General features: G+C 43.6%; 1 protein-coding gene across 2 annotated transcripts; it reads right to left on the bottom strand.

Annotated features, from left to right (window-relative positions):
• Positions 1-55,760: 55,760 nt before the first annotated feature.
• On the bottom strand, positions 55,761-143,250 carry angpt2b (angiopoietin 2b). 2 transcript variants are annotated; one of them, XM_042338732.1, is made up of 9 exons: positions 143,202-143,250; positions 85,775-85,930; positions 82,322-82,443; positions 80,212-80,444; positions 76,486-76,607; positions 71,974-72,075; positions 70,206-70,372; positions 60,728-60,858; positions 55,761-59,418 (listed from the first exon to the last, which is right to left on the bottom strand). In XM_042338732.1, exons 2-9 carry the CDS (start codon positions 85,892-85,894, stop codon positions 59,258-59,260), a joined length of 1,158 nt encoding a protein of 385 aa, XP_042194666.1. In that variant the 5' UTR covers positions 85,895-85,930; positions 143,202-143,250; the 3' UTR covers positions 55,761-59,257. The 2 variants fall into 2 exon arrangements, with proteins under 2 accessions (XP_042194666.1, XP_007904930.1); XM_007906739.2 differs by lacking the exon at positions 143,202-143,250 and adding an exon at positions 106,804-107,559.
• Positions 143,251-144,179: the final 929 nt, after the last annotated feature.

Here is a 144,179-nt window from a genome sequence, read left to right as displayed (position 1 = left end):
GCGCCTTATCACGTCTTCAAGATGTCTCAAAGAGCTTCACAGAATATTGTAAAGTGAATTGACTGTATATTTTGTGGGCAAAATGTTGATGCATTAATAAAACAGAGAGAAATAGATAGGATAGAACATTCCATGAAAAATGGAGTATTTGAAAACGGCAAACTGTTAAATGTTATCAGCCAGACTCCACAGTCACTGAGGCGTTACTGAAATATATCAGGATGTTGAAAAATCACATTGCGCTGATCAGAGACCCATCATGCAGAGCAATAGCAATGGAACATCTTGGACTGTATTGAGGCTGTCTGCATGGTGATTCATCAGGAACAAAAACCTAGATTTATAATAATAATAATAATCCTTGCATTTGATATAGCGCTTTTCACGTCGGGAGGACGTCCCAAAGCGCTTCACAGAACACACTGTAAAGTGAATTGATTGTATATATTTGTGGGCGAACGCGGCAGCCAATTGCGCACAGCAATGTTCCACAAACAGTCGTAGATTGAAAATGACCAATTTATTATTGGTTTTGGAGGGATTATTATTAGGCTCTGTGTGGAGTAAGGAAACTTGCCCAAGGTTTGGCCCTCTGCCTGGAATTGAACTCAGGTCTCTCGCTTGCAAAGCGAGTGCTCTAACCACTGAGCTACAGGACTCCACAGAGCAATGTGACAAGCCCAGGGTGAATTTCTTTGATTTATAGCCATCAGTTTGTCTCTCCTTTTCAGTTTAAAGATTCTGACCCAAATAAGTAACCCACCTGACATGGATAATTGATGGAGAATGTATGAATTATTCCGATCACATTTTGGACGTCTTGTGTGTGTTTTTTGTGGACGCTCAGGGAGAGTTGGCATGTAACGGGGTTAGTTTGGGAATTTTCGGAGGATGGTGGTTAAATGGGTCAAGGTTTCTCATGATCTTTTTAAATGAAAATTCGAACAGTAGAGGTGCTGAGTTTGCTGCAGTAATTGAAAAACAAATGTAGTCAATGTCCTGAGATTCTTGAACTGAGCTCTTCTTACTGAGAGCAACTGACCTGTTTACACTCCACTCCACTTATACAGTGCCATACAATGCAGGATAGCATCTCGGAGCGCTGCACAATGGCAGGATTGGAGAAAGGATGAGCGGAGGTGACTATAGATGATGTCTGTCAAAGAGGAGATCTTAAGGTGGGATCTTGTTAGATGCGGGGAGGGATTGAGGCGGGTACGTCCAGAGATCACGGGTCTAAGTGGCTGAGGTTCGGCCACCCATGATGGCACAAAGGAGTCTGAGATCGCACAGGAGGACTGTGTTAGCTGAATGAAGTGGGTGGGAGGGGGAGTGAGCTACGAGCAGTAAATAAGGACTTCCAGATGTCCTGGGGTAAACTGGCTGCAAAATACAGTCACTACACTTTATGTTAATCCCTGTGAAGCGCATTGAGATGTCTCAATGGTGTGATGGGAGCTGTATTAAATGCTGGGATTATTATTATTATTACCACATAGTGACCAATAACTAGATATTTTGTAGAGAAGCGGATGTAATTTCTAAAACTTATAAAACAAATATTTTAACAAAACTATTTCAAATCATCAGTACAGTAGCCAATATTCAATTTATTTGGGTTAATTATTTTTCTTTCCTACGCTTCATAGTTAGGGGCCATGTTTGTACATCTGATCAGCGATTCAATGATACTTTGCAGCAACTTCTTACCATGACTGGGAGCATTTGGCTTTTAATACTTTTTTTTAATCACACAAACCATCTCTTTCTGAACCACTGAGCCAGAAACATACAGCGTGTTGCAGATTGGGTTTCCTTTGCACATTCCTCGATTAAAATTAAAAAGCTTAATGAACGCAAGGCCCTTCATGTGATAGGATACGCAAACAGCTCACGTTAGCTACAGCCTGAGCTGTACTGAACCTCAATGTATGCATTTTCCCCACAGCCTGGATTATGATGAAGCTCGGAGTATACATCAGTATATCTTATTGGTGATTATTGTACTTTAATTCAAGTCATCAATATATATTTGATGTTTTAAACAGTGGCAAAAGCCAATTTCCCACTAAATTGGCTTGAGCTCAAAGAAATGGGCACCATGGCAGTGGATTACTTCCTGAGTGAATGAGCACCAATACATTTCATTTCAAGTCATTTGCATTCAAAGCTAGATTTGCTGTTGCAAATTGTAAACAAAGTTGGAGCCTCCTGGCTCCCTTAAAAAGCAGGGAAAAAATGTACAGAACATTATAAATAAGCAATATTCAGAATTAATATTCCTTGCATTTGATAATGCGCCTCATCAGGTAATTGAGATGTTTCAAAGCGCTCCACAGAATATATTGTAAAGTGAATTGACTGTATATTTTGTGGGCAAAACGTGGCAGCCAATTGCGTTCAGTAGTGTCCCACAAAGAGTCATGGCCAACAGTTGAGTGACCAATTTTTTTGGGTTGGGGGGAAGATGTTCCTACTTACTGCTAGGTAAAAACAGGCTTGTGGAGGAAGGACACTTGCCTAAGAATTGAGCCTAGGTCCTCTCGCTTGAGAGCCAAGCATGCTATCCAATTCGCTATGGGATTCCACAAGAATTAAATAAAAATAAATCTTGCCTTTGATATCTTAGCAGGATGTCTCGAAAACGCTTTACTAGACAATGCAATGACTGCAATTTGTTGGTGAACGTTTATTAACACAGTAAATTCCTGATCACTTGTTGCTCGAAGGGAAAAAGAGCAGCAAGTTAGGTATATGTACAAATACAGAAATAAATGAGGCAGGGATATTGACATCATGATGAAGTAAGAGGTTGCCCCATAAACCTTTCGCCTTGCTCGCTCCCTTACCTCCTTCAAGGCACGCCTCAAGACCCTCCTCTTCGACCATGCCATCAGGCACCCTTAATCCTACCCTCCCTGCCCTCCACCCTTCCTGATCCCAACACCCCCCACAAGCCCCCCACCACTCGGATCCAATCCCTGACTGTTCAGAGCCTTGGGACATCCTCCCGATGTGAAAGGCATTTTACAAATGGATTGTATTGAAGTAACAATCAAGCCAGGATCAAGTTATCAGGAATTTACTGTAACTTTTCGGCAATTATTTAAGCGCTTTGAGCAGTCTCAACGGCGTAATAAGGTGCCGTATCAAATGCAAGGATTATTATTACCATTTAGACTGAACATCTTACAGGGAAGAGTAAGCAAATATCTGCAAATAAATTTGCAGCATTTATTCTGCTTGAGGGTCTGAAAGGACTGTAAACAAAGCTGGCTTTGCCATTTAGCCCCAGAACATCATCAATATCAATTCAATTGAATTCAATGAAGAGGTAGATTAATGGAAATGGGCAAACCTCGGAACAGATCGTGGGCTGGGGGTGAGGGTAAGAGATGGCTGTAATTTTCTTTGAAATCATTAAATTGCCAATGCAATCATCAATGCATATCCAAAAGAAGTGCAATTAGATAAGTGTATTCTAACGCCAGGTGGTGTATACTCTAACTTTTAGTACGTAGTGTGTTCATGATTAATTGATGTTTGCAATTATGAGATTCTAATACAAGAAGGTATTTAGAAAGTACTTGATATATATATATAGACACATATACACACACACACAGACAATGAACCTTTACACTGGTTAGGCCTCAGCTCGAGACTGTTTTCAGTTCTGAGCCCCACACTTTAGGAAGGATGTCAAGGCATTGGAGAGGGTGCAAAGGAGATTGACCAGAATGGCACCAGGAACGAGGGACTTCAGTTATGAGGAGAGGTAGAGAACCGAGGATTATTCTCCTTGGAGCAGAGAAAGTTAAGAGGAGACATAACAAAAGCTTTCAAAATTATAAGGGGATTCGATAGGTGACTAAGGAGAAATTATTCCCACTGGCGGGTGGGTCGGGAACCCGAGGACACCGATTTAAAATAGTTGTTAAAAGAAACAGAGGGGGGTGAGGAGAAATGTTTTCACACAGCGAGTTGTTCGGATCTGGAATGCATTGCCTGAAATGTGGTGGAAGCCAATTCAATAGCAAGTTTTAAGAGAGAAGTAGATAATTAATTGGGTAGGACAAGTTTGCAGAGCTATGGGGAGAGAGCGGGGGAGTGGGGTTGATTTGGAAGCGCTTTTCAAGGAGCCGGTACAGATACAATGGGCCGAATGGCCTCCTTCTGTGCTGTAAAATCCTATGATTCTATGACACACAACACAGAGAGACATAAAAAGGCTCATTTATCTTTCCTAACTATCGCTATCAATGAACATCCACTGCTACATTTATCCAGCTAATAAAATCAAATGATAGTCTTTGCATTTGATAGAGCATGCTTCACATTAGGAAGACATCTCAAAGCGCTTCACAAAGTTTATTGTAACCTTATATACTGACACTGCTTTGTAGATCTTAGCAGACGATTCAGAGGATTTCCATCCTCCAAATTCTATAATGTACGGCAAAAAAAGTTTAAAAAAATTGTCATTCACGTTTACTGTGCAAAAATTGGCTGTTGTATTCGCCTACAAATACACATCCTTTCGAAAAGGATCTCTCTTAAAAGTTGTTGTATCAAATGCAATGTTTATTATAATTATTATTATAATCGAAACTCTCCCCCAGTTGAAGGCAAACTTCATCTTGCAGAGCACTATAATAATACATAAATAATAATCCTTGCATTTAACACTTCTTAGGTAATCAAAACATCTGAAAACACTTCACAGGATATATGTGATGTGTGGTGACTGTTTGTAGGCAGAAGTACAGCAATCTAGATTTTCAAGCAAGATTCTCAGTACACCAATAACCATTTTCATACTTTATACATATTTAAAAATTACACTGAACACAGAAATTTGCTGTAATTAACTGCAAATTATGTCTTCATAGCCTTGCAGTAATGGCTTCAAAACAAGTTTAATATCCTTCTGTGAGCATTAAACTTCCATCTGTCTGTTTACCTAAGTAATGCAGGCTTTGATTTAATAAAAGTGTTCTCAGGTGAGAGCTTAAAGCTTAATTATATAAAACAAGTGTGTGTATGCATGCGTGCGTATGTGTGTGTATATATATATATATATATATAGATCAAAACGCTAGACTGCATTTACCACCAAATGAAAGCAAGACTCAGACATCAAAGGAGAAGAGTTAAAAGAAATCAGTACTGTTGTGGGCAATATAGTCACATCATGCTTTAGCTCATACAGCAACTCAGAAAGTCTCAGAGAAAGAGAGAGAGCAGATTGATACAGTGCTTTTATAACAGTATAACCATTAATTGAAGATCGTTTTGGTTAGTATCGAAACCAATTCCTAGTTTGTGTGATGACCCTTTATCCACAAGGTTTCCTGATCCACGGATGAGAAGGTCTGTAATCTACTCCAATATTAATGTGCAACCTCCGGAAAGCACAATATCTACTGCGGCGTGCTTAATTGTTCCATTGCGGGCAGAGACTAATAGTGTTAATTAGTCTCATTACCAGCTGTTTAGCAAGGTTTGTGAATTTACACCCAGAAGAAAATCAACACAAACTACCCAAACCCAATTCACAAAGGACCTTGATAGCCAATTGAGAATTGTATCCAGTCTGAACCAGTTTCAAATGCAAGTCTTCACCTGACTCTATAATTTTACTGTTATATAAGGAACTTACATTTTATCGAGCCTCTCTAATTAGCCCACAATAATTGGGTTTCTAAGTCCAAATCCATTTACTAGAATTCAACAAATTATTAAAACGAGTTGTCAAAGGGGATCAAAAAAATTCTTCATTTGCTTAAATTGCAAAAATGAACCAAATTTCTGAAGGACGTCAAATTTTCCTCCATTTTGCACAGGTACAATGTAAACATGCCAGCTAGATGCAATTATATTGTGTTTGAAGTTTCATAAGAATTGATGAAGCAAACGGTTGAAGGGATTGAGAAAATTATCAAACTTTTTTTGCCGCAAAATACACATAATAATAATCCTTGCATTTGATATGGCGCTTTTCACATCTTCTCGACGTCTCAAAGCGCTTCACAGAATATGCTGTGAAGTGAATCAACTATATATTTGTGGGCGAAACGAGGCAGCCAATTGTGCACAGCAGCGTCCCACAAACAGTCATGGATTGAAAATAACCAATTTATTATTGTTTTGTTTTGGAGGGATTATTATTAGGTGTGTGGAGTAAGGAAACTTGCCCAAGGTTTCGCCCTCTGCCTGGAATTGAACCCAGGTGTCTCGCTTGCAAAGCGAGTGCTCTAACTATTGAGCTACAGGACACCGAATTGATTCAGTTCCCATTCTAAAATTTAGTGCAACTCTCTTAAAGCCTTTTCACTTAGCCTGCAGACAACCACAGCAACTTGCACTTATATAGTGGCTTTACATAGAATAACATCGAGGAAAGGATCAGAGGCCGAGCAAGGGAGAAGAGGAGTGTAACTCAAAGAGTGGTTACTGAGAACTGAGGACACAATGCTGTGGGAAGCACTGTATTGTTGGATTCCAGCAGTTACCCCCCCAACCTATACTCTGGGTCCCCAAGGCTTGGCTCTCGCCAACAATACTTTTCAGAATTAGGTAAGTAGGAAGCGTCCCTCCAAAAGGAAAGTGCACACTCCATCCTAACAAATATCTCTGGAATTTCCATGTGTAGGTGGGATACATGGCATTCTCAATTTGGTTTGGACCCTGACTATGCGTTTCAGGGTCAGACACCCGGCTGACCCNAAAAATTATAATAATTTGTTAAGGAGTGCCATCCATCGGATGAGACATGAAAACAATATCCTGTTTGTGTCTACTCAGGCGGATGGTAAAGATCCCATAGGACTATCAGAAATGAGAACAGAGTTTCTCCTTGTTTCCTGGCCAACCCATCACCAAATAAAATTGGTCATTCACTTCATGGATTATTCTTTTTAATATTAATTATTAAAAATAGCTAGAAGCCCAATAGGTGCATGCAAGCTACAAATGCAGTGACAGGCATCAACCACCATAGTGCATGGCATGATTATAATAATAATCCTTGCATTTGAAATAGCGCCATATCAAGTCTTCGAGACGTCTCAAAGCGCTTCACAGAATATACTGCAAAGTGGACTGACTGTATATTTGTGAGCAAAACGCGACAGCTAATTGCACACAGCAGGGTCCCACAAACAGTTGTTGATTGAGTGACCAAATTANTTTTTTACATTTTTCTTTTGAAGGGGTTATTACTCCCAGAAAGCAATCCGTCATAACAACCAGGTTCCTACTTACTGCTGGGTAACAGAGACGTGTAGAGTAAGGAAACTTAAGATTTCACCCTATCCAGGAATCAAATCCAGGTCCTCTCGCTTGCGAGGTGAGCACTCTAACACTGAGCTGCAGAACTCCACTATGTTAATTGGAAATATGGTCCAAGAATTGGAAATTAACCTGAGGACATGCTTGCTTACAAAGGCTCGACCAACCAGCAAAGTGTTGGAGCTGGCAGTATCTTGACAGAGTAGAATATCCTCTGTGATTTACCATGTGCTCTTGTCACCAGCTCTAGAAGGTGTTTGAAAGGTTCTTGCCTGTTTTATTATTTAGCGCCCTTAAACTGAGGTGTCAGCCTGTTTCAGGAGATAGCACTCTCATTTCCAAGTCAGGTGGTAGTGCATTCAAGTCCCACATCAGAGCTATGAACTCACAGTGTAAGCTGACACTCTCGGTGCTGTCTCATACACAAGGATTATTATTATGGCAGAAGATCCAGCTGTTATCTCGGTTCTTTTAGAAGCAATAATAATGATTAGTGCTGGACTCCACTTAGTAGGGTTCTGCATTCCATTTGCATGTGCACAGTGCTCAAGGCCCTATGGTTAGAACTCAAATATCTCGTACTCTGAATGTTAATCCTGCTTTCCCAGCAGTGTGAAAGCTGGTCTAACACGTGATGTATTGAGCAGTCAGCCTGATTGGTTTCTACAAAGAGAATTAAGGCTGAAATGTTCCTTAAAATGTCATAAGTTCACCTTGCTCTGAGCAGAGACAATTTTGAATGAACTGAAATTCTTTCTAAACCAAATTCAACATAATAATTGATAAAGCGCCTTTCACGTGAGGAGGATGTCTCAAAGTGCTTCTCAGGACTTTACTATAAAGTGGTGTGACTGTATTTTTTAGGTGAATGCAGCCATCAATTTGTGCACAGGGAGATCTCACAAACAGCTATGAAGGGAATGACACCTGGAGAAACTCCCTTCTGTTTGAGTGGAGGGATCTTTAATATCCACCTAAAAACAGGCAGAGGGACTTCAGTTTAAAGTCTCATCTGAAGGATGGCACTATTGAACAATGCAGCGCTCCCTCAACAACAACAACAAAATGACATGTGTATAGCATCCTTCACGTCGGGAGGATGTCCCAAGGCGATGGACAATCAGTGTTTATAGACTGGAGCTGGGGGTCAGGATCGGGGAGGGTGGAGAGGAGAAGGAGGGTGATCAAAGACATGGTAAAGAGGAGGAGGGTCTTGAGACGGGTCTTGAAGAAGGCAAAGGTGGGGGTGAGGCTGAGGGACTGCAGGATGGAGTTCCAGAGGGCAGAGTGACTAAAAACCCAAGCACTGCAATGGAGTGTCAGCCGAGACTATCCATCAAATAGGCAGATGAATTTCAACGTGGAGAAATGTGAGGTAATGCATTTTGGTAGAAAGAATGAGGGGCAATATAGGCGGTAATACAATCTTAAGGGGGGTAAAAGAACAGAGAGACCTGGGGGTACAGGTAAATGAATCCTTGAAGGTGGCAGGACAGGGAGATAAAGCTGTAAAAAGGGCATATGAGACACTAGGCTTTATAAATAGGGGCATAGAGAACAAGAGTCAGGAGGTTATGATTAACCCATATAAACACTGGTTAGTCCTCAGTTAGAATACTGCGTCCAGTTCTGGGCACCGCACTATAGGAAGGATGTTAAGGCATTGGAAAGGGTGCAGAGGAGATTTACAAGAATGGTACCAGGAATGAAGGACTGTTATAATGATGAAAGGCTGGAGAGGCCGGGATTATTCTCATTGGAGCAGAGAAGGTTACGAGGGGAGCTAATGGAGGTCTTCAAAATCATGAGGGGATTTGATAGGTTAGAAAGGGAAAAAACTGTTCCCACTGGTGGGTGTCTCGACTGGAGGTCACAGATTCAAAATAGTATCTAAAAGAAGCCGAGGAGAGGTGAGAAGAAATGTTTTCACACAGTGAGTTATTCGAATCTGGAACGCATTGCCTGAAAGGGCAGTCGAGGCCGATTTGATAACTACTTTTAAAAACGCGGTGGACGGGTATTTGAGGAGGACGGTTTGCAGGTTATGGGGAAAGGGCTGGGGAGTGGGATTGACGTTACATTGCTCTTCTCAAAGAGCTGCACAGACTCGATGGGCCGAATGGCCTCTTTTTGTGCTGTAACAAAAATAGGAGTCTTAACAGTGTCTCAGATGTCACTTGCGTGGGTCTTTGGCTACTTGCAACATTTAGAGATGATCACATACTCAGGAATAAAAAGCAAAAACAACTGAAGTGTAAAACCATCGTCCCCGTTGCTTTATTAAATCTGCCTTCAGAAAGCAATCACAGATGCATAACTGAACAGACTACATCCATATTAAAGTACCACAAATAGGTTACCAACTTGAGCTTCATGTGTCATTTTGCCTCGATTGGTGATTTCGCTCAGAGTCTTTAACAACCCAGCTCTGCATTACAAATCCCACAAGATACAGCTCTATAAATAAACATACTCAGGGACCAAGAAACCAAACCCATCAATGCAGAGAAACCACTTTGCTCAAATCGCTGTGTCCTCAACACAGGTGAACTGACAAACATTGGCATGGCCTGACCTCACACACAAGAAGGCAAAGGAAAGCTTAGGAGAATTTATTCATTATTATTATTTTTTTTTCCCCCCACGCAAGCATGCGCACAGAGAGATGCTAGGACATGAAAATGCCCTGCCCAGAAAAGTGGTCGAGGCAAAGTACATTGTGGGTTTCAAGAGGGAAATAGACAGAGATTTGAGTCTTAAAGGCTTGCAAGAGTGTATGGATAGAGCAGGGCAGTGAAACTGTTTGCTCCAGGAGACTCGATGGGTTGAATGTCAACAGCAATAACATGCACTTGTATATCTCCCTCCACGCAGGGTAGCATCTAAGAGCACTTAACAATGGCGGAGCCTGACTCCGAGTCAGGTGGAGGGAGGAGTTGGCTGTAAGCACTGTCGTAGAGGAAGGTTTTCAGGCGGGACTTGAAAGAGGGAAGAGAGGGGTAAGGCGGAGGGATTGAGGGAGAGTGTTCCAGAGTTTTGGGGCATAGTGACTGAAAGCACGGCCTCTGATGGTGGGGCGGAGGGTGCAAGGCACAAGCAGGAGCCGACGCCAGTCGAGTGGAGGTGCTGGTGGTGGATTGGGGAGTGAGGAGGTTGGAGAGGGAGGTGCCAGAGAGTGAATGGATTTGAACACGAGAGTGAGGATTTGAAGTCGATCTGTTCGGTGATGGGGAGCCAGTGGAGCCTGGGCCAGAACTGGTGAGATGTGGGGACGGATCAGTCTGCGGGCAGCAAAGTTTTGAACTCTGTCGCCCATGGAGCGTGGTGCAGTCATGGAGCCGCACCAGGCCCCGTGACCCTATCATCCCCATCCTCGCCCGACTCCACTGGCTTCCCATCACACAGAGGATACAGTTCAAGATCCTGGTCCTCACCTTCAAAGCCCTCCATGGTCTTGCTCCCCCCTTCCTCTGCGACCTCCTAACCCCCTACCGAACTACTCACTCCCTCCTCTCAGTGGGCTCTGGTCTGCTTCATGTCCCACGCCTTGCTCGCCCCACTATTGGCGGGTGGGCCTTCAGCCACTCTGGCCCCATCATCTGGAATTCCATCCCACAGTACCTCCGTCTCTTCCCCTCCACCTTCAAGACCCTCCTCTTCAACCATGCCTTCGATTACCCTCCTTCGCCCCCCTGCCGTCCACCCTCCCCGATCCCCAGCTCGGGTCCGAAACTGACTGTCCAGCGCCTTGGGACATCCTCCCACTGTGAAAGGTGCTATACAAATGCAATTTTGTTGTTGTTGTTATTGTTGAATGTCCTCCTGTAAATGTCCATGATTCCGTGATCTCAAGCAAGTGGGAAAGAAACAATGACCGAGTGTGAAATCAGGATTAAAAGGTTATCATGAAGAAGAACAAAGCAAGCTGGTGACCACAGGCACAACTGTACAGTTATCATGAGATGTTACATGAGGAACGGATAGAGATCGGGGGGTGCGGGGAAAGGGAGACCATAATTAAACTGTGAAGTGGAATGATTGTGTACGTTGTGGGTGATCTTGTAGCAATCATTGTTTGAAGATATCCCGATGTTCTATATTCCCTTTGCACAAAGCATCTATTTCAGCCAAGAGAAAATGATGGAGACTGGATCCTAGTTACCAGAGCCGGTCACCCGAGGGTGTATGAGAGCGAGGGAGACTGATGGCAGTCTAGATATTTCTCTCCTTTCCTTCTGGGTTCTGTCCTGGGTCAAGTGCTACGCAGCATCTCCCGACACAATCCTGCTGAGATTTGGAACTCAACAGTGTTCATGGGGAGGGGGAGGGAACAAACATAATGAGCTTTCACCCCGTTGTGGGTTCATGCATTCAATGAGGATTGTATGCCAGTCACAGAATACTCAAATATTTATCCTCAGTGTCAGTGGTTTACAGACAAACATTGATGCCTTGAATTCCTTAGACAAGGAGACTATTAATTCATTTCTGCTGAAACTTCCTCAAAACCCTGTACAGGGAGGTAACAGGAGGGAATCACTGGTTATGAGATGCCAATTTGTGCACAGGGGAGGTCCTGCTTAACATTTAATGACTTCGAGAGACTATTTCTTCATTAAGTTAATTGGCAATATAACAAGCACAAGTTGGCTTCCTTTGTATATGTAACTTTCCATCAGATTATTTGACAGGAATCGTAAACACCAGTTATTTCAGTTTGTTGAACGAGGGAAAGATGATCCTTGAAATCATTCTAGAAATGTGAGGGGTGCCAGCATGTCCAGCCAAGCCTCATCTATAGCACAACAGCTGACATGGGAAGCATCAGGTGCAGCAAACTGGTAACCAATTTACTGGCAACATTATGAGATCAACCAGTCAACCAGACACCTTGTAATATCAGACCAATCTAGGTTAGTTCATATTCCAAGAAAGCCCAACATGTTGAAGACAGATTTACTAAATGGTAAAATAAATCAATGGGAATATAAAGTTTTCTTTACTTCACTAAGGCATACAAATTCCATCCACAGTACCTCACAGCACCTTTTGGATTGTTGGTCAATAATGGGATTTCTTATTTTAACAAAAACATCCCATTGTGTTAAATCCCTCTCCTATGGCAGGATTTACAGTATTGAACACTGAAGCTATTCTTTTCTCACGAATAATCAACATTCCCGACAGTTTCACTATCACAACTTCATTTTTCTTCTAAGTTTATTTCCAGGTGTTTATAGGGCAACAATTAATTGTGTCTCACTTCATTAGCTGTAACTACAATGAAGTCCCTATATGACAAACATATACCTAGCATATACACTGCGTGATCAGTGGTGTTGGACCAGATTACTCCAAATGATCAATGCCCTTTATGTTCAACAATCAGTAATAAAATAATCCTTGCAAATGTTTTATCAGGTCTTCAAGACATCTGAAACTGCTTCATAGGATATACTGTAAAATGGTGTAACTGTATTTTATGGTCAAATACCACAACCATGGAGCACAGTAATGTTCCACAAACAGCCAAATGAACCTATGTTAAAAATCAATATTAATTTACTTTAAAGATCAAAAACTGATTTTAAACAAGGGGCAGAACTAAATTTAAAACCAGTATGTTTTTCCTCCAAAAAAATGCTGAATACTTCACTTGCTTTGAACGCAATGAAAACTTTTCTATAATTACAGCGTTCACCTGCGAAAACAGGTGCAAAACTTTAGAATTCTATGTCGCTGTTAGATTTTATCATTCTGCTTCTGTCTGCACTGTTCGTTCTGTTATATCAAGCCATCCTTTTTTCTATGAGACTAAATTTGTAATGTGTACCTCTGAGAGTAAATTATGTTTAGCAACAGAAGGCGAAAAAGGAACCTTTAATGGTGCAATCAAACTTTATAACACCTCCACCTGGCTGGACAGATTGGATTTAAATGTGCTGCTTTGCATTTAAAATAAACATAGAGTTATTTCTCAGTAAATTCCCTTCATCTCCCTTAAGATGCAATATATCAATGGAATGGGCAGTGCATTCTTTTCCTCTCTAGAGAGAGTCACAGTTACTTGTGTAACGTTACACCAATATCAGATTGACAATAACACAAATTCCAGTATGTAAATCTTGCTCACCAATATAAATGACTGGATTTCCTGCTGTTACACGGACATCACTTACACCAGGTCCTGTCTGTTCAGCTCCAAGCTCTTCATCCCAGCTCCCATTCCTCACGTTCTCATAAGCTTTTATTTCCCCCTTGCGTGGAGTTTTGCAAAACATCATCTTCACTTGAATTTTTCCAAAGTTGAGAAACTCTCAACAACAAAAGGCTCCTTCCTTCTTAAAACTAACGGTCCATCGGTAGATTTGGCTTCACCACACCAAGACCTACCGCTGCGCTCTTGCCTCTGCCAAATCCTCCTTCTACTCCAAGGTTATCTTGGAGGCAAAGGACAACCCCACCACAAACCATCTCCTCCATCCACCTTCCCACGCCTCGCCCATCCTCTGCTCAAACTCCAACTGTGAGGAGATGCTGGACTTCTTCGAATCTAAAATCGAGGGAATACGTTCAGCCACCTCAACCCTGTCCACAGCCACCCCCACATCACCTCTCCCTTATGACCCACCCCCCACCCATCCCCCCCTATACTCCTTCGACGCTATCTCTCCCTCCTCCCTCACCACGGCTGTCCGCAAACTCAAACCCACCACCTGCTCCCTTGATCCCTTCCCCACCTCTCTCCTCATCTCCCAACTCCACCTTCTGGCCCTTCTTCTGTTCAACATCATCAACCTGTCCTTGTCCACTGTAGCAGTTCCCACCCCCTAAAAACAGTCGTCATCACCCCCATCTTGAAAAAACCTTCCCTGGACCCATCCCTCCTCTCCAGCTACCACCCCATCTCTAACCTCCCATTCCTCTCCAAGGTCCTGGAACAAGTCGTCGCGTCCCAGCTCCCCTCCTTTCTTTCTCGCCATTCACTCTTCAAACCCCTCCAATCTGGCTTCCGCACGGAAACAGCCCTGGTCAAAGTCACTGATGACATTCTGAACATCTGTGATCAGGGCTCCCTCTGCTTCATTGTCCTCCTCAACTTCTCTGCCGTCTTGGACACCATCAACCACTCCATCCTCATCCACCACCTCTCCACTTATATTAATCTTCATGGACCTGCCCTAGATGTATTGAATCCTATTTCTCTCACCATCTCCACTTTGTTGCCTCTAACGGTTTCTCCTCCAGCCCCCCCACTGTCATGTCTGGCATCCGATAGGGCTCTGACCTTGGCCCTCTCCTCTTTAATATCTATATGCTCCCCCTTGGTGACATCATCCGCAGACATGGGGTCAACTTCCATATGCATGCGGATGACACCCAACTCTATCTTTCTGTCTCCACTCTCAACTCCAGGACCACGGCTGTCCTGACAGACTGCCTGTGGGACATCAAGTCCTGGATGAGGGTAAATTTCTTACAGTTGAATGTGAACAAGACTGAGGCCCTCCTGATTGACTCACACCAGCGCCTCAGGCTCTGGCAGCATCAACCTCCATGGTCGCTCACAACAACTCACCGCCAATCAGGAACCTCAGTGTCTTATTCAATTGTCTTTTCTTCCTCACATCCAAGCCATGACCCACTCTGCCTTCCCTCATCTCCGGAACATCGCCCGTCTCCGCCACTACCTCACCCCTCAGGCCACTGAAACTCTTGTTCATGCCTTCATCACCTCCAGGCTCGACTATGCAAACGCCCTGGTTGTTGGCCTCCCAACTCCTCCCTCCACAGCTGCAGATAATCCAGAACTCTGCAGCCCGTGTCCTCTCCCGCACCAAACTCCGTGACCCCATCTCCCCCAATCTCGCCCGACTCCATTGGCTCCCTATCCTTCAGAGGACCCGTTCAAGATCCTGGTCCTCACCTACAAAGCCCTCCATGGCTTCGCCCCACCCTACCTCTGTGACCTCCTAATCCCCTATCAACCCGCCCACTCCCTCCGCTCAGCCGGTTCTGGCTGCTCCACATCCCCCAATCCACCCGTCCTACCATTGGCGGGAGAGCCTTCTGCCCCCAACCTCTGGAACTCCATCCCCCAGTCACTCCGCTTCGCCCCCTCCTTAGCCTCCTTCAAGTCCCGCCTCAAGACCCTCCTCTTCGACCATGCCTTCGGCCACCCTGCTTCCCCTCCCCTCCCTACTCTCCCCCCTGACCCCAGCTTGGGTCTGAAATCCTGTACACTGTCCAGCGCCTTGGGACGTCCTCCTGATGTGAAAGACGCGATACAAATGTAATCTTGTTGTTGTTGTAATCACCAATCCACAAGACCAACCCAAACCCTTTACATTGTGTTCCTTCGCTGGCAAAAGGCCTGTAGCTTTCTACTTACTGAAAAGCAAATCCCTTTTCCTTAACTTGAATTCTGCTGCTGCATTGGATTCAGTTTTCTTGCAGCAAAGGTGAATATTGCTCCACGTGTGAGGCGGCTGATCCTTAAAGGGGCAGAGTCTTTGTAGGGATATAAGTAGAAGAACCAGGACTGTTTTTATTTTCTGTTGCCCGGCCCTCACGGGATACAGCAGCGCTCACACCATTGTGTTCTATGTTTGCAAATGACAAGGAAAAACAATATTTTCCCAAACATTATTTTCAAAATTATAAAAATGGGGTTTCAGTAAAACAATCACCTATTGTCCTCCATCAAACCTTCCCAGTCAGAGCAGATCTAACCACTTAAGGTCTTCATGTGTTTGCTTCCATTCAGATGCCTTGAGTAACAGCTCATTGATTGACCAATTTGGGACTTCTCTGTTGGTATCAGACCAGTTTGCAAGTACCTCAATTTGCAAATTAAAGTTGAGGTACAGATCAGCTGTGATCTAATAGAATGGCAAAACAAGCTCGAGGGGCTGAATGGCCTACTCTTGTTCCTATGTTCCAAGTATTTCTGCTCTGAACAACAGGAGCAGAAAAATACTACTGCAATAACATAAAAGAGCCTCACTGTAGATAATGTTCTCATGCAACTGTAATAAAGCTTCAACTATCATTTACTTTTTCACTCCAAGAAGAAAAATGATGGTTTCCGCAGATATTAAAAACAATTATCTCATCTAAAAAACAGGTTGGAAGCAATTATTAAAAGTGACGTACATTACACGGGAAAAGTGGGGGATTCATGACGATTTTTAAATAACATAATGTAACTACACGAGCAAGCTGATTTTTAAAAAATAAGACAGCTGTGCTCTCGCTGGCATTGAGCCAGAGAAGCAAATGATCAGATCTGTAAAAACTGAAGGTGAACCCATGCATACGGAAGCCTTATGGGCCCTGGAATGAACAGTTTGTCAGGAGAGACTCTTATCAAATTCATTTCAAGTTGTCCACAACTGTTTGGAAAGTTGGGAGAAAATCAAATCAAAAGTTTGGTCCAGCTTGGCATTTGACAAATATCTACATCATTTATCAGATCATCGTTGCCCCATTGGAATTGCAGTAAATTCGTCTGATTAACTCGGAGATCTGGTGACAAGCTGTGCGAAGGAAAAGCTTCAGAAAGGGACGTGGGGATACTTAGTGCTGAGCTGCTGCAGTGCAGACCATCAATTATTCTGTAACAGAATTAGACAGATGCTTAAAAGGGGAAGATAATAAAGGGCACTAGGAGCGAGAGGGAGAGTGGGATTATGTTAGGTGATGCATCCTAACACCATCGCGGGTTTGATAGGTTGATGGCCTGCAGCTCTGTGGTTAGAGCACGCGCCTCACAAGCGAGAGGACGCAGGTTCATTTCCAGGCAGGGCGAAACATTGGGCAAGTTTCCTTATTCCACACGCCTCTGTTCACCCAGCAGTATGTAGGCACCCGGTTGTTAGTCAATTGGCAAGTCGTAGCAGTTAACAATGGTGTGGTTTGGCACCGAGCTGCAAAGGGAGGGGAGGTGATTGAAGGCACGATCAAAGAGGAAAATCTACAAGTGTGATTTGAAGATGGGCAAGACTGAGGGATTGAGGCAGGGATTCCAGAGATTCGGGGCATAGTAGCTGAGAAAGCGGTGCATTGCCAGCAGGTGAGATATTAAACCAAGGTCCCATCTACCTTTGGGTGTCAAAGAATTCAAAAAGTAGAGAGTTTTCTGCTTCTGGCCTGGGCAACAGTTGGTCATTCTCTTCATGGCTGTTTGTGGGACATTACTGTATATAAATTGTCTGGGCACCTGAGATAGGGTATTCTGAGAAGCACTGTGAGACGTCTTAACGACAGGATAAGACACAATATCAAATGCAAGGATTATTATTACTATTACTATCGCATTGCATTGAACAAGTTCCGTTAGGGCCTAGATTAAACCTATTTTCTTTCAGCACTTTAGAGCTTGCAGTTGGCAGAATCTTCAATACATCTTTAATTTAGAATTTTCTGTACGTTCTTCTAAGAGACTGGAGAAAGGTTGAGGTCAGGATCAAGGTAGAATTGAACAATTTGACAAGTTCCGTGACCCTCTGAAATGATACGCAAGTAGAATAAACCTTTCCCCAAACATTACAAGATCATCCCGATGTGGAAACGGTTGACCTGAATTTTTAGAGGTGCTTTATCAAGAACTTGATGCATACGTGAAGGAGAAGGGAATAGAGAGAGAGGGGGATGGGATGGGTGCAGTATAAACACCGGCACAGAGTAGTTGGGCCAAATGATCTGTTTCCGTGCCTCTATATAATTTCACTTAATACTAAAAACCGTCCAGTTTAGAGACCTTTCCTCAAATAAAAATAATAATTTTAATGGATTAGATGATTATTCTCCGGATGGGATTGATGCATTTTAATACTTTAGGAAGCGGCTTTGTTATCTGCAACATTACATCTATGGGAAAAAAATGGCTTAATTAATTCCTCACTTCAGATGGTTACAGTATTTTAAACAGATCACAGTCTGCAAATAACACTGGACTTTCAGGCAATGAAAAATCGAATATCTTCCCCCCTCCCCCCACATCTACACCAAATCAGAAAAACAAACACCTTCAAAGCATATAAGTTAATCGATTCAGGAGAAAGAAGCCACGACCTGCATTTGTTTTCTATCAAAACATCCCAGTGGATAATGAGATTGAGAAAACGGAACAAATTAAATATTTAGAGCTGTTTATTCCCCGAATTGCACCCTGAGGGTTTGCTGCGTTGAAGTGTTAACCAACAGAACAACGGTTAAATTGTGGTCTATCTATCAAGTGATGGCACAGTCTAGAGCCTGATCATTAGTCAGAAAACCAATTAAAATACTGTAATAATAATTATGACTATGACGTTTACATTTACACATCTCCTCTCACATTGGGAGAACGTCTCAAAGCGTTTGCCACTGCTGGCTGGGCAACAACAACAACAAATAACATTGTATAGCAGCTTTTACGGTGGGAGGCTGTCCAAAAGGACTGGGAGCCAAAGAGTGTTGGGAGAGGAAAACTGACCGACAGCCAAAGAGGTACGTCTTCAGGCGGGCTTTGAATGTGAGGAGGTAGGGAGTGAATCAGAGGACTCTAGGATTGAGTTCCAGAGAATGGGGCAGAATGGCTGAAAGCTCACCTACTGATGGTGGGGAGGATGAGGTAGACACAGGTTGTAGTTGACTGAGTAAAGGGAGAGATCGGGTCAGTAGACTTGTAGGAGGTTGCAGGGGAGGGTGGGGAAAGACCGCAGAGGCATTTGAAGGTGAGAACAAGGAACTTGAACTGAAGACCTTGTTGCATGATATTACCTCGACAAAACATCTTACTGTGATTCACAGGGTTTAGTGCAGTGACTGTGTATTTATAGGTCAAAGCAGCAGGTAATTTGCTCACAGCAAAGACCCAGTGGAAGGCCGGACTTTGGCAGGTTTAGTGAATTTAGCTGTTTCAACACAAACCACTGCTCCATAGAGGCCAATTCAAGACTTGTATGGATGGAGATATATTGTTTTCTTTTGCCTTTTGCATGTGGGCAGCAGGTGTATCGCAATGCCAAAAGCTCATGGGTTAAAGTCTAAGAAGGGTGGCCTATCAATCAACCTGCCTCCAACCACCTGTTACAAGAGCACGATATTGGCCAAACATTAGCCCTCACTGACAGCAGATACAGTTATTACTTGACCCCCACACCCATCCTGTTAGCCCCACATTGCAGGAAAATATGCCTGTGAGCAGGTAACAGGAAAATAAGACACAAAGTATAAAAGTCTTTTCCCAACTTCAATTACTACTCAGTAAAGACGACAACACACTTTTTGTTGAAAATGCAAGGGCTTGTGTTCATTGACATTCCAGCTCGGCCCTCTAAATATGCCTTTAGAAGAACATTTGAAGGAGCGATCCGTATTCTCTGCATTATGTAATCCATCAGTGGAACCGTCACACAAAAATAGGGCAGCGACATGCATTGGGTAATAATAATTAGAATCCTTGCATTTGATATGGTGCCTTATCACGTTTCTGGGATACCTCAAACTGCTTCACAAGATTTTACTGTAAAGTGAGCAGGTAAAAAGGAAAATAACTGAATTTGTGAATAATTTGTAAGCAAATGAAGCAGCCAATTTGCCCACAGCAAATCCCACAAAACCCATGAAGTGAATGACCTATTTTATTTGAAAGATTTTTGGCCGAGACACTGGGAGAGAGAGAAACTCCCTTCTCTTTTTGAACAGTGCCTTGGGATCTTTAATAAAATGCAATGTTGATTTTGGTTCAACGCATTTAAATCCACTGATTAAACAACTAATATTTTCAAAAGCGCACTTTCATTTGGTGACTTTTTTCTTTCAAAACCGTTCAGCCATTTGAGAGCAGTATTTCATTTTTTTTTGTTTCAAAATTTAGCGTCGCGGACTGGGATTCCAACCCGCCCGGAATCTGTGCCCCTGTTCACTGTACTCACCAAGGCTGCCCTGCAGTTTGCTTACTGGGATTTCTCAATAAGGAATCTGAGTTGCACAACCAGGGACTCCGCTAAACTTTAGCACATCGCACCAAGTCACCATGGCAGAATTCCTATGTGTTGATGGTAAATCCAATGTGATTCCTCATTTAACAATCTCATTCAGTAACACCACAAATCAGATGCATACTTTTTCTTCAGACCAGCAGTTTGGGGGCCACTGATAACTCCACGATGCAGCCCCATGCAGCTCTGCAATTCACCTGCAGGAGGCAGACTTGTAGCAAATCCTGTCACAATTCTTTGCTCCCACCTCATCGTCTTCTCTACTCTTCATAAAATGGCACACGTAAGGAAGCAAAGGAAATAAATGACGTTTGTTTTAGACGGACTCAAAGTGTTAGAGAATGGTAGATTTAAACCAGACCAACAATTAAGCTACACGACTATCAGATTACATTTTTAAAATGATGTGAATTGTAGTGACAGTGTGCATTCACCTACAAAACATACAGTCACTACACTTTGCAGTATATTCTCTTTGACCGTGCCTTCAGCTCCCCTCTCGACTCTCTTCCTCCTCCTCGCTCCCTCCCTTCCCTCACCCTGACCATTTCCCCCCTGCTCGGGTCATGACCCAACTGTGCAGCGCCTTGGGACGTCCTCCTGACGTGAAAGGCGCTCTATAAATGGAATCTTGTTGTTGTTGTTGTTGTATATCCTGCGAAACCTTTTGGGATGCTCTCCCAATGTGAAAGGCGCTTTACCAAATGTAAACATTATTATTTATTATTATGATTTGGTGGGTAAACATAAGTGAATGAATGACAAAACCTATGGTTTGTTCTAAGCTGTGCCACTATTTCAACGTTCTTATAGTAGGAGATTAAACATTCAGGGTGTATAACAAGGTATTGATGTTGATTTTCTTCCTGTTTGTATAGATAACATGGTCGTTAGCTCAGTACAATAGTGCACAGAGCTGCAGAGTTGTGTTTCAGCCAGAAGCTTGTCACAGCACCTGCTGCCATTTGTGACAGAGTCCACCATAAATCACACACAATTCCAAGCAGATTGCTTCTATTTCTGGGCTGCTTTGTAACAAGATCAACGAGATGCTGTCATAAACTAATACTGGACTCCAAGAGACTCCTATGAATGGGAGGGTTCACACTCTACCTTTTGCAAAACTATGCAATGTATCAGCCTGGCCCGGCTGGTTTCACTCGCCTTTCAACCGAGAGTTGTGGGTTCAAGCCCACACTAGAACTTTGAGCCACTCCGTCTCGGCTGATGATCCGTTGCAGTGTTGGGGAAGCGCTGCATTGTTGGAGGATGAGATGTCAAACCGAGGTCCTGTCATTTTGGGAGGGTGTCTCAACGTGAAAATTGCCTCTCAACGTGAAAATTGCCTGATCAAATGTGAGGATTATCATTTTTGTAGCCATCAATGACAGTTACAAACAGAGATGATTCTCGAGCATGGACCTGAGGTTAGAAAGTCTGGTCTGAATTGTGTGTTTCCGAGTTATAGCTCCGCGTCCTCACGACGTTAAACAAATGTAATTTGTTGTTCTTGTTGTGTGATCTAAACAGAGTCCATCAGCACTGACCAGAGACGTCCCCAAATCACTTCACATGGTGCCATTAATACTGAGTAGTGTTGAGCTACACATAAGATTCCAGGCAGCATCTATACAAGCGCTGACCAGTAAGTGTTTCGTCCACAAAACATACAGTCAACTCACTTCACAGTATATTCTGTGAAGCGCTTTGAGACGTCTCGAAGATGTGATAAGGCGCTGTATTAAATGCAAGGATTATTATTATTATTAAACAGATAAACAGAGTATCATAACTGTATCCCATGATCAAAAAACAGAAAATTACCTCTTTGTTACTAAATGTTTAAAAATAATCCTTGCATTTGATGTAGCAGCTTTCAGGTCGGTGTCTGTATCAAGGGCTTCACAGGATTTACTGTAAAGTTCAGCTGCTATATTATGTAAACAAATGTAGGTTTGTAATAATAATAATTCTTGCATCTGATATAGTGCCTTAACACGCTCAAAGCGCTTCACAGAATATATCGTAAAGAGAATTGACAGTATATTAGGCAATATTATTATTATTATACCTCTTAATTATGCAGTTAACAACCTGTCCTTTGCATTGTTGTAAATTAGATATTCACAGGACACTTGACACAGCAGTTTTGCAGAGACAACAGAGCATTCTGCTGTCCAGCCTTGTTTATGCAGGAAGATAATAAAACATTCATTGTTACAGTAAATGCTTCAGAGGGAAGCAGCATGTGTGCGATATGGATTGTGCATCCAAAGATGAAGTTTTCTGAATTAAGCGCTGACAACTTCCGACTTGCTCAGTTAAAACTAAACAGACCGATTTTGCCCATTTTGTAGGCAAACAGCTGTGGACTGTGTGAAGACTCGTGCTGTAACCAAGCCATCAAGAAAAGAGAGGAAGATAACAGGTGAGCGGAGAGGGCTTATGACATATAATATAATTTATATAGTGTCTTGCACATCGGAAGGATGTCTCAAAACGCTTGTCCCTGCTGGCGGGGCACCCAAAGCTGGGGTAGGGAGGGGAACGATGGTAGAAAGATATCTTGAAGATTGGGATGACAGTTGTTTTGAGGAAAGCAGGAGATTGTGATGACAAGAAAAAGTAATAATAAAATTAATCCTTGCAATTAATATACCGCCTTATCAGGACGTTGAGACTTCTCAAAGCACTTCACAGAATATACTGCAAAGAGAATTGGCTGTATATTTTGTGGGTGAAACACGATAGCCAGGCTGAGGAACAGATTAACTGAACTTCAAAATATCATGAAGGTACCAGACTACCATATAAATAATTCTTGCCTCAGGGCAATTTTCTTTCTTAAATAAATAACTTAACAACCAGAACGTTTGAAAGCTCTTTTTCCAAATAACTAAAACTTTTAATGTATAATTGCATTAATGCCTTCACTTTTAATTAAGCGTGTTTCACTTTAATACAAGAAAACATGGCCTTTATTGTATAGGGAATTTCAATGACGTCCAGCATGGAATGTGATGCAATATTTAGTCATCAACAGTCAGCACTGGTTCATCGTCACATCACAACCGATTTGTATGAAGAAGCTCATTTGGTCTCATGCCTTCAGAACACCCACTCTAATACTTTCCCATCACAGCATCAAGCTGATTCATAAACACGTCCCAATGTCCTGGCCTCAACCACCCTTCCAGGTAACCCTGTTTCGGTTGTTAATTACTTTCCGGGTAAAGAAAAACTTCCTGGTGTCTGTCCCGAAATTGCCCTGTGCAACTCTAAACCTGTGTCCTCTTGTTCTACAGTCTCGGTGCATCGTAAAATATTGCTCGAGGTTTACTTTTTCAATTCTGTTGAAAATTTTATAGCTGTTGGTCAACTTTTAAAAGCATTATTTGAAACAGTAAGGGCAGACAACAGAAATTACCCTGTAACAGCAACTCAAGGGATCACATCAAATTCTGTTAAAGATGTGTTTCTTAATTTACAAAACACTGCAGCAAAGCGGAACAAATCAATCTGCTTTTAACCTTGAAACTCAGTGATTAAAATTACGGTCAGTCTGTCTGTCTGTATTTTGCAGACACAGTTGGAAATGCATTGATTTTTGTGTAAAAAACAGTAAAAGTTCAGCAGGGTTTGATCTCTGTACTTTTTTTTATATAACTTCTTTAAAATGGTAGTTTCTCTCTTCCAGCAGGAAGCTCCCATTCTGCGACTCTTGGGATATCCTTCCAACATGAAAGGCGCTGTGTAAATATGATTTGTTGCTGCTGTTATGGTTACAAGGAGGAGTGGGGGGATAGAGGAGAGAGAACAGCTGCATTTTTATATCATCATATTAATAATCCTTGTATTTGACACAGTGACTTTTATGTTAGGAGGACATCTCAAAGCACTTTCAGAGTATTTACTGTAAAGTGTAGGGACTGTATATTTTTGCAGTTGAACATGGCAGTTAATTTACACAGGGACGTCTCACAAACAGCCAAGAAGTGAACAACCAATTTAATCAGGGGGGGGATTGTTGACCAGGACAACAGGAGAAACTCCCTTCTCCTTACCATGGAATCTTTGCCATGGGATCTTTAATGTCCATTTGAACAGACAGATGAGTTCTGACGAAGGGTTATCAACCTGAAACGTTAACTCACTTTCCTCTCGACATAGATGCTGCCTTACCTGCTGCGTGTTCCCAGCGACTTCTGTTTTTATTACAGATGGGACTTGGTTTCATCTGAAGGAAGGCACCACCATTAACCCATTAATGTCGCACCTCTCCTCCCACCCCCAGCAATGAACTGTAGCATCAGCCTAGACTGTGAACTGAAAATCCCGACGTGGGGTTTGAACTCACAACTTTCTGACTGGGAGGCGAGAGCGCTACAGAGGGAGCCAGGCTGAACCAACCTACATAACAGTCTGTAGGGAATTAAAGGTTTCATCCTGTTGGCTTTTCAAATGATAAATCAGGAAAATGTGTCGTTAATTTAACTACCACACCCACACTGGTGCTATTCTATCCTGTTCGGTGTTAAATAATCATAGCTGGTTGGCAACAGATATATGAAAAACCTCAATTTTGCGGCTTAACTTTAATGCACTGGGGAAAATTTATGTCTGAAGTGTAATAAAATATTCAACATCAAAATGCAAATATTGCCTGTTTCACTGTGTAATACAACTCTGAGCAACAGGCACACATTGACCAAATGATATTCAGATCCAGTTAAAATTCTGCTGGGCGTCTGACACATGCGGAAACCCATCGCCATGCTTATTCCCACCTACACATGGAAATTCCCAAGATATTGGAATGGAATGCGCTCTCGCCCTGCAGGGACACATCCTGCTTACCGAGTTCCAGAAAGTAGTAGGCACAGGTTGGCAACAGCCAAGGCTTTGGGACCCCAGAATCTGTGTTAGCGTATCTGCTGGAGTCTAACAAGCTAAAAGTGCATAGCTTGCCATTGAGAGCGCTGTCTGGCAAACTTTCCCCTTGCTTGTCCAGCTAGGACCATCCTACCCATTAGTGCTTTGGCTTGCAGGGTTAACAAGAGATGAGTCTGCCTTCCAAGTCCTGTTTCCACTGGTGGGTGGGTTGGTAACCAGAGGACACAAATTTAAGATAGTTGTCAAAAGAACTAGAGGGGAGATGAGGAGAATTTTTTTCACACAGCGAGTTGTTCGGATCTGGAATCCACTGCCTGAAAGTAAATGCGTTATTTTCAAGAGAGCAGTGGATAGATATTTGGGGAGGACAAATTTGCAAGGCTGTGGGGAGAGCGCGGGGAAGTGGGATTGTTTTGGATAGCTCTTTCAAGAGCCTGCACAGACACGATGGGCCGAATGGCCTCTTTCTGTGCTGTATAATTCTATGATTCTAATATGCCAGGCTTGCTGGTCTGTCATCAACAGTGCCCTGGAATATTGCAGATCCATCTGGCTCAAGAACTGGATTGCCAAGAACACCACAGCTTTAAGGAGACCTTGCTCACTCCCTTCCCTGTCCAGGAGGACAGTAACGAGTTGATAACACAACAAGAATTTACATTTATTTAGTGCCTTTCACATTGGGGAGATATCTCAAAGTGCTTCCCACAGCTGTTATCTTTACCCAGAGGGTAATTAATGACGAGAACAGGTTGACAGGAAGAGTGGTTGAGAATGCAACTCTGGACTCATGCATAAAACAATTTGATGCTCCCACCTCTCTGCCTTCCCTCACCCCTACACCACCCCTCCCCCATGCTCGGGCCCCGACATCTGATTGTACAGCACTTTGGGATGTCCTCCCGACTTGAAAGGCACTCTATAAATGTAATTTTGTTGTTGTGATGGGAGGACGATAGGGTGGGTGGTTTGGAAGGATGAGATCAGATTGGCCAAAGGGCCTTCTTCATCTGAACTAATCTTGTGATCTTGTGTCTGGGTGTCTGAGCTGGGGGAGGGGGAGTTGAGGAAGACGAGGGATGGATAGGTTGGTCTTAAGGCTGGTTTTGATGGTGGGGCGAGGGAGGGTTGAGAAAAAGGATGGACTTCCAGAGCCCGGAGTGGAGGGAGGTGGGGGGAGAGTGGCAGAAAGCTCATCCACCTATGGGGCAGAAGAACAAGTGCAAATGGGAGTGAATTGGGTATAGTCAACAAGTGGTCTATGAGCTGTTGTTACAAAGTCCACAGCTTGCAACATGAAACCACAGAGATATGTAGACACGATGGGCTGAATGGCCTCTTTCAACGCTAAAAAATCTTCATGTTTCTTTCAGGACCTTAACTGGGACTGTGCACTCCTCTCATTACAACGCGCAAAATGAGTTTCACTGACATTTTTTTATAAATGAGAAACAAGTTAAAAAGATGAATAAAATAGAATCTATTCTTTTTCTTCATTTGTCACTATTGATTCTGTGGGCCTGTGATCACGTATTTCCCTTCAGAGCTGAGGATGCTCGCTCCTTTATTTGTAAGCTGTCTTATTAGCGATATAACTCAGTAAACAGGCTCTTCAAAGCACTCAGGCTGTGCGCATGAATAATAATAATAATCCTTGCATTTAGTACGAAGCTGTCAATGTTAAGTGTCTCAATACACTTTGCAAAGTTTCTGTCAAGTGCTTTCTCGTTCCCTGATAATAAATAAAGCTTGCGTTTGGTCCAGCGCCTTTCCCATCGGGAGGACATCCCAAAGCACTTCATGGGATTCAGTGTGAAGTGAAGGTGTTTTTAAGTTTAAACTTCCATTCAGCAATGCAATTGGCTGTCGCGTTTCTCCCACAAAATAAAAAGTCAATTCATTTTACAGTGTATCCCGTGAAGCGCTTTGAGATGTCTCGACGACGTGATAAGGCGCTGTATCTAATGCAAGGTCACTCACTCCATGTATAAACCTATAGGAAAGTGAAATTAAACACAGAACACGTGTGAGAACAATGTCTCGTGGCTCTTTGCGATTTCACCCCTACCTGTGTGACCTCCTCCAACCCTGCTGACTCAGCCAATCCCTTCACTCAGTGACACCCAGCCTGCTTCATGTCCCACCATCGGCAGTCAAGCTTTCAGCCATTCTGTCCCTGCTCTATGGATTCCATCCCAGAGTCCCATCAACTCCTTCTCACCGACAACAACTGACTTCCTCCCTTCCTCCCTCACTTCTTTCAATGCACATTTCAAAACATACCTCTTTGATTGTGCTTTCAGTTATCTTTCCCCCCCTAACCCCGCTCAGCTCCCGTGACCAGCTTGGTGTCCATCGAGCATGAGAAGGTCTTTTGAAACATCCTCCTGGGGTGAAAAGTGCTGTATAAATGTGAGGTGTGTTCCACTGTATCTCAAGACATGACCAAATCTGATGCCTGTAAATGAATCTTAAAAGTAGCAGCTTGGTACAGTTTCTTTTAAGTTTCTGCCTGTCACTATCAAGCCAGGCTTATTCAGCTTAGTCCAATCCTGGCAAAAAACACTCGGCTTTGCGGGTTGGAAAACCAAGTGAGAAGAATGTTGATGCCAGATGGAGGAGGTGTCTAGCCAAAAAAAGTTTGGGAGCATTCTTCTTACGGAAAATGGCCAATATTGCTCCAAGACATCTGGACTGCTTTTGGCTCTCATCTGGTGGTTCACACGATTCCTGGACTGGCTAGAAAGGCCTTGAGAACAACTGGCTGCTATAGAAATGCAGATTATTCCTGTGCCCCTTGGGGTAATTCAACTTTAGACTTCCATTCCCTGTAACACCAAATCCTTTGGGCTGATATGAAGCCATACAGATTTCGACAGAGTTCTGTTCCACTAATTTACATTTCTTTTCTTCTTGTGTGTTCCTCTGCAGTTTAATCACATTATTGCCTAGGTAAGAAAGTTAAGCATTTAAAAATGAGCTGTGATTAAACCAGATGCTTCAAACCAATGTGGAGTCCTGTAGCTCAGTGGTTAGAGCACTCGCCTCGCATGCGAGAGGACCTGGGTTCGATTCCCAGGCAGGATAATAATAATCCTTGCATTTGATTTAATGCTTTTCACGTCTTCTCGACATCTCGTCTCAAAGCGCTTGAATCGTTGGGCAAGTTTCCCTACTTCACTTGCCTCTGTTTACCAAGCAGTAATTAGGAATCTGTTTTTTAGTTGATTAGCGGATTGCTTTTCTGGGGGTAATAATTCCTTAAAATAAATAAAAATAATTTGGTTGTGTGGGACACTGCTGTGTGCAATTGACTGTCATGTTTTTCCCACAAAATATACAGTCAATTCACTTCATATAAATAAATAATAATCCTTGCATTTGATACACCTTATCACGTCTTTGAGATGTCTCAAAGCGCTTCACAGACTATACTGTAAAATTAATACACTTTGAGAAATTTTGAAGACGTGATATGGCGCTATATCAAATGCAAGGATTATTATTATTAACCACTGATATCATTGCAAAACTTGCACAGGCCACAAGGTGACATTTGCAATATTCTTTAAAGTGTTCCTTGTGCAAATTGAATGAGGTTTCGGTTAAAAAATACTGCAAATAATTATAATAATAATTCTTGCAGTTGATACACCACCTTATCTTGTTGTTGAGACATCTCAAAGTGCTTCACAGGATTTACTGTAAAGTGGAATGACTGTATATTTTGTGGGTGAAATGCAGCAGCCAATTGCGCACGGCAGTGTCCCACAGTGAGTTATCAATTTGTTATTTTGGAGTTTTGTTGACCAGGACGTCATCTGGTATGTCATCTTGAGCTGTGTGATGATAGTAACAGCCCACATTCTCAGGGTTATCACTGCACTTCCCTGGTAGTAACTGCTCTCGGCAGCCAAATTCTAATCTGGAGAGAAAGATGAGAGTCTATTGACTATTAGTCTGAAAGACCATTTGGATTTACATAGTGGAACATTCTTAAAATGACTAAAGATTGTTAATGGTTACGCAAACCAGAAGCTCCTACTGCTCTCCCACTTAACTTTGTCGACTTCTGCTAAAACTGTGTTAATACTGCGGAACTGAAGAGATATTGCTTCTTATTAAGAAATCTCCGAATATTCGGGTTGGGTGGTCCTAGCTGGACAAGCAGTGGGAAGCTTGGCAGACAGTGCTCTCGGTTGCAAGCTGTGTGGTTTAACTAATTGGAGCAATATTCCAACTGACACTCTTGCCAACCTGTGTCCAATACTCTCAGGAATTTTGTGAGCAGGGTACATCCTTATGGGAAGGGATTCCATTCCAAACGTGGAAATTTGGATACTCCTAAGCACGATGATGGGCTTTCATAGATTCATAGAATGTTACAGCACAGAAGGAGGCCATTCGGCCCATCGAGTCTGTGCGGCTCTTTGACAGAGCATCACTTTCACTAACCCCAATCACCAGCTTTCTCCCCATAACCCTGCAAACCTGTCTTCTCCAGATACCTATCCAGTTCTCTCTTAAAAGCTGTTATCGAATCGGACTTCACTGCCCTTTCAGGCGGATCATTCCAAATTCAAACAACTTCCGCATATGTTAGACACAAGGCCGACCAAAAAATAAACCCACAGCAACAAATATTCCCTCTTCCTACTTAATATTTATGCATTTAAATAAAATAAATAATAATAAGTTAGTCAATCAATCCACAACTGTTTGTGGGACACTGCTGTGTACAATTGGCTACGGCGTTTCGCTCAAAAAATATACCGTCAATTCACTTTACAATATATTCTGTGAAGCGCTTTGAGACGTCTTGAAGACATGATGAGAAGCTATACCAAATGCAAGGATTATTATCATTATTAATATCCTGATACAGAATATATTACTGATAGGCTTCTTGATAGTCTGATACCAAAATAAGGCTGAAGGTACATTCTGAACTTATTTTGTAACTAATGCAATGCTGCATTTCAAACAACATTTAATTGATGATTCACTTAGTTACATTTATTATCCTAGTAAATGTCTACAGGGGCATTAAAGCAATTAACTTTCCATTAATTTAAAGTGTCTAGTTAACCTCTAAAGACCTCAATATAATGAAGTTGGCTCAGCCATGTAGATGCTGCAAACAGCACGACAAAAGTCCTGATCAACAGAAAAGAAATGGTACAAACCACAACATCTTTACATTTTTACAACATTATTTTAACATACAAACATACAAGCATGGTGGGATCTACCATATGCAGTTCACTAAGCCGGCAATCTCTTTGCCACATCTATACAATAATAATAATTTGTGTATTTGATATACAGCCTTTTATGTCAGGAGGACGTCTTACAAAATCACAAGATTCTTCGGGATGATGAAGGTAATTGGCCCTCCAATCTCATTCCTCCAGACCACCCACCCTACCGTCCTCTGTCACTGCATCCTGCTGTTCCTAAATGTGTCAGGTGTTCCGGCCTCAACCACCCTTTCCTGGCAACCTTGTTCCTATCCTTGATGACCTTCTATGTAAATAACAATAATAATTTGGTCATTCAATCCACGGCTGTTTGTGGGGACGCTGCTGTGCTCAATTGGCTGCCGCGTTTCACCCACAAAATATACAGTCAATTCACATTACAGTATATTCTATAATGCACTTTGAGAGGTCTCGAATACGTGGTAAGGCCCTATATCAAATGCAAGAATTATTATATTTTAGTATTAAAAAAACTTCTTGGTGTCTGTCCTCAACTTGTCCTTTATAACTCCACACCTATATCCTCTTCTTCTACTATCTTAATACATTCTAGATTATCGATCTGGGTTTACATTTTCAATCCATTTAAAATGTAACTTCTGTGAGATCCCCTGAGTTGCCTTCTCTCAAGACTGAGGAGCCCGAACTTGTCTGAACATTATTCATAGCTCGTCCTGCTGACACTGGGGATCATCCTCATTGATCTTCTCTGGGAATTTAAACTCAACTAATACAGCAATATATCCCGGCATCCTGTTTGTCTTGTTTATTCCTGCCTCATACTGTTTTGACAGAGTGAGTGATGAGTCAACTAACACCCCTAGATCTCTTTCAGCTTCCCCCCCACCCATCCCTTGGAAAGTTCAATCCCATCCATGCAGTACTTGTGTTTCCTATTTTAGGATTTTATTCATTACTACCTTATAATTGTCAGTCTTAAACTTCATTTGCCAGGTATCAGCCCATGTTTGTATCCTAACAAGCTCTTTGTACAACCTTTGCTACCTCCTGTGATTCACAGTTCCTCTCAATTTGTGTCATCGGCAAATGTAACCCTCTCACACAGTGTCTGTTAATCCGGGTCATCAATATATACAAGGAATAGTACAGACCCCTAAGGCACCCCCACTTAATGCTTCTCCCCATTTTGACCTTGTTCCCCTGACCTCAAAGCACTCCATAGGATTTGCTGGAAAGTGTAATGACTCTGTATTTGATAGAGCAAACACAGCAACTAATTTGGAATGATGGGAATAGGAAGATATAGTAGATATATTGCTACTCTATCGCTCCAGAAATGCAAGACTCCCACTGCCATAGCATTGATCATCTTTCCCCCTTCTCATTCTGATACATTGTCAAGAATAGAGAGACTTCAACTCGACAGCCCAGAAAGACTAGGTTGAGGAGAACCTCATTAAGGAATTCAAAATATTAAGTGTTATAGATTGCTCTATGCATCAGTGTTTGGCATGTTATATTGAGGGCACGCCTACAACTCTATGTTTCATAAGAATATAATAAATAGGAGCAGGAGTAGGCCATTCAGCCCATCGAGCCTGCCCCGCCATCTAATAAGATCATGACTGATCTGTTTCATTGATAAAACAGATGAAAACATAATAAAGAATAGTCAGCACGGATTTCAAAAAGGAGGGTCATGCTTGACCAACCTCACTGAATTCTTTGAAGGGGTAACAGAAAGAGTAGACAAGGGCAATGCAGTAGATGTAATATATTTAGATTTCCTAAAGGGATTCTATAAGATATCACATAATAAACTAATAAATAAGGTCAGAGCATGCAGAGTCAGGGGAAAAATAGCAGAATGGATAGCAAGCTGCTACAAAATAGAAAACAGAGAGTAGCGGTAAAGGGTAGCTACTCAGACTGGCAGGGGGTGGGCAGTGGTGTTCCACAAGGATCAGTATTTGGACCACTGTTGTTCACAACATACGTTAATGATTTGGATTCGGGAATCAGCCGTACAACTTCAAAATTTGCAAATTACACCAAATTGGGGGGAGTAGTTAATAAAGAGGAGGACGGCAACAAATTACAGCAAGACATTAATAAACTTGCTGAGTGGGCATTTAAATGACAAATGCATTTCAATGGAGAAAAGTGTAGAAAAATTTTGGAGAAGGAATAAGGAAGACACATACATCCTGGAAAATAAAAACCTAAATGAGTTAGAGGAGCAAAGGGACCTGGGGGTTCACATACACAATTCACTAAAAGTAGCCACACAGGTTAATAAGGCCATAAAAAAACAAAATCAGACATTGGGGTTCATTTCTAGAGGGATAGAAAAGCAGAGAAGTTATGGTAAATTTCTATAAAACCTTGGTTAGACCACACTTAGAATACTGTGTGCAGTTCTGGTCCCCACGTTATAGAAGGGATGTAGAGGCTCTGGAGAGGATGCAAAGGAGATTCACGAGGATGATCCCAGAACTGAGAGGTTATACCTATCAGGAAAGGCTGAACATACCTGGACTCTTCTCGTGAAAAGAGGGTAAGGAGTGACCTGATAGAGGTCTTTAAAATGATGAAAGGTTTTGATAGGGTAGACATAGGGAAGATGTTTCCACTTGTGGAGGAGACCATAACCACGGGCCATCAATATAAAATAGTCACAAATAGAGAAGTTAGAAGAAATTTCTTCACACAGAGAGTAGTGGGAATGTGGAACTTTGCTACCACAGGGAGTTGTTGAGGCAAAGAGCATAGATGTATTTAAGGGGAAGCTACAGAGGTACATGAGGGAGAAAGGAATAGAAGGTTATGCTTGAAGGCTTAGTTGAGAAAGGGCAGGAGGAGGCTCATGTGGAGCATAAACACCGGTATAGACCAGTTGGGCTGAATGGCCTGTTTCTGTGCTGTATATTCTAATGTATTCTAGATTGGTTGATGAGCCACACACAGTACCTTAGATTTGTGTTGACCTGTTCAGATGGATTTTTAAAGATCCTGCAATGCTTTGGGGAAAGAAAAGGGAGATTCTCCTGATGCTCTGGCCAAATAAATGTGCTAATTCAGAACTAATTTTTAACTAATTCAGAACTCCACCACCCAGATTCTCACCCACACAAAACTCCATACTCCCACCACACCAGTCCTTGCGAGGCTCCACTAGCTCTCAATTATTGAGCGGATCGATTTCAAGATCCTCTCACTCGTTTTCAAGCCCATTTATGCCCTCGCAATGCCCTACCTATCCGATTTGCTTACACCCCAACTCCCCCACCCGCTGCCTCCGCTCGGCCGTTTCTGGCCTCCTGTTCATCCCTCCTCCCCTCCACCATTGGTGGCCGTGCCTTCAGCCACCACACCCTGAAACTCTTGAACTCTCCCTCAATTCCTGCTTCTTGGCCCCTCCATCACTCCCCACTTTCAAATCCCATCTAAAGACCTTCCTTTTTGATCGTGCTTACTGTCACCTCCCCCATCCCTCTCCCCCTGTCTTGGGGTCAAACTCCTCCATTCCCCCACGTGGAGGGCGCTATATAAATGCAAGTTATTACTGCTGTTGTTGTAGGATGAATATTTTACTGAGAGCATCAACAATAACTTGCCTTCGTCCTTTGTGTTGAAAAATGATGAAGTTATGCTGTTTCAAACTGAAATACCAGACAAAATAATAAATCTAGACACATGGCGTCAAGGTGACATTATGGAATGTCGAATATCGTTTAACTTTGTTTCGGGTGTTTTGTAAATCTGCTAAAAAAGAGGGAACAAAGAAAGGCTCGGCTTCTGCATGATTTCAGCTCGCAACAAGCTGTCAGACAGAAAGCTGGTGTCAAAGGACCTCCAAACATCTTTCCGATCAGTTACACACAACATCACATCTGCCGGTCTCGGGGCTAGATTGATGTTTGATTCTCACAAGCCCTCAAGAACTTGAGAGAATTTTCTTCCATTCAAATGTAAAAAAAAGTTTCTTTGTTTCGATAATAGTCAACAACAAAAATTCCAGAGACATTATACAATTATTTTGATGGTTTAATTCGCTCCCCAATCCACAGGGTCTTTGGTAATAAATGATCTGTAGTTTATCAGTCGACCGAATTTTATACCTGTGTAAAATACAGCTCTCTGAGTCTCGACGCATCTGTTAGTTGCATTACTCACACCTTTGAACAATTGGTCTCCAAGACACATTTTAATTAAATAGCTAATCTTTCCCAGCATCTATTACCTCCCAAGCCCCAGACAGTATCTGAAACTAATGGCTGAGGATATCTGAACAGTCCCATGTGATAAGGCACAGCCAAAAACTGATGCTAACTTTGAACTTGGACAGCGAACACCAATTCTGGGAAATGCAGCTTGTTATACACAAGTCTGCAGGTTTGGCAGTGACTTTCCCAAGCCAAACAAACTCCGAAAAAGATAACATATCATCACTGAGCAACCCGTTAATTCTGCCTTTTTTCGGAACAAACACAATTTTCTGCTCGTCATCAAGAGATCGAAAGAAAGTAAAAAAAACAAATGATGTAACAAAAGAATCAGGGAAATTCCTGGGCAAAAAGAGATGCCAATTACAGCCATAATACGATGCAACTTTCTATCGCAGGCATTCTACTAGAAACCAGATAGAGCCATAGAAATTGTCCTGCAGCTTAAGCAAGAGGATCTGGATTTGATTCCCGGGCAGACCGTTACATTGGCCAAGTCTCCTTACTTCACACGCAGGCCTCTGTTTAACTAGCAGTAAGTAGGAACCCAGTTGTTAGTCGATTGGCGGATCACTTTCCGGGGGTAATAACTCCTTCAAAAAAATGAATTAAAATAATAGTAATAATAATTGATCACTCAATCCACAACTGTTTGTGGGACACTGCCCACAAAATATATGGTCAATTCGCTTCATAGCACATTCTGTGAAGCGCTTTGAGACATCTTGAAGTCATGATAAGGCGCTATATCAAATGCAAGTATTATTATTATTTGAGCTTCCTGAGCTAAAGAAAAGCCAACTTCTGCGTCATCAGGTCACCACTGACATTACTTCCTGTTTTGTGCAGGGACAGTAAACACACCAAATAACCCTCGATATGTTAAACATTCTTCTCAGCCCGACCTTTATTTTGTTGGTTAGTGATCTTAAGTATACGCCTCAGTATGTGCTGCTCACAGATGGTGGCATGGTCCATCATCTCACAGCGTACTGAAGCTTTACACAGCGCCTTTCACGTCAAGAGACATCTCAGAGAGCAGCTCGACACCCCTGGCTGGGCATCCGAGCTGCACGTCAGAGCCGAAGGGGAAATTTAACCGAAAGTACAGTCAAAGAGGTTACATTTTGAGGTGGGCTCGAACAAAGGGAGGGAGGGAGGGAGGGAAAGTGGGAAGGAGGGAGGGAGCGAGTGGGAGAGACTCCGGGATGGAGTTCCAGAGAGCAGGGACAGAATGACTGAAAGTAATCAGGAAGGACTTGGACAGATTCTACTAGAAACCAGATAGAGCCATAGAAGTGAAAGCTTTCAGTGTGACCAGTGTTCTGGAGAGAGTGAAGTTGCCTTGCAATTTCACTGCGATTTATTTTTATGATGAGTGATTATTGTTATCGGGATTTTGGTACAATTCCTGGTGAGCTGGATCTGGGCTGGATTTACAGGCTTTAAGGCTCTGTGTTGTCATTCTTGGTGATGTTTGTGCTTAATGGGGTTTCCTATTAGAAACTCACAGCATCTGAATTTACACACTCGCTCACGCTCTCTCTCTCACACACACACACACACGCACTCGCTCACACCCACTCGCACGCTCACACCCACTCGCACGCACGCTCACTCACATTCACTCGCTCGCTCGTTCACTCGCTCACACACACTCGCTCACACACACACACTCGCTCGCTCACACACCCGCCCGCTCGCTCACACACACTCGCTCACACACACACACTCGCTCGCTCACACACACACTCGCTCACACACACACTCGCTCACACACACTCGCTCGCTCACACACACACTCATACACACTCACTCGTCCACACATTCACTCACATAACAACAACAAATTACATAAACACACACACACTCTTATACACAAACACATTCCTACTCACACACACCCACACTCACACATATGAACACTCACACTTATACTTGCACGGCCTTACACGCACACAAACCCACACACATTCACACTCTTATCCATTTGCACTCAATAATACCAACCTTGCAGTCTTCACATTACCAGCAATTAACCTCGTTTCTTGAATGAGTTCCTAATCTACTGCTAAAAATTCTAGCACCTAACAGCCGGTTTTCTCTTTAGATGAGCTGCAACAGAACCATTATATTGTTCTCTAAGGCTAATCTGCGTATTCAAGGTGACCTGCCTCTCACAGGCACTTCACCTGATACAAGCAGATGTGAACAAGTGCTCCCACGCTGTTACTGAACCCTCCCCAACGTTCTCTGCCAGTTGCTGCTAATCACAAGAATTGATTATGAATGCTTATGTATGTGATTACAGTGACTGTGTTAATCTGGTTCTGATCGCTCTAGCTCGGTCACCTGTCTCTCCCATTCCTCACTGGTCCCATGCTGTGCAGTAACAATGGTTATTAAAACAGCCCTTGTTAGCATCCCAGTCATTTCTCACCATTTAGCTGTTATATCAAGGAGCAGATTTGCAATCAGTGATGTGTGCGTCCCTGACAGCACTTAGATCCAGTGGAGGAGTGAACTCCAGTATCGGCTTGATGAGCCAAATGGCCTCCTCATCTATGGCACTCAGTAATGTGTATATTTAACCATAATCCCATTCTGTCTGTTCAGGTGGACGTTAATGATCCCATGGCACTACTTGAAAAGAGAAAGGAGTTTCTTCTGGTGTCCTGACTGAACGTCCTCCAAATAAAATTGATCCTGACTGTTTATTGCTGTGCACAGATTGTTTGCCACGTTCACCTATAAAATAGCTAATCACTACACCTAACAGTGAAACACTCCTCCAGACGAGAAAGGTGCTGCATCAAATGCAAGGGTTATGAGGTACTGAGGTACACAAGGTGTCCTGAGAAAACCAATGGTGAGTTGAGAAATGTCTTGGTTTTTGCTGACTGATTAAAGCAGTTGGATGCTCGAGGTGCAGGCTGTAAGGTACCAGCTGCACAGAAGGAGAGAGCACTTTATCAGACTTGCCAAACATCTGCCATCTCCTCTCTTGTGCGCTGTGTTTGCTGAGCTAGATATCCCCAGGTGCTTACAGCCTTCTGGTACCTCTCTCAACTCACTGTGGTTCCTGTTTCAGCCCAGAGAGTGTGACGATGCAGGACTTTCTGTCTGTCATACACACCGTCTTCCAGCAGGTGTCGCTGGAGAACAATCTGCTAATTCGGGCTGGTCGTGCAAAAATTGGTTGCCATATTCTGATAATAATAATAATAATCCTTGCATTTGATATAGCGCTTTTCACGTCGGGAGGACGTCCCAAAGCGCTTCACAGAACACACTGTAAAGTGAATTGACTGTATATTTGTGGGCGAACGCGGCAGCCAATTGCGCACAGCAATGTCCCACAAACAGTCGTAGATTGAAAATGACCAATTTATTATTGTTTTGTTTTGGAGGGATTATTATTAGGCTCTGTGTGGAGTAAGGAAACTTACCCAAGGTTTCGCCCTCTGCCTGGAACTGAACTCAGGTCTCTCACTTGCAAAGCGAGTGCTCTAACCACTGAGCTGCAGGACTCCACAGAAACCACCTTTCACATCCGGAGGACATCTCGAGTGCTTCGCAGGACATATTTTAAAGTGTAGTGGCTGTGTATATTTTAGGCAATTGTACCAGCCAATTTGGACGCAACAGTGTCTCACACACACAGTAATCAATCCATTTTATCCGGGCATTAGTGCCCAGAACATCAGAAAAACTCCCTTCCAGCCCAAGTAGTGGTGTGGGATCTTTAACATCCACCTGGATCTCAGGACCTCAGTTTCATGTTTCATCCAAAAGATGGCAAATCCAACAAAGCAACAATCCTCCCAGCACTGCACTGAAATGTCACTTTCTAGCAGTAAGATCTATCATACCGGCCTGGCTGAGATCAACTCATCCAACAAAGACCTTGGCATCAACCTGATGACTTGCTCGTGCCTTTATCTACTCAGCCATGAGAGAGAGCCAAGACACTCTATGTGCAGTTTCATTCTTTACAAAAGTCCCAGTTGCTGTGCTCCATTGGCTCATCTACAAAATATACAGTCAATTCACTTTACAGTGTATTCTGTGAAGCACTGTGAGACTTCGCGAAGATGTGATAAGGCACTGTTATTGTTATACATCAAATACAAGGATTATTATTGTTGTATTATAACAACAACAACAAAATTACATGTGTAAAGCACCTTTCACGTCAGGAGGACATCCAAGGCGCTGGATAATCAGTGTTTCAGACCCGAGCTGGGGGTCGGGATTGGGGAGGATGGAGGGCAGCGGGGGAAGCAGGGAGATCGAAAGCATGGTCGAAGAGGAGAGTCTTGAGATGTGTCTTGAAGGAGCAAAGGGAGGGGGCGACGCGGAGAGACTGTGGGATGGAGTTCCAGAGGGTGGGGGCAGAGTGGAGTTTCTCCTGGTGTCCAGATCAACAATTCCTCAGTTAATATTAAATCATGGGCTTCATGGGTGTTGAAAAAACCCTCTGAAAAAACCCCACTGAAAAAACCCTCCCTTGATGCGTCACAGCTATCAAGTTACCAGCCAATCTCCAACCCCCCCTTCCTGTCTAAGGTTCTCGAAAGAGTTGTCACCTCCCAGCTGCGTTCTTTCCTCTCCACCCATTCACTTTTTGAACCCCTCCAGTCGGGTTTCCGTGCTGCCCACAGCACAGAAACCATGCTGGTCAAGGTCACTAATGACATCTTGACCATCTGCGACCAGGGCTCCCTCTGCATCCTCGTCCTCCTTGACCTATTGGCCACATTCGATACGGTCGACCACTCTATCCTCCTCCACCGCTTGTCCTCCCACCTCAACCTTCAAGGCCCTGTCCTTGAGTGGTTTAGGTCGTACCTCTCCCACCGTCTTCGTTTTGTTTCCACAAACGGCTTTTCCTCCACCCCCCGCACTGTCTCGTGTGGTGTCCCTCAGGGCTCTGTCCTCGGACCCCTCCTCTTCACCCTCTATATGCTCCCTTTGTGGTGACATCATCCGCAGACATGGGGTTAACTTCCACATGTATGCGGATGACACCCAACTCTACCTTTCCTCCTCTACCCTCAACTCCACGACCACCGATGTCCTGACAGCTGTCTGTCCGACATCGAGTCCTGGACGAGAGACAACTTTCTTCAGCTCAACGTGCGCAAAACTGAGGCCCTCCTGATTGGCTCACGACAGCGTCTCCGCACCTCAGACGCTGATAGCATCAGCATCCAAGGCCGCACTCTCCACCTCTCAAAGCCATCAGGAACCTCAGTGTTCTGTTCGACCCTGAGCTGTCCTTTCTTCCTCATATCCGCACCACAACTGGCACCGCCTTCCATCACCTCAGGAACATCGCCAGACTACGGCACTACCTCACCCCTCACGCGGCTGAAACCCTGGTCCACGCCTTTATCACCTCAAGGCTGGACTATGGGAACTCTCTCCTCGCCGGCCTTCCCGGCCCTCCCTCCACACTGCAGGTCATTCAGAACTCTGCAGCTCATGTACTGTCCCGCACCAGACACTGCGACCACATCACTCCCACCCTCGCCCTCGCTCGCCTCCACTGCTCCCCATCCCCCAGAGGATCGAATTCAAGATCCTCATCCTCACCGACAAGGCCATTCACGGCCTCGCTCCCTCCTACCTCTCCGACCTTCTATCCCCTACTTACCTTCCCGTACCTTCCGTTCCTCTGGCTCCGGTCTGCTCCACATCCCCCGCCCCAACCGCCCTACCATCGGTGGTCGGGTTTTCAGCTTCAGTTGTTGTTGTTTGTGGGACATTGCTGTGTGCAAATTGGCCACCGCATTTACCTACAGAATACTTGTACTTTGTAGTGAATCCTTTGAAGTGCTTTTAGACTTCTGCCTGACGTGATAAGGGGCTGAATCAAACATAAGGATCATTATTATTATAGCTAAGTGAAAGTGACTTGATCTGATGATAAGACGTCAGAGTTGTTTTTCCAACCTCTGGGATCTGAAGCCATCTCATTTGGCGATACCTGCCACGTAATTGGGGCTCTTTCACTGCAGGACAAATGTTTACAAAATCTTAAGGAGTCAGGACCGCCAATTTATCCAGAGAACAATCTGCATTCAATTATCAGGGTATTCTCTACAGGTCATAATCCACCACACAGCTGTTTATACTCAACTGGCTCATGAGCATTCAGACAAGCTTACAGCAGGAATTGATTTTAAATGATGTCGACTAAAATTTCCAACAGCAAAGGGACAGATTCCTTCAAACTGCTGCTACTCTGCTGTCACATCACCGATAATTACAGAGAAATATTCTCTACGCTCAGAATATTCCTTGCCAATTTCGACTCACTTTGTCGGAAAGCAACTTTAAGTGCATTAAAAATCTAAAAGGAAGCTTTGTTGCTATGAAGAAAATGATAGAGAAAGCTTACAGCGCTTCAGTGATTTTGTGAACAGAAAGTTAGGCATAGAAAGGAGGTACAGTAAATGGCTAGCAATAAGGCAATAATACACCCCTCCAGTAACTATTATTTTTGCCTTAACAACATTCACCTCATTTCTAATCAATTATATAGTGGTCTGAGACATTTGTTATTTACACAAAGGTTACTATTATGACAATACAACAATAAAGCACATTGCTATGCAGTGTATTGATTGTGTATTTGTAGGTGAATCAACAGCAAACAGCAATTGGTTAATTTTTATCTAGAGGATTGCTGGTTAGGACAACAGGCAAAACACCTTCTCTTTTCAAATAGAGCCGTGGGATATTTAACGTCCACCTGAACAAGCAGACAGGACCCTGGTTTAACATCTCATCTGAAGGACAGCACCTCTAGTATTGCAACATTCCCCAGCCTGATGCCTGTTCAGGTGGATAATAATAATAATCCTTCATTTGAATCATGTCTTCTAGACATCTCAAAGCTCTTCATAAAATATACTGTAAAGTGAATTGACTGCATGTTTTCGTGGGCGAAAAGGCGGCAGTCTTGGATTAAGTGGCCAAATTCTTCTTATTATTTTATTTATTTACTTATTTTTAAATTTATTTTTGTGAAGTGTTTATTATCCCCAGAAAAGCGATCCACCAATTCACTAACAACCAGGTTCCTACTTACTGCTCGGTAAACAGAGGCGTATGGAGTAAGGAAACTTGCACAACATTTCACCCTGCCGGGAATCAAACACAGGTCTCTCACTTGCGATGTAAAAGGTCTGATGAAAAAGAGAAGTGTCTTTCTCCTGCTGTCCTGACCACCCCCACCCCCAAGTAAATTAGAGAGTCATTCACTTCATAATCACAAATAATAATGCTTACATTTAATACAGCGCCTTTCATGTCAAGAGGACATCCCAAAGTGCTTCACAGATTATACCATAAAGTGTGGTGATTGTATTTTGTGGGCGAATTTGTGCACAACAACATCCAACAAACAGCCATGAAGTGAATAACCAATATTATTTGGGGGGGTTAAACAAAATGAAAATACTGCAGATGCTGGAAATCTGAAAGAAAAACAGAAGTCGCTGGGAACACTCAGCATCTATGGAGAAAGGAAAGTGAGTCAATGTTTCAGTGGCACGATCCTTCGTCAGAACGGGTACTCTTTCATTTACTCAGTTCTGAGTAAGTTCTGTCTGATGAAGGATCGTGGACCCAAAACGTTGACTCACTTTTTTTCTCCATAGATGCTGCCTGACCTGCTGAGTGTTCCCAGCGACTTCTGTTTTTATTTGGGGGATTGTTGACCAAGACACCAGATGAATCTCCCTTTGCTTTTCAAATAGTGCCATAGGATCTTGGTTTAACATCTCATCCAAAGGACAACACCTTCAATAATGCAGCGCTCCTCCAGTAAGGGGGGTATAGGCAGATTCCATTGTGGGTTTCAAGAGGAAATTAAAGTGGGAATAGGGTGGGCCAGTGAGATAGAATGAACAGCTTGCTCTGAGATCCAAGGGCAGACTTAATGGGCCAAACGGCCTCCTTCTGTAAATTTCTATGATGCCGTGATCATAAACAGACTTGTTCGCAAATCCTTGACAGCACTTTACAAACTTTGTCAGCGGTTGTAGAACTATCTTCTTGGCTTCCAGTCATTCCTTTCTAATTCAAACAGTATGTAACCAAATATAATTATGGCAAAAAGACCTCAAATTCCATTATTAACTTGAACCAAAGGAAATGGTGGAGTTTTAAAAAAGTCGTAATCATTGAACCAAAGCTAAACGAGTTGAATTCTCAGACCGAACTTACATCAGCAAAGCAATTATTTGCTAATAAGATGCAGAAGCTATATGATGCAGAATTTCACATGAACAGGGAAATGGCCAAAAAAATACAAACTAAGAGGAACTTTCAATTGACAGAGACTGAGTTTAATTTCCATGCAGTGATCAACATTTAACCCTCGTGTGATACTGACAAAGCTCAGCTTATAGAATAGCTTATGTGAAAACCTCCCTATAAATGACAGTGTTCAAGTACAAAATACAACAATGCGCATTAACAACAACAAGAATCAAATTTGTATAGAACCTTTCATATCGGGAGAACATCCCAAGGCGCTGGACAGTCAAAGATTTGTACCTGAGATGTAGGTTGGGATCAGGAGGGGTGGAGGGCAGTGAGGGAGGGGGTAGCAGGGTAACACAGTGGCGTTTCACACCTTATAGCATGTCGGAGTGCTGTACAGAGGTTAGTTAGACACTAAACGAGGGATGCCGTGAGGGACTATTGGTGCAGTCGAAGAGTGAGAAAGATAAAGAAGGAACAGGCAGAGGGATTGTGACAGGAAGTTCCAGAGGTCAGGGGTACGGTGATTGAGAGCTCGGCCATTGATGGAGGCACAGAGGGGTCAGAGGATGTGCAGTAGACTTGTGATCGCTGAGTAAATGGGGTGGACAAACATTGATTGTCCAGCGCCTTGGGATATCCTCCCATCCTGGAAGGCGCAATACAAATGTAATTTTTGTTGTTGTTGACAGAAACACATAGTCATCGTGCTCTGCAGTATATTCTGTGAAGTGCTTTGAAACATCCTTCTGACCTGATATCAAATGTAAGGATTATTATTATTGTTATTGTTGATGTATCTATCTCAGGAACTCTAGTCAATTCTGTATCCAAAATGTCTACAAACCATTGCTTATGAAACGAGGGACAATAAAGAGAGGGATGGGGGGAGGGGGCTAACATTTCTCAGTCCCGAACAGCTCAATTGAGCCTCATCTAATTAACAACTGCCGCTATGGCATATCTCATTGTGGAAGCAGAGAAACAGAACAACAGCTTGCACTTATACAGTGCCCCTCATGCAGGGTAACATCCCAGAGCACGTGACTCTGAGCCGGGGGAGGGGAAGGTGATGGTCAAATTGGAAGGTCTTCAGGCATGACCTGAAGATGGAGAAGGAAGGGGCAAGAGGGAAGGATAAAGGAAGAGTGTTCCAGAGATTTGGGGCATTAGTGGTTGAAAGTACGACTACCAATGATGGTACAGAAGGCACGGGGGACATGCAGGAGGCCGGAGCCAGTCGAGCAGAGGTAGCGGGTTGTGGGGTAATCAGGTCAGAGAGGTAGGGAGGTGCCAGGGCATGAAGCGATTTGAAAACTAGTGAGGATCTTGAAGTCGATCCATTCTGCGATAGGCTAGAGCTGGTGTGATGGGCGTACAGAGTTTAGTGCGGGTGAGTATGCTGGCAGTGGAGCATACCAGATCCTGCATGTTGGAGATGGGGAGACCGGCAAAGAGGGCTTTTGAAAAGTTGAGTCGGGAGGTGACGAACACATGGATGAGTGTTTTTGCTGCATCTGGGGTAAGGTATGGTTGGAGGCATGTAATGTGGCAAAGGTTGAGGAAGGCAGTTCTGGTTAGGGACCAGATGTGGGGGAGGAAGGACAGCTGTGGGTCAAACCTGACGCCTAGACATTTACAGTACAGAAGAAGGCCATTCGACCCATCGTGCCTGTGCTGGCTCTTTGAAGAGTAATAAAAAAAATGATAATCATTGCATTCAATACAATGCCTTTCACATCAGAAGAACATCTCAGAATGCTTCACAGGATTCACTGTAAGTGAACTTTGCAGGCACATGGTAGCTAATTTTCCACACAGCAATGTCATATAAACAGCTATCAAGTGAATGACCAATTTTGTTTGCATGATTGTTGGCCAGGACACTGGGAGAAACTGCCTTCTCTTTACGAAAAGTGCCATGGGATCTTTAACATTCACTTGATCAGGGAGAACGGTTTCGGTTTAATGTCTCATCCAAAGGAGTTCCATTTATTGGTATTCTGTAGTTTTATTTGACTGATGACATTTGTGAGTCAGGAGAAATTGAAGCAAACTATTTCACCTCAGAAAAGTAATTCAGAGAATAGATTCAGAGGTGGGAACGACCTTTCCCTCGCTATGCTGCCTTGTCAAATCGTTGTTTGTTTGGTTTCTTTTTTTAAATTAGTTTGATTTTAAAAATAATTGCTGATCAGTATACATGTCACAACTGCTCCATACACCAGTTTTGGGAAACAAACACAGGCGAAGAAGAAAAAAAATGATTGGCAATCTCATAAAGGAGTATCATAACCCAGTAGTTTTTATGATATACATTTCTGCAGGGTTGAGGGATTACAGTGTACAAACAGCATGTGCAAGCAACAAAGTGCCAGAATGTAATTAGTAAGGATGACTGAATGGGCTTAACGCTACTGTACATGTTTGAAAAGGGAAGGTTAGAATCTCCGCAGTGAGCGACACTCAAAGCAGTCTAATTGGTTTTACAATTTCTTGGACATATTCCTAAATGAAACACCCACTACGGACCACTTCAGAGAATGTGACATCTCCTCCTCCTGGCACAATGATGGCAGTGAGCAGCAAGGCTATTCATTTCTTTCACCTTCTAGTATTAACCAAACAAGTACAGTTCCAGTATCATAACTTCCCTTGAGTAAAGCTCAACTGCTCAAGGGAATTCTGCTGCTGAAAGTCTTAATGTTAACACTAACTTGTATTGTTGGGAAAGTTTCCTTACTCCACATGCCTTGTTTACCCTGTTTACCAGAACTCGGTTGTTAGTCGATTGGCGGATCGCTTTTCTGGGGGTAATAATCTCTTCAAAAAAATAAATTAAAAAATAAAAAATAATAATTTGGCCACTGCTGTTTGTGAGACGCTGCTGTGTGCAATTGGCTGCTGCGTTTCGCCCACAAAATACACAGTCATTTCACTTTGCAGTATATGCTGTGAAGCGCTTTGAGACATCTCAAAGATTGGTACTTTATGACATGATATAATCTGACATGCACTTTATTAAATGCAAGGATTATTATTAATATATTTTGATCGCACCATTCACACAGAGAACTCCAAACAGTGATCTAATGTGTCAGAAACTGATGTGTTGGAATTGGCAGCAGAGTGAGAGTCCAGGGAAAGTTCATTATTATTATTTAATTATAAATTGACATTATAGTATTATAGTGTGGGAGATGGTGAAGGATATGATGAAATTTCAAAGTAAGGATTAGATCTTGAAGTTAATCCCCTAGGGTTCGTTAAGGAAGAAGGTGAGGAAGAAATGGACATAAACATATTATATGGATGATTACTTTGATTTGCAAAGGAAACATCCCATATAATTTGCAGATTTTATTCAACTGTATCTTGAGCAGAGAGCCCAGCAGTGTGAGGAGGGAACTGAGTCAGGTGGAACAGAGTGAGAATTCTGTTAAGAAATTTGGTGAGAGTAGGAATTCGGTGCAGAAGGGGAAAAGAGATGCATAATTATAAAATATATAATCGTTATATTGAAATAATATAAAACATGTCTGGGAATATGGCAAGGCAGCTGAGACCAGTTGTATGCACAATGTGTGCCATGTGGGAACTCCAGGATGCTTTGTGTGCCCTGGACAAACACATATGTAGGAAGTGCCTCTGGCTGCTCGAGCTTGAACTCAGTGTTTCTGAGCTCGAGGAGAGACTGGAGTCACGAGAGACTGAGTTCATGTTGTCATCCCACAGCCACAGAAGGAGAATGAGTGAGTGACCACCCAAGTTGGTATATAAGGTACATAAGTCACCGGCTCAAGGTAGATAAGTTACCCAGTCTGGACAGGATGCATCCTAGGTTACTGAGGGAAGTAAGGGTGGAAATAATGGAGGCTCTGGCCCCAATCTTTCAATGCTCCTTGGACACCAGAGTGGTGCCAGAGGACTGTAGGGTTGCAAATAATATTCCCTTGTACAAAAAGGGGCAGAAAGATAAGCCTGGGAACTGCAGGCCAGTCAGCCTAACGTCAGTAGCGGGGAAACTTCCAGAGACTACAATCCAGGACAAAATAAATTTTCACTTAATAAATGATGAGTTAATAAAGGACAGTCAACACGGATTTGTTATAGGTAAATCATGTCTAACAAACCTGATAAGAGTTTTTTGATGGAGTAACGGAGAGGGTGGATGAAGGTAGTGCAGTTGATGTAGTTTATATGGATTTTCAAAAGGCGTTTGATAAAGTGCCACATAAGAGACTTGTAGCAAAATAGAAGCCCCGATATTAAAGGGACAGTGGCAGCGGATACAGAACTGTCTGAGAGACAGAAAGCAGAGAGTGTGGTGAACGGTTGTTTTTCTGACTGGAGGGAAGTGTGCAGTGGTGTCCCCCAGGGATCAGTATTGGGACCACTGCTGTTTGTGATCTATATAAATGACCTGGACTTGGGTATAGGGAGTACAATTTCCAACTTTGCAGATGATACTAAGCTGTAAAAGTAGTGAACAGTGAGGAGGATAGTAACAGACTGCAAATGGACATAGACAGACTGGTAACGTGGGCAGACACGTGGCAGATGAAGTTTAATGTGGAGAAATGTGAAGTGATGCATTTTGTGAGGAAGAATGAGGAGAGGCAATATACGCTGATGGGACAATCTTAAAGGGGGTGAAGGGACAGAGAGACCTGGGGGTCATATAAGGAAATCTTTGCAGGTGGCCGGACAGGGAGATACAGCTGTTAAAAAAGCATCCGGGACACTGGGCTTTATAAATAGGGGCACAGAGTACACAAGTCAGGAAGTTATGATGAACCTTTATATAAAACACTGTTTAGGCCTCAGCTCAAGACTGGGTTCAGTTCTGGGCCCCACACTTTAGGAAGGATGTCAAGGCATTGGAGAGGATGCAAAGGAGATTTCCCAGAATGGTACCAGGAATGAGGGGCTTCAGTTATCAGGAGAGGTAGAGAAGCGATGATTATTGTCCTTGGAGCAGCGAAGGTTAAGAGACTTAATAGAAGTTTTAAAAATTATGAGGGTATTCGATAGGGTGAACAAAGAGAAACTATTCCCACTGGCGGGTGGGTCGGTAACCCGAGGACACTGATTTAAAATAGTTGTTAAAAGAAACAGAGGGGGGTGAGGAGAAATGTTTTCACACAGCGAGTTGTTGGGATCTGGAATGCATTGCCTGAAAGGCTGGGGGAAGCCGATTCGATAACAACTTTTAAGAGAGAAGTAGATAATTATTTGGGGAGGACAAGTTTGCAGAGCTATGGGGAGAGAGCGGGGGAGTGGGATTGAATTGGAAGCTCTTTTCAAAGAGCCGTCACAGACACAATGGGCTGAATGGCCTCCTTCTGTGTTGTATAATTCTATCAGGTATGTTTTATGAGCAAGTTTGGCTGGAGCCAGTTTGAACTTATTGATATTTACTAAGGATGCAACCTTCTAAAGATTTATTCATTAACCTGTGCATCGACACATCCTGTCAAAAGAATAGCAACTCTATCTTTGAAACCAGAACTTGTTTGCCTCACAAAAGAATACAATCACTGCAATTTACAGTGGATCCTGTGAAGCGTTTTGAGATGTCCTCCTGAGGCGAAAAGTGCTGCATCAAATGTAAGTTTTTTTGTGTATTCACAGCTGCAAAATTAATCAACATCACAAATCATTTCATTTCGCTGATAAAATAAAGCAGCGCCCGTTGTTTCAAATGTTATTTTGTTGTTTTGTCATTGCACGAATGCTCCAAAGCAAATGTTTTTAAGGCAATTAATCATCCATGCTGTCATTGTCCTGGCTCTGATTGAACACAATCCCCCAGATAAAATTGGTTGTGCCCTTCAAGGCTGTGTGTGGGAAATTGCTGTGCACAAATTAGCTGCCGAGTTTGCTTACAAAATTCACAGTTACTATGCTTTATACTGTGAAGTGCTTTGAGATGTCCTTCCACCATGAAAGGCACTTTACCAAATGCACAGATTATTATTATGTTATCATTATATTGCTGTAATACTTCAAGAACACAGGACCTCTTAAATCACCAGGAACGTTCTGTATTCAGGTGCCCAAAAGCAAAATAAACACTCACTGAAAAGACAAGAGACTAAAAGTAATATAAAATTCAATAAGAATGGAAATTATTAAATATGAAAAAATTAACAAGATGCAACAAAGGCAACTACTCACATATAGAAACTTTGGACAACTTTGTGCCTCGTAATGTTTGGTGCGATGGGGCCCATTGACATTGGAGACGTTGCTTCGGAAGATTTTCCTGGGAACAAACTCCCTTGATATTGCTATTAAAAAAACTTTCACAGAGGTGTTTAGCTGCAGACCTCGAAAAGATTTAATCAGAATTCTCCCCAATACTGCACGATCTTCAAATTGAAGGGAAATGTTTTTCAAAGACTAAATCCAGTGGAATTTCAAACTTCTCAGGTGGACTGACAGGAAATAAATCCCAGCAAGGTCTAAAGAAATGCGACAACCAAAGGAAGATCGCATTATTTTCAACTGTTTTCTCTGTTGCAATTTACAAAACACAAACAGTGTTTGAGACTCGAAGAAGCTTTTGTTTTTTTTAAGGTTAATCTGGGGAACAAAGAAAGTCAAGGTTGATGACTCCCTGTTTGGGTTTCCAATTCAGCGTTTTAATAATAATAATCTTTGCATTTGATATAGCGCATTATCGCATCTTCTAGATGCTTCACAGAATGTACTGTAAACTGAATTCACTGTATATTTTACAGGCGAAACACAGCAGCCAATTTCACCATAGCAGTGTCCCATAAACCGTCATGGATTGAGTGACTAAATTATTATTTTTTTTCCAAAGGCGTAAGATCCTTTGAAAAGAAAGGACTTGTTCTCTTCTGAAGAACTTTGGTGTTGATAACCCTGAGGAGCAGTTCTGAATTGCGAGAAAGATTATTTCAGTATGACAAATCAGTGTCTGGGGTTTCAGAACTTTAGCAAAATGTGGTGGTCTCTGCATACTAAAATGTCACTGAATGTCAGAGTCAAAGACATACAAACGCAGCAAAACACCAATTAAGGGATCAGGCAACACTCCAAGGGATGAACTGTCTATTGAATCTGTCTATTGAGCAGATTCCATGACCAGGCATCTAAACTGAACTGCTGTGTTAGGAGATAGAGCAAAGGTGCTAGGTGTCTGATGGACACAGAGGACCTGCACAACACCAGCCTTGATAGATAGGAATCCCCAGGTTCATCAACAGACACGTATGTTATCCCTGGCAGAACAATTGGGGCCGATGGGCTCGATCCAAAGTAAGCAACGCCTGTGGAGCATCTCACCAGCCAAAGCCTTTCATTAAGACAACATTCACTTGCCCACAAAGGTTTCCCAATCAGCACAACCGCAAGCTCTTTATGGTAATGAAGATGGGGCTGAATAGCCTCCTCCTGTTTCTATGTTTTGAAGTTAAATCCAGGTAATACTGGTCACTCACTTCTTGGCTATCTGTAGGATTTTGCTGGGTGCAAATTGGCTGCCGCGTTCACCTACAAAGTCCACGGTTGCTGCACTTCATAGTGAATTCCTGTGAAGCACTTTGCGATGTCTTGTTGACATGGCAAGGTGCTGTGTCAAATGCAAGCATTAGTGTTATTATTGTGTGTGCTAAACCAGTCTACAGTCAAAATGTGGACCTAAACCTCCATTTATACAGGCTTGGATTGCCACGCTTGGTTATATTACAACTTTGAATGGAAATAGAATGAAATAGAATGATACAAGCATTTTTAATAGCACCTTATAATAATCCTTGCATTTGATACAGCGCCTTATCACGTTTTCGAGATGTCTCAAAGCGCTTCACAGAATACACTGTTAAGTGAATTGACTGTATATTGTGGGGGTGAAACGTGCAGTCAATGGCACACAACAGTGTCTCATAAAACAGCTTTGTCACTTTGAAGTGTCTCAAAGTGTTTCACAGAGTTTACTGTCAAGTGCAGCAACTGATTTTTTAAGCAAATGCTTTACGCACAGAAAAGTCATCATTATTACAACATCCAGTGTGAGACGAGGAGATGGAGTGGCACATCAACTCAGCAGCTGGAGAATCTAACTGATATCTGGGCTGCGGATGCTCAGGCCTTGCTTTGAAAAATGCTTCGAAGTTCAACGTAATGAATCGGTGGAACTGCTCCACAGGCGAGAGCTGCACGTGGACAAACTGTTGGTTTACAAGTGGCAGCTCAGATGGGAGGCGGCAGGAACACAATCGCAAGAGTGACTGATACTCACTGAGGAAACTAAATGAAAATGTTAATCACAAAGTCAACAAGCTATTCAATTCATATGCACAGAAAACATTTGCAACAGACGAGTGCGCACACAGTGAATATTTGAACTGTTACAAAAATGTGGCAAAGCACTTGACAAATTGATGACTGTTTTCAGATTTTGTTTGCTACAACACAGCTGCCCATTTATGACGATAAAGAATGTGCTGTCAGCAGGAAACATCCATTGCACATCAGACGTTGTCATGTTTGCCATCGGGGCTTTGCGTGATTTCTGACATAACTGATAATAATAATAATAATCTTTGCATTTGATATAGCGCTTTTCACGTTGGGAGGACGTCCCAAAGCGCTTCACAGAACACACTGTAAAGTGAATTGACTGTACATTTGTGGGCGAACGCGGCAGCCAATTGCGCACAGCAATGTCCCACAAACAGTCGTAGATTGAAAATGACCAATTTATTATTGTTTTTGGTTTTGGAGGGATTATTATTAGGCTCTGTGTATTATTAGTAAGGAAACTTGCCCAAGGTTTCGCCCTCTGCCTGGAATTGAACTCAGGTCTCTCACTTGCAAAGCGAGTGCTCTAACCACTGAGCTACAGGACTCCACGATGTCATTGGATTGTCATCTCTGACTGACTCGGGTAATAATCTTTGCATTCAAATACAGTGCCTTATTACACCATCGAGTGGCTCAAAGTACTTTGCAGGATTTTACTGTGAAGTGTAGTGACTGTGTGATGGCAGGGATACACAGCAACCAACATCCCACAAACAACCTTGAAGTGAGTGACCAGTTTTATTCGGTCATTCAGTTAAACTTGAGGTGCAATCCAAATGCACTAACACTTTTAACAAATGTCACATAAGAATAATAATTATAATCCTTGCATTTGATATCGTGCTCAATCACATCACTGAGACATCACAGAGAGTCTCACAGAATATACTGTCAAGTGAATTGACTGTGTTTTGTGGGCAAAACGCAGCCAATTGCAGACAGTAGCGTCCCCACAAACAGTCATGGATTGAGTGACCAATTTATTTATTTAGTTTGAAGGGATTATGGAGTCCTGTAGCTCAGTGGTTAGAGCACTCGCTTTGCAAGTGAGAGACCTGAGTTCAATTCCAGGCAGGTCAGGGCGAAACCTTGGGCAAGTTTCCTTACTCCACACAGAGCCTAATAATAACCCTCCAAAACCAAAAACAATAATAAATTGGTCATTTTCAATCTACAACTGTTTGTGGGACATTGCTGTGCGCAATTGGCTGCCGCGTTCGCCCACAAATATACAGTCAATTCACTTTACAGTGTGTTCTGTGAAGCACTTTGGGACGTCCTCCCGATGTGAAAAGCGCTGTATCAAATGCAAGGATTATTATTATTACCCCCAGAAAGAGATCCACCAATCAACTAAACCAGGTTCCTACTTACTGCTGGGTAAACAAAGGCGTGTGGAGTAAGGAAACTTGCCTAAGGTTTCGTCCCACCCAGGAATCAAATCCAGGTTCTCTGGCTTGCAAGGCAAGTGCTCTAACCAACACACTGCAGGACTCCACATTTCTGATGTTCTCTTATAAAAAGGTCAAATTCAACACTACAACCCAAGCCTCTGCTGTAATGACAAAGGCTCAATGATTAAATACTCTGTTCTTAATTTATTCCCCACTCAATAACAAATTAGAAACAGATGGCACCAGCAAATTATTGCTAATGAAACACTTGTCAGGACTGACAATGCTGCTTTTTCACCAAACAACGCTTTTCACTTGGAAAAAAAACTGAGGCATCGGGCGACCAAGTGCTGAACAAGGGTGATTAGTCACTCGTTGACGACTCTGGTCAAACACGCAGGGAATAATAGATTTAGTTGTCACAGTGGTACAGGGCAATTTGCACCAGGCAGATTCTGACCACCTTCTCTATAAGCAAGTTAATTTTTGCAGTGAAATTAGCTTGTGTAAACTTATTGTAAATGTGATATGTATTCTAATTAAGTCAGGTGTATGACAAGCTCTCACAGACTGTATAACCCCACTTCTTTAGATGAACGTAACACTTACTGCTTATCATTAACAACAACAACAAACTGTATTATATGTTGCCTTTCACAGCGGGAGGACGCCGCAAGGCGCTGGAATGTCAAGGATTTGCACCCGAGCTAAGAGATTAAATCATAATGTCAGATGCAGTGGCCGACGAGGATTGATTCCAAGGCAATATACTGATTGGTCTGCTCTCAGGACTATTGTTTTAAAGTGTAAGATAATGTCGAATTTTGTAAATATGATTTCATGGCTGTTTACAGAACTCTGCTGCACGCAACTTGTCTGTCACGTTTGCCTAAAAAAATAGTCACTACACGAGACCAACAACAAAATTACATTTGCACTACACTACACAGTAAATCCTGTGAAGCTCTTTGAGATGTATCTCCAATGTGAAAAACCCTATGCCAAAGGTATATAAGGATTCTCATCATTATTTTGAAACTTGCGTGCTAAGGTTCTTAAGATTTGTGGAAATACGTTTCTAAATTCAGACTGAAGTTAAGACTTTTCCCAAATTTTGCAGTTTTGAGGACAGCAAAGGCTGAAGCCTTGAGGCTAGCGTCTAAGGTTACAACGTGAGAATGAGATCAAATGGGCTGAATGGCCATCCTCATTAAAAACCTCTCTGGTGATCTTAAGAGGAAAATTCAAGCTCCCCACAGTTGCCTTCTGAACTGCCCTTTAATCCACAAGTAAATTATAGTCTTTGAAATGTTTCCAGGGTCTGTGTTTATTTTATAATCTAAATCATGAGATGCCTTCATTCAGTTTGGGTCTTATTTGTTTGTTGGTTGTGGGTCTCATTGTCTCTCAATGCAGAGGCTAAAAGCCAATGTTATTCTACATTGTGCTTGCATGCCAATCTCTGTTGTGGAGGAGTAATGTAATCACTGGGCATTTATTGAGAATGAATCTAGGAAATATTGACAACTATATTGTACAAATCTTCAAATTGACTTTCGATTTGGCTGATGAGTGGAATTTACTTCTGGTAATATCATTCTGGCTCAGTTAATATCACTCTGCCCTCCGAAACCTGACAGGCTAAGACGTCACTCCAATTTAGAGATACCGTCCTTTGGATGAGACATTAAATCACAAGAACAAAATTACATGTGTAAAGCGCCTTTCACGTCGAGAGGATGTCCCAAAGCGCTGGACAATCAGTATTTTGGACCCGAGCTGGGGGTTGGGATCAGGGAGGGTGGAGGGCGGTCGGAAAGGAGTGCGATTGAAGGCACGATCAAAGAGGAGGGTTTTGAAATGGGTCTTGAAGGAGGCAAGGGAGGGGCAAGGCGGAGGCACCTCGGGATGGAGTTCCAGAGGGTAGAGTCAGAGTGCCTGAAGGCCAGCCAATGGTGGGGCAGGCGAGGCAGGAGATTTGAAGCAGGCCAGAGCCCACCGAGCGGAAGGAGCGGGCAGGTTGGTGGGGGTGGCTCACAGAAGTATGGGGGAGCAAGACCATGGAGGGTGGAGAGCTTTGAAGGTGAGGACCAGGATCTTGAACTGTATCTTCTGTGTGATGGGAAGCCAGTGGAGTCGGGCGAGGATGGGGGTGATAGGGTCATGGAGCCTGGTGCAGGGGAGTTCTGGATGATTTGCAACCTATGAAGCGAGGAGTTGGGGAGGCCAACAAGCAGGGAGTTTACGTGGTCAAGCCTGGATATTATGAATGAGTGTATGACGGTTCCAGTGGCCTGCGGTGTGAGACAATGGTGGAGCCAGGCGATGTTGCAGAGGTGGGGGGAAGGCAGAGCGGGTATTGTCACGAATGTGGGGTAGAAAGGATAGCTGAGAGTCAAACAAGACACCAAGGTCCTTTCTGCCCGTTGAGGTGGATGTTAAAGACCCTATTTGGAAAGAGAGTTTCTCCCTGTGCCTACAAATACACAACCACTACACTCGACACTCTTTACCCTGTGAAGTATTTTGAGATGCTTCAACACTGTGAGAAAGTGCTAAGTCAAATGCAGGATCATTTATTTATCCCAAATATTCTGTGATTGTCATGAATAAGACGAAGCCAGAAAAAGCAAAACTCTGGAGCTGCAGAGTGTTCGCTCTCACTCCACCCCCCACCCTCCCCGCCCTTCACCCCTCCTGATCTGAACCCCCAGCTGGGATCAAAATTCTTGAATGTCCAGCACCTTGGAACGTCCTCCCAACGTGAAAGGCACTGTACAAGTGTAATTTGTTGTTGTTGTTATAGATAAGGTAGCTTTGAAAAAAGCAAGGTTGAATGTTTCGCCCACAAAATATACAATCAATTCATCTTACAGTGTATTCTGTGAAGCGCTTTGAGACGTCTCGATATAAGGCGCTATAATGAAATGCAAGGATTATTATTAATTATCTCCAAACCTACCACCAGAGGGAGGGCTTTCTGTCTATTTGGTCTGACACACTCCGTAAATGCCTTTACCATGCTTCCTCCATTTCTTCCCCATTGGTCTTTGACCGTGTCTTCGCTCACCTCACACCTACACACTCCTATCTCCCACTCCATCTTTGCACTATGTGATGCCAAGGCAGCCATTGTTTAACACCTGTTACTCCACACGGACACAAAACAAAAGTCAGATTTGTGGTGGGGTGAGGGGGAAAGTTCGGAAACATTTATTTTATATATTATCCCTTTAATACAAAAATGAAACATCCTGACATTGTTACACAGTTCTATATGATATATTGGATGAACATTAAAAGAAAATCAAATAATTAAATTATCCCAAATGACTACTGTAAATTTTATGCCCAAGGTAAAGGATATTAAAAGTGTTGAATACATAAAACAGATGTACAATTAATATATATTCTTAAAAAAGATTAACGGTAATCTTTTACAGTATTTAGAAGTGGGGGAACTGTTAAGGTAATATCATAACAGATTTGTTTCCCAGAAATAACGACCAATAGACTGGGTTTAAAGCTTTGAATGCTGGATGAGTGTATATTTAAGCAGGAAAATTAGTTGAATCTTTCACTCATGTTCCATTTACTTTGACATGACCTAGAGGATTCGCAAACATAAGAATGGTCGAGTTACAGTACAATTCAGAGAGAGGTTTTTAATTGATTGGCCTTAGTTGTTCCTGTAAAAAAACAATCGTGTTGAACTTTAAATAAATGAATGTTGTTGCTCAACCTGGTATGGTATGTCCTGCTGGGAACATACTCCCAATTGTTTAATTTAGGAATTAAACCACAGGATTTACCACCAGCGTTTGTTTAACAGACTAAAGTTCAACATGTGATTTGTGCATTATGCTGGCGATTAAGGTGTGTGTGTGGGGGGGTGGGGGAGAGGGGGGATAAAATGGAAGATTAATAGGATTACATGATTAATAATCGATTAGGATCACTGGTAATTTCTCAATGCTAACAGCAAATAGAATGGCAATTAAAATCAGATTCACAATTACGCTTAAGCAGGGTAGACTACCAATCACTGGCCCAGCTGTGTGTTCCTGCACTCTCACTACCTCACCGTGTTTGTACACAATGGATGTCACCAATGTGACACCTAAATCATCTGATCTAATGGGGATGGGATTGTGGCCGCCCCCTTTTGTACTCAGGAGGTAAGGACGTAAACCCAGGAAAGCCGTCTCCCCCCCACCCCGTCTCCCCCATCCCTTGCTTCTCTCGTATTTCTCAAATTCACTTGAGCAAAATGAAGATTCCAAACGTTTCATTAAAATTATAAGTTTGCTTTGAATGAAGTAGGTCCTTTAGTCTGATCTTATCTCATCCCTCCAGCATATACCCCCTCCTGTTCTCCTCGTAACCCCCATCCTGCTGGCAATGAAGAAAAAAAAAGACCAATGCTTTGGGTGGTGACCTCCACGTTTTACTGCTCGTCAGAACGAAGCACTCCCAAATCAAACACAACATATTTACACTTTTTTTAAAAAAAACTTCCTTTACTTCCTCTCCAATAAAGTGTCCAGACTCCAATTTCCCCAAAGCACCATCCACCCAACCAGACTGACACTTCCTGCTTCCCACCAGAAACTTTCATCTCCTTTAAAGATTGCAAAGTTAGTGGCAATTTGGAATCATTTCATACCCTTGTGAGTACGTGTTCACCCGGAATGTCTCGTCAAATTGTCTGCTATGTTTGCCTACAAAATAGTCCATTGCACTGAGCAGCCATTGAGCTGCCTGAGCAGATACTTATCCCATTGGGCGCCTTAGACCTGAATTTCAATCTGGGTCTCTAGAAGAGAAAAGACAGAGGGCGTTTTAATGCAATATACTACTCAATCTCTGGCTTTGCTAAGTAAGAGATTAGATAAACAGAAGAAATAAAACATCTCCTGAAACTAGCCACATCAGACTGCACACACCAGTCACTGTATGTTGGAAGGAGCAAATACCAAAAGCCAGTCACCTTTATTTAGCCAGTATCTTTGTAGCATTTAGCAGCGGCCTCTACAGTTGCCGTGAAATCTGTTGTCAGGAAGTAGCAAAGCCAGAGAGCAATTAGAGTTCATGTCCCCATCCTCTCGCTTCCACCTCCCACTGACCTGACCAATAATGGCCCACAGTTTCCGTACAGGTATAATGTAAAGCAAGCAAGAGTCACAGGTCACTTTTGCTGTTTCCCTGTATCTCTAGTTGCCCGAGAGAAGGTCAGTCATCCACCAACGCAGTGGCAGATGTGCAAAAACACAGGGAAAATAGATAAATTAAACACATTACTGCAGAGAAGAACCTCTGAATTCTCCCCCAAACTGAAACTCCTTGTAAAAAAATTAACTGTTTTTCCCAACCAGTCTGGCTCAGCTATTGCAATCATTTCAAAGTTCATATACTGTTAAACAGCTAATTAGGTTTATGCACATGATGGGACTTTAAAGCAAGAGCAGTTCTTGTATTTATTAGACTAACAATACAAGCTTGTTCTGACAAATTAATAGCAGCTAAAAGAAGCTGACTGCTTTAAGGCTCTTCCTAATTCAGATCAACAACATGTTTTGTAGCCACATTGAATATCAGCATCATGTGCATTGTCCACCCTTATCCTGAGTCAGCTCCCTGGTCAATCAGAGGGATCCTTGAACATCATCGTGCAGATTCCCAGATCCCAAATTATTGTATTACTGCCAAAATTCTTTGGATGGGGAAGGGGCAAAAATGCAACATGTGATATTCTCACTGGTGATATCACACATCACATTTTCCTCCTTCGATCCAGCTGAAGATCAGCAACTGGGGAAACTTTCAACTTCTAATATGGGCTCCAGATAAAATCATCCAATAATTTGTCCAACTGATGTATTGGAAGATGTGACAGGAGGGAGTGAGAGAAAGAGAAATGACATGGGTATGAGAAGGCCGTTAATTATTTATCGTGCTCACTATAAAACATTAAGTTACAAAATGTGAAACTCACATCAAAGCAAGATGAAGTTTGAACGAATGACAGCATCGGTTGTAACAAAACCCAGCAGTGATGGCCAATACACTGAGGAAAAGACATCAGTGTTTCCTTGGAACAGAGTTTTTCCCAAGTTCTGGTATGGGGACGTGGAGTGTACTGATTTCATTTTAATGCAATCAGTGGAGCTGGTCTCTGCTGAGGGGAGAGACATGGAAATGTAAACAGGATGATCATGACTCCGGAGGGGGTGGGGGGAGCGAGAAGAAGGATTTAACAGTTTCTAATCTATTTACCAAATCTGGATTACGTCAACAAGCAAGATATTGGCATCAGTCAGGTTAAACTGCAAAAAACCTAGAGGGAGGGGAGGGTTGGAGAGAGGGGCTTGTTACTTTCAGACACTAGTTGAAATGCATTTAATATTCTCCTTCCCACATTCCCTCCGAGAGAATCTCCTCATCAACACTTTTGAGGGCCAAAGGAGGTACAGAAAGATTGCTGTGGTCAACAGAGCCTCTTCAACTTTGCAAGACCCTAGTGACAGTCAACATGTGGAACAAACGGAACAGGGGGTCGTGTGGTGACCGTGGAGTGCTCCTTGCCTGGGGGAGGGGGTTCCTCAACTGATTTCCTGTGCTTCTGCTCAAAATCCCACAGGTCGAATCATCATGGTGGTGGACTTGAGGGAGTAGTGTGTGCCCTTCCAGTAGTGCCACTTGATCCCATTAAATCGAATTGCGTTCATCCGGCCTGAGTAATACATGCCATTCAGGTTAGAAGGTCCACAGGCCTGAAACCACCATCCTGCAGAAAGAATAGACAAAGAGAGTGAAACCTGGACAAGGTTCCTTCATCACAACAACAATAGATTACATTTACACGGCACCTTTCACATCGGGAGGATGTCCCAAGGCGCTGGACAGTCAAGGATTTGGACCCGACCTGGGGGTTGGATCGGGAGTGGTGGAGGGCAGGGAGTGTGGGAGCGTGACCCAAGGTGAAGTCGAAGAGGAGGGTCTTGAGACGTGCCTTGAAGGAGGCACGAGAGGGAGTGAGGCAAAGGGACTGTGGGATGGAGTTCCAGTGGGTGGGGGCAGAGTGGCTGAAAGCTGGCCCGCCGATGGTGGAGCAGGTGAGGCGAGGGACATGAAGCAGGCTGAAGCCCTCTGAGCATAGGGAGCTGGCAGGATGGTAGGGGGTTAGGAGGTCACAGAGGAAGGGGGGAGCAAGGCCATGGAGGGCTTTGAAGGTGAGGACCAGGATTTGAAACGTATCCTCTGTATGATGGGAAGCCAGTGGAGTCGGGCGAGGATGGGGGTGATAGAGTCATGAAGCCTGATGCGGGAAAGGACACGAGCTGCAGAATTCTGGATGATCTGCAGCATATGGATGGAGGAGTTGGAGAGGCCGACAAGCAGGGACTTTGCATAGTGAAGCCTGGATATTATGAATTAATGTATGGTGGCCTGTGGTGTGAGACAGTGGCAGAGACGGGTGATGTTGCGGAGGTGAGGGAAGCAGAGCGGGTCATTGCACTGATGTGGGATAGAAAGGATAGTTGCGGGTGAAACAAGATGTCAAGATTCCAGAATGGCTTGGTAAGGTGGAGTGTGCATCCATGGACGGTGATGCTATCAGTGCCTGAGGTGTGGAGACGCTGACGGGAGGCAATCAGGAAAGCCTCGGTCGTGTTCAACTGAAGAAAGTTAGGTCTCATCCAGAACTTGATGTCTGCCAGATATTCTGTCTGGATAGCAGTGATCCTGGAGTGTATGTCTGTGTATGTAGGTCTGTGCGCGTGTGTGTGTCTGTGTTTGCAATAGACGAGAGAAACATACTGTTTTCTAGGACTGATAAATTCTCCTTGATGAGGACAAACGTCAGTCTATGAGCTGAGGGGAGGGGAGAGGAGACAGGAGGGAACAGGGAGGGCCACATCAGCTCTCACCTCTGCTCCACTGGAGTGAGCTGTTGTGTCTGTGATCGGAGTCACTGATGCTCCTGCTCTTTGGTCTCACGAATGGAGGTCACGTTGTTGAAATGCGATGTCTTTGAACGCGATTTTCTGGGTTCGGAGGACAGATAGCCGGAAAATGAAACTCTTCGATCTTACCTCCAGACGCCATCTGCGAGCATTTGCAGCCACATTCATCATTGTCCTCGTCCCTCGTGCTGAATCGTGTCCCAGAAGGAGTGAGGCTGCTGGTTCTGCCGGCTGTGCCACTGTAACCCTTTACGTGGAGCCTGAGAGAGAAAGAGACACAGTGAGATTGGAGATGGTGAAAAATTCAAGTCTTCAGTTCATGTCTGTAAAAATAACGTCCCCCCCTGAAGTTTCCATTAACATCACGAAGATTTGCACTCTTCACTCGGGGCAGCTCGGAGGCAGAACCACAGCCTTGTGATGTCCTCTCGACGTGAAAGGCGCTATATAAGTGCAGTTTGTTGTTGTAGTTGTGACGTCTTTGAGCGCTGAACAATGGCGGAGTTTGACACCAAGTGACCACAAGCAAAGGACACAAAGAGACTCGCCAAGCCAAAATACACAGTCACTACACTTTACAGAAAATCCGGAGATGCTCTTTGAGACAATACATACAAACTTACATTTATATAGGGCCTTTCATGTTGGGAGGACATCCCAAGGAGACATCTTAATGGTGTGAAAAACAATGATTCATTTTTTTAAGTACAACTCAAATATTCACACAATAATTCACATGGCGGTAATTTTATATGATATCATTCAGGTTCCTTATCTGGGAACCTTTAAGTGTTCCGACATTATCTGACAAGAAGGGGAACTAAATGAATTCAAGCCACTTTCAAATTTATCTAAAAAACCCCTGCAACTTCAGTTGTCTCCCTCCCACCCCTCACTCACCCCTGAAAAATGCTTTAATACTAATAAATAATAATTTAATACTAATACTAATAAATACAACAACAAGATTCCATTTATAGAGCGCCTTTCACGTCAGGAGGACGTCCCAAAGCGCTGGACAGTTGGGTCAGGACCCGAGCAGGGGGGAAATGGTCAGGGTGAGGGGAGGGAAGGGAGGGAGCGAGGAGGGAGTAGAGAGTCGAGAGGGGAGCTGAAGGCACCGTCAAAGAGAAAGGTCTTGAGACCGGCCTTGAAGGAGGAAAGGGAGGAAGCGGTGAAGGCACTGGGGGATAGAGTTCCAGAGCCTCGGGGCTGAGAGGCTGAAGGCCACCGATAGTGGGGCGGTTGGGGCGGGGGATGTGGAGCAGACCGGAGCCAGAGGAACGGAGGGTACGGGCAGGTAGGTAGGGGGATAGTAGGTCAGAGAGGTAGGAGGGAGCGAGGCCGTGAATGGCCTTGTAGGTGAGGATGAGTATCTGGAATTCGAATAATTATTATTATTAAATAATAATTTAATACTAATAAACAATGATTTAAGACTAATACATAATAATGTAATACTAATAAATAATGATTTAATACTAATAAATAATAATTCAATGTTAATAAATAGTCAAATTTGACCTTCACATCAGGAGGCTGTTTCAAAGTGATGAACAGGATTTACCATTACTTTGTATATTGTTGGCAATTTACCAGTTAATTTGCCCACAGCAATGTCCCATAAAGAGCCATGGAGTGAGTGACCAATTTTATTTGTTGTACAGGACACTGGGAGAGATAAACTACCTTCTCTTTTCGAATAGTGCCCATGGGATCTTTATCGTCCACCTGAACAAGCAGACGGAACCTCACTTTACTGAATCATCTAAAAGATTGCACCTCCAACATGTCACACTGCCCTGTCCTCAGAGGACAACACCTTTGAAACATTTTTCAAATGGTCACTCAGTCCACAACTGTTTGTGGGACACTGCTGTGCACAATTGGCTGCAGCATTTCGCCCACAGAATATCCAGTCAATTCACTTTAGAGTATGTTCTGTGAAGCGCTTTGAGATGTCGCAAAGACGTGATAAGGTGCTGTGTCAATTGCAAGGTTTATTATTATTTTAATTAACTATGTGAAAGGTGGTGTGCACGTGTGAAGTGTTGCTGAACCCCTCTGTACAATGTGGTGGCCTTTTCCATAGGATGAGAGGACAATTACAGATAAAAACAAAGAACGATATGAAGACAGTCTCTAACATTTGTATCGACGGTCACTGATATGTCACTGTTAATATTATTTGGGTGGACACAGACCAGAGATCACTGAAGGCTGGAAACTATTTTACGTGATCTATAGTCCAGTGCTGTTTGAAGTCATGAGAACATTCATCAAAATATAATCTGGAAAATCCCATAACAGATTCCACTGGACTTTCTATTCACAATGTTACTGCTCTTGTAGTGTTCCAAACCAGTGCTCCCATCATCTCAACAAACCTCCTTTGTGCCATGTCCCAGGATTTATTGCCTTGAAACACAATCCAATGTTACAAACATAACATTAAGTTACAGGCGCAAGTTGAAACATATTTTCTCAGGACTGGGAACCTCCTGCTGAGGCTAATTCCCCTGCACCCCACTCTCTACTCTGTCCTCACAAAGGACTCACAAGTCTGTAACATCACCTCTCCAGCAAGAGCCAAAATTCAACTCAATGTTTTTGCATGGGGAGCAAAACATTTCAGCTATTTGATATGATATAAAAAATAAAAAAAAAATCCTTGCACTTGCTGTAGAACGGATATCATTGAGAACGCCTCAAAGTGCTTCACAGTTTTCTGTGAAGTGTGGTGACTGTATCTTGTAGGTGAATGCGGCAGCCAATTCATGCTATTTGGGGTTTCTCCACTACAATTGCTGTTCTGGAATTTCAGCCTATAGATGATCTGGGGTTCTCTGATTGGAGTGTCAGCCGGACGTAGTGGTCGCACTCTCACCTCTGAATCAGAAGGTTGTGGGCTCATGCCCCACGTTGAGACTTGGAATCACATCAGCTAAGCTGACATTTCAATGCTGCGCTGAGGGTGTTGGAGGTGCCGTCCTTTGGGTGAGACGTTAAACTGAGGCGCCGTCTGCCTGTTCAGGCGGACGTTAAAGATCCCACGGCACTACTTGAAAGCATAGGAACATAGGAACAGGAGTGGGCCATTCAGCCCTCTATGCCTGTCCCACCATTCTTTAAGATCATGGCTGATCTGGAGCTCAATTCCCATTGCCCACCCTTGCCCTATATCCCTTAATACCCTTACCAAACAGAAATCTATCTACCTCAGTCTTGAAAAATTGAATGGATGGAGCAGCCACAGCCTTTTTGCGGAGAGTTCCAGATTTCACAACCTTTCCACAAAAAAAGGGAGTTTGTCTCTGGCCAACAATCCCTCAAATAAAATTGGTCACTCACTACTGAGCTGCTCATGGACATTGCTGTGGCAAATTGGCTGCCCACAAAAATATACAGTCAATTCACTTTACAGTACATCCTGTGAAGTGCTTTGAGATGTCTCAATGATGTGATAAGGTGCTACATCAAATGAAAGGATGATGATTTTTATTATTATTATTCACTCGCCTGGAGNAAAAAGCCTCAAGGCCAAATAAAGTGCTCAACAGAGAGAGTTTCTGAAAAGCTTTGAGATGTTTGATATAGGTACAATATCAAATGCAAGGATTATTATTGTATTATCATGTGTGGGTGGATCGACCAAAACTGCATTGATGAAAATCTTAACTTTGGGATTGTTTCAATACAGAACTTGACAGAGCATGACGGAGCGCTTAAGAAAAGGGGAATGGTGAGAAGGGGAAACTGCACACGATAAAGCCGTAATCGTTTGTAAATTATTGACACAATGATTCCGCGGATCTGCCGAGGAATACAATACAATTTATATTTACACAGGAACGTCCACATCAGGAGGATGTCTCAAAGTGCTTGACGCTGCTGGCTGGGCACCCGAGGTACGGGTAGGAGATAGGAAAGATGACCGAAATGAAGAGTTTGCACAATAATAATAATAATAATATTTGATAATCCTTGCAAAGAATAAAATTGGGAACTTGCAAGAAAATTAGAAACAAATGCAGCCAGAATTGTGCAATATTAAACTCAGTTCACTTCGCACCTCGTTTGTTGCTCTCACATATGCAGCATGTTAACCATTTACCTAGGAATCACCTCACAGCTTCATTGGATTGTTACACAACGTAAACCTGCTTATCTGCTTACTCCTCACCAAAAGATTAACAATCATCCTTGCATTTGATACAGTGCCTTTTCACATGGCAAACACCATCTCAGGAAGTACTTCATAGGGTTTACTGGAAAGCAGCGTCACTGTGTATTTTATGGACGATTAGTCCATAGCAACATCTGCGAACAGCAGTGAATTGAAACCACCTTCGTCAATTATCTGTGGTCCAACTCTTTTGCTCAGTTTCCTCCTTGCCCATTGAGATCTCTAACACGACGATACAAACAATGGCTCTCTCTGTTCTGTACATTTCCACAGTTCTGCGCGCAGATATTCCGTGTGAAAGCAAGAGGCGTGGTGTGCTGTATTGTGCAGCCAATTTGCAGAGCGCGGTGCTTCTGGTGAGAATTATTGCCTTTACATGTCATAGCCAGGCCTCAAAGGATGCTACTCAATCGCTCACTCTAGTTTGATTTCAGAATTACGGCAGGTTCTCAGGGACAAATGTTTGTACGGTCAATTACACACCAAAGGGAATCCAGCAAAGACCATACTCCCAGCATGAAGTTGGCAGTCGACGTCCTGTTATGATCTCATACCACAATGAAAAATACTTCTCTCGGGGGTAGGTCCAAGTTCAAAGGTAGTGCAATGTGTCTGTAGACTGCAGAAAATAAACTACAAGCCAGAATATCTATTCAAAATAGCAGGAGCTAGAAAAAACACACTCGTTATGAGCACACTTAAACTAGTACAGTGTGTGGTTGTAAAGGAAAGTTCCAGCTTAGAGCAACAAAGGCACTAGGTATTTCTGTTCAGATACAGCACAAACGTAGAATGTAATTCCACACAAACCCCAAACTCTTCCCATTTCCCACTCAATCTGACCCAAAGCTCGGTGTGGGCAGTTTTATGCTGTAAAATTTCAAACACGAGGAACCGGACTGAACTGAGAATGTCAGAGCAGGTTTCAGGCACAACAGCCAATAGCCTGGAGACTCAGACCATTAGTGTGGCCTGGAGTGGATTCAAACCCACATTCCCAGAGGTGGAAGGGACTAAGGGTCTGGTAATGAATCCTGAGCTACCATCGACAGTCTTTAACAGAGAAAAGAAGAGATTGAGATTCAGCCACAAGACACCCTAAATGACTTTCGTCTCAGTCCATTTCCAAATCTACACATTAGAACCATATAGCGCCTTATCACATCGTCGAGATGCCTCAAAATGCTTCACAGGATATACTGCAAAGTGGATAGATAGCGGATTTTGTGGGCGAAATGCGGCAGCCAGTTGCACACGGCAATGCCCCATGAATAGTCATGGAGTGAGTGATCAATTTTATTTATTTGGATTTATTGGCCAGGACACCAGGAGAGAGAAACTCCCTTCTCTAAAGACATTAGCTCTCTAATCCCACTCCTCTACACTTTCTCCACATCCTTTTATATTGTTTTAAAAAGAGCTAGGATAGATTGTATTTGAGTCACTGTTTTTATTCAGGCATTTCACATCATAATCAGTGTGTGTGAAATAGATTCTTTGAGCTTTCATCCTTGTTTTTAGTGATGATCTTAAATTGATGCCCCAAAGTCACCCTATGGAAAAGATTTCTCCCTATTCATTTTATCAAAAATAATTCATTTTAACACTTTTATCTCATTGTCCACCTGGCTCGGTTGGCAGCACTTTCACCTGAGTCAGAAGGTTGTGGGTTCAAGTCCAAAATTGGGATTGTAGTGTAGTGTTGGGTGAACATTGCATTGTTAGAGGTGCCATCTTCAGATTAGATATTAGATATTAGATATTAAACTGTCTTAAACTGTCTTAGGTCCTGTCTGCCTGCTCAGGTGGATCTTAAAGATCCCATGGCACTATATAAGAGAATGGAGTTTCTTCTAGTGTCCTCGCCAACTACCTCTAAACAAAACAATTGACTTCCTGCTCATTGTGGGACATTGCTGTGTGTAAAAAACTTCAGTGCTGAATTCGGCTATGAAACACAGTGACAGTAATTCCTGTGAAGCCCTTTGAGATGGCCTCCTGATATCAAACACAACAACAACAACTTGCACTTATATAACGCCCCCTACGCAGGATAGCGTCTCAGAGCGCTTCTGTAAGGATTACTATTCTCTCAACTTTCTCTGTTCCGATAGAGACTTGGAAAAGCTTGATTTGAAAATCCGGTGGAATGTGTTGCAACTATTCCCAAAATGCAAGCAGTTACCTCCTGATTCTGAGCACCTCTTTGAATACTCTGAAGAGTCAATAAATCCCCATCTGTGAACCTGCAGCACATTAACAGCCATCATCTCTGGCAAGATCATCTGCCTTCTAAGCCTTCTAGATACTAGAATGATTCAACAGTAGCCAATAACACTCCTCCAGTTAACTCCATTTCCATTTCCATTCTATGACATGCAGGTTTTCAGCTTTAAAGGGAATTTCAGGGGGAAAAAATCTGTTGTTGTCACATGGAACAGCCTCTTAGTGAAAAAACAGGAACAGTTTTCCGTCAAGAACTTTAGCAACAACACATGGCTTCTTAATCCAACTGGTTACAATCTGTTGTTAGGAATACAAACATAAACCTATTCCAAAACATTTACAGTAAACAGAGATTCAATTCATTTCTCTACGGAATTTGCGTGTCAGCCTGGCTCAATTGTTAATATTCTTGCCTCTGAATCAGAAGGTTGTGGGTTCAAACCCCACGTCAGGGCTTTGAACTCACATAGTCTAGGTTGACACTCCTGAGCTGTGCTGGGGGTGTCTGCATTATTGCAGGTCTCGCCCCTCAGATGAGAAACTAAACCGAGATGCTAAAGAACTTGTGGCATTATTTGAAAAGAGAAGGGAGTTTCTACTGGTCAGTGTCCTAGCCAAGAGCTCCATCCCCCAAATAAAATCACTTATTCACTTCATGGCTGTTTGTGGGATGTTGCTGTGTGCAAATTGTCTGCCGCATTCACCTACACAATCACTGCATATAGTAAATCCTGTGAAGCACTTTGAGATGAAAGGCACTTCACTGAAGTGTCAGCCTAGACTATGTGAGTTTCCCCCTTTCTTTGCCTTTTCGGCAGAACCCAACTTAAGTCACTGCTTCATTGTTCTTTTGTACTTCCACCTCCAATGTGTTCGTTCCACCACACTGCCTCCTCACCACATTGACACCAAAACTCAATCCAATGTTCCTGACTTCAACATGGTATTTCCTAGGAGTTCAAAGCCTCAGTTTCCCTTCAAATAATAATCAACATTCTCTTACAACAGGAGCATGGCATTAAGTTAACTACTATGATTTCAAATGTTCTTCTTGGTGATGTCCCAAACAATGGCTGTAATCAATCATTTAGCATCTCAAAACAGAAGAGTATTCATCCAACCAAAAGTTGTTAGCATAAGAGAGCACCCTGAATGTAAACAAGCCCCCCTCCCTGGGTCACAGGTTTTTTTTTGCTCCTCAAAATCTATTTGTTTTGTAATTCCAGTTAACATACAAATCTCAAATAAATATTACCAGATGCAAAAACATTGACATTGGCTTTGTCATGTTGCCATTTGGGCCGCTGCCTTTCAAAGCTACTGGCATTCGTAGAGGGTGACAATTTGTTTTTCAGTGGATTGATTGTGATAAACAGAATATAATGGGAGTGAGATTCAATAGGTCAATGGTCCACTGGCAGAGAAGTCGTGTGAGCTCCATTGAGAGCAAATAAGACTGTGCTATGGCTAAGTCCAGGGATCATACACTATGCTTTCCCACACAGTAATAACCCAGTTAGGAGCAGAGAGAAGAGGAGAGGAGGTGGGCTGGAGGAGGAGAGGAATGGTCAGGGGGGCGGAGAAGAACAGAAACAATGCCTCCAAGATGATAAACTCTCTTGCATATTCCCCTGGAGCCGAGGGATAGGGAGACAGGGAAATAAGCACAGCTTGCTGCTCTGTCCTCCAGTCCATCAAGATGAAGATAAAAAGTTGTGTTTAATAAACTCAAGCAACCATACGCCACAAACCATCCAGGTTACACAGCAGAAAGCACAGATAGTTGACGTGCATTGTCCATACTCTTTACATGAAGCTAAACTCAGACATAGCGCACCAGCCACATCATTTACCATTTACCTTAGTTCACCAGAATCTCAAATGTCCGTCAGAGCCATTTTAGCTTGACTATGCCAACACAATGCTTGCCGGAGTCCCCAGTTCAACTTCTTTGCAAACTCAGCTTGCATAATAATAATGATAATAATCCTTGCATTTGATACAGCGTCTTATCACATCGTCAAGGTGTCTCAAAGCGCTTCATAGGATATATTGTAATGCGCAGTGACTGTGTATTTTGTTAGCAAAACATGGCAGTCAATTTATCCACAGCAATGTTCCACAAACCGACATGGAGTGAGTCACCAATTTTATTTGGGGATTGTTAGCCAGGACATGGGGATAACCTTCCTTCTCTTTTTGAATAGCACCGCGAGATCTTTAAAGTCCACCTGAACAGGCAGCTTGGACTTTAGTTTCACGTCTCATATGAAAGACGGCACCTCTGACAATGCAACACCTCCCAGCGCTGCCCTGTGGTGTCAGCTGAGACTATGTGATTCCAAGACCAGACGAGGGGCTTGAACTCACAACCTTCTGCTACTAATGTACCAGACTGACACATAAAGGGTCTAAAGCCTGAAATTCCATCTAATCTTCAGCCTGTAAGACCATTTTTGTCTCAATATTGTTGAGCTCAGAACAGCACAGCTCAGAATAGCAATGTCTCACAAACAGCCAGGAAATGAGAGGCCAATTTTAACTGAATGAATTGTTGGTCATGATACGGGACAAACTTCCTTCTCTTTTCATGTGGAGTGCTGTAGCTCAGCGGTTAGAGAAGTCGCCTCGCATGCGAGAGACCTGGGTTCGATTCCCGGCAGGGGGTGAAACCCTGGGCAAGTTTCCTTACTCCACACGTCGAATAATAATCCCTCAAGAAAAAAAAACATGAATAAATTGGTCACATCAATCCAAGACTGTTTGTGGGATGCTGCTGTGCGCAATTGGCTGCCGCGTTTCACCCACAAAATATAGTCAACTCACATTACAGTATATTCTGTGAAGCGTTTTGAGAGGTCTAGAAGACGTGAAAAGTGCTATATCAAATGCAAGGATTATTATTATTATTATTTATTATAGTGCTGTGCAATCATTAACATCCAACTGAACAGCCAGACAGACGGGAGCTCAGTTTAACATCTCATCTGAAGGACAGCATCCTCACTAGCACTACATGGGCATGTCAGCCTGGTCTCTGAGCTCAAAGTCCCACCATGGGTCTGGAACCCACAACCTTCAGACTCAGAGGCAAGAGTGCTACCAACTTTGTGTCTGGCTGACAAGTGCGCTTTCTTGTAACAAATCTTGAAAACACAATGGTGGAGACTATAGAAGAACCGAAATCAAACTCACCGGTACTTCTGCTCTTCACTCCCCAAAGAGAATCGATCAAACAGTGAAAACGCTTCGTTTCCATCCCAGTCCTTCAGCTGAATACGCAGTACGTGTGGAGACTGGCTGGTGAGAAGGTGAACAAATTCATTTCCCAGCCAGTATTCGCCCGCTGGGTCCCCAAAGCCCTGTTGATGGGATAACAATCAATTAATACTGCACTACAACTTGCAATTATAGCGCTTCTCATGCAGGGTAGCGCCCCAGAGCACTTTACAGTGCCAGAGCACGAGGCCAAGCCGGGAGGTGGGGGGAGGGTGGAATTGGAAGCACGGTTGAACAGAAAGGTCTTCAGGCACAACCTAAAGATGGGGAAGGAAGGGGCAAGGCAGAGGGACTGAGGGAGAGTGTTACCCATTATTACCCATTAGTCACATTCCCAATAAGAGAAGGGACCTTTCAGGCAGACTAAGATCAAGTGTTTACTTCACAAAGCAGCTGCGTTCAAAATTACGCAGACTTTAATGAATTTGTTGTTGAGCTATTAAACTGGAAAGATTTAATTAACTAATCAGAGTCACAAAAACTCAATTGCTACTAATGAGAGCAATGCTACAGCATCGCACGACAAACATAAGCTTTAAGGTCAATCTTAAAGAACCTCGTGTCCCATTTCTTCATGGGATCAAATCCAAAAAGGTTTGTCTTCTCCACTTGCATCTTGACTTGCATATTTCTCCCACAAAATATACAGTCCTTACACTTTACAGCAATATATATATCACATGCAAGGATTATTATTTATATTTATCTATGACGAGCCAGTTTGGAACTGGTCAACAACATTTTACTGAACGATTCATCAGTTAGCAGAGGAAAGAAAATTTCATCTCAGCAGTCTGGACTGGATATAAGATCAAAGCCTCGACATAGAATTATAGAGAATGATACGGACTAACTAATGCTCATGATATTTATACTCCTCACGAGTCTTAGTTTCCTCTCTTCCCATCTCCCTCATGTACGTGTGATACCTCCTTTTAACTACATTGACGTCTTTTGTTTCAACCACAGCTTCCGGCAGCAAATTCCAAATTCTCACCAGCCTCTGTTGGCACACCAACAAATGGAAGCAAGTTGTTGTTGAAACAACCATTGGATATCTACCATATCCGTGTATCAAAGCTCTAAGCTAACGCTGTATTGTACACAAGAGACTGAAAACAGATCTTGAAGACCTCTTCTAGATGTTCTCTGCCAAACTGATGAATCTTTTCCCTGTTTATCACCACCACTGTATCCTGTTGCTAAGTTTCTTTTTAATCCAGTGATCATCAGAAATTTCCATCAGAAAAGGAGCCCTTTATAATCATGCTGGTGTTAGCTCAGCATCTGTGAAATCAACTCGAATCCTATTCTCCTGCTTTTTCCACCAACTCCTTCTTCTTATTTTGCCACAACTCTTTGTCCAATTCCCATTAAAATCTGATTGTTGGCAGGCGCTAGGAGAGCAACACTGTGGGTATCTCACACAGAGTGTGAGACATGGGGAGTAAGTGCAAGATGGGGAATGATGAAATTTGAAAACGGGATTTGCTAGATAACCTGTCGTGAACTTTTCTGCGCTTGCACGTTCCCAAGTTCAGAGGCACTAACATCCAGCAATTGGTTCCTGACAAAATAACACGACTGCAGAGAATGCGTTTGTGAAGAATTATTCCCCTAATATCACTGATCGTTTTTAACCATCAGATCCGTCGGTTCAAACAAACAGCATGTGTTTGCTCACCAGCCGGTACTCCTTCCAATCCCGGTGAAATTCCACCTTCCCGTCCTGGCGATGTTGGAACACAGTCCAACCCCCTCCACTCGTGTCCATATCACAGAGAACCTGCCCAGAAGGAGACGAAATGGTCACAGTGTGAGCGAGTTTCAGAATGTTTTTAGCTTCATCACGTTTCATTTCGGACATTACATTACTTTCAACCGATTCCCATTAGACCGTTAGTCAAAGGTCTACAATAAGATGCTTTTTTCCTGCTGAGAGGACTTGCTGTTGTCTATTCCAAACTTCTTTTCACTGAAACAGTGAAAAATAACAAGAAAATGGTTGACTTATTATTGTACATAATTCGGTCACTCAATCTTCGACTGTTTGTCGGACGCTGCTGTGCGCAATTGGCTGCCGTGTTTCGCCCATAAAATACACAGTCAATTCAATTTACAGTGTATTCTGTGAAATGCTTTGAGACAGCCATGATAAAGCGCTATATCAAATACAAGGATTATTAACAATATGTTCAGTCACTGCCTCAAACTCATTCCCTAATCGATGGGTCATCCAAACTTCTTTTTTTATCATTTTTTTATTGGTTCAGGTGATGAACACCCTTCAGCTCAATAACAGTATCCTCCCACCACGGTATCAAACTATGGGTCCCAGCATCCCCCAAACCCTCTTCCTGGCATGAACAGATTAAAGAAAGGATCAAATTTATAATACTCCTAACAAAAGAAACTACTGAGAGAAGACATCTCAGAAGGACCTTATAGAGCTGTGAACATTTTAAAAGGGATTGAAAGGTAAACCCAGATCAATACTGATTGATTGCATCAATACAGTAGTTCATGAGGACACTGGTTTATAGAGTTGCAAAGGGGAAATTTCAGGACAGAAATAATAATAATAATAATAATAATCCTTGCATTTGATATAGCACTTTCACGTCAGGAGGACGTCCCAAAGCGCTTCACAGAACACACTGTAAAGTGAATTGACTGCATATTTGTGGGCGAACGCGGCAGCCAATTGCGCACAGCAATGTCCGACAAACAGTCATGGATTGAAAATTATCAATTTATTATTGTTTTTTTTTGGAGGGATTATTATTAGGCGTGTGGAGTAAGCAAACTTGCCCAAGTATTTCTTTACCAAGAAGGAAATTAACAATATGAGCAGGTGACCAGGAAAGGTGGTTGATGCCAAGGCACTGGGACTCAATTAAACACACACACCTAGCTGCTGTGATGGTGGTGTTTCTGGAGGGAAAAGATCAGATGGGCTGACCAACCGATCTTGTGATAATTGTATTTGTGAAAAAATGCCATATTGAGGTTCGCACACCAACCTGCAACAATTACTCTGGCAAAAGAGAACTTTCGAGGAAACAAAGCATTAAGTACTCCAAATGGAACAGTTGTCCTGTTAAACTGCAGAGAGCTCTGTCTCTCTTGGGCTGATACTTGCTGCAAGTACTTAGCTGGACTTATAAATGTGTGATCTGTTGCCTGCCCGCTTGGCTGTAAAAGTGATTGAAATATATTCAGGTTTCTTCAGGCAGATCTGAGCGTACTTCATACCAGAGAAGTGCTGGATATCCCACTAGTAAGCGCATGGTGTGATAATAAATCACAAACAGATTTCTGAATCAAATGTGGAATGGAAGGTGAGCGTGCGCAGCAGGAATCCTCTACAATCCACTAAAAGTCTGGAAATCCATCTCACTAAGTTTTACAACCCTCATCCAGCCAGTTTTATTGAAGATTTGGGTTTCAGTGTAAAGTTCTTATAGATTGAAAAAGCATAAAGGAATGTGTTAGATGCAGCCAATTCTCCAATATTCACACTGTTACACGAGTGGAGAAGCACGAAGGAGTCATAAAATGCACCGTTGGTGCTTGGGAACCCATTATTTGTCAGTGAAAGAGCCCGAGATGACAGATATGAATGGACGGGTTATAAATTGTTTCTACATATATTACAGACAAGAAGCAAAGGGTACATGTAAATGCTCATTCCTGTTGGGAGACAACAGGAGACAGATGTTGATGACTGGCAATTGGTCCTTATTAAGTCAAATGGTTGTCCCTTTGTTTCAAATTTGCATGCCTTTCCCCCCCTAACACATGGGAACTTTACCTTTATTAACTATAATTACTTAATTAGCATCCCGAATAAATGCTTGTTATTTCAAGCACTCACAGACCATCTGTACTGCGGTGACTCTCACTCTGCCTACAGTGAATGCAAAGCCCACTTAACGATACAAAGGGTATAATTTTTCTGCCATTATTTGAGCTGCAGAAATGAATCATGGAAACAGCTCATCTGCAAAGCATTTGGACCTTCAGAATAAAACCCATCTGTTTATTAGCATATTTTACCCAGACCGGGTTACAGTATCCAAAGAGCAATGATTACTGTCCTATTGTCCTAACACTGTTCTTGTCAGATTCAATGCCACTAACCTCTCTACCAGCCTTCCTCTCACCTCTCCATCTCAGCCCTTTTCTATCTGTCTTCAAATCTCACCTTAAAACCTACCTCTTCGACTGTGCAAATGGTCATCTCCCCCTTGCCCCCTCTTCCCTGTTCAGAGTCTAACCCCCATCACTGTAAAGTGCTCTGAGATGTTATGTTACCTAAATGTTGCTATATAAATGCAAGTTGTTGTTCTTGACACACAGGATGGCACCGCTCACTTTATCATGGGCTGAAACACAGAAGGCTAATAAACAGCCAAATGAAACATTTTATCGTTTCAACCCTTGCACCATCCTCTTCCACTCCGTGGAAACGTATCCCATCAACTGCGGATAAAAAGCAGTTCTTCATCATGAAAACCAGCTGAACTGACTGGATTCTATATCTGCCTTATGAATCCACTAACATGGTTCTTTTCAGTGGGCCACCATCGGTGGTCGAGCCTTTAACCTCTCTCTGCCCCCACCCTTTGGAACTCCATCCCATTCCCATCGCCTTGCTCCCTCCGTTGCCTCCTTCAAGGCAAGCCTCCTCTTCGACCATGCCTTCGGCCACCCTCCTACTCTCTCTGCCCTCCACCATCCCTGATCCCAATCTCCCCAGCTCGGGTCCTAATCCCGTTCCTTGGCATGACCTCCGAAAGGCGCTTTAGAAATGTAACTTTGTATTGTATTGTATAATAATTCACTGGAAGCCTCAATTTCTCTGCGCAAACCTGCTACAGGGGAAAAGACACTGTGCTGAGCACCGGAGAGCACAGAACAGCTTGCAATGTGAAACAGGAAACAACTGAGCAATGCATGGTCTGCCACAATATAAATCATGAGAATCAGATACCTCTGAAAGCTTGCTCCCACTCCGCTTCCAATCCAGGACTTGGGAAAGGTCAGACTGATTGATGTGTGCTCGGGTGTTACTTTATTACTTCAAATAGCACTAAATTAAATGGATTACATGTTATACCAATCACACTGGATTTTACATTGCCCTTCCAGTGAATGTCTCATTAACATAGAACAATTTTAGCAATCAGACAATGTTACAGCTCCAAAAGACGCCATTCAACTAAGCGCTGGTGTTTTTCTGAACACGAGTCACACCTACTCTAACCCCACTCTCCTGCTCAATCTCCATTTCCCTTTTTGCCAATTCCCAATGGATGCTTTTTCAAACCTTTATTAGTGTATAATAGAAGTTCAGGTGCAGATCCCCGACTGTCCAGCGCCTTGGGACGTCCTCCTTACGTGAAAGGCACTATAAAATTGTAATTTGTTGTTGTTGTACAAATCCAAGACGGATTTTTGAAAGAGTTAATAGAGAGAAGCTATTTCCATTAGAATGGGAGTCAGTGACTGGAGACCAGAGGCATACGATAGCAGGAAGATGAGTGAAAAGAGAGTTTAGGAGATTGTTTTTCACACAGAGAGTTGTGAGGATGTGGAACGCTGAGTGAATTGTGCGATTCAAGAGGGAAGTAGACAGATAGAATGACAGATTAACCGCTCTGAGATGCCGTAAAGCGTGGAAGGCGCTATGTAAATCCAAGTTGTTGTTGTATTTAATGTGAAATACAGTAAACTCCTGGACTTAAATTTAATTTATATCTGATATTTTACTTACTGGGATGTATAGAATGTGACTTTATATGCTAAAAGCCAGTGATGAAATAAAGAGGGGGGTGGTCTCTTATTCATATTTTAATTTAATTGAAGCGACCGGGATATTGATAACATGATGATATAAGCCAAGCAATGATATAAGTCAGAGTCTTGTCAGCAGGAGTTCAACATAGATCTGAAATGTGAACTTTGGATTCAACACGTACATCTCGCTGACTTCCAGCATTGAGAAATATGTTACACAAATACCTCTCCTTTTTGGCCAGTCACTAGCTATATTGTCAGGCACAATGAGTGAGCAACATCCATTCAGAGTGACTAACAAACCCCTCACCTGCCTCTGCACCTGAAACGTGAAGGTGTGAAAGGAGCAGAAAAATTGCACACAAAAAAGCATTTGTTATTTCCACTATCTTACCTTAACAGTGTCAGTGGTATTGGGCATATGTAGTGTGTAAACTCCACTTGTGGTCAGACCAGCTTGGTATACCTCAGCGCAGTCCTTAAACACTCGATTTTCCTTTGTATCTTCTGTATAGTCTAAGAACATAAGAACATAAGAATTTGTTGGAGAAACAAGACCAAGGTCCATTTAGTTCGCCTTCCACCATCCTGGCAGTTGCATGACATATATATAATACTGTAGTGAAGAAACAACAACAACAACAAAATTACATTTGTAAAGTGCCTTTCGTGTTGGGAGGACATCCCAAGGCGCTGGATATACAGAGTTTCAGACCTGAGCTGGGGGTCAGCGTCGAAGAGGGTGGAGGGCAGGGGGGGGAAGCAGGGAGATCGAAAGCACAGTCGAAGAGAACGGTGTTGAGATGGGGCTTGAAGGCGGCAAGGGAGGGGGCAAGGCGGAGGAACTACGGGATGGAGTTCCAGAGGGTGGGGGCAGAGTGGCAGAAGGCCCGTCCGCCAAAAGTGGGGAGGTGAAGCAGGCCGGAGCCCGCTGAGCGGAGGGAGCGAGCAGAATAGAAGGGGGTTACAGAGGTAGGGGGGAGCAAGACAATGGAGGGCTTTGGAGGTGAGGACCAGGATCTTGAACTGTAGAAAGCACATTTCACCCAAGCCAATAAGACATCAACACAACTTGCCCACTGATGTCAAGCTCATCTTTCAGAGCAACGTTTGCTGTCAGCTATGACAAGCCCACAATTAAGATAGCTGCATTATTTATAGTGTGCTGAGTTACACTAGATGTCAGAGGTGCCATCCTTTGGACGAGACTTTAAACCGAGATTTGGTCTGCCTGTTCAGGTGGACGCTAAAGAGAAGGGAGTTTCTCCTGGTTTCCTGGCCAACAAATCCCCCAAATAAAACTTTACGGCTGTTTATGGGATATCGCTGTGTTCACCTACACTTTACTGTAATACTGTGTGAAGTGCATTGAAATATTACCATGTTATAGGCATTATATCAAAGGTGAAGTTTATTATTATAAATCCTCTCATTTCATTCAACAATTTTACATTATACAGTGACTTTCACATCAGGAGCTCATCTCAAAGCACTTCAGAGTATTTATAGGGAGTGGGAATGTTTTAGGGAACATGACAGCCAATTTGGCCACAGTAAGGCCCCATCAACAGCTATGATGTGAACTGAGTATGTTATGTGGGGAATTGTTGGCTGACACAAGAAAACTGTATTCATTTAACAAAACAAAACAGATTGATGCTGTGATCAGCGCATATTCTGGAAGGTCGTGATCAATTTGACTAAAGTTTTGTCATTAGAACCCATCTGTGATTTAATCATAATACCAAACCATACATTTGGTGTAACAAGTTTCACTTTGGGAGGACGTCCAAAATCATTTTACAGGATATTGTTGGCCAGGACACCAGGAGAAACTCTGTTCCCTTTTCAAATAGTGTCAAGAGATCCTAAACATCCACCTGAACAGACAGACAAGACAGGGCCTCCTCAGCTTAATGTCTCATCCAAGAAACGGCACCTCCAACAATGCAGGACGCCCCCTGCACTGCACTGGAGTGTCAGCTGAGACGACAAGCGTTCAAAGTCCTTACGTGGAGCTTGAACCCACAACCATCTGACTCAGTGGCGAGAGTGCTACCAACAACGAGAGGCTGACACATTGATCTTGTGAAATGTGAAGTTTTTCTCCCAGTTTATATTCCCTTCCTCATCACAAATTTACACCAATTTCAAATTAATCGGCTGCACATCTCATAATAATAATATTAATAATCCTTGCATTTGATACAGTGCCTCATCACATCTTCGCAACGTCTCAAAGAGCTTCACAGACTATACTGTAAAGTGAATTGACTGTATATGTTTTGGGCGCAACGTGGCAGCCAATTGCGCACAGCAACGTCCCACAAACAATCCTAGATTGAGCAACCAAATATTTTTTATAAATTGATACACACACACACACACACAGACAGACAAGCAGACAAGACGGACCCACATACAGTAAAGTTAAACAGTTGAGGAGCAGCAACAGAATAGACATTTCCAAAACAGGATCTACTTCAATGGGATAAATGTATTCAGATTCGGGAGGGAGGAGGGGTGTGGGGGGCCTACGCGCTTTGTATATTTTTGCTGTTTGCTGTTTATTGGATGTCGCTGAGGCAGATAGGCTCCTGCATTCATATCCGTAACAACATTCACCACAATTCTGTTCAATTCTATTTTTGTCTATCTTTCAGACATTTATTCCTACAGGAAAAGTCCTGATAATTACAAGTTATTATTTTTATCAAAATTGTTTGTCACAGAGTGACACAAAATGCTAAAGCAGTTAACAAAAGCTAAATGCGATGGATATTTTTGCTTTGAGTGGGCAGGTTCAATCATTCTGTGTGATGCTGGAGTGCTATACAGCAGATGATAAACTATTTCACTGCCAGTTTGGACCATTGATAATAATAATAATTGTTGCATTTGATATAGCGCCTTATCACGGCGTTGGGACGTCACAAAGCACTTCACAGAATACACTGTAAAGTGAATTAACTGTGTATTTTGTGGGCGAAACTTGGCAGGCAGTTGCGCACAGCAATGTCCCACAAATTACCAAATTATTATTTTATTTATTTAATGAAATATTAATATTCAAGGGGCCTTTCCACATCAGGAGGATGCCTCACGACTCTTCACCAGATTCACCATCAAGTGTAGTGACTGCGTATTTTGTAGGTGAACTCAGCAGTCAATTTGTGCTCAGCAACATTCCACAAACAGCCATGAAGTGAATGACCAACTTTATCTGGGGGATTGATTGTTGGTCAAGATACTGGAAGAAACTCCCTCCTCTTCTCAAATTGTGCCACAGAATACTTAACGGCCACTTAAGAAATCGGATGGGACCTCGGTTTAATGTCCCATCTGAATAACAGCGCCTCAGACAATGCAGCATTCCCCCAGCACTGCACGTGAAGCTCAAACCCACAACTGTCTGTCCCAAAGGAAAGAGTGCTACCAACTGGAGGCACTCAACATCCCTAAATATAGCTGTGCTGATGCTGTCGCTATAGTAATAATAATAATTCTTGCATTTAATATAGTGGCAAGTCACTTCATTGGCTCCCTGTCCTTCAGAGGATCCAGTTCCTTCCGCTCAGCCGGTTCTGTCGGCTCCACGTCCCTGGACCCACCCGCCCCACCATTGGCGGGAGAGCCTTCAGTCACTCTGCCCCCAACCTCTGGAACTCCATCCCCCAATCACTCCACCTCACCCCCTCCTTAGACTCCTTCAAGTCCCGCCTCAAGACTCTCCTCTTCGACCATGCCATCGGTCACCTCCCTTCCCCTCCCCTCCCTTCTCCCTCCCTGACCCCAGTTCGGGTCTGAAATGCTGTATGTCCTCCTGACATGAAAGGCGCTATATAAATGTAATCTTGTTGTTGTTGTTTGAGACGTCTCAAAGCACTTCACAGAATATACTGTGAAGTGAATTGACTGTATATTTTGTGGCCGAAACGCGGCAGCCAATTGCGCACAGCAGTGTCCCACAAACAGTCGTGGATTGAAGTGACCAGATTTTTTTTGAAGGGATTAATACCCCCGGAAAAGCAATCCACCAATCGACTAACAACCGGGTTCCTTCTTACTGCTAGGTGAACAGAGGCGTGTGGAGCAAAGAAACTTGCCCAACATTTCTTACCATTGCCGTGGGAGACCATTTTCAGCAGGTTGTGGACAGTGTCCATGAGCATCATCTGCTGCTGCTGTAAGAGGCTGTTGTTGTGGGTTGCCGTGCTCAGCTGTCTCTCCAGCTCTCCCATCACCGCACTCTGCTTCACCAGTAGCTGCTGCATCTCCACTTTCTCAGCCTTGATTGACTGAAGCTCCACGTCATGCTTGCCTTCCATTTCCAGAACCTTCTTCTCTAAAAAACTGAAGGGCATAGAAAGGAAAAATTGAACCATTCAAACACTGACGTGTCTTTGTGGTCAAACTGCACAATAATTAGGACACTTCATTCATTCTTCTCATCATTGGATCTCAAAGCTGTGGAAGTCCTGAGATCTTTCAGTTTTATCCTCCTTCGACAATTGACCGGTGAATAAAACCCAACAGTGGCATTTTCTAACCATTACTTTGGTTTCACGTCCCCTCAATCCTGTGCCTTACAATCATGTTTGCTTTGTCCTAACTATTATATAAATGCAAGTTGTTATTGTTGCTGTTGATTACTATTTAGTTCACCTACAAAATACACATACTTTACAGTATATCCTGTGAAAGGCTTTGAGACGTCCTTCCAATATGGAAAGCCCGGTATCAAATGGATTATTATTAATCGTGTCTCTTTCACTTTGGACCTTGATTCCATATACAAAGGTTTCACAGCAAACAAAACGCACAGCAGGAAATGAAATGATTGCATTGCCAAGGTGGTGATAAACCAGAGCTGGCAACTCTCTCCAATCTCACACTCTTGGCTTGGCTTCATTCAGCCATGGCTATTCAGATCTGAATTTATTAGTCTTGTTTTGTTTTCCTGCTGTGTGGTAAGTGTGCTCATGAGGATATATTAGCAAGAAGGGAAATGATAGAGGGCAGAGAGAAAAGAAAGGGGAATGAAGAGAGTAAAAAAGAGGAGAGGGAGAGAAAGGGAGGGGACAGAGAGATGGGAGAAAGAGGTGAGAGGGAGAGAGATGAGGGAGAGGAGGGAAGAGAGAAAGGGTAGAGAGCGGAAGGAAGAGGGAGAAAAGGGGGAGAAAGGGAAAGAGAGAGGGGGGGGGGAGGAAAGAGAAATGGGAGAGGACAGAAAAGAGAGCAGGAGATGGCAGGGGAAGGAAGAGAGACTGTGATGTTGTTGAGATTCTCTTTAATATCTAATGCATGGCCGATTCACATGGCTGATAAAATGATTATTCAATAATTAACTTAAATAAAATTATAGCAGGAGGCACAAAGGAGCTCAGTGACAAACAGTGTTTAACATTTCTTCATGCAAAAGTTTATGAAACTGTGGAATGCAGTGCCCCAGAAAGCCGTAGCAGCAGAATACTGCGATCATTAAAACAGAGAAAGAGAGAGGGAGGAGGGTTGGAAAGTGAGGGTGTAAATAAAAGGGGAGGGGAATAGGATTAAAAGATCTGCCATAATCTATGAAGAGCTCAGTGGGTTGAATGATCTCTTCCTGTTTCTGTGTTCTTCACTCACTGATGTAGATCGATCTTCACTGGCCAAAGGGTGCTCAGGGATGGACATTACAAGCAAGGCACAGCAATGTGGTGACAGGGATAATGGGCTCTTGTTATTATAATAAAATTATCAAATTCCGGTGTAATTGATACCGTGCCTTTCGTATCAGGAGGAAGTCTCATTGTTGCTCCCAATTATAGATGTTGCTAATTAGCCTCAGTGTAATCATTGTTAATAGCTCCTTCCTCCAGCCCTGTGCCTCGGCAACCCTGTTATAATAATGAAAATAATAATAATCCTTGCTTTTGATATAGCGCCTTATCATGTTGTTGTGACATCTCAAAGCACTTCACAGAATATACTGTGAAGTGCATTGATTGTATATGACCTGCTCAGTACACATTACTCCAAGACTAAAGCACTGTACACTATTAGCAATCTTCCTATACTAACATGTTCCCCTTTCCTTCTGCACAGATCAGTTAGACAACCACAGCAACTTGATTTTCATAGCTCTCTTCATGCAGGATAGCGTCTCAGGGTGCTTGAATACAGTGTCTGTCCATGTGAACCTCAGTGAGTCCATGCAGTGAAGTTGTAGTGAGGCTTCTGACTCTCACCTGTTCTTTTCATGGAGTTTGCTGATCTCCTGTGTCTGCACCAGAATTTCTTTCTCCAGTTTATTGGTTGAAAGCGAGTTCTCCAACAACTGTATTTCGAGTCTTGATGTCTGATTGAGTACCTGAAAACAGGACAAAACATCACCAGGATATAACAGGTCTGGCATTTGCTAGAACTCAACAAACTTGGAGGCTTCACAACCTGATTTAATCAGATACCACAACAATCAGATACCACAACAATCAGATACCACAACAATCAGATACCACAACAATCAGATACCACAACAATCAGATACCACAACAATCAGATACCACAACAATCAGATACCGCAACAATCAGATACCGCAACAATCAGATACCGCAACAATCAGATACCACAACAATCAGATACCACAACAATCAGATACCACAACAATCAGATACCGCAACAATCAGATACCGCAACAATCAGGTACCGCAACAATCAGATACCGCAACAATCGGGTACACACAACAATCGGGTACACGCAACAATCGGGTACACGCAACAATCAGGTACACGCAACAATCAGATACCGCAACAATCGGGTACACGCAACAATCGGGTACACGCAACAATCGGGTACACGCAACAATCGGGTACACGCAACAATCGGGTACACGCAACAATCGGGTACACGCAACAATCGGGTACACGCAACAATCGGGTACACGCAACAATCGGGTACACGCAACAATCGGGTACACGCAACAATCGGGTACACGCAACAATCGGGTACACGCGACAATCGGGTACACGCGACAATCGGGTACACGCGACAATCGGGTACACGCGACAATCGGGTACACGCGACAATCGGGTACACGCGACAATCGGGTACACGCGACAATCGGGTACACGCGACAATCGGGTACACGCGACAATCGGGTACACGCGACAATCGGGTACACGCGACAATCGGGTACACGCGACAATCGGGTACACGCGACAATCGGGTACACGCGACAATCGGGTACACGCGACAATCGGGTACACGCGACAATCGGGTACACGCGACAATCGGGTACACGCGACAATCGGGTACACGCGACAATCGGGTACACGCGACAATCGGGTACACGCGACAATCGGGTACACGCGACAATCGGGTACACGCGACAATCGGGTACACGCGACAATCGGGTACACGCAACAATCGGGTACACGCAACAATCGGGTACACGCAACAATCGGGTACACGCAACAATCGGGTACACGCAACAATCGGGTACACGCAACAATCGGGTACCACAACAATCCTTGCATTTGCTATGGGGTCTGTCGGATATCACTGTCATCTTTATTGACCGTGTATTTGTTAGAAAAAACAGCGCCTGAATTGCCTACACAAACAGGCATAAAGTGATCAAGTAATTGTACCTGTTGGCTGGCACACTGCGAGATACTTTCAGGCAGATGGCATCTCAGTTTAATGTCTCATCTGAAGCATTTGCAATAACAACAACAAGATTGCATTTATAGAGTGCCTTTCACGTCGGGAGGACGTCCCAAGACACTGGACAGTTGGGTCAGGACCCGAGCAGGGGGGAAATGGTCAGGGTGAGGGAAGGGAAGGGAGGGGGTGAGGAGGGGGGAAATGGTCAGGGCGAGGGGAGGGGAGGGAGGGAGCGAGGAGGGGGTAGAGAGTCGAGAGGGGAGCTGAAGGCACGGTCAAAGAGAAAGGTCTTGAGACCGGCCTTGAAGGAGGAAAGGGAGGAAGCGGCGAAGGCACTGGGGGATAGAGTTCCAGAGCCTCGGGGCTGAGAGGCTGAAGGCCCGACCACCGATGGTAGGGCGGTTGGGGCGGGGGGTGTGGAGCAGACCAGAGCCAGAGGAACGGAGGGTACGGGCAGGTAGGTAGGGGGATAGTAGGTCGGAGAGGTAGGAGGGAGCAAGGCCGTGAAAGCCTTGTAGGTGAGGATGAGGATCTTGAATTCGATCCTCTGGGGGATGGGGAGCCAGTGGAGGCGAGCGAGGGTGGGAGTGATGTGGTCCCGAAGCCTGGTGCGGGATAGTACACAAGCTAATAATGCAACCTGCTGAAACGAGGCCATCGTCCGGCTCATCAGGCCACTGTGACCAGAAGTGTCTTTGGCAAAGGATTTATTTTTCTCTAACGTGTAGTGACTGAATTCGTTGGCAACACTTACTGAACAGTCAGAGATCCAAACTGTGATATTTCTCAAAATATCATGAGGTTCCGATGAAGAAGTCCCTTCAGCCCATCAAACTTCATGTTGCCAGATACTTTCTATCTCTCAATTAAGAAATAGAATGCATTTTTTAACGCCACAATTTTGGCCCGATTTTCTCTTCCTGAAAGTCACTTAACGAGAGCAAGGCATTGTACTTTAATTTAATATCACGCCTCATCATCTTGTCAAAACTTCTCAAAGTGCTTGGAGAAGCAGTTTGAGTTAATTTACATGCAGCGCTGCTGTGTTGCAGTGAGAGTGCCAGCTCATGTCCAACAACAATGTTTTGCCAAAAGCAAAGAGATGCTTTTTTTATGATTATGTATCTGGAGACAGATTGGCTGGGAGACAGGGAGAACGCCCTGTTCTTTTGAAAAAAATTATGATTTAATTGAACTATTCTCATTTAATGGACTGCATCTCTAACAACGCATCTGTCCCTCAACGATGCAAATGGCAGCCTGGACCATGAGCTCAATCCAACTTGGGACACAACGGCGAGGCGAAGGGGTTGAGGGAGGCAAATCCAGGACATATAGCAGGAAGTTTGAGGGAGGGGAATGGATGGCGAGCATTGTGGAGGGATGAGATAAGATAGGCCAAAGGATCTTCTTGATCTTGTGAATCTTCTGATCCAGAGTAAAAACGAAACCGGAATTTATAACAATAATCCTCTCATTTGATATAGAGCTTTATCACATTGTTGAGACATCTCAAAGAGCTTCGCAGAACATACTGTAAAGTGGATTGTGCAACCATTTTTTTTTGAAGGGATTATTACCCCCGGAAAAGCGATCCACCAATCGACTAACAACCGGGTTCCTACTTAACTGCAAGGTAAACAGAATCATGCGGAGTAAGGAAACTTGAAGGGTCCTGTGGTTTAGTGATTAGAGCATTCGCCTCGCAAGCAAGTGGACCTAAGTTCGATTCCCAGACAGGGCAAGTTTCCTTACTCCCTAATAATGTCGATCATTCAATCCATGACTGTTTGTGGGACGCTGCTGTGCGCAATTGGCTGCCGCGTTTTGCCCACAAAATATACATTCAATTCACTTTACAGTATATCCTGTGAAGCGCTTTGAGACCTCGAAGACGTGATGAGGCGCTGTATCAAATGCAAGGATTATTATTATAAGGTTTCATCCCGCCCGGAAATTTCAGAGTATAGAACAACAAATAATAGTCACGAAGGTTTCTCCTCTAGGTTCACGTGATCGGAGGAATAGAGTTACCTGGGTTTCTACATCGGTAAGTTTGCGTGTTTGCTCCGCGGTTTGGGTCAGCAGACTGGTGCCGATCTCAAGCATGGCTGCTGTCTGGTTCTGCACCGCGTTGCGTTGGATCTGAACCATCTCGGTCTTCACACTGTCCTGGATATAGCTTTCCAGCTGCAGAGAAACCACCATATAAAGCCTGTTACACCAACACAATGCAGTAATGACACACAAGTTACAGGGAGCGATAAAAGCATCCCACACTCCTAATGTTTTGATAGTCCTAACATTCAGGAGGCTGCCAACTGGTAATGGAGTTTTATAGAGACAGGAAAAACCATCAACTGAATGGCTTTAGTTACTTTTTGAAGAGAAACAAAAAAAAGGAGAGGATTGTAAAAAAAGGAGAGGATTCAGTAATGGAAATATGATGGGATTGGAAGCTTCCACACAGAACTCAAGAGTGTGTCTGTGTGTCTGTGTGTATGTGTGTCTATGTGTGTGTGGAGAGAGGCATGGAGATTCTTGTACTTTTTATACCTTTGTAAACTAACAGTGAGCTAGGATGTCAGAACGACAGGAAAGTGAAGGAAAGGCAGAGGTTGAAAGATTGGGGGTCACACCAAGCTTTATCCCAAGTGACCCAATTTTTTTTTGAGGGATTACTACCCCCAGAAATCGACTAACAACTGGGTTCCTACTTACTGCTGGTTAAACAGAAGCATGTGGAGTAATAATAATAATAATAATCCTTGCATTTGATATAGCACTTTTCACGTCTTCTCGACATCTCAAAGCGCTTCACAGAATATACTGTAAAGTGAATTGACTGTATATTTGTGGGCGAACGCAGCAGCCAATTGCACACAGCAATGTCCCACAAACAATCATGGATTGAAAATGACCAACTTATTATTGTTTTGTTTTGGAGGGATTATTATTAGGCGTGTGGAGTAAGGAAAGTTCCCTAAGGTTTCGTCCAGCCCAGGATTTGAAGCTTGCGAGGCAAGCTTGCTAACCTCAATTACTTCAGTTGTGGAGTCCTGTAGCTCAGTGGTTAGGTCTCTTGCTTGCAAAGCGAGTGCTCTGAGTTCAATTCCAGGCAGAGGGCGAAACCTTGGGCAAGTTTCCTTACTCTACACACCTAATAATAATCGCTCCAAAACCAAAAACAATAATAAATTGATCATTTTCAATCTACAACTGTTTGTGGGACATTGCTGTGCGCTGCCGCGTTCGCCCACAAATATACAGTTAATTCACTTTACAATGTGTTCTGTGAAGCGCTTTGGGACGTCCTCCCGACGTGAAAAGCACTACATCAAATGCAAGGATTATATCAAATGCAAGGATTAAAACCATTGCACTACGGGACTCTGTATTAGTTCTTGGTGAGCACAGCCACACAAGGCTGAGTCAGACTCTCAGGCATCTTTGTATATAAATCCAGAATCAGCTACGATAGACCTCAGGGAGCTCATGCTGTCCTGAGCTACGCTACATCTGTCCAGTACACCACCATTAGTAGTCCCTGTCCGGTTAAGGAGCCAGGATTAAAACAGTCATTCACAGCTGTAAAATGTAACTGAGATTTTTCTAGAATATTTTCATAACTTCAGCAAAGAATTAAATTAAAACAAAAGTTTGAGCAGTTCATCAAAGCGTCTTTAATGTTGCCTCCGACCATATGGTGGCTTTCCTTTGCTGGAGGAATCAAAGCTCTTCTGTGGCATAAAATTACCTCTACATATTATAACAATAATAATCCTTGTACTTGACACGGCTCCTTATTGTGTCAAAACATCTCAAAGCATTTCACAGGTTTTTACTGTAAAGTGTAGTGACTACGTATTGTGTTGGCAAACAAGGTGGCTGATTTGCGAGCACCAACGTCCCACAAACAGTGAAGAGGTGAATGATCAATTAGTTAAGGAATTGTTGGCCAGGACACCAGGAGAAACTCCCTTCCCTTTACGTCCACTTTGATTTAACATCCTAACCAAAGCATGGCACCTGCACTGTGCTGGAGTGTCAGCTTAGATCATGAGCTAAAAGTGACACAGAAGAACAGGGTTGTTTTTCGGATCTTGTGGTCTTATTCTGATTTGTATCTTTCAAAAGTTCAAAAGGTGTGAAGAAAAGAGTGGGGAAATAGCCTTTCATTTGATTTAAACTAGTCAAGAGGAGAGGAGGAAAAATTTCAGTAACATCAATAAATGTCCTCCAACCCCCCAAATATTTGTTATACACAAAAATGGTTTCTGTGATTGCCCAGAATACTCAGTCACTCTCTACTTGACTGAACTTTGCTGTGAGTTATTTTGATAATAATAATAATCCTTGTATTTAAGACAGTGCCTTATCACATCATTGAGACGACTCAAAGCGCTTCACAGAATATATTGCAAAGTGGATTCACTGTGTATTTTGTGGGCAAAACGCGGCAGCCAATTGCGCACAGCAATGTCTCATAAACAGTTGTGGATAATTTTAACATTGAGAGGTTATTTGTGGAATAGGAAATAGGAAATACAGGAGAACACAGTCGCGAAATTCCACCTAGCCTTAGCTTGTACAGACATGTAGTCTTACAATTGAAGAAAACCCATCACTAAGAGGACAAGATAAGGGGGACCTTCAACCCAATCTGTAGGCTCGTGGGGAATGTCATGCATGGATACTTCTGTTAGATTAATGTGCTAAATTTGTCATTGGTTTAACTGATGAATTGTCAAGGGGAGACTATACTATTCCCAGTTGGTACAGATCTTCTCCAGATCAAACAATACAATACAAATTTACAAACGAGTTGGAGAGAGTCTGACAGAGAATAATTTGTACACTTTGGATTAAAGAGTGAGTCTTTAAGGGATAGATTTCCCTTTCTTGTTCCTCTCTCACTGCCTGTGGTATCTCCCAGCTCAGTTTAGTCTGTTTTACAACATGTCCACACTTCAACTTGTGGACTTTCCCACTTATTGCATCAACATAGCTGTGGTTTCGACCACATCCCTCATCAGAGGGATGGAAGCCACGTGCTGCATTCCAGACATGCTAAACATTTGTTTGGGCCACATATAAAGCAGTTAATCAACACAGGAAAAAGGTTCAACCAGGGGAGAGGCAGAGGAGTCCACTTACACCCAACATCGTACTGTTATGGTTCATTCATCCTCCTGACACAAAAGGTATTTCAAATGTAAATGTGTGTCAGCCTGGATCAGTGTTCGGACTCTTGCCTCTGACTCACAAGGTTGTGGGTACAAGCCCCATGTCAGAACTTGGAATCACACAGTCTAACCTGACACTCCAATGCAGTGCAGTATGAGACTTGAAACTGAGTCCCGTCTGCCTGTTCAGGTGGACATTAAAGATCCCATGGCACTATTCAAAAAGAGAGGTGTCCTGGCCAACAATCCACCAAATAAAATGATCACTCACTCCATGACTGTTTGTGGGACACTGCTCTGTGTAATTAGCTGCCACATTTCGCCCACACAATATACCTGGGTTCGATTTTCGGCAGGGCAAAATGTTGGGCAAGTTTCCTTACTCCACATACATCTGTTTACCTCGCAGTAAGTAGGAACCCGGTTGATCGTCAATTGGCGGATCGCCTTTCCGGGAGTAATAATTCCTTCAAAAAAAATATTAAATTGGCCACTACAATCCACGACTGTTTGTGGGACACTGCTGTGCACAATTGGCTGCTGTGTTTCGCCCATAAAATATACAGTCAATTCACTTTACAGTATATTCTGTGAAGCATTTTGAGACGTCGCAATGGCATCAAATGCAAGGATTATTCACAGTATAATATATTGCGTCTTATCATGTTATCAAAGCATCTCACAGCATTTACTATAAAGTGTAGTGACTGAATATTTTATAGATGAACGCAGCAGCTAATCTGCACACAGCTACATTCCACAGCCATTTAGCAAATGACCAAATGTATGTGGAGGATTGTTGGCCAGGAGAGAGACCCCCTTTCCTTTTCCATTAGGGCCACGGGATTTTCTTAAGGTAGACCGGAACTCGGTTTAACATCTCATCCGAAGGATGTCACCTCTGACAATACAACATCCCTCCAGCACTGAACTGGAATGTCAGCCTAATCAGCCTAGAATGTGAGCTCAAAGCCCCGGTGAATCCTTCTGATGTTATGTTGATGTCAAACACAGACATCCTCAGTCTCAGAGCTATCTGACCTGCATTGCAAAATGGTGAGCACACATCTTCAAATGGAATACAGACAGTGGATCAGACACTGCTATGTTTGCTCCTGTATACCAGGCCAGCCATTCACCACCACGCCCTCACCTTCTCCAAGCCTGTATTCCTATGTGACTTGAAATTCTGGACTGACCCACCTCCTTCTGTCAATAAGTACTTCTGTTGATACAATAACTCCCAGGTTTATAAATGGACTATTTTAGCAAATGTTTTACAAAGGGAGTTTCTCTCTCCTGGTGTCCTAGCCAACAATTCCCCCACTCCACTCCTAGCCCCCGCAAAAAAAAATTGTCAATTGCTTCACGGCTGTTTGTGGAATGTTTCTGCACCCAAATTGGCTGCCATGTTCGCCTACAAATACAGTCACTACATTTCCCAGGAAATCCTGTGAAACGCTGTGAGTCTTGTTGACAAAGCGATGAGATGCTTTATCAAATGCAAGGATTGTTATTAACAGCAAAAAATAGAGATATTTACACTAGTCGGCAATGACGTTTCTGTTGCTTTTAGAGTTATTGTCCTTGTTTTGACCTGGACTGTTGTCAGAAGTTTATTTTGCTCTGTGCTCTTTATCTCTCTGTACTATTTTTTCACCACCTATATCCCGAATCCAAAGCAAGTGCCAGCGGTTCCCATTTACAGTGCATTCGGTGCTAATAACTTGACTGTTATGTGTGTTATGGTGCCTTTTTTGTTGTTGCAGAAAAAAATTGCAATGATCTTTGATCACAAACCCAAGAGTTAGGTTGGCAAATCGCCTACAGGGTTTATTTAATGTCAGACCATTTGAGGAATGATTGGACAAGCTGGAGCCTTTAAGCTTTGAAAGATGACTCAGACAGAATCTTATAAAAAATTTAAATGTGATTGAAAAAGTAAACCTAGAACATTCTTTCAAATATACCAAGACAGTAGAACAAGAGGACACAGGGTCAGAGTTGCAAAGGGCATTTTCAAGACAGACACTAGGGAATATTTCTTGACGCAGAAATAAACACACTGGACTCAAGTAAAATAACGTAAATTCGTACAGTTGGTATAATGCATAGAGAACATGACAGAGCGAGCATGTGAGAGAAAGAGGTGTGTATGTGAGGGTGTGTATGAGAGAGATAGACAGATAGTGTTTACTCTGATTTACTGCTTTCATCCTCACTTGAAGATGTCTTACCAGGAATAAATGCTTCTGAAATCCACATGAAAGGGTTTCACCTGAAATATCTCAGCCATTTCTGTGCATTAACATTCAGTTCTGACCCAGCCCCCGCGCCCCCCACCCCTTTGCTTGCTCTGTGCCCATCAGGTCAGGGCTACGGCCAGGAGATCTGAAGCCAGGCACAAATAGAGGCTTGATTTCATCTTCAAAGGCTAAATAGCCTGGTTACAATAGCAACCGTGATGATACCCACGGAATGTCACAGATGGAATGTCAACAGCCATGTCAACTCTTTAAAGTTTCGACACAAATTGCAATCTGTTACAAAGCTCTGCCATTATTTGATTTATTTTGGGGAGGAATTAGGGCACAAATAGTTTTCTTCATACTTGAATTGAAGTTCTGAGCTTAGAGAAGATAGATTGCAATCAGTGCTGATAATAATTATCCTCACATCTGATATAGCCCCATTAATGTCCAAACAACTCATGGTTCTTCACTGGGAATTACTGCCAAGAGAGTGACTGTATTTACAGGTAAGCACAGTGTCCCTCAAACAGCCATGGAGTGAGAGATCAATTTTACCTGGTGGGATTGTCAGGATACCGTATATATTTTGGGATACAACATTTTGAGCGACTGCCAGGATGGTGGAAGGTGAACTAGATGGACCGTGGTCTTATTTCGCTTAGGAAATTCTTATGTTCTTATCTTCTTGGCCAGGCAACAGGAGAAACTCCCTTCTCTTTTCAAATAGTGCCAAGGGATCTTTAACATCCACCTGAACAGGCAGATGGGTCCTCGGTTTAACATCTCATCCAAAGAACGGAAGGTCTGACAATGGAGAGCTCCCCCCAGCACTGCATTCGAGATATGTATTTATCTAATTCCTTCTTAAAAACTAGTTTGGATTGTGCCTCAACCACGGTTCTAGGTAAGACAGTGGGGAGGATTCGATCACAGTTAGATTTGCACACGACCAATGCTGCAGCCCTGCAGTGTGAATGAGCCAGCAGCTGTACTATTACTAATAATCCTTGCATTTGATATAGCGCCTTATCACATCTTAGAGACACTTCAAACCGCTTCACAGAATGTAAAAGTGAATTGACTGTATATTTTGTGGGCAAAACGCGGCAGCCAATTGCGCACGGCTGTGTCCCACAAACAGTCGTGGTTTCTGTGCCCAAATTATTTACTTATTTATTTTGTGAAATGTATTTTTTGAAGAGATTATTACTCCGGGAAAGCAATTCGCCAATCGACTAACAATCAGGTTCCTACTTATTCCTAGGTAAACAGAGGTAAGTTCAGTTCTGAGTGCCATGGTCCTCCTGCACTTTCTACTTCCTTTAACCCAGTTTCCTCTCGAGCTCATGAGCGCTCAAGTCTTTAAATAAAAATATTTATTTCCTCTGTTTTCTCTGGCCCTCTCCAGCCAGCAGCAGGGACTCATCTCAGGAAGTGACTGTGTAACTATCAGCTGATCACTGCTACCTCAACCAGCAATGTCACGTGTGTGATGGGGAACGTTCAACAAATTTTCCAGCAATAAATGACGAGATATTACAATAATAATCTTTACATTTGGTCCAGTACTGGTGAGGATGTCCCAAAGCACTGCATGGGAAGCTCTAAACTGTAGCGACTATGGCTTTTGTAAGTGAATAAGGCAGCTCATTTGCCCACACCAATGTGCCACAAACTACCACGGAGTGAATAACCAATTTTATTTGTGGGGGGAATTGTTGGCTGGGATATCGGGAGAAAATCCCTTCTCTTTTCGAATAGTGCCTCAGAATCTTTGACATCCAGCTGAACAAGCAGAGGGGGCCTCAGCATAAATTCTCATCCGAAGGATGCCACCTCCAACAAATCATCGCTCCCCCAGCAAGGCCAGCCTAGAATTTATGAGTTCAACGTCCTGATGTGGGGCTTGAATATATAACCTTCTGACTCATGAGGCGAGAGTGCTACTGACTGAGCCAGGCTGACATTTGGAGATCTTCAGGGGAGGGGGTTGGGGTGGGGGGGTGGTGGGAAGGGGAACGGTCAACATACAACAAGCCAATTCATGTCATCACATCAGCCTCAATATTATACTGTACGGAGCTACAATGGTAACTGTTGACTTTTGCCAGTCTTGGCTGAATCTCTTAGGAAGTAAGGCATTGAACAAACTAAACCAACAATCTACAGACTGATCTCGTTGAATTTAGCTGTTAGAAAGGCATGACATTTCCTGCTAGCTCCCATTCTCACCCATTGGGAAATGGCAAACTTCCCTTCATTTATCTTTGAAATGGGATTTTCAGATGGCTTTCGCAGAAAGCGCTGGCGGTGGGCCAAGTGACGCCTGTATGAAATCACACTGATGGGAGATGGGAGATTCCTCAGTACGTAATAATAAATAATAAGTCTTGCATTTGATATAGCACCTTATCACATCTTACAGACGTCTCAAAGCGTTTCACAGAATATACTGTAAAGTGAATTGACTGTATATTTTGTGGGCAAAACGCAGCAGCCAATTGCGCACAGCAGTGTCCCACAAATATTCATGGATTGAGTGACCAAATTTTTTTTGAGATTATTCTCGGAAAAGTGATCCGCCAATCGACTAACAACTGGTTCCTACTCACTGCTAGGTAAACAGAGGCGCGTGGTGTGAGAAAACTTGCCTAAGATTCTGCCCCAACCGGGAAAGATCCTCTCTGAGACTCTCTTACCGCATTTGCAAGGCTCCTAATTATAGTGGTAAACTATTGTCCTGAGACATTTACGGACAGAGCAGTCTGGTATGCAAGAGGCATGAACACATTCCAATCTCTCCCCTTCTAAAAAATAACCCGCTCTACTGTTTTTGCTACCCAGGTGGATGACTTTGCACTTCCCTACATTATACTTCATCTGCCACCTCCCTGCCCAATCACCTAACCTATCTATGTCTCGCTGCATTTTTTAATGTCATCCTCTGTGTTGACACTTCCTCTTAATTTTGTGTGTTCCACGAATTTAGATATATTAACTTCGATGTCCTCATCTCGATCGTTGATGTAGATGGTAAATAGCTGAGACCCAAGGACTGATCCTTGTGACACTCCACTAGTCACATCCCGCCAATCTGAAAAGGACCCGTTTATACCCACTCTTTGTTTCCTTCCCGTTAACCATTCCCCAATCCATGTTAATATGCTCCCTCTAATTCTGTGGGACCCTATCTTTTGGACGAACCTTTTTTGCGACACCTTATCGAATGCCTTCTGGAAGTCCAAATAGACCATATCCATTGATTCACCCTTATCGAGTTTACTTGAAATATCCTCAAAAAACTCTATGAGATTTGTCAAACATGACTTCCGTTTTGTAAAGCCATGTTGACTTGGCCTAATTATATTGTGCCGTACTACCACATCCTTAATCAACGATTCTAAAATTTTTCCTATCACTGATGTGAGACTAAGTGGCCTATAGTTCCCCATCTTTTCCTTTCCACCTTTTTTAAATAGTGGTGTGACATTTGCAATCTTCCAATCCATGGGGACTGTTCCAGAATCCAAGGAATTTTGGAAGATCAGACACAAGGCCTCCACTATCTCAAAGCTCCTCTTTTAAAACTCTGGATGCAAAACATCCGGACCAGGGGATTTGTCACTTTTTAGTGCTAACAGTTTCCCGAGCACCAATTCTCTAGTAATGAAAATTTCCCTAAGTTGCTCCCTGTCCTCATCTCTTTGGCTCATCTCTAGTGTTGACAGACTGGTTGTGTCTTCTCGGGTGAAGACAGATGCAAAGTACCCATTCAGGAACTCTGCCATGTCCGTGTCCCCCATTACAACTTCTCCCATCTCTGACTGAAGTGGACCTACATTTACCCTCACAGCCTATTCTTCTTAATATATTTGTAAAAACTTTTACAATCTGACTTAATGTTCCTCGCTCGCTTACCTTCATACTCCTTTTTCTTGCTCTCAATGAGTTTTTTAGTTTTATTTTGCTGGTTTCTAAAACTCTCCCAATCTTCAGATTTGCCGCTTTTCTTGGCAGTTTTATAAGCCTTTTCTTTTAATTTGATGCTTTCCCTCACTGCTCTTGTTAGCCACGGATGAATTGCTTTCCCTGTGGTACTCTTATTCCGCTCAGTGGTTAGAGCACTCGCTTTGCAAGCGAGAGACCTGAGTTCAATTCCAGGCAGGGCGAAACCTTGGGCAAGTTTCCTTGCTCCACACAGAGCCTAATAATAATCCCTCCAAAAAAAACCAAAAACAATAATAAAATTGGTCATTTTCAATCTACGACTGTTTGTGGGTCATTCCTGTGCGCAATTGGCTGCCGCGTTTGCCCACAAATATACAGTCAATTCACTTTACAGTGTGTTCTGTGAAGCGCTTTGGGACGTCCTCCTGACGTGAAAAGCGCTATATCAAATGCAAGGATTATTATTATTATTAAGGGAATATGCGACCGCTGAGAATTATGCACTGCATCCTTAAATATTTGCCACTGTTGGTCTACATTTTTACCTCTTAATCTCCAGTCTATTTTACCTAAATTTTTCCTCATACCTACAAAATTAGCCCTAATTAAATTCAGAATACTTGCCTCGGATTTAACTATATCCCTCTCTAACTTAATGCAGAATTCAATCATATTGTGATCACTCTGCCCTCGAGGATTCTTAATACCTTCACTGCCGACTCGCCCTGTTCCGTTACACAAAACAAGGTCTAGGATGGCCTGTCCCCAGTTGGTTCCTCGGCAGCTGCTCTAGAAAGTTATCTCTCATACACTCAATGAACTCTTCTTCTGATCTACTTTTGCTGATTTGGTTTTCCCATTCTATGTGGAGATTGAAATCACCCACTATTATCGCTTTACCTTTCCTACACGCTCCACTGATTTCTTGATTAATACCTTGTGCTATATTGTGATCACTGTTTGGGGCACTATAAACCACTCCCATTAATATTCTCTGCCCCTTATTATTTTTTATTTCCACCCATTTCTAACCACTATTTTACGATTCTGCGCATCTGGCCAGCAAAGCTCGAGGGTGGGAGGCAAAGCGACTGAAAATCGGGATGTTATGGGAAAACAGGAATTTTCCAAGAGTATCCCACTGACATACATCTCTAAATGGGAGGGAGTGAGATGATGTGGATAAGTGCAGAAACCCTTTGGCAGCTTTGAAATAGGAATCCCAAAGTGAAAATTTCAATACGTGATGTGCTAATGGCTAATTATTGCACCAATGTAATTATCACATCACATACTGCACATTTCATTCCATAATTCTTTTCTGCTAAAAGGTTTATAATGTATTTGTTGACATGTGCCTTGGTCTCTCTGGCTTATTTTTTTAAAAAAGAAAATGGTAGTTTTACATTGGTTCTGTCCAGACTCAGGTTACTGTGTAAAAACCTCAAAAGATCTTAAGGTAAAATATTCCTCGCATTTGATACAGCACCTTATCACATCATCAAAATGCCTCAAATTATCAACAAGATCAACTGTAAAGTGTACTGTAAAGTCAACTGCGTGTTTTGTAAAGAGAACACAGCAGCTAATTCTCATTCTCTCTTCGAGAAGTTTAACACCACCTGTATAGGCCTGCAGGACCTTGCTGTAACATTTCATCTGAAGGACGGTATCTCTGGCAATGCCGCCCCCCTCTCCTTCCCCCACCCCAGCATTGACACTGGTTTGCCAGCCTGACCTGAGCTCAGAATTGAGATCAACCTGTGCGTTTCTTACACTCTCAGTTTATTTGTGTACAGCAACACCGCAAAGCCAACTCTGGGGTCCCCAGGTCTTGCATCTTGCCAACCTTGCCTAATACTCCAGCAGTGAGTAAGCAGGGTGGTCCCTACTGGGAGGGGTAGAGGGGGTTAGAGAGCGCGGACGTTGTACTAGACAAACAGAAACTAGAAGCCACGTGGAACGCTCAATGGTTTAGTTGGTTTGGTTTCCACGTGTGTCGGACACCCAGCTGCCCAAAGAGAAATACACAGCAACATAAATAGATAGAGATGCAGCAGGAGCGGATTTATAAACACAACAGTTCTGGTTGTGGGGAGCGATTATTATCAATAGAGTCAAGTATCTCTAAGTGCGTTGCTAAAACTTACATAAATTGTTTACTATTTGTGAACTTAAGTTTACTTGTGACTGATATCCTTGCATAAACTTTGAATTTGATATGGCGCCTTATCGTGTTGCTGAAACGTCTCAAAGCGTTTCAAAGGCAATACTGTAAAGTGAATTCACTGTGTGTTTTGTTGGCGAAAGTATTCACAGTACCTTTTCCTTGAATCCAATGCAGTGCTTGGGTGAATGCTGCATTGTCGGAAGTGCCATCGTATTATAAGCTGTTAAACCGAGGCGCCCACCTGTACCTGTTTAGGTGAACGTTAAAGACCCCGCAACACTTTTCAAAAGTTGAAGGAAGTTTCCCCAGGTTTCTTGGCCAACAATCCTCCAAACAAAATTGGCCATTCTCTTCATGGCTGTTCGTAGGACATCACTGGAGGGAAACTGGCTGCTGAGTTTGCCTATAAAGTACACAGTCACTACACCTTACAGTAAAACCTGTGAAGCGTTTCACAATGCACTTTATTAAATGCAAGGATTAATATTAATTATTAGTAACCATACTCTCCTCTACCTCCACACAACCCACTGCACACTGTCGCATAAAATACATTGTGAAGATCTCAATTCAACTCTCACCTTCAGCTAAAGCATGACAAATTGCACTTATAGAGCATCTTTCAGGTGGAATAGTAATAATAATAATTCTTGCATTCAAGACATCTCAAAGTGCTTCACAGAATATATATGAACAAAGTAAAGAGGAAGCCTAGCAAAGTTTGAGAGAGGAATGGTAGGGAGGGAAATGAGCAAACGAGCAGTCAAACAGGAAATAAGGGCTTTGAAAGCAGAGGGAGAGAGTAAAACAGAAGGAGTTTGGAAGAGTTCCAGAGATGGTGGGGGGTGGGGGGAAAGTGGTTGAAAGCTTCCTCACAAACTGTGCGGGGGAGGACGTGCAATCGTGCAGTGAGCAGAGCGGAACAACAACAACAAGATTCCATTTAAAGAGCGCCTTTCACGTCGGGAGGACGTCCCAAGGCGCTGTACAGTTGGGTCAGGGGGGAATGATCAGGGTGAGGGGAGGGAAGGGAGGGAGTGAGGAGGGGGTAGAGAGTCGAGAGGGGAGCTGAAGGCTAAAGATCAAAGAGAAAGTTCTTGAGACCGGCCTTGAAGGAGGAAAGGGAGGAGGTGGCGAAGGCACTGGGGGATAGAGTTCCAGAGCCTCGGGGCTGAGAGGCTGAAGGCCCGACCACCGATGGTAGGGCGGTTGGGGTGGGGGATGTGGAGCAGACCGGAGCCGGAGGAACGGAAGGTACGGGCAGGTAAGTAGGGGGATAGTAGGTCGGAGAGGTAGGAGGGAGCGAGGCCGTGAATGGTCTTGTCGGTGAGGATGAGGACCTGGAATTCAAACCTCTGGGGGACGGGGAGCCAGTGGAGGCGAGCGAGGGTGAGGGTGGGAGTGATGTGGTTGCAGTGTCTGGTGCGGGACAGTACACGAGCTGCAGAGTTCTGAATGACCTGCAGTGTGGAGGGAGGGCCGGGAAGGCCGGCGAGGAGAGAGTTCCCATAGTCCAGCCTTGAGGTGATAAAGGCGTGGACCACAGTTTCAGCCGCGTGAGGGGTGAGGTAGTGCCGTAGTCTGGCGATATTCCAGAGGTGATGGAAGGCGGTGCCAGTTGTGGCGCAGATATGAGGGAGAAAGGACAGCTCAGGGTCGAACAGAACCCCGAGGTTCCTGATGGCTTTGAGAGGTGGAGAGTGCGGCGTTGGATGCTGATGGTGTCAGTGCCTGAGGTGCGGAGGCGCTGACGTGAGCCAATCAGGAGGGCCTCAGTTTTGTGCATGTTGAGCTGAAGAAAGTTGTCTCTCGTCCAGGACTCGATGTCGGACAGACAGCTGTCAGGACATCGGTGGTCGTGGAGTTGAGAGTAGAGGAGGAAAGGTAGAGTTGGGTGTCATCCGCATACATGTGGAAGTTAACCCCATGTCTGCGGATGATGTCACCACAGGGGGAGCATATAGAGGGTGAAGAGGAGGGGACCGAGGACAGAGCTCTGAGGGACACCGCACGAGACAATGCGGGGGGTGGAGGAAAAGGCATTCGTGGAAACAAAGTGAAGACGGTGGGAGAGGTACGACCTGAACCACTCAAGGACAGGGCCTTGAAGGTTGAGGTGGGAGGACAAGCGGTTGAGGAGGATAGCGTGGTCGACCGTATCGAAATCTACCGATAGGTCGAGGAGGACGAGGAGGCAGAGGGAGCCCTGGTCGCAGATGGTCCGGATGTCATTGGTGACCTTGACCAGGGCAGTTTCTGTGCTATGGGCAGCACGGAAACCCGACTGGAAGGGTTCGAATAATGAATGGATGGAGAGGAAAAAGCGCAGCTGGGAGGCGACAACTCGTTGCAGGACCTTGGACAGGAAGGGGAGGTTGGAGGTGGTCCGGTAGCTTGATAGCTGTGACGCATCAAGGGAGGGTTTTTTCAAGGTGGGAGTGATGGTGGCAGTTTTTAAGGGAATGGGAACAGAGCCAGAGGAGAGGGAAGAATTCGGAGCTGATCACAAAGGATGAAGTCAACAGACAGAATGCGCGATGTGAGTCTACAGACTTGTCCACACCCTGTAGACAAGTCCCGTTACCCACACCCCTACCCCACTACCCCTTTTTTTCTTACAATGAACTTTAATTTTAACACAGGAGCTGAGACAAGCTGCCAGAGAAGCATTTTGCTTCCTCACTCCATCATAGTACAGAAGATGTGACACCAAACATGGCGACGGATCATTATCTGCCATGAAAATGATGGCGCTCACACACACATATACACACACTCACACCGATCCTCTGGACGTCTAAATACAGTTAAACACTTGTTCCGAGTGCAATTGAGTACTTCTAAATACAATAGTCATCATTCTTCCACGTGTTTCAGCTGTTGGTCAGTGCACGGCAGGAAAAAAAACCATGGGGGTAACAGGACATTTGAACACCCTGTACAACGGAATCACTTTAAACAAGCCGAGAACTCATACCTCATCCTATGCTTATTGCAGCTATAACTGGACTGAAGTGCAGAATCCAAAGGAAAAGGAAACCAGTGACAAAGGTTTGGGAGCGCTCCATCATGTAATCGAGCTCGGTGCATATTGTTTGACCACAGTTTGCATGCAACATCTGTGTGTTCTCTGCTGAGGCACCACAGCTGCTATGTACAGACACTGCCGCCTGACCTCACGTCTTAATTCTTTGTTGAAGATTTCTGTGTGAAATTCCCCTGTGTGCTGTTACCCAAGCATGTGCATGTGCTGCTCTCTATCAGTCACATCTGGCTCACAGTGAACACAAGCTCAGTCTTTGCTGGTTTCACTTCATGTTTAAACCTCAAATGCTGCCCAAAAAATAATAATTATAATCCTTGCATTTGATATAGCACCTTTATCATATCTCTGAGGTAACAACAAAATTACATTTGTATAGCATCTTTCAGAACTCTGCAGCCCATGTAAGAGGGAGGACGTCCCAAGGCGCTGGACAATCAGGGTTTCGGACCCGAACTGGGGGTCAGGATCGGGGAGGGTGGGGGGCAGGGGGCGAAGGAGGGTGATCGAAGGCACGGTCGAAAAGGGTCTTGAGACGGGTCTTGAAGGAGGCAAGGGAGCGGGTGAGGCTGAGGGACTGCGGGATGGAGTTCCAGAGGGTGGGGGCAGAGTGGCAGAAGGCCCACCTGCCAATGGTGGGGCAGGAAAGGCGGGGGACATGAAGCAGGCTGGAGCCCACTGAGAAGAGGGAGTGAGCAGGTGGTAGGGGGTTAGGCGGTCGCAGAAGTAAGGGGAAGCAAGGCCTTGGAGGGCTTTGAAGGCAAGGACCAGGATATTGAACTGTAACCTCTGTGGGATGGGAAGCCAGTGGAGTCGGGTGAGGATGGGGGTGATAGGGTCACGAAGCCTGGTGCGGGAAATTACATGGGCTGCAGAGTTCTGAATGATCTGCAGCCTATGGAGGGAGGAGTTGGGGAGGCCAATCATATGCAAGTTTCTTTTCCACACACATCAGTTAATCTAGTAGTAAGTAGGAACCCGGCTGTTGGTCGATTGGCAGATTGCTTTCCAGGAGTACTAATCAACTAAAAAAAATTTGGACACTCACTCCATGGCTGTTTGTGGGACACTGCTGTGTTTCCCTACACAGTCAATCCACTTTACAATATATAATATATATAATATATAATATATTCAGTGAAGCACTTTTAGATGTTTCAATAACATGATAACATAATAACAGGACATCCTCCCAACATGAAAGGTGCTATACAAATGTAATTGTGTTGTTTATTTGGATATGGTTATATATCAAATGCAAGGATTATTATTGTCCTTAAACCACACCTCAGGATTCACTATAAAGTGTAGTGACTATGCATTTGTGGGTGAATGTGCCAGACAATTTGCATTGTTCCACAACCAGCCATGAAATGAATAACCAACTTTATCACGGTAATTGTTGGCCAGGACCTCGGGAGAAATTTCCTTCTCCTTTTCAATAGCGCTATGGGATCTTTAACATTCACCTGAACAGACACAGATGGCACCTCAGTTTAAGATGAACATTTGTGTTTATTAAAATTAAACAGCCCTGAAGATAAAATGTTTAGAAAGCTGCAGAATATGTGTCTTCTCTGCTCTATTGAGCATTCCATCATCCACTATAATGACTGGAAAATACCGGAGATAGAGAGCAGAGGGGGCAAGGAATGAAAATGTGGTTCTGTTTGCTTAGATAGTTATCTGATACCCGTAAAATCGTCACCAAGCTTAAGAGTATCCAAGCCAAACTGCAGAGAGCTCCACATGTGTCTGGTATCCATTTGTCTGGAATGGAATACACTCTCTCTCTTTTCCTGGAGGAGTGCACCCTACTTATCTAATCCCAGATAGTTTAGCCGCTGGTTGGCGAGAGCCAAGACTTGGTGAACACAGAATGAGCTTTGGGGCAATTGTTGGGAGTTTAACCAGCTAAATCCATCGAGGAGAACTGGCAAACTTCCCGCTGCTGGCCCAGCTCAGAACAAGAAAAGGAAGTTTCAAGCAACTCAATAATAATAATAATCATAAAATAATAATAACCTTAATTTTGATTTACGTTTCGCGTCAGGAGGACGTCTCAAAGTGCTTCACAGAATTTACTGTGAAGCCCAGTAATTCTGTAGGCAAACGTGGCAGCCAATTTGTGCAGAGCAACCTCCCACAACCAACAACAAATTTAATCATTTTTCTTGCATTTGATATAGCGTCTCATCACCTGGTTGATATAAATTTGCATTTAAATAACATCGCTTACGTTGTCCAAGGCCCTGGGTGGTCGAGGGTTTGTACCTGACACAGCCATAATGTGAATGACTGATGGGTGGGGGGGACCGTGTATGGGTTTATAATGACCAAAGGGATATATATAATTGCAAGAGTCTACAATGATCAATAACAAAGCAGACCTAGTCCCCGTTGTTAATGGGAGAGATAAAAAAAAATTAAATAGTATGTACATTTCTGACGATTTCCCTTTAAAGGGTGTTGAAAAATGATTCCTGCAGGGAGGCTAATAGCTTCCTGCAAGGANTTTTTTTTAATACACAAACACGCCAGATGATTCTCTTCTGGTTATTTTACGGGTCAAAATTATCCATTCCTCAGATACTGAAATCATATTTGTAGTTTTAAGAGCAGCCCTGCACTTTGTCACAGATATTTTATGCCACTCTCCCACGAAGAAAGCTCTTGGAAAAGGGGTAAGGAAAGATCAGATTTTTACAGCGCCTTATCACACTGAAATGTCTCACTCTATCACAAAGTATAGTGTGATAAAACATTTTTTTAAAGAAAACAATAATTATTTGGTCTTTCAATCCATGACTGTTTGTGGGACACTGCTGTGCACAATTGGCTGTTGCGTTTCACCCACAAATGTTGTCAATTCACTTTACAATATATTCTGTGAAGCACTTTGAGACGTCTCGAAGACGTGATAAGACACTATATCAAATGAAAGGATTATTATTATTATAGTATAGGAACTTGTTTGGAAGTCACTTGGCAGTTATTACAAAGTCTCGCAAATGCAAACACATCTGCACACACACGAGGTGAATGATCAATTTTGTTTGGGAGATTGTTGGCCAGGACACCAGGATCAGTGTCACAGGATTTTTAAACATCAACCTGACGAAGGGACCTCAGACAAGGCAGCCTTCCCCAGGCCAGTATTCCAGTGTCCGCCCCAGATTCAGAGGGAAAACGTCACAAAAATCCTGTGTTAAATGCTGGGAATGGAATTCTGGTTTAAAGCTATGACATTTCTAGTAAGGAGAGGGAGGTTGCCGCTGGAAAACAGGCTTGAGGGGCTAAATAGCCAACTCCTGTTCCTACGGGTGGGTAGAAATTGTAGTATGTGACGATTGCAGTATACATTAAGTACTGCATTATTTCACTCTTCCCCTCCCAACCCCCCCACCCACACCCCCATTTTGTGTGTCAGTTGTCTGGCTCAATTTGTATTCCGAGTCAAAATGTTAGGGGGTTCAAGCCCCACATTGGGGACACCAAGCTTACAGTCCAGGCTGACACTCCAGCACAGTGCTGGGGAGTGCAGTATTATTGAAGGTGCCATTTTCAAATGAGACATTAAACTGTGGTCGTATCCGTGCTTGTTAAGTTGGATGTTAAAGACCGCTTGTCACAACTGAAAAGAATGAAAGGGAGTTTCTCAGTGTCCTGGCTAACAATTACCCCAGATCAAAAAAAATGGTTGTTCACTTCATAGCCATGTGTGGGTCATTGCTGTGTAAGAATTGGCTGGGTGTTTGCCTAGAAATACAGTCAATTCTGTGAAGCAGTTTGGGATGCATTGATGACGTGATACGGCGTCAGGTCAAATACAAGGATCGCTATTATTGCAATGTTTCACATCTCACATCAGCCTGTGGGCTCTCAGAGTGAGATGGTGATTTGGTGCTAAACAGCACCGAGCTGAGGGCAGCTTCTCCTTGTAAACACACATCACGCAGAGAGCAGATAGCAGGCAGCCCACACTACTGCACAGAGGATTCTGGCAGCCAACAGAAGGGAGACAACTCCTGAACCTGGATGTTAAAGATCCTGTGACTCGGTTCAAAAAGTGAAGGGAGGATTGGAGACACTGTCCATCTGCTCCACAAAACAAGTTACATTTACACAGTGCCTGCCTGTCACTTCGGGAGGACATCCCAAAGTGATTTCAAGCGCACTGGGACGCTGCCATGTATGAGGTGCCTATAAATGCAAGTTGTTGTTGTTGTGATTCCACATGTGATTCCATTTTGTTCTGAGATAATTTATTGAGAACAACATCTACTCAATGGATTTTATCTAAAGTTTTTAAAACAAGAATCAACAAAAAAAAGCTTCAGTTTACGTTAATGGGGAAGTACATTTTGGATTCCCTTTAACTGACTCAGCCAAACACTTCCATCTCAGCAGCGAGGAGAGCGGGCGAGAAATCGATCATTCAAGCAAATCAATCAATCAATCAATCAATCAAATTCACTGCAGACGAGGAAACACCTTCAAACAAAAAGCTCTTGCTCTTCCCAGCTCTCCACGTTTCTGTCCCGGACTTTTTTGGCCACAAACTGCAGCTTTGATGTAAACGGTTTATTCCAAAGCGAATACGCTTTGCTTCCTGGCTGCTGTTTCTAGACATAAAAAATATTACGGTTTCCTTCTGGGCTGACACTTCAATACACTGCTCTGTCACACTTTCACCTCCAAGTCAGAAAATTGTATTTGCAAGACCCACTTTTGGATCTTGAGGTTAAAGTGTAGTTTAGTGCTGGGGAAGCGCTGTGTTGGAGCTGCCATCCTGAGGACGAGACATTAAACCTATCTGCCTCTTCGGGAAGATGTTAAAAATCCCGTGGCATTATTCGAAAAGAGAAGTGTTTCTCTCTCACGATGTCCGGGCCAACAATTTCCCAAATAAAATCGGTCACTCATTTCATCTCTGTTTGTGGGACACTGCCCGAATTGGCTGCTGCGTTCGCCCACAGTCACTCCACTTTACATTAAATCCTATGAAGCGCTTTGTGACAAAAAACAACTTTTATAGCTCTCTTCACATGGGGTAGCATCTCAGAGACATCCTCCTGCCATGAAATGCACAATATCAAAACGCGAGGAATCATTATTATTATAATAACAGCTGGAAAAGTTTTGTACAGAAGATATATTACATCTGACTGCCATCTGCCTGAATAGGGAGTTAGACGCTGATCCCAATCCGCAATGGGAAACTCAGCACTCACTGTGCCTCGAATACATTAAACACTCTTTTTGCCTTGATTCAAACATCTCTTTCACTGAGAGAGGGAGAAAATAATTAACCCCAAACATCCACTATATAACTAGACACAGAATTTGCTGATTATCTACAGCAGATTACTTCTCAACTAGCTTGAAGTGATAGGGTTATAATACCAACAGTGTGTCAGCCTAGCGCAATGGTAGCGCTCTCGCCTCTGAATCCGAAGGTTGTGGGTTCAAGCCCCATGTCGGGACTTGGAATCACATAGTCTAAGCTGACACTCCAATGCAGTGCTGGGGTGTGCTGCTTTGTCAGATACGCTGTCCTTTGGATGAGACATTAAACCGAGGTCCCGCTTACCTGTTCAAATGGACATCTCAATGACGTGAAAGGCACTATCATTATTATTAATTTTAATAGCACTTTGCATCATGGAGCTGAAATACACTGGTGTCCAGCGCTTTCACTGACATTCTTTGGCAGCACAAAAACACAACCAAAGCTGAAAAACCTTTTGTGTTGCCAAAGTTGGAGCTAAATTAAGATGCACAATTAATCAAATGTGTTGTGTGTCAGCCTGGCTCAGTTGGCAGCATTCTCGTCCCTGAGTCAGAAGCTTGTCAACTGAAACCGCATGTTGGGACTTTAAACTCACAGTCCAGACTGACACTCCAGAGTGGTGCTGGGGGAGTCCTGCAATGTCAGGGGTACCGTCCTTTGAATAAGAAGTTAAACTGAGGTCTCGGCTGTATCTATAGGCGGCCCTTAAAGATCCTGAGGCGCTGTTTGCCGTGCGCAAATTGGCTGCTGTGTTCGCTCACAAAATAGGCTCTAATTTACAGTGAATCCTTCGAAGCGTTTCAATATCTCCTCCCTGACGTGAAAGATGCTGTACAAAATGCAAACTTATCATTTTTGCTGTGGCTCAGGGCTGCAATGTTCCTGCTGCCAAAGCCAAGTTGTGTCGTGCTGTACATTTCCCCAAAGGCTTTCCGTCAGACCCTACAGCACCCAGGATATTTAGGGGTTCATTTATTTTTATTTTGTAAACATTAGAGCACTCGAAGCAGAGGCTAACTATTGTGTGCGTGGCTTTAGCAGCGGCAGGATGATTGATCGCAGTGTTTTACTGGGCTGCGTACAGCTCCGAATGGGGGCGAGGACCTGCTGCCACAGGAGACAAGTAAGTAGTCCGTTTGTAGGGGACTAGGAGACGGTTGGCGCCGCTTACCTTTTGCAGCCACTGGGTGTTGTTCTCCATCACGCCTTCGAGATGCTGTAGGCGTTTGTTGGACCAGTTGGGCTCCGCAGGGGGAGGAGCGTCTCTCTGCAGCGAGTTAGACATTTGGAAGTCGGGGTCTGAGCGGCAGTTGTCCACCTCGGGGAGCAGGAAGGTGTAGCTGCACGGTCCATGCTGTACCCGGTGGTGCTGTTTCTCCAGACTCTCCTTTTCCTTGTGGTAGGAGCTGGAGCCAGACATGGCTAACACTGTGCAAACACAGCTCACGAACGACAGACAGTTTGACAGCATCTTGGGGGGTGTGTGTGCGGGGGTGGGGGGGAAGGAGATTGTTCTCCGAGTTCTGCAGCTGAGCCTGGAAACGATTGTAGAAGGAATGAGAAACCCTCTTAAAGCTTTATGCACCCGCTTTCCTTGCCTCTTTGCTAACGGAGACTGAATTACTTGATTGCAGAAATCCCCCACAAAGCTAAACACTCAATTTTTTTCCTGACGGGTGGTTCTGTCTGTTCACTGCCTTTTTGTGGAGTGGCTGAGAATGTTCGCTGCCTTTTTGTGGAGTGGCCGAGAATGTTTTCTGTCTGTGCCTCAGTGATAAGGCTGAGTATTGCTTCCTATATCTCACAGCCTACGTTAGACTGACAAATGCAGGAAGTGTTGAGACGTTCTCCCTCCCTGCGGTTGGACTCAGGCCAAGACATGGAGAGAGATGTTTGGTGCAAGAGTTAGCAGTTAGGCACACTACCTCACCGGAGATGGTTTGACCACAAAGCTGTGTGTGATCAGCAAATGTGCTCACAAACTCTCTCTCTCTGTCACTCTAACAGCTGATGGAACTGGATCAGTCAGTTTATCCTCATGTGCCACTCTGATAATGAGCGATGTCACACACCATTCATTGTCCACCCACACGTTTCAGCCAAGACAGCGGATGAATCAGCCCAACATGCCAGAGAACATCAGTCACCTGCAGATCAGAAACATTCAGTTCATTGCCAGAAACGCAACAAGTTTCAGAATCCCTACAAACTAACTCAAATTTTCCAGAACTTGCTAGTTCCTCTGTGAAAATTCCATTGTGCTGCATTAACCATTTAACCCTGAATAACTCAAATTTTTTGTGCTAAAAGAGATACCTGCATGGTGAGATGACAGCAAAATCTACCCTGACCACAGTGCTGACGAGGAGAGCAACAGGCTAAGATTTGACCCACTTTCCCAGCTTTAATGTAACTTATTCAACCCGCTTGTTTACAAACAAAATACACCATCACTACACTCAAACAAATAACAACAAAAAAAAATTGCTTTTATACAGTGCCTTTCACACCAGGAGGACATGCCAAGGCATATTTACTCCATAGTAAAATCCTTTGAAGCACTTTGAGACATTTCAATGACATGATAAGACAGTGTACCAAATGCAAGGACTTAACAGCAAAGGCGTGATGACCAATTTTAGCTCAGGGATTGCCGGCCAGGACATCGGGAGAAACTTCTTTTTTTGAAGTGTCGTTGGATCTTTAAATCAAATGCAAGGATTTTTTCTCTCCTGGTCTCACTGACAAAAGCAACCAAGATTATCTGCGTAGCATCTCCTCCAGAGCGTCACACTATCGCTCTGTGCTGCTTTTATATTATCCATCTTACCTCAACGTACACTCTGGAGTCCCCAAGCCTTGACTTGTACCAACCTGCGCCCAATACTCCCTGGAACTGGATAAGCAGGGTGCATCCCTCAAGGGAAGAGTGTGCATTCCATTCAGGGGAATTTCCATGTGTTGGTAGCAGACGTGGAATTCTCAGTCTGGGATGGAGACTCTTGAGCATTGGAAATGGGTTTCTGCATGTGTCAGAGACCCGGCTGACCAATCAAACCTTCTATCTTAAATAAGAAGCAAAGGGACCTACTTATGTAGAATCTGAAAGATGTAACTGCTGTGTTATTTGAGATAACAGCCATTAATCACATAAATTAGATCAAATTTACACATGGTCATGATGCTAATTAGAACCAATAATATCAAAGCACTTCACATGACTTGAAAAGCCATATTTACTGAGCCTTTTTAATCACATGTTGATGAATTACATTAATCTGCCCTTATTTGTGTTTGCTGTGGGAAGCCTAATCTTTCTAAATTTTTGAAGACAATACAGTACTTTTCTGCAAAACATATCAATCATTTATTGGGCACATGTAAAGAATCCATGGAATAATTCTTTAAAAAAATTATGATAACCTTTCATTTGGCACGGGGCCTTTCACATCGGGAGTGATGTCCCAAAGTGCTTCACAGGATTTACTGTAAAGTGCAGTGACTGTGTATTTTGTGGACTAACATTGTGCTGGAACACCGTTTGAACCCACAACCTTCTGACTCAGAAGTGAAAGTGTTACCAACTGAGCCAGGCTGACATGTTGGTGATATTGATCTTTTATACTCATGTAATGTTGATTTAAACCATGCATCCATTTAAACCATGTTTAGCTGCTTGTGCCTAGCAACGCATCCTAACAGATGTTAAGTGGCAGTAGCAACAAATGAACATATTAAATTGGATATAGTCCTATTTGACTGCTATATGCGGACTAGAACATAACAGTACACGATGTGTCTTTTACACAAGCCAGTTCAAATAGCATCTTCAATCACAGTTATAAAAATGGAAAAAGGAAACCACTGAAATTTTAATAGAAGCCCAAGGCAAAAAAAAGGATCTCTTTCTCTTCTCACTACAGTTTACACACAGCACACACACATCAGCAACTGTCTCTTAAATGTTATTCAAAGCTTTTAAATGTACCAATAGCATCCCAGGAAAATAATGCCATCATTTGGTTTGAGAAAATGTACAGCGATCTGGCTACGATACTGTTTACATTCAACGTAGAGAATGTTCAAAGGAAGTTCATTTAAACACATCTTATATTCCGTTTATAATAAATAATAATAATAATCCTTGCATTTGATATAGCGCTTTTCACGTCGGGAGGACGTCCCAAAGCGCTTCACAGAACACACTGTAAAGTGAATTGACTGTATATTTGTGGGTGAACGCGGCAGCCAATTGTGCAGCAATGTCCCACAAACAGTCGTAGATTGAAAATGACCAATTTATTATTGTTTTTTGTATTTTGGAGGATTATTGGGCTCTGTGTGGAGTAAGGAAACTTGCCCAAGGTTTCGCCCTCTGCCTGGAATTGAACTCAGGTCTCTCACTTGCAAAGCGAGTGCTCTAACCACTGAGCTACAGGACTCCACATAGCATGTTCAACCCCCACATACTGCTCATTCTAGATTGACGCTCCAAAGCAGTGTTGGCGGAGCACTACACGCTTTGTGGCGTCAATCTTTTGCCTTGGGCTTCTATTAAAATTTCCGTGGAGATGCCGTGGTTTGGCTAAGATATTAAACCAAAGTCCTGTTTCTGCCTTTTCATGTGAACGTTAAAGATCCAGTGGCGCTATTTGAAAAGAGAAGGGAATATCTCTCTCCCGGGCAGCAATCCACCAGATAAAATTGATCATTCACTTCATGGCTGTTTGTGGGACATTGCTGTGCAAAAATTGGCTATCGCATTTGCCTTAAAAAAAGGAGTCACTGCATTGCATAGTAAATCCTGCAAAGCACTTTGAGACATTTTGACGATATAAGGTGCTATATTATATGCAAAGATATGTATTCCGATCTCAGCCCCACATGAACATCTTGCAGACTTAAGAAATGATCATTTTTGAATGGGGCAGGCAAAATTGGATAGAAAACTCTTGCACTCTGTGAATAATACTTTATGTAGTTCAGCGGTAACAAATGTGACAAATGAAACATTACAAATTAGTTACAGAGCACACAGTAAGGGATAAATTCTAACCCGGGACTAGACTCACCCTATTTTTGTAAAAAAAATTAAAATTTGTTTCTTAATTTGGAAGCTGATTGTCTGCAGTGGATTATTTTAAGAACTAGAGAAAAACAGCTTCAAAATTATGAATTTATTTAAGGAAATTCCACAAACTGAATTGAGATGTTGACGTTTTAGGCACTACATCAAATACAAGGATTATTGTTATTACATAATTTGATAAAATAATAATTCGATAAAATCTGCACACTGTGAAACACTGAGAAAAAAATTCAAGTCTTAATTGAGGTGGAAATCACTCCTATAGCTTGATTGATAATAATAATAATAATAATAATAATAATAATAATCCTTGCATTTGATATAGAGCTTTTCACATCTTCTAGACGTCTCAAAGCGCTTCACAGAATATACTGTAAAGTGAATTGACTGTATATTTGTGGGCGAAACGCGGCAGCCAGTTGCGCACAGCAGTGTCCCACAAACAGTCGTGGATTGATGTGATCAATTTTTTTTGAGGGATTATTATTCCTGGAGTAAGGAAACTTGCCCAAGGTTTCGCCCTGTCGGGAATCAAACCCAAGTCTCTTGCTTGCAAAGTGAGTGCTCTAACCTCTGAGCTAAAGGACTCCGAATGTTCGAAACGGGAAGGGAGTTTCTCTCCCGGTGTCCGGGCCAACAATCTCCTAGACAAAATCGATCATTCGCTTCATGGCTGTTTGTAGGACATTGCTTTGTGCAAATTTACCGCGGCATTCACCCACAAAATGCAGTCACCGCAGTTTACAGTAATTCCTGTGAGAGCTTTGAGACATTTTTTCAATGTAATAAGACAATAAAGCATGCAGGGGGAGGGGATGATAAGCCACTGTGCAAAACACAAGGATTATTTATTGTACCTCTGAACAATCCTCAGGAGGGGTAGCTTTACAAACAGGCTACTCAGTGTTTTTGCTGTTACTGATGAGCGTAAAGCTGGCCACAAATCCAGTTAGAGAATAATAACTTATTATTATCCCCCGAGGGTTACTTACCTTGGTCGCCTTCGAAGAAACCAGATGTTAGATGCTCAACTCGCAGTCAAAAAAAAACTTTAAAAAAGTTAAAGACTCGAAATTTCTCAGAAAACAAGACGTCAGATTTTCCCTTCCTCACAGACAAAACATTTTGGGGCAGATCTTCATGCCTGTCAACTGCTAATCCTCATGTGGAGCTGGGTACCTAAGTTGAAGCAAAATCTTTCCTAAACTGATAAGACGGAGCAGAGGAAAATGAGCTTGTGTCTCGAGCACAGCGTCAGACCTATATTGTTCAGATTTACACACAAGTATTTCAAGCAAAGCAATTCTTGAAAGGATGCCAAAAAAATCTAAATCTCCTTTCTTCACAAACTGCCAGGAAGTCTGTTTACGCAATTCTTTGCTCTGCAATTCGCTCTTATGTTACCTAACCCTAACCCTAAGCTGTTCGCAAAACAAATAGATCAGTCTGTGCACTCTGCAAACAAGCTTTACAACATGTTGACATTGAAGAAAAGATGATCAATCTTATCTTCCCCCCAACCCACTCCTTCCCCATCCACCGTAAAGCTCACTGGGTGCAAAGTGTATTCACAAACCAAGTCTATCTGGGCTGAGAGCTTTTATTGTGTGTAATTCATCCTGCAGAGCAGGGTAGAGGCATGTGGTCATAGTGGCAATGGGAATTAAGTGTTGGGAATGCTTGATCTTAGTTTCACGTCTCCTGAACAAGGTGGTAAGTGGGAGCTGAGGGATTTGGCCACTTGTGGGGTTGGGGAGAGTGGAAGGTTTGAAGAGAAAATACACAGTCACTCCATTTTTCAGTATATTCCTTGAAGCGCTTTGGGACGTCTCAACAACTTGACAATGTGCTTTTTAAATGCAATGATTACTATTATTAAGAGAAGGAAAAGAGAAGAGAGATCAGAGATACTTTGCCCCTCACACATGTGTGAATATGTCAGGCTCTCAGGCTAACAGCATGGATCAGAGTCTGGGTAACGAGGTGGGGGGGAAGTCAGCCATTTGCTTATCGTCTCCCCACACTATATCAAGTGGGGTGTAACTCATGGATATGGGCAGACAGGGGGTGGGGGGGAATGAGTAGCGTCTGAGTCCAGACTGACTATTTCCGAATGTGGCAAATTCAAGTTTTAACTTTCATTCCGGTTTTCTTTCAAGGTCTTAATACAACAACAACAAAATTACATTTATAGAGCGCCTTTCATGTCGGGAGGATATCCCAAAGCACAGAACAGTCAGGTGTCAGGGCCCGAGCATGGGGGAGGGGTGGTGTAAGGGTGAGGGAAGGCAAAGAGTGGGAGGGCGACCAAAGGCACGATCGAAGAGAAGGGTCTTGAGACCGACTTTGAAGGAGGCTAGAGAGGAAGCGAGGTGAAGGGACTGTGGGATGGAGTTCCAGAGCATGGGGGCAGAGAGGCTGAAAGCCTGGCCACCGATGGTACGGTGTGTCGGGTGAGAGCCATGGAGCAGACCGGAGCCCGCTGAACAGAGGGAGCAGGCAGGTTGGTAGGGAGTCAGCAGGTCAGGGAGGTAGGAGGGGGAAGGCCATAGATGGCCTTGAAAGTGAGGACGAGGATCTTGAACTCGATCCTCTGAGGGATGCCAGAGGAGTTGGGCAAGAGTGGGAGTGATGGGGTCACGGAGCCTGGTACACGAGAGTACACAAGCTGCTGAGTTTTGGATGATCTGCAGCTTGTGAAGGGAAGAGTTGGGAAGGTCGATGAGGAGGGAGTTTCCATAATCGAGCATTGATGTGACGAATGTGTGGGTTTCGGCAGCCTGAGGGTTGAGTCAGTGGCGGAGTCTGGCAATGTTGCGGAGGTGGTGGTAGGCAGTGCTGGTAATGGCATGGATGTGGGGGAGAAAGGACAGTTCAGAGTCAAACAATATACCCAGGTTCCTGACTGGCTTAGTGAGGTTGAATGTGCAGCCATGGAGGCTGACGTTGCCAGCGCCCAAGGTGCGAAAGCGCAGGCATGAGCCAATCAGAAGGGCCTCGGTCTTGCTGACGTTGAGTTGGAGAAAGTTATCCCTCGTCCAGGACTTGATGTCGGACAGGCAGTCTGTCAGGATGCCAGTGGTCCTGGAGTTGAGAGTGGAGGCAGAGATAGAGTTGGGTATCATCCACATACATGTGGAAATTTACCCCATGTCTGCGGATGTTGTCACCAAGGGGGAGAATGTAGAGGGTGAAGAGGAGGGGACCGAGGACAGAGCCCTGAGGGACACCGCACGAGACTGTGCGGGGGCTGGAGGAGAAATTTTAATAAAATTTTCAAGGGAATAAATTTTGAAATGAACGTTGTATTAAAGAATCTGACAATTTATGGATACTCTGTAATTTCTCGGGTGGAATCTGCCTCTCAAGTCTCTTTTTGGTTTTCTTGCGGGTTCAGACGCACACCCTTTGACTGAAAAACTGGGTGAAGGGGGAGCAAAAACAATAACTTGCATTTATATAGCGCCCTTCACGCCAGATGAGATCTTGGAGCACTTGCAAAGGGGAAAGCACTTTAAAAACTGCTCTTGTTTAGCCCTAGTGACAATAGACGTTTGCAGGTACAGAAAGGAACGGGAGAACGAAAAGCAAATTTAGCCCCAAGGATAGATTTCCCAGAGGCTTTACCACACATGGCAAATAGTGTTACTGTGTTTGATCACTTCAAACCTTCCTGCTTCAACTCACATTCATTTCAATTACTCTTGTAACAGAATGGCTAACTGTGTCCAGACACATGCTCAGCTCACTTGAGCTGTTCATGAACTGCTAAGCACATTAGGGGAAGAGTAGTTTAATAGCACAGAGGAGTGGTTTCAGATATAATGCAACCCAGCTAGATAGCGATATAGGATGTTGAAGATGTGAATTGCTTTGCCTTCTCTTGCAAAGTGTGGCCCAGTTTGAAGATAAGGTGTTAAAAAGGAAGCTCACTGTCAAAAAGGAGCGATGCAGTTAATTCAACACAGTCAATAAAGGGGCAATGGCTCTGTTAAGGAGGACTAAAGCCATGGGTTAGCCTGGCTCAGTTAACCCCAGCCCCATCACCAGTCGGTCGGTGACCTTTCAGTTATTTTATAGCCACTTTCTGTAATCCCTCCAGCTCCCTCCCTCCCTCCCGATATTCAAAACCCTTCTCAAGACTTTCCTCTCTGACCGTGCTTTCGGTCAGCTTTCCCCTCCTCCCCCCCACCTCAGCTTGGGTGTCAGTCAATCGTGTCAAGCCCTTCAAGACGTCCTCCTGACGTGAACAGCGCCAAATAAGGGTGAATTGTTTCACTGGATTGCTAGCACTCTCAACCCTAGAGCAGAAGATTGTGGGATCAAACCCCAAGTGAAAACACCAACCAGCCGAATAAAATAATAGATTCTAATTAAATTACATTATAATGACATGACTGGCTCAGAGTCAGGCTCCGCCACTGAGACGCTACCCTGCATGGAGGGTGCTATATAAGTAAGTACAAGTTGTTGTTGTGACTGTTGGAATCATCACTGACGCGAGTTGCCTTTTTTCATAGGAATATTTGTGCTTGCTTTTCCTTGCACGTGAAATGCGAGTGCAGATTTAGCCAGTCACAACCATCGCCCAATCCTTCTGAAACGCAGTCACAACAATCCTGTGAAGAAGCACTTCGACACGTTGTGACAATGTGATAAGGTGTCAGACTGTGAGGAAACTGCTGATGTTTAGCTCTATTGCCCATTAATATCATGGAACTAATTTAAGGAACTTTGCAATTGGGCTGTGTGCATAAACGATTGATGGACTCTCACTTTATGCTCAGGCTGGCAGTTGATTATGGGGAAGCTTGAGTAATGTGCTTGTAGAATTGTTTTCTTATTAATCTCTACATTCCATTATGCTCCAGTTGTCCTAGTTATGCTTCTGAAGGAATAATTTATCGGAACACCAAGAGAGACGATGATAGCCTCCAGAGCAAATAGATGGTCAGATATCAACAGGCTACTTAACTCTATCCTTACCATACCTGACTCTGAGTTACGTCGAGTGATACAGCACAGCACAGGCCATTTGGCCCAACTAGTCTCGTATTTCCACTCTACACATACTTCAACAGCAAATTAAACTTGTATAGTGCTGTATAGAGATGCTGATTCAGTCTCTCCTATAGCCCTCTGTTCCCTTACATTAATAATAATACACTAATAATAATAGTAATAATAAATGATTTTTTAAATATCACATTGTTGAGGTGTCTCAAAGCATTGCACAGAATATATTGTAAAGTGGATTGACTGTGCACTGTGTTACTAATCCTTGCATTTGGTTTAGCACCTCTCACATCAAGAGGACATCCCAAAGCACTTTACAGGATACACTGTAAAGTGGAATGACTATGTTTTTGTGGGAAAAGACAGCAGCCAATTTACATTGATTTACATTTACATTGATGCTTCCAGCTTCAAAAGTTTCTGTTGAGTGTTTCAAAGTGTTCCATGTTTACATTGAGTGCCTTATATAAAAGTTTCAGGACCCTTGATTTATCTTTTCAATAGTATTGGTTTGTTGTCTTTACTACACACTGAAGGATTGGGGACATAGAGATCAATAGAACAGATGAGACTGCACTCAGTTCTGAATTCACACACATGGCAAACAGTTCTCACACGCAGTTCAATTCAGAACTATTACAATTTAAAACCCTAAATCAGAGAAAATAAACGTGGAACAGTATTTAGATAAATCAAGACAAAAGGACAAAGGGGCAGGGCTGTGAGGATCAAGCCTAGGACAGACACCAGGAAGTTATAATCCTTGCATTCGATAAAGCTGCTTATTATGTTGTCAAGATGTCTCAAAGCGCTTGACAGAATATACTGTAATGTGTAGTGACCGTGCATTTTTGTAGACAAATACAATAGCCAATTTGCACTTAGCAATGACCAATATTTGGTCAATATGAGAATTACTGAGAAGGACACTGAAAGAAACTCCTTACTCTGTTTCAATAGTGTCGCAGGATCTTTTAATGTCCATCTAAACAGGCAGATGCAATCTTGTTTAACGTCCCATCCATCTGAATGGCGGCATCTCTGACAATGCCACTCTCCTCGGCACTGCACTGGAGTGTCGGTCTGCACTGTGAGCCCAGAACCTCAGTGTGGGGCTTGAGTGAAGTAATTTTATTTGGAACAAGCACACATTTTATCGTGGCTGAATCTCCTATTATAACTTTAATGCAAAAATGGAAGAAAGCAGTGCGTTTCCCAGACATTTATAGATTAAGCTTTCAGGGGACAAATTGTTTTTTCCGCTGTAAATAATTCACACACCGATGAAGGCCATCTTCAACATCACTTACAGAGATATATTCAAGTCTCAACCCACATTGTTCTGTAACACTGAAATGAATCTGATATGATGGCCAATTTTTCTATTGGCCCAGTTACTTATTTAAACACTGTAGCTAGAAAATGGCAATTTTCTAAGCACACGGAATGGAAGAGTTTGGGACTTTCTCACCTCCCAATTGCCTCCAAAATACAGTCTCTGCAATTTCACAGAAAATGCTGCGAAAAGCTTTGAGACATGCTCCCGACATGAAAGGCGCTAAATCAAATGCAAGGTTTATCAAATACAAGTGTTATCATTATTAATTGTTGTTATTATTGTACCAGAAATGCACGCACATCTGAAAATCAGAAACAATATTTTCAGTGACACCAATGAGGTAAGACAAAAGGGCACTGGTTCAGGGTTGCTAAGAAACCAGGAAGTATTTCTTTGTTACAGAGAAGGGGGGTGAATGGCTATCAGGAACCCCTGGTTCAGACACATTTGAGAAATTCCTTGATGCCAGAGTGAGGAGACCAGAAGGCTTGGCGTTCTGGAATTATGAGTTCAAATGGAGTGAAGAATCTTCTTCATCTCAACCAACCTCAAGGCCCAACCTGGAGAATTGTGTGCCGTTTGGTTTCCAACCTACAACAGAGATGTCTTAGTCGTGGTGAAAGCACAATGATAGTCAGGCAAACCAATAGAAACATAGATGTGTTCAGCACAGAAAAGTAGAATGGTACTCTCTAAAACTATTGGGCTAACTTGGTTTGCATTGTTTCTCTTCCAGGATTACCTTGACTCTAAATTTTGGTTAGTTGAGGAAAGATTCATCCATTGCCATACCTACATTTATTTTTGTTAAACCCACTTCCTATCTTTCTCCCCANTTTTTTTTGTTGCTCAAATGCAAAAAACAATCTCCTTTGAATGTTTCTATTGATCCAGCCTGAAATCCCAATCAATGAATTCCACACCCCAACAACAATCTTAACAAACAAATTCCTTCTCTCCTCACATATGGGGTTAACCTGAGCTACAAGGAGAGGTTAATTTGAGAGAAGAAATAAAGCATGACATTATATTGAGGTGTTCCTGTTCCAAAACAGCAGATAAGCGAGACTCCAACAATGTCTGATAGTTATAAATTCCCTTCAATCGCTATGAATGGGACTTAGGAAAGAGGCAAACTTCAACAAAAATAAGTATTGGCCCCACAGATGATCTAGATTCTAAATCAGCAATTAGCAGTTTGTAGGTGTTCATCTTACCAGGTATTAACAGACAAGTGGCAGCACAGATTAGAGCCAGAGGAGAGAATGTAAAGCATCACCTTAATGTACTTCAGTTCACTTAGAATTGTCTTCTTTAACAACCTAACTCTCCTGTTCTACGTGGCTCAGCCCAGCCTTCCAAGCAACACAAAAAAATACAAACAGACCTAGTTACAGGTTTAAAAACTGTCAAGAAAAAGTGAACAGAAAAATTAAAAGCAGGAATGTTCAGGCAGGAATGTTGCAAATGACCCAAACATCCAAGAAATTCCAAAGAAGCAACGATGCTTACAGCCGTGAACAATGAAACGGTCTCGGAATGGAAATGATTGGTCTAATCTGGTTTGCATTATGTTTCTGTTCCAGGACAACTCTGTTTCTAAACTTTGATTTAGTTGATGAAAAATATCATGGAAGAATGCGGAGGATTTAGGAGTCAAGGGACTTTCAGACAGCTGCAGCGAAACAGCTGTCTGCTCTCCCACGAGGTGCCAAGAGGCTGAAAGCTTTTGGCACCATCGGGGCACATCATTAGGCTAGAAGATTACTGGATTGGTAAACTTTACAAAGTCGGGGGTGGGTCAATGCCAAACAAATTGTTGAGTTATATAATCAAGGGGGAAAAAAATGGTCAACTGTCATGGTTGGTATGAACTGAATCATTCTCTTTCCTTCCAAAACAATGCAATGTTGAATGGAATTGCTGTGTAATGTCATCATGTTTATTGGGAGCGCTTGTCCAATCAATTAGTAACTAAACATGCTCGCCTTATTTACTTAACCCCATTCCCCATCGTGTCGAGTGTGATCAATTGTGAAAAGTTAAATACTGGTTTTGGCTTCAGATTTAAAGATATTCTCTGCCATTCACCAGTGAAGCAGTCCAACCACTGGGAGAAGGAAATAGAGCGAATTGCAAACTCTGTGGTCTGTCAGGCTCTATGTTGTTTTTTTTCCCCGTCTTTCATTTTGCTTTCCCAGGCTTTGTCTGGCAAGGAGGGTCACACTCCCTGCTCTCCCAGGACACTGACTTAATGTTTGGTCAGCCAGGCGAGACCAAGCACCACCAGCGTAGGACCCAGTCTTTACACAGAGGTTCACTCCCTCCGCAGGATCAAACCAAAATGGCAGCACTCAGACCCGGAGTAGAACAACCATTTATTTCCAAAGGGATACCACCTGCTGGTTTTACTAAATATGTTCCTTAAATATTAATAAATATTAACAATAATACTTGCGTTTGATACAGTGATTTTCATATTAGGAGGACATCTCAAAGAACTTCGCTGGATTTAATGTACAGTGTAGTGACTGTGTGTTCTGTAGGCAAACGTGGCAGCGAATTTGCATTATGCACCCAGCAATGTCCCACGAATAGCCTTGATGTGAATGGCCAATTTTATTTGCAGGATTGTCGTCCAGAAATCGGGAGAAACTCCCTTCTCTATTAGAATCGCACTGCAGGATCTTTAACATCCAAGTGAACAGGCAGAGACCGGCATCATGGTTTAACATCTCATCCAAAGTTCGGCACCTCAATGTTCCTCCCAGCACTGCAATGGAGTGCCAAACCTGGCCTGTGTCAAAGTCCTGACATGGGGCTTGAAACCATTACCTTATGACTCAGAAGCAAGAGTTCTACCAACTGAGCCAGGGTGACTTGTTGGCTGATATTGCTTAAGTTAAAATCTGTCCATCTGCATTTAATCCTGAAATAGTGGCAAGCAGTGTGCACGCTTCTCAACACTGATCTCGGAGTGGCTTTTCAGAAACTTCTTTCAGACCATTGAGAGACTGATATTTTGTCAGGTGCCAAACAACCATCCAAATGCAACAGCAGCAGCAATTGACATTGATAATGTTTAATGTTAGGACAATGTCTGGAAGCACTTTGCACACAATTGAATGGGAACCCTAACTGCAGGGTATGGGAGGGAAGTTGACCTGAAAACATTGTTAATGAAATAGGTCTTAAAGGTAGTGAGAAAAAAGGAAACATGGAGGAACTAATGATGGAATGCCACAGAACAGGGACGGAGTAGGTTAATGCTCACCACTGACGCTGGGGCAGATTGGCCAAGGGGCATTAAGCAGGCCGGTGTTTGCTGAGCAGAGGAAAGGGACAATAGAGTTACAGGAGGTCATGAAGGGAATTCAAGCCCCACCCCCCCGGCTCAGTCGCATGCTGGAGAGCGATGCTTCTTAAGAGTTTAAAGACAGAGCACAGCTTGCTTTGTGTTTAGCAGTCTGGTACACTCCTAATCCTATCACAGGAAATTGCACTCTCTTTTCCAAACTGCTAACACAAGGCTGGCTTGGTGCCGATATTAAGAGCTAATGAACAGCTAAATCAGCCAACTTCGGTCAAGAGGAGTCAGTCCCAAACCAAAGAAATCCCCGCGAAGTGCACACGATGTCAGCGGATGGAGGTTCTCTGAGCAAGCGAGCAAGTGAGTTCAAATGTTTCCCTTTGACACCCATTCAACCAAGTCAAACTGCACAGTTCATTCAGGAAATAACTGATTCTATTTCAAGACATTTCTATTCTAAGTGGTGAGAGGAGGACTGGAGCCCGAACGTCAGAAGGGACAGAGATGGTGATAAGTGGCAGATCAGAGTGGCACCCAGGAAGTGTTAGTTTAAATGCATTTCTCAAACAAGCGTCATATTTCCTTAAATATCACTGTAAAAACAGGCGTCTTATTACATACATGCGTAACATATTGTGTATTAGCTTCATCATGAAGTCAGTGCCCTCTCCATCAGTTCCAGGAAACCTCCTTTATTCCCCCCCACCCCAGCAGCAGGTATGCAACAATATCAACAATAGAAAAGTCACTCATTGGAACTGTATTTCTTCTGGTGTTAGTCAGGTAGTGACAGTTCACAAGCTGGTACCTGTTGCTCCTATAGTGCCAGTGCCTTGGGACGTCCTCCTGACATGAAAGAGGCTACACAAATATAATTTGTTGTTGTTGTTGTACCAGACTCTGCACAGTGTAGAAAGTAGATGTTGGTTACATTAATCTGTACAAACACACACACAATATGTGGAATAAAAACAGAAGTTGCTGGGAATACTCAGCAGGTCAGGCAGCTTCTATGGAGAGAGGAAAGTGAGTTAACATTTCAACAACAACAACAACAACAAGATTGTATTTATAGAGCGCCATTCACGTCGGGAGGACGTCGGTTGATGACCATGTAGGTGGAGAGGCCCACGATATCCTACACCACTGAGGCCTTGTCATTACATGTCTGAGATTACATTTCATCTCGGCAAACCCACAATGGGTTTCTTCTGTGCTGTAAATTTCCATGGCTGTATTTTGACATACCAGAAATGGTTCTTATACAATTTCCCACTTTGCTTTTCATAAATTCTCGCAATTCCTAATTGTAACTTTTTTTCTCTTCCCAAATCCGCCAATCTTGCCATTACTAGGCACTAAAATCTGGGTGTGTTAATTCCAAGATCTCAACCATCGTCCCAGCTGTTATCAATAATTTACACAAGATCTGGCCCTGTACTCTTCTTTTATCTTCGCAAACTTCAATTGTGACATTTGAGGTACAGAATCCTTAACAGCAATGCACGTCTCACCTGTTACAACACTGAATCTACTCATTGGTGTGGATGCTGGATCCATTCACGATTTCAAGACTGACGTGGATAGCTATTTGTTAGTTCAGGGTATCATGGGATACAGGGCAAGGGCAGGTAATTGGACTTGAGGTACAAATCAGCTATGATCTTATAGAATAGTTTTAACATGAGAGATTTGCAACTTTTGTCAACTGTCTTGTGATTAACCGGCACAAAAAGCTTGCATGAGAGAGAGAGGGGAACAGAGTAGAGGAGGCCCGTGTGAAGTATAAACTCTAGGATGGATAAGTTGGGCTAAATTTCTGTACCGTAACGTTCCATGTGACCTGAGAGTGGAACAATTTGAGAGATGCTTCTGAGAATTTAATCTGAGATCCCATCTGCCTGTTCCATCTCGACTCCCATGGCACTATTGGGAAAAAAGGAGTGAGTTTGTCTCTCCCAGTGTCCTGGCAACAATCCACCAGATGAAATTAGTCACTCACTTCATGGCTGCTTTTTGTGGCATAGTGCTGTGCACAAATTGGCTGCTCCACTTGCCTACATCATACAACATCTCAGTAAATCCTGTGAAAAACCTCTAAACATTTCAACACTATATCAAATACAAGGATTATATACATTGGATTCATCACACTGATCAAAGTAATTATGTATAAGACGCAAGCTCACCTTCCCTCTCTTGCGTTTGAGTATGAATTCCCAATTTATGGATTTTTTGACCATGTTAAACATAATTGTGATCTATTATTTTTGATTTTCAAGATCTTGAAAAGACTTTGCCAGTGTGATAATTCCTAGCCCCAATAACCTCTCCTCATAATCCGATGCTTAACTCAAGCTAGTACTCTTGCTTCCCTTCGCTGTAACGTCATGAATGTCAAAATATTCTTCTAATATGGTGACCAGTCTTAATAATAATAAGCCTTACATTTGGTATAGTGTTTTTCAAGTATGAAAAGACATCTCAATGTCCTTCACAGGATACACAGTAAAGTGGAAACGCTATGTTTTTGTGGATCAATGCACCAGCCAACTTGTACGCCGCAAAGTACCACAAACAATCATGAAGTGAATGAGTAATTTTATTTGGGGGGATTGTTGGCCAGGATACAGAGAGAGAGAAATTTTCTTCTCTTTTCGAGTAATAGCACGGGATCTTTATCATCCACCTGAACAGGAAGGAGAGCCAATTCCATCGGCAGATCTTTCAGGGAAAATAGAGAGTAACACAGAGCAACAAAGGCAAGATCAGAAGGACATTAGAGACAAGAGGCATTTCACAATGAAATGGGAAATACAATTCTTTCACAAGAGCACAAAACCAGGATATGCTGGAGTAAGAAACATGCAGAATCTGAATCGGTATCTGAAAGAAAAAGATAAAGGGATGTTTCATGTATGACACCCATCATCAGAAATTACCAATATTAAGAAATATTAACCTTTCTGTTTCTTTCAGATCCTAATTGAGCTACTGTTGATTTCCAGCATGTTCTGTTTTGATTTCGTATTTCCAGTGTTCGCAGATTTTATTGTTTATTCCATAGGAGGATGTTGGTTTAAACGCAGGATGCTTCGACCCCTTCAAATAAACATTCTTCAGCGCAATGAACCAAACGAGGAAAGGCATGGTATCGCTCACACAACAATTGCAGAGAGTAAACATGTCAGCCCGATGTAACTAACCTGAGATGTTTGCCTGAAACAAACAGATGATTATTATTGTTATTAAAATATGAAATTTCTGGAACAATGTCAATATTTCCAATTGAAGCATCTCAAAAGGATCCCTGAAAATGAGAACTGAGGCATCAGAGCCAATGGCAGGACACAAGTGATGTGACACTCCAACTCAGGGTGTGTTGCATTATTGAAGGCGCCGTCCTTAAGATGAGAAATTAAACTGAGATCCCATCTGCCTGTTTAGGTGGATATTAAAGATCCCATGGCGTTATTCAAAAAACTTAGGAAGTTTCTCTCTCCCAATGTCCTGGCTAACAATTTCCCAAATAAAATAAATGGTCACTCACTCCACGACTGTTTGTGGGACATTGCTGGGGGCAAATCCTGTGAAACGCTTTGAGACATACTTCCGACATGATAAGGCGCTATATCAAATCAAGGATTATTATTATCTTTAATGTCCACTTGAACACACAGACAGGACCTCAGTTTAACATCTCATCTGAAAGGCATTACCTCTCACAGTGTAGCGCTCTCCCCAGGCACTGCAATGACATGTCAACCTAGGCTTTGAGCTCAAAGTCACAACATGGGGCTCAAACCCACAACCTGACTCAGAGGCGAGAGTGCCCCCAACTGAGCCAGGCTGTATTGTTGCCAATTCTGAAAGATTCTGTAAATGTCATTTTTTCACATAAACCATCAAACCATTAAAATCTTGGTAGACAGCGAAAAATGTTGCAGGAAGGAAATGATACATCTAATGGCAGAACCTTGGTGAAAGTTGCGTGTAAATCACAGGCCGTTTTCACACTGCTTGCTTATTGAATTTCTTATTCTGCATCATTCAGCCAAAAGAGAATGGAGAACAATAAAAGGCCATTCAATCCTTATATTGCCATATGTAAAAATCCTGTCTACAATGTTTACCTTCACTCATACACACTGAGGTAGTTAAGAGCAATGAGGATGATCCCCAGTGTTAGAGGAATGAGGTATGAGCAATGATTAGACAAGTTAGGGCTCTTCAGTCTTGAGAATGACATTCAGAGGGGACATTAAAGAGGTATATAAGGCGGGATTAAGAAAATATACCCACATCACCAAGATAGTAAAAGAGGAAGACACAGGTTGGCTGGCAAACTTCTAGGTGCCTTTTAGCTAGGATCACCCAAACCATTAAGGGTTTGCAACATGAAGAGGGAAGATAGTAAAAAATAATAATCCTTGCATTTAATATAGAATTATTCATGTTGTCTCAAAATGTTTCACAGGATGTAATGTGAAGTGCAGTGACTGTATATTTTGCAGGTGAATGTAGCAGCCAATTTGTACTAACAACGTCCCACAAACAAACATGAAGGGAATGACCATTTACATCTGCGCGATTGTTGGCCAGGGCATCGGGAGAGAGAAACTCCCTTTTCATTATGAATTGTGTCATGGGATCTTTAAAATCCACCTGAACAAGCAAGAGGGACCTCAGTTTAACATCTCACCTAAGCATGGTAATAACCACACAACGTAACCTAAGAAATAAATCCTTTAAAGGACAATCGACACTTCACGTAGATAGCACACACACACACACACACACACACAGAGAACTCTGGGCATGTTTGAGAAAGGACTATGTTCACAATTTGAAAAGAAAAAAACAAGACAAAAGATGAAATTGGAAAGTTCTATTTACTCTGAATTTATAAACCGTGTGTGGCACATCTATCAGCCTGTTTCAGGAAGTTAATTTCTTTTGGACAAATTGTGATAAGATAGTAACAACATGTGCTGCTTTGTGAAAACACATACATTCGCTCTCCCCTTGGACAATTAATAGCTGACCATGAGACAGGTGCAGGAATGTTTCAGTTACACTGTTAGAATAACAGGAAACACTGTTCTGCCACTGATTTAATGGCCCTCAGAGACCAATACTCTGCTATCAAGGTCAAAGCTTTCTTATTTAACACAAATCTTTTATACCCTCGAATTACACTCAGATTTTTCCAGAATCAGATGTTGACTACGTAGAAAACACTGCATAAAAACAAAAACTAATGAGGGTACATTAATCTATTTCACCTGCTAGGCAACCATATAGCAATGATGTCTTTAACAAAACCATGGAAATGGTGCCCCCACTCTCTGAAACTCCATCCCCATCCGGAGCCTCTCTACCTCGCCTCCTCCCTTGCCTCCTTCAAGATCCAACTCAAGACTTTGACCATGCTTTCAGCTACTCTCATCACTACCCTCCACCCTCTTAATTCTAATCCCCAGTTTGGGTGCAAACCTTTACCTGTAATCCCGAAGTGAAAGGTGCTATACAAATGTAATGTTTTTGCTTTTAGTTTGTTTGTCATGTATTAGTACTGTTACTGGAGGGGAGCAGACAATTGAGTTATATGGATAACGTGGCCAATCATATTGTTTGCTGTCACACATGCATGTGCTTGTGTGCTGGCGTGCCACTACCTGTCCAGATGTCCTAATGCACAGATGCTCTTTAGGCTGAAATACTGGTAGGCTTCATACATGGCCTTGTCGGCTGTGAATGGAAATTCCCGGTTAGGAAAACAAGCAGCCCAATGATCTAAAGCATTCAAACCTCGATTACTTCTGTCCCATTCTACCATCCTCAAAATACAGTCACTTCGCTTTCACAGTAAATCATGCAAAGCTTTCAGATGTTTCCACTCTATGATATGGCACAAAATCCAATACAATGCTCACATTGTCTCCAATTGATTTTCACAATTGGAACATTTTCAGTGGTCACACCCAGGGATAAACAATTTCAGCTACATTGCCTTCAATGTGAGAAGGGGGAGGTTACTTGAGGTGCTGTCGTGAAAACAGGAATTTTCAGCCCCTGGTACACGAGGACAAACGATGAACCAAAGTAGGGTCAGCCTGTTAGTATTAATGGGAGGAAATGGAGCAGTGCCAAAAGTTATCATTTTGGTGTTCACATATTTGTTCCTGCTTATGGTCAGGAGCAATAAGAGACATTCCTGGAGCAGTCAGTGATGCTCTCGCCTCCAGGTCAGAAGCTGGTGGGTCCCTTCCCACCTCAGCTCCAAATCTAGGCTAATGCCATAGGCGGCAGGCGGTTAGGGCTATAGAGGGGGCTCAGCCCCCACACCGCTCCAAATCTAAGTCCTGAGGAGGACCACGGCCAGTCCTCTGAGCAACCCCAATCTGCAGCACTCACAGGCCCCACTTGCTCCTCTCCCAACCCATTGGTGGCAGCCGTCAAGTTCCAGCTTGATGGACTGCTCGTCAGGACACCCTAACCTCTGATTGGCCGATAAACCTCCGTGTCTGCACAGTGAGGTGGGGGCGGGGTGGCCATCTTTGAAGTTGGTACAGAGCCTGTCTAAAGGGTACCAACTTTTTAACTGAGTTTTACTCCCCACCCCCAAAGAGTTTTCACCTGCCGCCCTATGGTTGATGCTCTGGAGGAGTGTTGCATTGTTAGAGTGCCATGGCTCCAGTCGAGATGTCAAACTCATCCCCCGCTTGCTTGTTAGTCAGACAAACAACAACAATCCCACAATCTATTGAAAAAGAAAAGGAAGGTTTTTCCAGTTGCCAACAATCCCCTACGTAAATTGGCCATTCGTTTTGTGGATATTTGTGGGAATTGGCTGTGCTCAAGATGGCTGCCGCGTTCACCTAGAAAAAAAAGTGACTATGTCTTCAAATCCTTTGAACAATAGCGGCCCTATAAAAAGGCATGTTTCACTCACTCGCTCACCCTCCTACTCACCACTCACTCAGCTACTCATTCTCCCTTACCTGCCGATTGACTGACCCCAATTACCCTTCCTCCCCCACATCCCTCACTAGCACCGCTTTTTTCCACCTCCGACGCATCGCCCGTCTCTGCCAATACCTCACTCCAAAAGCTGCTGAAACCCTGTCCATGCCTTTGTTACCTCTCGGCTGGACTACTCTAACGCCCTTCTCGCCGGTCTCCCATCCACTACCATCCATAAAATCCAAATCATTCAAAACTCTGCCGCCCGCATTCTCACCCGCATGAAACTCCGCTCCCCGATCCCCCCAGTCCTGGCCAGACTGCACTGGCTGCCTATTCCAGAGAGGATCGACTTCAAGATCCTCAGCCTTGTATTCAAGTCCCTGCACTCCTCTGCACTCCTCGACCTCTCTAACCTCCTCTCTCCTCAGCACAGTACCCATTGCCTTTGCTCCTCCGGGTCTGGCCTCCTCCTCGTCCCCCAAGTCCTCCGCTCCACCCTCGGTGGCCGTGCCTTCAGCCACTATGCCCCAAGGCTCTGGAACTCCCTTCCTCACTCCTTTTGTCTCACTCCTTCCCTTCCTATTTTCAGGTCTCTGCTGAAAACCTTTCTTTTCGACCGCGCCTTTGGTCACCTTCCTCCCCCTCCCCCTGGCTCAATCCCGAGATCCGTTACTGTGAAGCGCTCTGAGACGCCGTCCGGCATGGAGGGCGCTATATAAATCCAATAAATAAATGTTGTTGTTGACCGACCAATGTGACCTCCAGGCTGACAGCATATCACACAGCCCTGGGATCATACCAATTGGCTTCTTCTCTGTTCCAGGTCTGAGCAATGTTTACCATCATCGGACAATTCAGGGGTAGGGCAATGATCAGAAGCAAACTTCCCTTTGTTTGGAACAGCGTCCGAATTCCCAACAAACGACATTTGTGTGGGCACAAGGACATTTCACACACTGAAACGTAAAGAACCGGAATCAGAAACAGCTGCCTTAAGAATAACAGTCCATCTCCATCAGCTTCGCACTCTTATTACCTCCATTCATTAACTGGCTTCAATCTGTTTCCTGTTTTCATTCCTTCATCAGTGAAGGAAGTGAAGACACACACAGACACTACACTTTACTGTAAAACACTCATTAGTAGCTCTGGTTTATCTTATTTCTTCATATTTATGTATTTCCTCTCTCCGCCCCCACCCACCCCCCTACCCCAACCACCAACCACCATATCTGTGGTATAAACTAGCTTTTTTGTCCAATTTAAGTGTATTCTCTTCATTATTGTGCTCTTATTTGTTCTGTAGCATTGCTGACAATTAAATATCATCCTTGTATCTAATATACTGACACAAGCAGAAACTCCCTTCTCTATTTCAAAAGTGCCGTGCGATTCTTTAATGTTCACCTGAGCAGGCACAGATGAACATGTCTCACTCAAAGGATGGCGCTTTCAACAGTTCAACGCTCTCCTCAGCAATGCATTGGAGCATCAGCCTAGAGAGATAGTGACCAACCTGTGACCCACGGGCCATTTAGAATTGCCCCCTGAACATTCGCATAAGTCTCTGTCTTCTTAATTTATGGCATAAATCAAGCAAGAAATATTCAATCCAGAAAATGTATTTTATTAGCCAACCATAAATATTGGCCAGGTCTGGACTATGAGCTCTAAGGCCCTTACCCAGTGTTTCAACCCACAACCTCCTGACCCAGTGGAGAGAACATAAGCGACCCAACACTGGTTTTGACAGATATTCTCTTCTGCTCAGAGGACAGTCCTGTACCGAGGTCTGTGATTGAATTCCCTTTAAAGCAGGCCACTATCTTAATAATAATAATCTTACATTTGGTAGAGTGCCTTTCACATCGGGAGAACATTCCAATGCTTTCACAGGATATACTGTAAAGTGAAGTGACTATGTGTTTTGTGAGCAGATGTGGCAGGCATTTTATGCACACGAACAGCCTTGAAGAGAATGAGCAATGTTATTTGGAGGATTGTTGGCTAGCCCACCAGGAGAAACTTCCTTTTCTTAATCGTCCACCTGGATAGGCTGAAAGAACCTTGATTTAACCTCTCATCTAAAGGACACGTTGACTGATCGTTGAGTAATCTTCCACAGTGTGAAGACCCCATGCTTGAAAGTAGTAATGAATGCACTCAACGAATGAGTCCCACATCCACAGAGCAGTTTGCTCGCACCCCAATACTAGTTGTGAGCATTTCACCCACAAAATATACAGTCAATTCACTTTATAATATATTTTGTGAAGCGCTTTGAGACTTGTCAAAGACGTGATAAGGGGCTATATCAAATGCAAGGATTATTATTATTACATAATGTACTGCACCATTCTGACTGAACACAATGCCTAAGCCTGAAAGCAAAGTAGAAACATTCTTCTTGGAGTTTAAGTAGATGAGCTGTTTCTACCCACAGTCGTAGCTCAATAGGTATTGTATTTATGTCATCAATGAGCTTTTAAACCTATAACGCAGTGCTGACAGCACAAACACACTCTCATAAAATCAATGAGCTGTTGTTACAAGACCCTAACCCTAACACTGTGGTTATTTCTACATTGTCAATATTTCTTCTCCAACTTCACAGCTGAAGCAATGTCACTTTTAGGTTCAGAATGGATCCGGTGGTTGTTTTTTCCCTCTTAGCTTAACAGCAGGACTAACAATAGTCACAGGATAACACACTCACTTTGCTGCAGCAATATGGGGGAGTGCTAAAATGTTTGCTAATATCCTGCACCCCTTTCTCCTCGACTCGGAATAAAATTCCATCATTGTTCAGGCCCCAAGACACAATCACGTGCGGAGGACACTATATATATAGGAACGTAGGAACAGGAGTAGGCCATTCAGCCCCTCAACCCTGTTCTGCCATTCTATCAATAATAAAAATAATCCTTGCATTTGATATAGTGCCTTATCACGTCTTCGAAACATCTCAAAGCGCTTCACAGAATATACTGTAAAGCAAATTGACTGTATATTTGTAGGCGAAACGTGGCATCCAATTGCGCACAGCAGTGTCTCACAAACAGTCGTGGGTTGAAGTGACAAATGTATTATTTTTTTGAAGGAATTATTACCCACGGAAAAGTGATCCGCCAATCAACAAACAATCGGGTTTCTACTTACTGCTAGGTAAGCAGAGGCGTGTGGAGTAAGGAATCTTGCCCAACATTTCACCTTACTGGGATTCTAACCCAGGTCTCTTGCTTGCGAGGCGAGTGCTCTAACTACTGAGCTACAGGACTCCACAAATTAGCCATATTAGATTATGGCTGAGCTATACCTCCATTTACCCGGCTTTGCTCCATATTCCTTGATACCCTAACCTAACAAAAATCTATTGACCTCCGTCTTGAAACAAATGCAAGTTGTTGATGCTTTGAGTTTCCCAAACTATTGCCTCATTTCCCACTGAAGGTCACGAAACTCCAGCATTCTACTTAGTCTTAAACATTTTACCTGAAAATTTAAGAATACCCAAATTGGTGGAAAACTCTTAAATTCGGTATCAATAATGTGCTTTTTAAAGAAAAACGGTCTCCAAAGTAAGATTGAAATACTTTATCTTCGCACCTGAAGGACAGTGACTCCGACAAAAGCATCACTGGCCCTACACTGCACTGGAGTGTCAGCCTAGACTGTGACCTCAATCACACTGAAGGTCTCAGAGATTAAGCCTATGTTCCCAGCACTTGTGGGACAGCTTGGTTCAGCTGGTAGCACTCTCATCTCTGAGTCAGAAGGCTGTAGATTCAAGCCTCACATTGGGACCTGAACTTACATAGTCTAGACTGACCCTCCCGTGCAGTGCTGGGGGCGCTGTAGGGGGATTGTTGTATGTTCAGAGGTGCCGTCCTTTGGATGAGATGTTAAAAATAAACAAGGTCTCATCTCCCAGTTCAGGTGGATGTCAAAGATTCCAATGCACTATTCAAAAAGAAAAGTGAATTTCTCTCTCCTGCTGTTTTGACCAACAATGACCCAAAACCATTTCATGGCTGCTTGTGAAACCCTGCAAAATTGGCTGCGGTATTCACCTACAAAGACAGTCACTACCTTTTCCAGTAAAATCCTGTGAAGTGCTTTGAGACATCCTCCCAAAATCAATGCGAGTATTATTAATATTATTACAGGATGTGAATATATTAACACTGTGTTAATACAAAAACATGTTTTCCCCACAGACGGTGCATGATACGATTTGAATAATAAATAGGCCAACATTTGTCCTGTTATTTATTTATAAATGTACCGATGAGAAGATCTCAGAAAGACTAACCATAGTGTAAGGCTCTTCTCTCAGTTTGAACACTCCAGCATTTGCTTGCAGGTGACGTGTCACACTGATGTTCTTGCAGGCTGTTAACACCCTGCAGATATCAGCAGTATTACTGTTATTATTAATATTGTTCACTGCACATTATTTTTGCAGGGAACACGCTGGAATTGAATGCACACTGACCACAAAAAGTGGAGATCTTTTCCATTCATTTTCTATATCAGAGAATCCCAATATAAAGTCTTTGCAGGAAAGGTGACTATTTTTAACTATAGACACCACTGTGTAGGTTTGCTTTGTTTCTCCTTGCATTAGACTGCACAGATGGTCCTAAACTCCCTCCATTTAACCCACTCTCTGTCTGCAAAAATTGCTTGATACCAGTTTGACTATGACTATGGCCATCTCCCTCTTACCCTCAGCTCAGCATCTAGCTCTGTCTCCATAAAGCACTCTAAAACATTTCTCTATGTGAAAGGCACTATATAAACACAAGGTGTTGTAGGTATTTCATAAGACAATTAACAACTACGTTTGCACTACTCAAATGCCTTCCTTTCCGGTCTCGCCAGGTCCACAACCCACAAAATCCAGTTAATGCACATCTCCGCCGCCCACATTCTCGCCCTCACTAAAGTCTGTTCCCCCATCACACTAGTTCTAGCCAAGTTCCATTGGCTCCCTATCACTGAACAGATCAATTTCAAGATCCTCATACTCGTCTTCAAATTGCTTCACGCCCTGGCACCTACCTAAATCTCCAACTTGTTTACTCCCCACCCACCACCCACTGCCTCTGCTTGACTGCCTCCACTGGACTCGTCTTCTTCATGTCTCTCGTGCCCTCCATTCCACCGGGAGCTGCACTTTCAGTCACTCCACCCGAAACTCTGAAACACTCGCCCTCTATCCCTCCACCTCTTCCCCTCCTTCTCCGTCTTCAATCTAGGACCGCGCCTACAACAACAACAACAACAACAACAACAACAAGATTCCATTTATAGAGCGCCTTTCACGTCAGGAGGACGTCCCAAGGCGCTGCACAGTTGGGTCATGACCCGAGCAGGGGGGAAATGGTCAGGGTGAGGGGAGGGAAGGGAGGGAGAGAGGAGGGGGAAATGGTCAGGGTGAGGGGAGGGAAGGGAGGGAGCGAGGAGGAGGAAGAGAGTCGAGAGGGGAGCTGAAGGCACGGTCAAAGAGAAAGGTTTTGAGACCGGCCTTGAAGGAGGAAAGGGAGGAAGCAAGGCGAAGGCACTGGGGGATGGAGTTCCAGAGCCTCGGGCTGAGAGGCTGAAGGCCCGACCACCGATAGGAGGGCGGTTGGGGCGGGGACGTGGAGTAGACCGGAGCCAGAGGAACGGAGGGTACGGGCAGGTAGGTAGGGGATAGTAGGTTGGAGAGGTAGGAGGGAGCAAGGCCGTGAATGGCCTTGTAGGTGAGGATGAGGATCTTGAAATCAATCCTCTGGGGGATGGGGAGCCAGTGGAGGCGAGCGAGGGTAGGAGTGATGTGGTCCCGAAGCCTGGTGCGGGACAGTACACGAGCTGCAGTGTACTGCGGTCACCTCTCCTCTCCTCCAGGCTCTGCTGCATGTTCCGCCACTGTCAAGCGCTCTGGGACTCTGCCCAGCGTAAGGGATGTTATATAATTGCAAGTTGTTGTTGCTGTTGCAGTTCTGAACAACAATAAAACGTGTGTGCCATGTGGGGCACTAGAATTCACAACACAAATGCTCATGCTGATATTACAAGGAACTAACACAATGATTAACTGTTAATAATTGCAGATACCCTTATTCTTAGCACTCTTAGCAACCCCAAAAATAGCTACACACATCTGTAACATCTTACTTTAGACTACAGTTTTCCCGTACGAAAGCAAACAACCAGCTATTAACCACACTTACACATTGTTCATGAAGGGAGTCACTCCTGGTGTCCTGGCCATTAATCCACCAGATTGGTCACGTACTTCATGGCTATTTGTGGGATTTTGCTGTGTGTAAATTGTAGAACAAGAGGACATGGATTTGGAGTTTCAAAGGGCAATTTCAGGACAGACACCAGGAAGCTTTTCTTTACTCAGTGTGAGATTAACAATTAACAAGCCAGGGTGGTTGAGGCCAGGACACTGAGACTCATTTAAAAAGCAGTTTGATGCTATAACTGACGGACAGTAAGGTGGGTGTTCTGGAAGGGTGAGATCAGATGGGTCAAAGGGTCTTCTTTGTCCAAATTAATCTTGTGATTTTGTAACTTACTGCAAAGCGGCAAACATGGTTTCCTAGCAATTATTAAAGTTCAATTAGCTTCTCTTCCAAACCCAAACAGTTCCTGTTGCTAACAGCTGAAAGGCTCAGTGTCACTACCAAATCATTCCCTTTGATCTGGAAAGAACAGATGGCAAGGGCATTGGCTTGGCTCATCAGTGGAGAAATACATTTTGTCAAGTTTTCTTTGGAGTGATCAAAATATTACCTTTTTGGTATCTGATTCCTTTCAGAGAAGAAGTGTCTCCTGCTTAGGACGGACAAACCTTTCAGATCCTGCAACCTGGATAACTGGCACTGAAGTGTCCCAGCTTTATCCAGACTCTCTCTGATGAGTCCTTAACTGATGTCTGGATAGCCATATGCGGTCCTAGAAAGTCAGGTAGGGCTTTCCAGGCATCACATTCCACACCAACGTCTTACCTTCAGCAGATCAGAGCAAACGTGTAACATTACAAGCCTAATAATACAGAGCATAGTGTGCAAATTTCCTTCATTATCTTCAAAATATCTATTCATTTTAAATGTTTCACCCAAATACACACACATATTATATATATTTCACTCTGTGGCTGTTTGTGGGACATTGAGTGCATGTATTGGCTGCCATGTTCATCCACAAAACATAAGTAACTCCACTTTACAGTATATCCTGGGAAGCACTTTCAGACATGTTGACGACATGATGAATAATAACAATTCTTGCATTTGATATAGAGCCTCATTACGTCTTTGAGACATTTTAAAGCGCTTTACAGGATATACTGAAAGAGATTGACTGTATATGTTGTGGGCAAAATGCAGCAGCCAGTTACACAGCAGTGTCCCACAAACAGCCATGGAGCGAGTGACCAATTTTACTTTGGTAAGGTGTTATAGCAAATGCAAGGATTATTATTATATATTGTATAATATATATTCTATATTATTATTGTAATAATATAATAATCCTCAGATTTGGTACAGTGTCTTTCAAACTGAGAGGACACTACAGAGGATATACAGTAAATTGTAGTGACTGTCTGGTTTTGTGGGCAAACATACATACACGTTACACGGGTGAAAATGCATTGTGATCTGAAACTGCATTTTTTGCCTGCATACTCTATTAGTGTCATAGCTTGTCTTAGAAGACAAGCAGGCAAGTTGCAATGAGAGGCCCGACAAACCACCCGGTCTTCCTCAGTAATATTTTGTCTTAATTTTTAAGGCGTCTCAAAATTGCAGAAAATTCTGAAATTCAGCCTTAAATTTTGAAAGCCGGTTTCCTGCAGCTCTTAAAAAGCCTGAACTGAAGACATTTTCACAATTCTGTTCCATCTTAAATTTTAAAATGAGATTGTCTCTCAGGCTGAGACAAGGCAGGTCTCAAAATAGTGTGTAGGTTACTTCAGGTTTGGCCCTTTTAGACATTTGGAAACGGATGATGGCTTACGACATGTCAAAGCCTCACTTATTCTATTAGCAACACGCTCAGCATGTCTTGTAAGCTTGTACAACCAATTTGTAGCAAAAAGGTTTGGCAGGTATGCAATAGGCTTTTGACAGGCTGCTTGCCTCAAACCTAAATTACCGGGATTAAGTAACAGAAACAGAGACACGCTGAGAAAGAGCTGCCCAATTCATAAGAGTCAGAAGCTGAGTGACTTGTGGGGAATATTCAATACGAGCACACAATCATCTTCAGATCATAGAAAATAATAGGAACTGAAGAGTACTCAAGCAGGAGCTGTCTGAGGACTCAAAAACAATTCACAGTGGCTTGTGGGGAAGGCAATGAACACAACTATGTTTTGATGAGATGCGGCGTCTAACACAAACTGAAGAGGATGTAAATGAGCTGCTCCCTGAAGAATCAAGAACCACCTGAGCATATGTGTGTGTGTGTGTGTGTGGGGTGGGTGAGGGGAGAAAATGAACCACGGAGAGAGACTGAGAGCAGGGATTCTTCCACCCGAGCTCCCCACCCTTTGGAGCTCCATTCCACAGTCCCTTCACCTCATTCCCTCCCTTGTTTCCTTCAAGGAATGTCTCATAACATAACATAACATAACATAACATAACATAACATAACATAACATAACATAACATAACATAACATAACATAACATGTGGGAGCAGGAGTAGGCCATTTGGCCCTTCGAGCCTGCCCCGCCATTCAATCATGGCTGATCTTCTAATCTAACTCCAGCTAATACCATAACCCTGTCTTATCCCCATATCCCCTAATCCCTTTTGCAATAAGAAATCTATCTCAGTCTTGAATATGTTCAAGGACTGAGCGCCAACAGCCCTTTGGGGTAGGGAGTTCCATACATTCACCGCCCTTTGATTGAAGAAGTTCTTCCTCAACTTCAACTCAGTGCGAAAGGGCTGCCTCTGATTTTAAGGTTGTGACCCCTGGTTTTAGTTTCTCCAACCGGGGAAACAATCTCCCACTATCTACTCTATCATTGCCCTTTGCTGATCTTATAGGTTTCTATAAGATCCCCTCTAATTCTTCTATATTCCAGAGAATATAGGCCAAATTGGTCAGCCTATCCTCGTAACTCATCCCCTCCATCCCTGGTACTAACCGAGTAAATCTACGCTGCGCCCCCTCCGAGGCAAGTACATCCTTCCTTAAATGAGGAGACCAAAACTGGACGCAGTATTCCAGGTGTGGTCTCACAGGGCCCTATACAATTGCAGTAAGACTTCCCTACTCTTATACTCTAATCCTTTCATAATGAATGCTAACATACCGTTCCCCTTCCTAATTGCTGCTGCACCTGCAGACTAACTTTCTGTGATTGGTGTACAAGGACACCCGAGTCCCTCTGGACACTAACACATTCCAATCTCTCCCCTTCTAAAATATAACCAGCTCTACTGTTTTTAATAATAATAATAATAATCCTTGCATTTGATATAGCACTTTTCATGTCTTCTAGACGTCCCAAAGCGCTTCACAGAATATACTGTAAAGTGAATTGACTGTATAGTTGTGGGCAAACGCGGCAGCCAATTGCGCACAGCAATGTCCCACAAACAGTCATGGATTGAAAATGAACAATTTATTATTGTTTTTGGTTTTGGAGGGATTATTATTAGGCTCTGTGTGGAGTGAGGAAACTTGCCCGAGGTTTCGCCCTCTGCCTGGAATTGAACTCAGGTCTCTCACTTGCAAAGCGAGTGCTCTAACCACTGAGCTACAGGACTCCACTACCGAAGTGGATGACTTCGCACTTCCCTACATTATATTTCATCTGCCACCTACCTGCCCAATCACCTAACCTATCTATGTCGCGCTGCATTTTTTAATGTCTGTGTTGACACTGTGTTGACACTTCCTCCTAGTTTTGTGTGTTACGCGAAATCTAGATATATTAACTCAAGGCCCTCTTCGACCACGCCTTCAGTCACCTGCCGACCCCTAACCTCCCAGCCCTCCACCCCTCTTGATCCCAGCTCCCTGCTTAGGTCCAAATTCCTGACTGTCCAGTGCCTTGGGACGTCCTCCTGATGTGAAGGGTGCTATACAAATGTAACTTGTTGTTGTTGTTGCTGACACTGCAAGTCAACACGTTCACAGGTAGGCTGATGGTAGCTGGACAAGCAGTGGGAAAGCTTGCCAGACAGCGCTCTCTACAGCATGCTATGCGGTTTCAGATGGTTAAACTCCAGTAGTTAGCCTCCCAACACATAGTCTGGGCTCTCCCAAGCCCTGGTTCATGCCAACCTGCACCTAATCCATTAGGTGGAAGGGTGCCCATTCCATTCAGACACAGGGAAATTTCCATGTAAGTGGCATACATATGTGGAACTCAGTCTGGTTGGGATACTCCTAAGCAGTGATGGGTGTCTGCATATGCCAGGCACCGGCTAATCAAATCAAACCCAGCGAGAGTGACGGCCACTGGCGGAGGTATTGCTGCTTTTATTTGGATTAAGACTATTTTTAATCGCACTTTCACATTGTCTTCAGCAGCAGATGGGAAACTGTCTCTAAACATCAATCAAGTGTACTCTGGAGATATTTGCAGTTTGCCCAGTCTGAGCAACTGAGTATTTTAAGTTGAAATCAATGTTGTACAACTCTCAACTCTTACTGTCACCCTCTCCAAAGCATTGTCGCTGACTCCCTTTCCCAGCCCAGCCTTCCTGCTCCCAGTGCCTCTGGCAGCTCCACTATCCAGCAATCTGAGAGGGGGAACTTCGGCTCATCTGGATTAATAATAATCCTTACATATGAAATAGCAACTCGTCACGTCTTCGAGACATATCAAAGTGCTTCACAGAATATATTGTAAAGTAGATTGACTGTTTTTTCTGCGAAATTTGGCAGCCAATTGCACACAGCAGTGTCCCATCAACAGTCGTGGATAAATGACTAATTTTTTTTGAGGTATTATTATCACCAGAAAGAGATCCGCCAATTGGCTTAACAACTGGGTTCCTACTTACTGCTAGGTAAACAGAGGCGTGTGGAGTAATAAAACCTGCCTAAGGTTTTGCCCCGCCCAGGAATCCTCTCGCTTGCAAGGTGAGCACGCTAACCACAATGCAACGGATGGCCATGTTTTGAGGCTTGCTGTTCAATTATTTAGATGTCAGTGATCTAAATAAATGGAGCTAGGCAAATTTCTCCCTTTAACTTAAATAATGATAATAATAATAATCCTTGCATTTGATATAGCACCTTATCACGTCATCGAGACCTCTCAAAGCTTTTAACAAGATTTTACTTCATGTCCTGGCATCTCCCTAAATCTCCGACCTGCTCACATTCAACTTCTCTACCCATCTCCATTGCTCGGGTGGTTGTGTTCTCCTGTACGTCCATTGCTCTCTCTGATGTGGTGGCTTCGCGACCACATCACTCCCACCCTCGCTCGCCTCCACTGTCTCCCCATCCCCCAGAGGATCGAATTCAAGATTCTCATCCTCACCTACAAGGCCATTCACGGCCTCGCTCCCTCCTACCTCTCCGACCTACGTACCTGCCCGTACCCTCCGTTCCTCTGGCTCCGGTCTGCTCCACACCCCCGCCCCAACCGCCCTACCATCGGTGGCCGGGCCTTCAGCCTCTCAGCCCCGAGGCTCTGGAACTCCATCCCCAGTGCCTTCGCCGCCTCCTCCCTTTCCTCCATCAAGGCCGGTCTCAAGACCTTTCTCTTTGACCTTCAGCCTTCAGCTCCGCTCTCGACTCTCTACCCCCTCCTCGCTCCCTCCCTTCCCTCCCCTCACCCTACCATTTCCCCCCAATGCTCAGGTCCTGACCCAACTGTCCAGCGCCTTGGGACGTCCTCCCGACGTGAAAGGCGCTCTATAAATGAAATCTTGTTGTTGTTGATCCACCATCGACGGCCATGTTTTCAGCCACTGCATCTGAGATTCTGGAACTCTGCCTCAATGCTTCTGCTTTGCTCCTCCTTGCCCATGTTCCGATCACAGGTAAAGGCCTTCCCTTTTGAACGTGTTGACAGTCACCTCCCCTCTCTTTCCAGCTTGTCATCAGGCTCCGCCACTGTTAAGAGCTTCAAGGCACTGCCCGACATGAAGAGCGCTACATAAATGCAAATTGTTGGTGTATTTTGTAGGCAAACGCGGCAGGCAATTTCACACACAGCAAAGCCATGAAGTGAATGAACAATATTATAAATTCCAAGTCCTGATTTCTTTCTCAAATAAACTTTCCAGCAGGCAGTTTATCCAAGTGCTAGTTTCCCCAGTAAAAGATTTGAGCTGAATTTCCTTCCTGTTACTTTCCTTAATCCAGAGTTCACCTTTTGATATATTTCTTCCTCACCAGCGCTGAGCCATCAGTAAGATTCTGATAAATATGGGGGGGGGGGGCAATAATTTTAACAGCATTGTGCTTAGAATTGCAACGAATGGGACCAAATGAAATGCGGCTGACAATTTCTCATTAAAGCCAGGATAATTTCATAAATATTTCCTGAGAAGTAAATCTCACGAGGATCAGAGAGAGCTTTTATTTTTGCAGCAAGGAATGTGAATGCAGTGTAGCATCCTTCAATCAGAACCATTTCATCTGCATTTTTGAATTAAAGAAAAGAATTGAACCCAGAGCCACATTTAGCCCTCATTCCACATTCCCACTTCAGCATTTTGATTTTACCTTTAGCCTTGATTATCCAGCAATCTGATTGTCCGCCGGAATTTCCTTCCCTACTCCCCCACTCTTGACTCCCTACGGGAAACATTCCAGATGGAGCTTTTTATCATCATTTTCCTAGTCCTATTCTTCAGCTCTCAGTTTCTAAACTGAACTAATCCACCAACTTCCATCTTAGTAGTCCGGTTCCTGAGTCAGATTTATGGAACACATTGCTCTGCAACAACTGGCTGCTGAGTTCACCTACAAAATAATAGTCATTACACTTAACAATATTTTCTTTAAGGTGTCCTCCTGGTGTCAAGATGCTGTATCAAACGTAAAGATTATTATTATGTTTTGTAGACACTGCAGAAGTCGGGAAGTGTGAAGATGTTATCTTGGATCTATTCTTAGCTATAGTTACTGTTTCATCCCAGCTGGGACGGAGTTCAGTTATCTTCTGTTCAGCAACCTCATCGAACTGAGAAATGAACCCTATCACCCGTCATCTATGGGAAAATAATGCACCACTGCCTTCTAAATATCATCCAGTCACATCCCCAAACATCTGCACATCTTCGGAGAAGACGTAAACCGAGGTCCCATCTGTGCCTGTTCAAGTGAATGTTAAAAAGATCCCAAGACGCTATTCGAAAAGAAAAGGGAGTTTCTCTCTCCCGGTGTCCTTACAAACAATCCCCCGAATAAACCAAACTAATAAAATCATTCACTTCATGGCTTTATGAGACATTGCTGTGCACAAGTAAATACAGTTCACAGCTGATAACTCGACCCTGACCTAACGTATCACTATCACTTAAGTTATCACGCTGTCAATATCTTGGCCGCATTTATAGTACTTACGTATTTATGCATATGCCTCACTCACCATTCCAGAAAACTCATTACTGAGCCCTCTTCCCTTAGAGTGACGAGTTATCAGAAGTTTACTGTACACTGTTTCTACATTTTACAGCAATTTCTTGTGAAGCGCTTTGAGACCATTTGACGTTTTAGGCATTGCATCAAATGAAAGGATAATTTTTATTATTCAAAAGATGAAAGAAGAAAGCAAGAGAAAAGGCAGACATGTTCAAGACAGGGAGCCATTCACCCTGTACCGAGCAGTGAAACATAACCAGATCCACACACAGAGCACTGCGCATAGCTCTGATCACAGACAATACGGAGCTGTGATTAGCCAAGCTAGGGCTCTTCAGTCTTCAGAAACATCATCTCCAAGGGGACCTTATAGACATATCTAAAATTTTAAATGGGATTGAAAAGTAAACCCAGAACAATCCTCTCAGATACACTGAGGGCACAGATTCAGGATGTGAAAGGTAATTCCAGGACAGACACCAGAAAGTACGTATTTACTTGGAGGGGAATTAACAGGTTATCAGGAAGAGTGGTTGAGGTCCATTTATGAAAAATGCCAAGAAAAACAACAACTTGCATTTACATAGCAGCCTTCACATGGGGTAGCGTCTCGGAGTACGTGACAATGACAGCGTTTCACAGCGGGGGGGGGAGGGAGAAATGGGAAGTGACAGTGGGCATAGTCGAAGAGGAAAGTCTTCAGGTGAATCTGAAGACAGGCAAAGAGGGGCAATATGGAAGCATTTCAGGCAGGGGGTTATACAAAATAATAATAACCCCTTGCATTTGATATTGGGAGGACATCTCAAAGCACTTCACAGGATTTTATTGTGAAGTAATAGTGAAGGTATGTTTTATAGGCAAATGCCTGTTCAGTGTCTATTAATGATTTTAACAGATTAATTTCACAGGTTTCATCAGAAGTGATTTGAAATTCTCAGCCGGTGAAATGGAACATCTGGTTCAGATCCCAGTGCTGCTGCCCACTGCATTGGCAAAGTGATACAATAGCGCCCCCTTGTGGGAACAGAACAAAAAACTGGGACCAAAGATAAACAGCGAAAGAGTACCTTCTGCTGGACCAATATTGAACTCCCATCGCATCCCTCAATCACATTACTCGTTGACATGTTACCTTTTTATTTAATCGTCGATAAGGACCTTCCCAAGTTCAGACTCAAGCACAGGTACAACAACAATAGTGACCCCCATCGCACCCACCCTCGCCCGACACCACTGGCTCCCCATCCCTCAGAGGATCAAGTTCAAATTCTCGGCCTCACCTTCAAGGCCCTCCATGTCCTTTCCCCCTCCTACCTCTCCGAACTGCTAACCTCTTATCAACCTGTCCGTTCCCTACGCTCAGCGGGTCTGCTCCATGTCCCTGAAGCCTTGACCATCGGCGGTCAGAACTTCAGCCTCTCTGCCCCAATCCTCTGGAACTCCATCTCACAATCCCTTCACCTCGCTCCCTCCCTTGCCTCCTTCAAGAGACAAGACCCTGCCCTTTGACTGTGCCTTCGGCCACTCTTCAACCAGCTCTACCCTCCACCCTTCCTGATCCCCCTCTTCCACCCCGGCTCGAGTCCTAATCCCTGACTTTTGGGATGTCCCCCCGACGTGAAAGGCGCTTTGCAATTGTAATTTTGTATTGTGTTGTATTTTTTGACAATGGTCCTGAGCTTTGCATTCACGTGTTCGTTCACGTGACTTATTCTACTCTCCTCAGTTTGGTGAGACAGTGCTCCGCTTTCAAAATGATTGGCCGTTTTTACATCACTAAAATGCACGAGCCGCTACATTTAGTCTTGTGTCGTGTGTTGTCGTTGCCTTCTGATGTTCAACTCCTTCAACACAGACAGTACTTGCGGGCAGACATGCCCCCGCCCCGACCGTCCTGCTCCCTCCCTCCCTCCCTCCACTCAGCGGGCTCCGGCCTGCTTCACGCCCCCCCCACCCCCCGCCTCGCTCGCCTTCAGCCACTCTGCCCCCACACTCTGAAACTCCATCCCACAGTCCCTCCACCTCGCCCCCTCCCGTGCCTCCTTCAAGACCGTGCCTTCGATCGCTCTCCATCCCCCCCCACTTGCCCTCCACCCTCCCCGATCCCGACACCCCCCACCCCACCCCACCCCCAGCTCAGGTCCGAAACCCTGTCTGTCCTGGGCCTCGGGAGGTCCTCCCGATGCGAAACGCGCTTTACACGTGGAACTTATTGTTGTTGTTGTTGTTGAGGTTTCCCATTATTTTCAATAAAGAAGTAACGGATTTCCCACTTACACTAAAATCCTCCGTTTCCCAATTCTATCTTCCTATTCCTCCTGAGACTCGCATTCCCGCTGGGCCTCGACCCTCAGGGCCTCCCCGGGGCACACGAGGCAAAAGTGGCGCGAATCCTGACGGGCGGGAGGGGAGGGGGGGGCGGGGAGTCGGAGCTGGAGGAGTCCTCCAGCCCCGCCCCCTTCCCGTCCCTGTCGGCGCGGCCTCGTGGCTGCCGCGGCCCAGCCCGACCACAAGAGGCGCTGTGAGAGTTCTGAGATGGTTTGTGGGCCGCACCAAACACCGCCCCCCTCCGCCCTCCCCCGCCAGGTGGGCGGGGCCGGGCCGGGCTGCTCACCTCAGGGTGAACGATTCGAACGGGTTGAGGACGGACTACGGTCACCACCGATCCGGGCAGCGGCGCCTCACTGACACGTCAATGAAACGCGCTGACCCCTCACTGACACGTCACTGACACGCGCTGATACGTCACTGACACCTCACTGACACGCGCTGACACCGCGCTGACGCACGACGGCGTGAATAAGGCGCGAAACCAACTGCCGAGGCTTCTCGTTGTTGTCTCCTGTGTCGGGGACGGCCTGAGGGACGGTGTGTGAGTGAGAACGGTATCGCCGGGGGGAGCGGGGACATGGTTTGCCGGAGCGGGAGTGGGAGGGCTCGAGGTTGTGTTGTCGACAGTGGAGATGGTGACCGAGTCTCTGCTGAGCTGCTGCAGCTCATCTGCACTGTTGGCCTCCACTCCTCCCGCTGTCACCGGCCATCGCTGGGGAGACGCGCACAGCAGGGACCGGAAACCGCAGGAGACCGGCGGGTTTGCTGATCTTTCTCCTCCTCGCACACAGCAGCCTCTCCTCTCGGTGTCCATGGGCTCTGGACCCCCTCCACTCCTTCCTTCACCCACATTCCCCAGTTTGGGGGGAACCTTAACCCGCCCCAAGCTCGTACCTCACAGAGACCCACGATGTACCGCACGGA

Source organism: Callorhinchus milii, unplaced genomic scaffold (genome assembly GCF_018977255.1).
Source record: "Callorhinchus milii isolate IMCB2004 unplaced genomic scaffold, IMCB_Cmil_1.0 Scaffold10, whole genome shotgun sequence".
NCBI lineage: Eukaryota > Metazoa > Chordata > Chondrichthyes > Chimaeriformes > Callorhinchidae > Callorhinchus > Callorhinchus milii.
Note: the sequence above shows the minus strand (reverse complement) of the source record. Positions and strands in the feature narration are given on the sequence as shown.

What these genes read in the sequence shown, in the direction of transcription:
- angpt2b (XM_007906739.2), bottom strand. Translation starts at nt 107,103, where the DNA reads ATGCTGTCAAACTGTCTGTCGTTCGTGAGCTGTGTTTGCACAGTGTTA. An exon ending in ACACCCAGTGGCTGCAAAAG is followed by an intron (nt 85,931 to 106,803) that starts GTAAGCGGCGCC and finishes GTTTCTCTGCAG; the next exon opens with CTGGAAAGCTATATCCAGGA. An exon ending in ATTGGAAGGAGTACCGGCTG is followed by an intron (nt 70,373 to 71,973) that starts GTGAGCAAACAC and finishes TCCCATCAACAG; the next exon opens with GGCTTTGGGGACCCAGCGGG.